The sequence below is a fragment of the Aquarana catesbeiana genome, linkage group LG09, assembly GCF_042186555.1.
Source record: "Aquarana catesbeiana isolate 2022-GZ linkage group LG09, ASM4218655v1, whole genome shotgun sequence".
Lineage (NCBI taxonomy): Eukaryota > Metazoa > Chordata > Amphibia > Anura > Ranidae > Aquarana > Aquarana catesbeiana.
Window position 1 is genome coordinate 291,497,143 of NC_133332.1, and position 144,179 is coordinate 291,641,321.

At 44.7% G+C, this 144,179-nt stretch overlaps 3 protein-coding genes across 4 annotated transcripts in view; 2 read left to right on the forward strand and 1 right to left on the reverse strand.

The window, feature by feature from the left end:
* EEIG1 (estrogen-induced osteoclastogenesis regulator 1) overlaps positions 1–5,072 on the forward strand; it is a 131,171-nt gene extending 126,099 nt beyond the window's left edge. For both annotated transcript variants that reach the window (XM_073600411.1, XM_073600412.1), the window contains one exon: positions 1–5,072. This exon is cut by the window's left edge and continues 2,614 nt beyond it. The gene's annotated coding sequence lies outside the window, so the exon portion shown is untranslated.
* Positions 5,073–43,769: 38,697 nt separating this feature from the next.
* LOC141109027 (uncharacterized) lies at positions 43,770–86,538 on the reverse strand. The gene is made up of 4 exons (XM_073600982.1): positions 86,294–86,538; positions 75,392–75,501; positions 52,534–52,749; positions 43,770–44,592 (listed from the first exon to the last, which is right to left on the reverse strand). The coding sequence occupies exons 1-4, from the start codon at positions 86,536–86,538 to the stop codon at positions 44,429–44,431; spliced, it is 735 nt and encodes a 244-aa protein (XP_073457083.1). The 3' UTR covers positions 43,770–44,428.
* A 51,720-nt stretch (positions 86,539–138,258) lies between these two features.
* Positions 138,259–144,179, forward strand: part of DPM2 (dolichyl-phosphate mannosyltransferase subunit 2, regulatory) — a 16,696-nt gene continuing 10,775 nt past the window's right edge. The window contains exons 1-2 of the mRNA XM_073600413.1: positions 138,259–138,382; positions 141,368–141,457. Of these exons, the coding sequence (XP_073456514.1) occupies positions 138,380–138,382; positions 141,368–141,457 (93 nt within the window). The 5' untranslated portion in view covers positions 138,259–138,379. The remainder of the gene's footprint in view (positions 138,383–141,367; positions 141,458–144,179) is intronic.

Sequence of the window (144,179 nt, forward strand, 5' to 3'; positions counted from 1 at the left end):
ATACTGTAACCTTAAGGAATAATAGGTACCCATCATGGTGGACCTTTCAGCAGCAGTTACATAGTTATATTGCTGTATATTCATGCTTAAGGCCCAACTCCAGCCAAAACCTTTTTTGTTGTTTTGGGTAGATAAGGAAGAGCCACTGTCACGTTTTTTTTATTTTTTTTTTTTATTATTGCTGTCTGTGTCACCATATACAGGTTCCCCTCATTCCTGTGTCCCCGTGACACAGTGTCACCAGTGCAGGGAGGGATGGAAATTCTCTCACAGTTGAGATGTAACAGAAATGCTTATTTTTTATTTTGTCTTTGTTGCCTAGTTACACCTGTTCCCTTTTATTACGTGTTCCAGTGTCACAGGGATAGGAAATGAAGGAAATCATAATAATGGTGTCAGGCAGCAATGAAAAAAAGCCATAGAGTACTTTTAACCATTTTCTCATTTAACAAAACTGAAAAGATTGTGGCAGCATTTGGTCTTTAATCTAACTCGTGAATATACAACAAGAAGTAAATCTTCCCTTTTGCATAATGTGGTATGAGCTGCGTTCACTAAATTCTGTACATACCTCATACTTTAGCTGGTCATACACAGGACTGGTTTTGTAGATTTGATCATCTTTTAAAATAATCTTTATATGTTATGTATTTAAACATCAAGGCCATCAGAGCTGTCTAGTGAACCTCACTTTTCCTTCTGTTGGAGGTTTCACAGAAATGACTACCACAGACTAGTCACCAAGTGATTCCAACTGGAACTTAAACTGGCCATACACATTTTTTTGAGCCTGCCGGTTGGACAGATTCTTCCATCCATACTGCACAGTGCGGATGGGTGACTCTCCCGCCGTGTATATTGCCAGGCTCTCTGCCTTGTCTGTGGTAATCATTTCCATGAAACCTCGAATAGAAGGAAAAGTGAGAATTAAGGTCACTAGACAGCTCTGATGGCCTTGATGTTTAAATACAGCATTTAATGTCATAGATTAAATTGATCCACCTTCCTGTGTATGGCCAGCATGGATGTACTGCAAACTGCAAAAACTGTTGTACACAAAGCTTTATCAACTCAACAAACGAGGTGTCACCTATCGCCTCTGAAGTAATCACATTTGTCTTTGAAATATCCCTCCAAATCAGCCACCTATACCACTACCTGCTTACTTGTGAATGAGTTCTCTCTTCCTAATATAATAGAAAAGGAACTTTGCACAGCCACTGTACTGCTGTTCCAGTTCCGAATAAATGACCACTTTTCTTTGGGGCACTTTAATGATCGATGGAGTTGGTGCAGGGAATTTAAATGTTTGTATTGTTAAAGTTGTTTTTTTGTTTTTTTTTTCTTCGGAGCATCGAAATTCTTCAAAATAACTTTACAAAATAATTCTATGTCAATTTAAGAAGCATGTAATACGTCTCTTCTGTTTTCCTAACAATTTGCAATACCTCTGTTATCTGAATCCTAAGCACTTGAGGGGTGAATTGACTAACCATCATTTTCCATACTACTAAAGTCCTTTGTGTTTGACAAGAGTTCAGATTTCATTTTGGATTATGTACTGAAGTACAAGCAATTAGTCAAACTCATTGGCATTAAAAATAGCATAATTACCTGGGTGTGGTAATGAGAAGTTACTGCATTCTGGCTGTTTTCTTAGTGACGGAGAGGTTGCACAATAGCTAATCTTTGGGATAGCCAGTTTATGGCTTTACAAATAGATTTTGCTGCTATTGAACTACATTTCCCAGCATGCTCTTTGGAGGGGGTGTAGTTTTGAGCTCTTCAGGCCCATCCTTATGGTTATTGTGCTACAATTGTCAGCACACTTTGGCTGGAGATGTAGGTCAGCAGCAGCTGAAGTGCCAAAGGTTTTCTGTATTTGTTTATTTGTTGTGGGCGCTTGTAACAAGAGCTTCAGGCAGTGCAACTAAACTGCTTTTTAACATGGAGGTATCACTGAGGTATGAAGGGAAATGTGTTTTAAGACCTCAGTGGTGTCAGTTTTTCCCAGCACTTTTGTAGGCTGGGGAGGAATATGCATTCAGAGCATAAAGTTGCCACCTTTTGTGAAGGTGACAGGCCCACGTTACAACCTCTCAGATTAGTGCTGTTGCGGCTATACTAGTCTCAGGACTTTCCAACCAGATCACAAGTGTTAAGCCAGAACCAAAATTTGCACAAAGTGGATGCTTCAGAATATATACAGTAAAGAGGTGTACTGTACAACGTTCTAGAACAATACATACAGGGGTATAGAACATTAACTGTACAAGGATTTTTTTTTTCCTTCCCTTGCTTTAGAAAAATGCTTTCTCTTTAAGAGAACCTGCCACTTTTCCCTCTGTCCCCTTGTGTGAGCCCTCAAACATTATTTATCATTTTTGTTACCTTGATTCAGACAGAATGAGCCTCTGTTATATGTAGATCCAGCTCTGTGACCTGTCCAAGGTTTAGAAAGTTAAAATATGTATGCCTGAGGGTGGTGAGCAGTGCTGGCACAGTCTGACCACCCTCCAGCATCTGTTCTGGCTTCCATGTCATGACCATTGTCATGGCCTGTGAAAGCAGGATAGGAGAGGTGCACTGCTGACACTACTACTGTCAGCTGATGGGGAGGAGGCAGTCAAAAAAGATTTTCTAATCCGTCCAAACAGTGTTACCCTTCAGCCAGTGGTGTCTGAAGTCAACTTACAGATATTACATTGTTTTTTGAAACTAGCCAGATTGGGAAACCCATTTAACCTCTATCACAACCTTAAAATAGAAGTTCAGGATTTAAAAAAACAAACATTTATACTCACCTAGGTGGATGTAGCCCCTGCCGACTCTATAGTAAGAACTGAGTGATTAAACACAGCTGATCGTTCAGTTCTCCCCTCCACTCTAAGCAGATAGCCGTGACTGTCAGTCTGCGGCTCTCTGCTCTGCCCCTCCAGGGCACACTGGAGCTCTGAGCTGTGGAGGGGACGGGAGGGGCTGGCTCAGGCTCTGGGTAGAACCATATGGTCGGGACTGGCTGAGTGATGTCAACCGACAACAGTCTTTAGCCCGCTGTCTGCTAAAAACGGGTCACAGGAGTGCAGAATGAACTGCACTCCTGTGCTCCATAGGCAAAAAAACTCTGGCTATACTTCCGCTTTAAGGCAGACCAATGATGTTAGAGGGACAGATGGACATGCAAACCTGACCACACAGGCCGCTAAATGTGTATATCATTGGATCACTTGTGTGCATGGGAGGCACTGTTGGACATGTCTAGAGATAGGCTAGTGATTGTTTTTCCCTAGATCCAATGGCCAGGATAGGATGGCATTGCCTATAGACATGGCACTGACATCGATCTGGCTGACAGTCATCTCATGTCTGTGGGTAACTAAAATGTAAACTTGAAGATCTTCCTTCCACATTGGTACCGTGGTGCAGAACTCCTTAATGTTGTACGGTTTGCTCCCAAGAAAGACCATGACAACATAGTATGAGGAGAGAATTTGTGTCAGCTGCAGCATAGAAAGGTTAGTCAACAAGGGATAAAATCCTCCGGCTACAGGAAGCACCTTAGCCAAAAATCAGCTAACTGAAGGGGATCATTCTAAAAACATGTTCTATATACTGTAAAGAAGCTAATCAGAAAAGCAAGATCCCTTCAGGTAAAGCTGCAAACTATATTCAAGCAGGGAAAACAGTGACCGTTTTCTTCTGGGGAAGAATCTAGTACGGGGGTCTCTTTAGTGTATAACATACACAGAGGCATTCAGTTCAGTTCATCTAAAGGCATTCCCAGCATTAAGGTAAACAAATGTCCCAGTAATTCTATCTCCCCCTCCACTCACTAAATACTTACCTGAGTTCTGTATTGGTCCAGCACTGTGCCTGGCTACCGGTCTGCTCCTCCCTCTCTCTGCTCTCAGTACACTTCACTGAAAGCAGAGGAGCCATTGCCTCCTGTCAGTCAAATCCTGTAAGCAGGGGGTGGGGCTGAGTCATGCTGTGTGTGTGTCTGTGGATGCACACAGCCCAGCTCAGGAACGAGCCCATACGTCTGCCCCACAGCAAGCGGCTTACTATGAGGGCAGAGACAGAAGAGGAGAAGCCAGCGGGGGACCCCAGAATAATAGACCCGGAGCCACTCTGTGCAATACCCAGTGCAAAGAGCAGGTAAGTATAACATGTTGATTATTTTAGGAGAAAAAAAATTTAGTTTTACAACCACTTTAAAATGTGTTATTGGCCATAAACATTGTTATTTACCACCATGAGACTTACTTTCAGCTCTCATTGGTTATCATTGCTGAAAATAACATTTGATTATGGCAGATGACGATTATTAGAACTTAATGAAGTCTAATGTATTCCTATAACGTTTTACTTCTTGTACACCGCTGTAGCAAATGGAGCCTCTGTTTAAACTGTCCAAAAAGAAACTCACTCCAAAACTTAAGATGTATTTTGAGTCACACAGATTTTATGCACATTATTGCACAAAATAACTTATATTTTCTTAATGTGATAAACTGAATTTTTACACTACGTTTACATATATAAATATATTTCCTATAAATGATATAACTGACATTTGAGCACTTCTGTAACTGCCCTCCTTTCTCCAAGAAAAGTAAAAAAATCTCTTGTGCAAATTTTGGCTTGGCCTAAACTGTGCCTGGGCGGTTCTTTAAAATTAGATTTAAATACCACTATTTTTGTGCTGCTTATTACTAAATTGAATTAAGTTCCCATAAAAAAAGTTTTCTACTTTATAAAGTATATGGAGAGATATATATACAACATATAAAAAGCTATTTTTGCAAAAGGATTGGTCCAAAGGTGCACATACTGCAGAAGCCATCAGCATTGTGAAGTGTATAGTTTTCATAAGGCAAAATGTTTAAATAAAAAGGATTCTGCTTCTATATTTTAATTCTCTGGAGTTTAAAATAAGCTTGAGACATTTCATTGTTTCCTCCATCTCGCCTGTTTCAATTCCTACATTGTAATGGCCATTCTGATTCCAGTTGTTATCAGAGGTCTTCGGGAGAGATTTGGGCAAAATAAAGTTTTCTTTGGTTAACACACTTTGTCGTTTTGGTTGTCTTCCTTTTACAGTTCAGTTGATGTGGTCTTTGTTAAAGAGAACCTGTAAGAATAGAAACATTGGAATTCTCATTGTGGAAATGCACCAGGCCTGAGAAGTGGACGTTAAGTAATATTAGTGAAGGGAAGTCTTTGAGGAAAGCTCACCTATGATGTAGTGTTCATCGGTTTAACTTTTATGAAAACTTATGTGGGTCTTCTTTTCTCAGAGCACTAGAACTTTCCTTCAAAGAAGATCTCCTCTCACTAATCTCACTTACGTAAGTCCAGAATCCAGAGCTACTACTACTCATCTCTGAAGAAGGGGGACTTTGGCTGGCCAAATGTGTGTGTCTGTGTGTATCTATATATATCTATATCGATATAGATATATATATAGATAGATATATATATATATATATATACACATTTTTTTAAAGGTGAATATGTCCTTTTAACCACTTCAATACCGGGTCAATTCTGACACTTTGCTCCTACATGTAAAAATCATCATTTTTTTGCTAGAAAATTACATAGAACCCCCAAACATATATGTTTTTTTAGCAAAGACCCTAAAGAATACAATGGCGGTTGTTGCAACTTTTTATCTCACACAGTATTTGCGCAGGAATTTTTCGAACGTGTTTTTTTGGGAAAAAAACAGTTTTGTGTTTAAAAAAAAAAACAAAACAGTAAAGTTAGCCCAATGTTTTTGCATTTTGTGAAAAATGAAGTTACGCCGAGTAAATAGATACCTAACATGTCACGCTTCAAAATTGCACATGCTCGTGGAATGGCGCCAATGTTCGGTACTTAAAAATCCCCATAGGCGACGCTTGAAATTTTTTTACTGGTTACATGTTTTGAGTTACAAAGGAGGTCTAGGGCCAAAATTATTGCTCTTGCTCCAACGTTCGCGGCGATACCTCACATGTATGGTTTGAACCATCACCATACCTCACATGTATGGTTTGAACGTTTTCATATGTGGGCGGGACTTACGTATGCGTTCGCTTCTGCGTGCGAGCACACGGGGACAGCGGCGCTTTAAAAAATTTTTTTTTTTTTATTGTTAATTATATTTTATTTTTTTTATTTTGACACTTTTTTGAAAAAAAAAAAAATTGATCACTTTTATTCCTATTACAAGGAATGTAAACATCCCTTGTAATAGCAATATGACATGTCAGGTGCTCTTAATAGTGAGATATGGGGTCAATAAGACCCCATATCTCACCACTAGGCTGGGATGCCTGAAATAAAAAAAAAAATAAAACGATCGCCGCTTCCCAGCCAAAGCGGTGCCTTTTTTTTGAATGGAGAGGCCGGGCGTGACGTCATAACATCGCGCCGGGCCTCCGACGATCATAGAGACTCCAGGGACCATCTGGTCCGCCGGAAATCTCTATGATCTACATCCGGCGCCGGCGGATCCACTCTCCGCCTCGCCGATCGTAACGGTGAGTCGGAGCAAGCACCAGAGGGCGGCGGGAGGAGGGGGACGTCCGCTCTCGCCTCCCATAGGAACGATCAAGCGGCGGAACGGCCACTATGATCATTCCTATGGTGTAGAGATTCGCCGGCTGAAACCGGCAATATCTGAATGATGTCTGTAACTACAGGCATCATTCAGATATACCCGCCCAAAGCCCAGGACGTCATATGACGTCCGTGGGCTGGAAGTGGTTAAAAAAAAGACTTTCTGGACACTTTCCTAAATGTACATAATATAACTGGGTACTAACATGTATAGGTAAAGTTGAACCTGTGAAAATCTTGATTGCCTCTCAGGGGATCAGGAAGAATTTTTTTCCTCTGCTGTAACAATTTGGATCACGCTTTGCCGGGGTTTTTCGCCTTCCTCTGGATCAACTGTGGGTGAAGGATTGTGTATATCAACCTCAATCAACCTGACTAACTATGTAACTTACTAGTTAGTTGGACCATCTGTAAGGAGAAGCTGCCAGCTAAACCCACAAAGGAATACTAGGACACATCCTCAGTAAAACCAAACCCAACTGAAAAAAAAAAAAGCGTGCCCAACACCTCTTTGAAGAATTACACAACTTAAAGGGATGTCATCCTCCTAATATGCATACTTGTACAGGATTAGTCCGTCACCGAGTAGTAAACTAGGGATGCAGCTGCACTATTTAACACTCAGGGCAGCAATGCAGCTCTCATATTTCTGCTCTGATACGTTCCAACTAGATTTGAGCTCCAGGTAAGCAGGTAACATATATATGGTCTTGCAAAGACCTCCAAAACGTAACTGTTAGAGCAAAATAGGGTAGTGTTGGAGCCTGTCTCTACCTCCTGTCCCACATTTTCTTACTAGCTTATGACTAGATTAGGCTGCCTCACTGGCTAAAAATGTGCAGGGGGGGGATTGGGGAAAAAAGCTAAAAGTGAACCCTCACCCAAAAAAGGAAAGTGAAGCTCACAGTCTTTCTCCCTTCAACCTCTAACACATTTGCAGCTTTTTTTCGGTGGGGGCAGGTCCTTTTTCCTTTTTTTTTCCGTTTTTTTTTGTCCCCCCCAGAAACCCAGTCCCAATTTTGGCCTAGGTGACAGTGACGTACGTTTGGCCTGTCACCCACACCATCAGGGACACATCACATGTCCCAAGGGACCGCACTAACGTGCCTCCTGCATGCGCAGTGTAGAGCCAGTTGTGAGACATCAGGAGGTCACAGCCAGCTCCAAAATCCATAAAGGCAGCATCACAGATCAGAAGAATAGGCTGCAATGGATTGCATAGACTGGGAAAAATCTTTTTTTTTTTTTTTTTTTTTTACAGTATTTGTATCTGCTGACTTTTAATTCTTTACAACCCAAGTGAAGTTCCTCTTTAAGTACTATCAGTTTTGTTTGTCTTAATGGCCTAACTTTAAAAGGTTGCTTCAGTCATGTGACCAAACCACTTTAGATATGCAAATACGGGGTCAGAGCTGGCATTTAATTATACTGCATCCCCAGCCTAGTGAAAAAGTGATTCTTGTTTATACTTCCTACACTCAGTTACATAGTTTGCCTGGTTGAAAAAAAGACATCCAGTTCAACCAATAAAAGGTTGAACTAATAAAACGCTAAAGTCGATTTTAGGAAACCCTAGTATGAAATCGCCTTTAACTATTTTACTGTAGCAGTTTAATGTTCCTACATTATTCCAGTTATACACTCTAAATGTTTTTCAAGATAAAAAGATGAAGGAAAGCAAAAGAGCCATTGGAAATCTGGAACCTGCAGATCCTGTCTGTGCACAGAAAATTTCCACTGTACCTGCTCAGTATTGTTTTCTGGGATGAAATCAATTATGTGTAAATCATACTGGAGTAATCAGCAGAACAGTAAGCACAATATGAATGGTGTGCAGTGTTTATAAAGGCCAGTTTTCACTTCCATAAAAGTCACTTTTTCTTTTGCTTCACAATAGTATGCTTGTTATATTTACCATTTATCTTCTGTATAATCTATGCAAGATATGATGTAGGAAGAACAAGCTGTAGCCAATCAAATGCTGACAGCATACCAATATCATTTGAGGGAGGTGTGCTGGGAAAGCAGCATGAAAGCACTTATGGACGTAAACCATAATACTCAATAAAGTGCTTGTACCAAGCGATCAAAGGAAGAGCAAAGCTAGATTACAGACATTAACCACTTCAGCCCCAGAAGATTTTACCCCCTTCCTGACCAGAGCATGATTCGGTGCTGCGTCGCTTTAACTGACAATTGCACGGTCGTGTGATGTTGCACCCAAACAAAATTGACGTCCTTTTTTTCCCGCAAATAGAGCTTTCTTTTCTTGTACAAAGGTAACAAATAGAGCTTTCTTTTCTTGTACAAAGGTAACAAATAGAGCTTTCTTTTCTTGTACAAAGGTAACAAATAGAGCTTTCTGGTATTTGATCACCTCTGCGGTTTTTATTCTTTGCACTATAAACAAAAAAAGAGCGACATTTTTGAAAAAAAAGCAATATTTTTTTACTTTTTTCCTATAATAAATATCCCCCAAAAATATATAAAGAAATTTTTTCCTCAGTTTAGGCCGATATGTATTCTTCTACATATTTTTGGTAAAAAAAAAATCACAATAAGCCTATTTTGATCATTTATTTTGATTTTGGTTTGCGCAAAAGTTATAACGTCTACAATAGGGGATAGTTTTATGGCATTTTTATTATTATTTTTTTTTTTTATTAGTAATGGCAGCAATCTGCGATTTTTATCGGACTGCGACATTATGGCGGACACATCGGACACTTTTGACACTATTTTAGGACCATTGTCATTTATACAGAGATCAGTGCTATAAAAATGCACTGATTACTGTGTAAATGGCACTGGCAGGGAAGGGGTTAAACACTAGGGGGGCGATCAAGGGGTTGTGTGTACTAGGGAGTGATTCCAACTGTGGGGGGGATGGGCTACAACTCACATGACATGCCCATGCCGCACGCCCGCTAGCCCCCCCAATTAAAGGGGACGTACAGGTACGCCCATTTGCCCACCGCTGCCATTGTGCCAATGTATATCGGCATGCGCCGGTCGGAAAGTGGTTAAAGAGTGATCTAGTACTGTCTGTGATACCAAGGAGACCTATTGAACAAATTGGTTATAATAATATATAATTACTGGAATAATTCCCCAAAATCACCAATCAGATTCAAGTTTTCAGGGCAGTTTGGGATATTCTGATTGGAGATGGCAGTAATTCCAGTTCTTGGTGGCTTAAAAGTTTCTCTGTGTTAACCTAAAGTGTTCCCAGCTGACACACTGCCCATTCTATACATTTCCCCGTAACACTGGGACCTATGGAGTCCTGTAGGAGTGCGATATATGTGTGTACTCCACTTTACAAATGTACATGCATCGTTCAGAGCATCGCGCACACAGGCAGTGCAAAAGCTACACCTCTCCCCCTCCACAGTGGTGATTTGACATCAGCTCTGTGTAGTCAGGGGACACTTTTCACATATCTGTTTTATGAAAAAAAAAAAAAATAGACTTTAATGTTATAATCATAAGTGGTGCTGGGCTCCTAAATAATGTTAGCATCCCTTTAAGACTGTATAAAAACAGTTTTCAAAAAAACAACAGGAGTATAAGAAAGATTTGGGAAAAACATTATAAATATGGGGCAAAAAAGGGCATTCTCAACAAAAAAGGAAAAATATCTAATACCATCAACTTGCAAATTACCTGTTATTTACTGTGTTCCAAAAATACATAAGAACAAAGAGCACCCCCCAGGTATGCCCATTATTAATGGAATACAGTTTCTTGAAAAAGTATTCACACCCCTTAAAATTTTCCACATTTTGTCATGTTACAACCAAAAACGTAAATGTATTCTATGTGATAGACCAACACAAAGTGGCACATAATTGTGAAGTGGAAGAAAAATAATAAATGGTTTTCATTACTTTTTTTACAAATATCTGAAAAGTGTGGCGTGCATTTGTATTCAGCCCCCTTTTACTCTGCTACCCCTACCTAAAATCTAGTGAAGCCAATTGCCTTCATTAGTCACCTAATTAGTAAATAGAGTCCACCTGTGTGTAACAGAACACATGACATTAAAGAAAATAAAAAGGGTTTTACTCAAAGTCAAAACTCTTGCAGTGCACACATGTCATCCCTATAAGGTGTTCATCTTGTCTTCTCCTCACTCTGCATAGCCCTATAGGGCCTTCTCAAGTATGAAGTAACCTGGTAAGTATGAGCTGAGAGGGAGCTACCCCAGGTTTATCCAGCCACTCTTGCCATATACAGGGGGTCCCCGGGTTACAAACAAGATAGGGACTTCAGGTTTGTTCTTAAGTTGAATCTGTTTGTAAGTCGGAACAGGTACATTTTTTAAGTGTAGCTCCAGCCAAAAAATCTATTTTTAAGTTTTGTAGATAGCATAGGGAAGGGTTATCACCCCTGTAACATTTGTTTTGCTGTCTGTGCCCCTGTTCAGAAGATTTCACCTCACTTTCTGTCCCAATGACAATTAGATTTTGAAAATTTGGGGTTATTAGGGAAATAAGGATAGGTGATAAAGCATCAGTGGAGACACCTTTTTCCCATATTAACTCTTACAGGAGTGAATTTCCCTTCCTAGGGGTAGATTTCCTCTCACTTCCTGTTGTCTCCCTCCGTTTGTAAGTAGGAGTCGTTTGTAAGTCGGATGTTTGTAAGTAGGGGACCCCCTGTATTTAGAAATTTCTGAGTATATCCGTTTATCCATTGCCTACAGGTAGGCATGTGTGGGGACTACCAGTATCTCGCTATCAGCTTCCTAGCTAAGTACAGTAACAATGGGGAGGGTTTGTGGGACTTTATATGAGGCACATATAGGATGTGCCTCCATCCCTAATTCAAGGAAAATAGAAAGTTTGGGACTTTGAGTGAGGCCATAGACATGGTGGAAATAGATAAGGTAAAAGTACACATTTATTGTCATAAGAGTCATAAAACATGTCAATAACAGGAACCACATGGGTGAGACAACATTATAAAAATGTAATTTCATGTTTGTTCACATACACTATTAAAAGTGTGCGTGCAATACAGGCAACTAGGGTACATCTGGGTCTGGTAGCCAAGTGCCCCGCAGTGGTCTGGATTGATCAGTCAATGCATTCCAATGAGTTCATAATGGTACATAAAGTATATAACAACACTTGCAAAAGAGACAATGAGACCACAGTAAAGTACAAAATCAAGTTAAAACGGAAAAAAGTCAAAATGATCGAAGTGTAAGGAAACATCCCAAAATGCCCAGAGTGGATGATTGAGTAGGGGCTGGTATGTGCATCCCAAACAATGCCCTACGCGTTTCGTGTATATTACACTCATCAGGGGCGGGTGCTAGTAGTGTATCTACAAAATATGATAAAATAGAATTAGTGGGATGTATTGGAACCTATCGAGAAGAAAGTGGGTAAGTATAATCAAAATGCTTACAAGAACTCGCTGTAGTGAGGTATGATAGGTATGGAACCGAGGTCAACCAATCTTTGCCGGGAGCTGAGGTAATGGAGCAGCGTGCTGACAGGGCGTACATCCGGAGGCTCCCCAAGACACAGGACACAAGTTGGGAATGTATGGTAAGACTAGATATTACACCGTTGGTGGCTACCAGGGATGGTCTGAAAAGATTGAATGTCATAGTGTGAGAATGTCCATTCATCTAAATTTGAAAAGTGATGCATGGTTTACAAGATAACAGACCCTAGTAGGGGGTAACTTACTGGTGTCTCAGCGTGGAGTGAAATGGTAGGATAGACTGCAGCATCCAGTGTAGGAAGACAACAGGGAACTACGCCCAGGGAGGCCAGATAAAACAGCCCTGCACCTGTGCACGCTGACTCCTACCAGCGTCACGCTAGCACCACAGAAACGGGGAGGAGATCTGGCCTCCCTGGGCGTAGTTCCCTGTTGTCTTCCTACACTGGATGCTGCAGTCTATCCTACCACTTCACTCCACGCTGAGATACCAGTAAGTTACCCCCTACTAGGGTCTGTTATCTTGTAAACCATGCATCACTTTTCAGCTTTAGATGAATGGACATTCTCACACTATGACATTCAATCTTTTCAGACCATCCCTGGTAGCCACCAACGGTGTAATATCTAGTCTTACCATACATTCCCAACTTGTGTCCTGTGTCTTGGGCAGCCTCCGGATGTACGCCCTGTCAGCACGCTGCTCCATTACCTCAGCTCCCGGCAAAGATTGGTTGACCTCGGTTCCATACCTATCATACCTCACTACAGCGAGTTCTTGTAAGCATTTTGATTATACTTACCCACTTTCTTCTCGATAGGTTCCAATACATTCCACTAATTCTATTTTATCATATTTTGTAGATACACTACTAGCACCCGCCCCTGATGAGTGTAATATATACTTACACTTCGATCATTTTGACTTTTTTCCGTTTTAACTTGATTTTGTACTTTACTGTGGTCTCATTGTCTCTTTTGCAAGTGTTGTTATATACTTTATGTACCATTATGAACTCATTGGAATGCATTGACTGATCAATCCAGACCACTGCAGGGCACTTGGCTACCAGACCCAGATGTACCCTAGTTGCCTGTATTGCACACACACTTTTAGTAGTGTATGTGAACAAACATGAAATTACATTTTTATAATGTTGTCTCACCCATGTGGTTCCTGTTATTGACATGTTTTATGACTCTTATGACAATAAATGTGTACTTTTACCTTCTCTATTTCCACCATGTCTATGGCCTCACTCAAAGTCCCAAACTTCCTATTTTCCTAGCTAAGTACAGTAGTCTGAGAAGCGCTACAAAAGTGGACGGGAGGTAGAGGTCTTCCATCAGTCCACCTAAAAGACACATAACTGGGTTGAAGTCAAGTTGGACTTGATATATGTTATTTATCATTTGAATCACATCTTGCCAGTATCTCACCAGTTTGGGGCATCCCCATAGCATATGAATTAAAGTTCCTTGATGTGCTTGGCACTTCTGGCATGTGGGAGAATATGTGCTGCTGACACTGATACTAGGGGCCATTCACCAAGATTTGTTCCCAGGTATCTCTATCTAAAGGACCCACATCCATCTCCCACTTCGTTCTACAAGGTAACAAATCTGGGGCTTGAATATATGACAACAAAAGAGCATATATACTAGAGATAATCCCTTTCTTAACAGAAGCAGAAAAAATATCCTGAAGGAATGTAGATTCTTCGACCTGTAACTTAGATGCCCTAGACTGCACCCTGAGGGCATGACGCAGTTGCGTGTACAGGTAGTATCTATTTCGGAGCAAAGGGAATTCTATACACAGTTGGTGAAAGGATTTCACGTCTTGCCCCACAAAAAGTTGTGATAAATATTTAACTCCGGCAGCTATCCAGGTTGAACAATTTACAAGTTTAGCCAGCTCCCTGTAGGACCTATTGCACCAAATAGGGGTACATGGAGGAAAGCCAGTAAGACCCAACCTGCCCTTCAGTTCTGTCCAAAGTTATAATAACAGCTGTATTGTGGGGCAGTGGGAAGCGAAGTTTGGCAGGTCCATTTCCAACTGAGACAAGGCCGAGAACTCCACTAAGGATCGAATCAGTAAGGTTCTCAAGGGGTCCGTCACCATAGGGAGGCCCCAGCAAGTCAAATGCTGCAACTGGGTGGCCAAAAAGTATGTGAGAGAATGAGAAACCGCCAGCCCTCCCTGGTCTTGAAGTAACCACATCCACCTATGAAGCCATTTGAGGGAGAGGGCCAGGTAAGGGTCCAATGGCAATAGCGAGGACTTATGCCAATTAATGGCAAAACCTAAATACCGCCCAAATTGTTCAATAAGTCGCATGACAGCTTCAAGGAACCCCATGGTATCTCTAATGTATATCAGGGTGTCGTCAGCATAGAGGGAGAGTTTGTCTACTCTCTCCCCTCTATAGAAGCCCACCACCTCAGGGGATGCCCTCACCATGGCCACCAGAGGTTCCAGCGCCAGGGCGAAGAGCAAAGGGAACAGCCTGGGTATCCCTGCCTAGTCCTCTGTGCAATTGGAAAGCCTTGGATAGAACCCCATTAATGCAAATTCGTGCACTAGGAGCCATGAACAGCAATTGAATCCAGGTAAGAAAGGATTTCACAACTTTTAAATTTACGCAGGACCGCCCATAGATATCTCCATTCAATGTTGTCAGATGCTTTGGCAGCGTTGAGTGCGAACACTGCCCTATTGCCCGGATTATCTACCGGTAGCTGTATGTTTAGAAATAGCCTTCTAACATTCAATGCCGTCGACCGAGCAGGAATGAAGCCCGACTGATCAAGGTGTATTGGCCCAGGCACCACCTTTGCCAAATGTGTGGCTAGGACTCTGGCCAAGAGTTTGATGTTCATGTTTATTAATGAGATTGGTCTGTAAGAATCAGGAAGCAAGGGGTCTTTACCTGGCTTGGGCAACACTACAATGATGGCCTCTCTCATAGAAGCTGGTAGTGCTCCCCTGCGAACTGCATCATTCAGAGTTGCCAAAAGCGTGGCCAAAAGAGATTCACTATAGCGTTTATACAACAATATAACTAACTGTTGGCCATAGTAGCAATGGCCTCAGTTAATTCTTCAATTGTGATGGGTTCATTGAGCAGTTTATGACCCTTCGCAGACAGTGACGGCAATGTGCACTGATCCAAGAAGTGTCCAAGCTATGTGGGAGTAAGCTTGGATTTATATAGTTCCCTAAAATAAGTACTGAAAACCTGTAAGATTTGATTTACATTCTGTACCGCAGCCCCTGCTGGGTTCCGAATAGCGTCTATATGTGCTGTTCCCTGCTGTGCCCGAGAGATCACCGCCAGTAAGTGCCCATTGTTTTCCCCTTCCTCAAAATATTTCTGCTGTATGAAAAATCGCTTATTATCAGCTGTCGTAAGGGTAACCTGTTGGTGCAATGCCTGTGCCGCAAGCCAGCTTCTCTCAGAAGCAGGTGAGAGATTCATAATATAGTGTTCTGCTTTTTGTGCCTCACTGAGGTTTCCATCACTCCCTGGTAGTTGTCCTACTGCTAGAAATCTTTCGGATTATAAGGCCTCATATGTGCGCCTTAAGAGTGTCCCAGACTACTGCCTGCTCGGCAGAGCCCCTTTTGTAGTGGAGAAAGGTTTGAATCTCTGCAGGCAGTGGGTCTGCTGCCGGTGTTCTGTCGAAATGCCCGCTATCGAGAAGTGCCCAGGTTGTACTGTGCATGTGCCATACGGAACAGCACAACAGCTGATTTTACGAAGACTAGCATAAAAAGTTTTGTTTTGCAGCACTGGGCATCTTTAAAAATTCCACCCCAACTGGCCATCATTTATAAATTCGGCCGCAACTTGTAGAAATCTGCCCCTTACCGACATGCTCTTGACACGGGCACAATCTGACAGAGAAATGTATTCTGTCGCTATTGTGCGCAGGCGCCGTCTCACCATCACAACAGCTGATCGTAAAATCAGCTGTTCTGCTATTCCGTACGACGCATGCGCCGTTCGTCACGGGCACTTCTGGATAGCGGGCACTTCTCAACACAACACCGGTAAGTGATTAAACCAAAAGGGGTTGACCTTCCATAATTTAGCACCGGCGGCACCCGCAATAGAGATTTGTACTCTCATTAGTGAGTGGTCAGAGATATTCCTTGGAAAGTATTCAACCAGGTGCACCATAGACAATGCTTTACTCAAGCACAGGTCTATACGTGATAAACCCCTATGAGTAGCAAGAATAACATTTCCTGTCCGGGTGTCTATTTCTCCACATATCACACAACCCTAATTCCGAGACCAGTCTGACAAATAGGGTAGGGCCCACGAACCTGCGGGTCCGATCCCCTGTGGTATGAATTTATCTTTACTTTTGTCCAGAAGATTGTTTAAAGCTCCTAAAGCCCATGTGGGCACGTTAGCGTGGGAAGCCATAAATTGGGCCAGGCAGCTCAGACACTCTAGAGAGAAGGATGGAGGAATATATATCTTTGCTATAATACACACTACCCCCGCAAGTTTACACAGCAAGAAAATATATCTGCCTTGGGTACCAACCTGGGATTGTATCAAGTGAAACGGGACGTTATTGGAAACTAGAATACTGACCCCCCTGGAATAGGCGGTAAGGATGGTGTGAAACTGTGTCAAAAAGCCTTGGTGTCGAAGCGACGATACAGTATTAGATTGAAGATGAGTACATTCCATGATATCAAATCATATTTAACCGCCATAGTATCCAGTCAGCAGCAATGGCATAGATAGGGAAGGATAGAATCCCACCCCCAAGGCTACTAGAGCAGGGCAATACCCAAGCACACAAAGCCATAGAAAACTTAGTAGCAGTAGGCCCATGGCTGTCCCCATATGCGAGAGGAAGCCATGGAAGGTAGATTCCCGGACGGATACCATATAGCAGATAGAAGTGTCACATAGATAGGCAGTCTGTGTGAATATGTAGAGATAGCACACTGCAGTAGACTACATAAAGTTCCAATGTAGTCATCCGTGGGTTGGCCATGGGCTGGAGGAGCTCAAACTTGTCTTAACTTGGAGCTACAACCCATACAGAAAAATAAAAAAAAAAACAAGAGGGGGAAAAAAGAATAAAAACATCCTTGGGTAAAGGGAACAAAAACAGTGAGTCCTCGCAGGACAGTGGACGTGCAAGTTCCCTCGGATTCCTGGTTTCACCAGAGACGTTGGGGCCCCATGTATAAGGATCCAAGGCCTACAATGTAAGCAAGGAAGACATCCTCAGTAGTAAAACATCCCATCCTGATGTGGAAAGGTTTAGGTTTAAGTCGCCGCCATCCTTCTCAGAGTAGGTTTCATACAATCCAACCTGTCAGCAGCAGCATTCGGGTTGTTGAAAAAGTGGGTTTCGTTGTTCACGGCTACCTTCAGTCTGGCTGGGTAGAGCATGGCGTATGTAACATCAAAGGGGTGGTTTTACCGGGACCCTATGTGCTCTCTCCACTGCAAGAAAGAATCCCTGCCAAATGTTTCCGTCAGCCAGTGCTCGATGAATGCCACAGGGTTTTTCCCCTCAGCCCCCTCTGGAATTCCCATAGCCCGGACGTTATTCCTTCTCAGTCTATTCTTCATGTCTTCCAGTTTAGCTGCATGTGCGGAAGTCAGTGATTGCACGTGGCGCACTTCACGCTGTAATGCTGCCACATCATCTTCAATAGTGCTCACGCACCGATGAGCGATCTCACTTCTACATGTCTTGCCTGACCAAAGTTATTACCAGTTTCACCCCCTTAATTTCAGAGGTAAGGGAATGCAAAGTGTGATTGCAGGAGGTTACTGCAGTAAAGATTTCCCGGAGTGTGGGTTCAGGGTCATCCGAGCCCTCTGTCAGGCTCCTGATTAGTAGCTAAGATGGCTGGGGTACTCAGTGTCCCACATGGTGGGTTCTTCAGGGTCATCTGCCCAGTCCGATCCTGGGTCCTCCGCATTGTGGATAGCCACCCCGGTGTAGAGAGCTTGGAATGTGGTGTAGAATGAGTGGCAGGATGCTCTTTAAAGTTTGCTTTAGCAAACAGCCTCTGTGCAGCTTCCTTAGCTGAGCGCCATCTTGGCCAGCTTGGTCCAGCGCTGCCATCTCATCTTTACCCCTTCTGGAAATAACGCTGTCGGGCGACACAGGTACCGGAGGTAGGCCAATTGCTTACTGTACCCTCGGAGATGTGTGTGAGGAAGGTACGGTGCCGGATATGGAGGCAATCGGGATAAATTACAGGAGATTTGGCAGAGAGACCAGCGCGTCCTACTCCATGCGCCGCAAGCCATGCCTCCCCTGTTGGAGAACCTTAGTGAACAAACCGCATCATGAAGGCCAAGGAACACACCAGACAAGTCAGGAATAAAGTTGTGGAGAAGTTTAAAGTAGGGTTAGGTTATAAAAAAATAAAAATAAAAATATCCCAAGCTCACTGTTCAATCCATCATCCGAAAATGGAAAGAGTATGGCACAACTGCAACCCTAACAGGACATGGCCATCAACCTAAATTGACAGGCCAGGCAAGGAGAGCATTAATCAGAGAAGCAGTTAAGAGGCCCATGCTAACTTTGGAGGAACTGCAGAGATCCACAGCTCAGGTGGGAGAATTCGTCCACAGGACAACTATTAGTCGTGCACTCCACAAATCTGGCATTTATGGAAGAGTGGCAAGAAAAAAAGCCATTGTTGAAAGAAAGTCATAGGAAGTCCCGTTTGCAGTTTGCGAGAAGCCATGTGGGGACACAGCAAACATGTGGAAGAAGGTTGTCAGGACTGGGCTCAGACCTTCCTTCTCTGAGCTGGCCGCTCCTATCTCTCCACAGTTACGCACCTGCTGATGATATCCTGCTCGTCAGTCCTGCCTAAATAAGCCGTCCAGCCCAGAGGATCTCTACCTCCGTCAACATCACAGAGACTATCTCCTGCTTTCCTGTTATAGACTTGCTTGGCTGACATGCCTTCTGGCTCCAGATCCTGCTTGCTGTTCCACTACACTGATCCCTGACTTTCTGGCTATCGTTCCGGTTACCGAACTTTGGCTATGTTTTGACTATGTTTGTTCTATTTACTTTTATTATTAAACAAGTGTGATTTAACTGTACTTCTGTCTTGGTCTGATTCAAGGTTTCTGACAGTAGGCGAAGGCCATGAATTCAGAAGATACAGTCAATCCACTTGTTGGTAATATTTTTTCCAGATTGGATGAACAGGATTACCGCATGGATCAGTTTGCCATGGCGTTACAAACACTCCTGAGTTGCAAGGCTCACCTGGAATTTCCCACTGTGGCTGCTCCGGTACAACCTGTGTTGCAGGCCATCCCTGCTGCTGCTCCAGTCTCTGTGCAGGCACCCGCCTAGAGTATTACCTCTATAAGAGGTATGTCTGGTTCCGCTTCGCTTCCCCAGTGATTTGGGGGCAATCCAGTCCAATGCAGAGGGTTTCTCAACCAGGTTGACATATACTTTAAGATGCTACACCAGGCATTTCCCATGGACAGAAGCAAAGTAGGTTTTGTGATATCTTTGCTTTCTGAGAGAGGCTTGGCCTGGGAAAACCCTCTATGGAAGACGCAAAAACCTGTTGCCTTGAGTTACCCTGAGTTTGTGGCATCCTTTAAAAGGGTATTTGACATTCCCGCACGCTCCTCTTCTGCTGCCAAGTGCCTCATGTCCATCAAACAGAGTACAAAAACTGTTGCCGATTACGCCATTGAATTCCGTACTCTGGCAGCAGAGGTTGCTTGGAACGATGAGACCCTCATGGCTGAGATGTATCCACTGAGCTGGAGAAGTTGATCACGTTTGCCATCCTAATTGACTCCAGACTCAGAGAAAGACTCTCTTTTAAGGAGCGCTTGCGGAAGCCTCCTGTACATTTGTCTTCGAGCTTTGCAGTCCCACCCTTGCCTCCCTCACCCCCCATGCCTCCTGGTCCCTCCTGGGAGTCGGTCAGTGAAGGTGAACCCATGCACTTGGATTTCACGCGTCTCTCTGCGGATGAGAGAACCTTTAGGAGAAGGGAGAGATTGTGCCTTTATTGTGGCCAGGCAGGTCACTTTTTGAAGTCTTATCCTACCCGTCCAGGGAACGCCCAAACCTCGAGGTCCTGTCACGGACAGACCTTAGGTAGCGTTGTTTCATCCCCAGTTATCCAGAAGGATAAGTCCCTGATTTCGGTCACCCTTTCTTGGGCTGAGTCGTCCATCGAGATACAGGCTCTAATTGACGCTAGGGCTGCAGGCCTGTTCATTGATGCTGCCTTTGTATCGAAGCACTCGATTCCGCTGCAGCTGCGTGAGAGTCCACTTGCCATTGAGGCTCTTGATGGGAGACCTCTACAGCCTGCCCATGTGACTCATGAGACTGTTCCGTTGTCCATGGCTGTAGGGGCTCTTCCCCATGAAATAATCCAATTCCAAGTTATGTCCTCCCCTAAGTTTCTGCTGGTTATTGGTTATCCTTGGTTACAGAGACACAACCCCTCTTTTGATTGGCTTCATGCTGAGGTTCTCTCCTGGCCGCTACAATGCAGTAAGACATGCTTCCAGAAGATAGCCAAGGTCCTGTGCAACTCTTCACTCTCCTCCCTGCCGGAGGAGTACAGCGATATTAGCGATGTCTTTGACAAAGGTCAAGCCGGTAGTTTGCCTCCACACCGGTCGTATGATTGCGCAATTGATCTTCAACCTGGTGCCATACCCCCTTGTGGCCGGGTTTACCCTAATGCCCCGTACACACGGTCGGATTTTCCGACGGAAAATGTGTGATAGGACCTTGTTGTTGGAAATTCCGACCGTGTGTAGGCTCCATCACACATTTTCCATCAGATTTTCCGACACACAAAGTTTGAGAGCAGGCTATAAAATTTTCTGACAACAAAATCCGTGTGTACACAAATCCGACGCACAAAGTGCCACGCATGCTCAGAATAAATAAAGAGATGAAAGTTATTGGCTACTGCCCCGTTTATAGTCCCAATGTACGTGTTTTACGTCACCGCATTCAGAATGATCGGATTTTCCGACAACTTTGTGTGACCGTATGTATGCAAGACAAGTTTGAGCCAACATCTGTCGGAAAAAATCCTAGGATTTTGTTGTCGGAATGTCTGAGCAATGTCCGACCGTGTACGGGGAATTAGTCAGTCTTGGAGGAGAAAGCCATGGAGGAGCATGTTGCAGACGCACTCAAGGTTTCATCTGCAAATCCTCGTCTCGTGCTGGTTTCTTCTTTGTGAAGAAGAGTGGTTAACTGAGACCTTGTATTGATTATAGAGGTCTCAATCGTTTCATGATTAAGAATGCCTATCCAATTCAATTGATTACAGAGTTATTTGACCGCCTCAAGGGAGCAACGGTTTTCACGAAGCTTGATTTGAGAGAGGCATACAATCTCGTGAGGATTAAGGAGGGTCAACGAGTGGAAAACTGAGTTTAATAACAGAACAGGCCATTATAAGTACCTTGTTATGCCTTTTTGGCCTTTGTAACACCCCAGCAGTTTTCCAGGAATTTATTAAAGCTGTCCTCAGAGATTTGTTGCAGTTATGTGTGGTGGTTTATCTCGACAATATCCTCATATTTTCAAAGTCCCTGGAGAGCCACCACACAGATGTCTGTCGTGTGCTTCAGAAACTAAAAGAGAACAATTTCTATTGTAGATTGCGAATTCCATCGTGACCAGGTTAAATTCCTGGGCTATGTCATTTCCACTGCTGGTTTTTCGATGGACCCAGAGAAACTTTCAGCAGTCCTACAGTGGCCCCGACCCGTGGGTTTACATCCTCTGCAGCGTTTTCTGGGCTTTGCTAACTATTATCGGAAGTTTATTTGTAACTTCTCGTCTCTGGTCAAGCCTCTGACTGATATGACCAAAAAGGACAGTAACCCACAGTTGGTCTCCAGAGTCCGTTAAGGCCTTTGAGAGTCTCAAGGCTGCCTTTGTTTCTGCTCCTGTGTTGGCACATCCTGATCCTACGTTACCTTTTATCCTTGAGGTTGGTGCTTCTGAGACTGGTGTTGGCGCCCTTCTGTCTCACCGTCCTACCTCTGAGAGCACTATGCATCCTTGTGGCTACTTTTCCAAGAAATTGTCACCTGTGGAGTGCAGTTGCGAGATTGGTGACAGAGAACTGTTAGCGATAATTTTAGCCCTGAAAGAATGGAGACATCGCTTCAAAGGTACCACTGTGCCGGTTTAATTCTTACTGACCATAAGAATCTCACATTCTTGTCTGAGGCTAAACGCCTCTCTCCCAGAAGGGTGTGATGGGCTCTTTTCTTGTCAAGTTTCAATTACATTTTCTCATTCTTACCCGGTACTAAGAATGTAAGGGCTGACGCTTTGTCACGACAATTTTCCTCCACTTCCAAGATGGAGTCTGTTCCGGTTCCTGTGATTCCTCCTGATTGTATTCTGGCTATGATACGCACCAGTATCACTTCTCCTTTGGGTGACAAAATTATTGCTGCTCAGGTCCATGGTCCTCTTGAGAAACCTTGTGACCGCTGCTTTGTCCCAGAGAATATCCGTACTGCTGTGCTCCAGACTTACCATTCTCCCAAGGCTGCTGGCCACCCTGGGAAGAATCAACTCTTTTGGGCCATTTCCCAACAATTCTGGTGGCCTAGTCTATGTGCTGATGTAACCGCCTTCATAGCTGCCTGTTCCGTGTGTGCTCAGAGTAAGACTCCACCACACCTTCCAGTAGGCCCCCTACAACCTATACCCAATGGAGAGAGGACCTGTACCCACCTGTCTATGGATTTCATTGTGGAGTTACCCAACTCCCAGGACAACACAGTTATCCTAATGGTGGTTGACCGGTTCTCTAAAATGTGTCATTGTATTCCACTTAAGAAGTTGCCCACTTCTAAGGAACTGGCTTCCATTCTTGCTCGGGAGATCTTTCGCTTACATGGGCTACCCAAGGTGATTGTCTCGGACAGAGGTAGTCGGTTTGTGTCCTGGTTCTGGTGAGCCTTTTGTGCACAGTTGGGAATTCAGCTTGCTTTCTCCTCTGCGTATCACCCGCAGTCTAATGGGGCTGCAGAACGAGCCAATCAGTCCTTGGAGCAATTCCTACGTTGCTATATTTTTGACCATCATAACAACTGGTCAGACCTGTTACTGTGGGCAGAGTTTGCTCACAATAGTGCCTTGAATTCTGCTTCCCGATTGTCTCCATTTATGGCGAACTATGGTTTCCAACCCTCCATGTTTGCTTACTCATTTGTTCCACAGAGTATTCCTGCATTAGAGAAACATCTCCATGGTCTTCGTTCCACTTGGGCACAAATCCAGGAGGCTTTGCGACATGCTAATGATAGGTACAAACTCCATGCTGACCGCAGAAGCCTGCCTGTGCCTTCCTACCAGGTTGGGGACATGGTCTGGCTGTCATCTCACAACCTCTGACTTTGTGTTCCCTTTCTGAAGTTCGCACCTCGGTTTATTGGGCCTTTCCGTATTCTTCGCAGGATTAACCCAGTGGCTTACACCTTAGACCTTCTTTCTCAGATGCGTATCTCGAATGTATTTCATGTCTCCTTATTAAAACCTTTGGTCTGCAACCGCTTTACCACCCTGGTGCCACGTCCTCACCCTGTACAGGTTGAGAACCATGAGGAGTATGAAGTACAGTCCATTGTTGACTCCCGTAGGTTCCGTGGGCACATACAGTACCTAGTGCATTGGAAGGGGTACAGTCTGTCCTCCCATAGACATTTTCCCCTCAAGCCCAGTGGTCCTCCGAAGGGGAGGGGTCATTGAGGAGTGGGTACTGTCAGGGCTGTGCTCAGCCCTTCCTTCTCTGAGCTGGCTGCTCAGCTGTTGGCTAATTGCCAGCTCCTATCGCTCTACAGTTACGCACCTGTTGATGATATTCTGCTCGTCAGTCCTGCCTACTTAAGCCGTCAAGTCCAGAGGATCTCTGCCTTTGCCTTGGTCAACATCACAGAGATTCCTGCGTTCCTGTTGAAGACTTGCTTGGTTGACATCCCTTCTGGCTCCAGATCCTGCTTGCTGTTCCACAACACTGATCCCTGACTTTCTGGCTTGGCTATCCGTTCTGGTTACCGAACTTTGGCTATGTTTGTTCTATTTACTTTTATTATTAAACAAGTGTGATTTAACTGTACTTCTGTCTCGGTTTAATTCATGGTTTCTGACAAAGGTGCTCTGGTCACATGAGACCAAAATTTAACTTTTTGACCTAAAAGCAAAATGCTATGTGTGGCAGAAAACTAACACTGCAGGGACAGGGACAGCAGGGACAGGGAAGCTGGACAGAGTTGATGGGGCGAGTTGATGGGGCAATGGATGAGCCAAATACAGGGCAATCTTAGACGAAAACCTGTTGAAGCCTGCAAAAGACTTGAGATTGGGGCAGAGGTTCACCTTCCAGCAGGACAATGACCCTAAACATACAGCCAGCGCTACAATGGAATAGTTTAGATCAAAGCATATTCATGTGTTGGAATGGCCCAGTCAAAGTCCAGACCTAAATCCAATTGAGAATCTGTGGCAAGACTTGAAAATTGCTGTTTACAGACGCTCTCCATCCAATCTGACCGAGCTTGAGCTATTTTGCAAAGAAGCTGTAATTGCAGTGAAAGGTTGTTCTACAAAGTATTGACTTGGGGGGCTGAATACAAATGCAAGCCACACTTTTCACATATTTATTTGTAAAACCTTTTTATTGTTTTCCTTCCATTTCACAATTATGTGCCAATTTGTGTTGGTCTATCACATAAAATCTCAATAAAATACATTTAAATTTTTGATTGACACATGACAAAATGTGGAATATTTCTGTAGGCACTGTAAATTCACTTACATTTAGACTGGGGGAGTACATAGATTATTTTTTACAGCTGCTGGTACAGGACACCCAAGCATATCTCAAAGACACTAAGCATATCATTCAATTGTTACAGAATTTAGAGACCACCAATGACACCATACTAACAGCATATGTATCATCGCTATATACAAACATAGACCATGAGGGGGTCATAGAGGCAGCCAGATGGGCACTCAATAAGAGCCACATGTTAACGAGCAAATATAAGAAAATTATTATCAAAGCTTTAGATTTTTGTTTGAAACATAACTTTTAGTACGAGAATACCTACTACCTGCAAAAAGTAGGTGTGGCCGTGGGTGCCAAATTTGCACTTAGTATAGCAAACCTATACATGGCCAAATGGGAGGAGGATAGTGTCATATCCACTAATACATCTGAAATAACACTTTACAGGAGGTTCATAGATGACTTGATCCTAATATGGGAGGGGGATCAAGAGAATCTACAAAATGTCAAGCATAATATGAACCAGAATGATAGGAACATCAAGTTATCATGGGAAAGTAGTACTGAACACATTCAATTCCTGGACTTGGATATAATACAGAGGGAAGTAGGCTCTACACAAAAACATTTTTTTAAGAGCACAGATCATAACTCGTATATATACCAAGTTAATAGTTGTCACTTTAAGCCATGGCTAATAAACAGGGGACAGTTCAAGTGCATTAAGCGTAACTGTTCCTGACTAGAAGAATACGACATTCAGGCAAAAAAAAAACTAGCAGATATGTTTGTAGAAAAAGCATACCAACCCACATTTATAGAAGCAGAAAGGAAAAAAGGTAAATAATATTGATAGAATTAAGTTGCTGGAAGAGAAACAACATAAAAAAAATAATAAAGAGAAGACAGTACCAGTAGTGCTAAATTACACATGCAATTCAAACGGGTAGAGCGAATTATTCGTAAACATTGGCAAATATTAACCATGAACAAACATCCAAAAAATAATATACCTAAGGAGCCCACAGAAAGCACCAACATTAAGAGACAAATATAAAATCAGTATACATCGCTAACAGGCCATTTTTTAAAAATGATAGCCCATGACAAATGTAATGACGAGAAGAAAGAGCCCCGCACCAGCTTCAGTGTGAAGACAGCGCACCACACCACCGTGTTTACAATCTGATTACCAGAAGTTTGATGTAACAAGCTGATGTCATAAATCACTTGGCAATCTCTGTGTCAATCGGCAAATGGTGGACGGCTTCACAGCATAAGGACAACCAGTGGGATAGCTCACATCAAATGAATCAGCAGCATGACTCCAAATGTACATTTCCACTATGTTTAATCCACTTCACTCAGCTCCCCAATCACAAGGAATTTACCATATGTGCCATAGTCAAAAAAAAAACAAAAAAACATGAAGCAACGCATAGTGAAGCACGTTTTGAAACAAGGAATTTATTAAAGTTGTACTTACAAAATTCTAGATCGAGCATCAATAAAATCCTGCAATACTCCAGTTCACACTTGAGACCCATCTAACGCGTTTTGACCAATAGGACATCATCAGAGGCATGGCCCACTGGCACAAGCACGCCTCTATGTGTGCAAAAACTGGAACTCGGATACGGCCGGAAGTCATCCATATACATCGAAAGCGTTCCAAACGGCCCGAAATGGACTCTAATAAGCTGAACCAGCCGAATCCGGATGCGAACATAGAGAAACAGCGCTTCCGCTGTCTACAATGCGCAAGCACTGTGCTCCAACATCCAGAAAGGGCTGAAATTCAGATAAAAATATAAAGTTCAACATACACTGCAAAAAGAATAAATATAAAAAATAATATATAAAAAATACATAAACCCATAAATGATCGCTCGTTCATGCAAAAAAAAAAAAAACCCATATGAATAACAATAACATGAATTGAATACCCCACAAGTGAAGATGTCTCCACCTTGTGGTCAGAATGTGTATCAGCCTACATAATCAAAAAAAATTATACTATATATGAAAAAAAAAGATAAAAATGCCAAAATCTCAAAATTTACTAAATACTAGATTATTGATATATAATACTAACTAGTGTACCATAGCAGCACGCAAGTACACACACTGTTTATTTTAGGCTTTAACGTTACCTTAAGCCTCCATACATCTGTATCATAGGTGTAATAGAGACCAAAGCTGATGGCATGTTTGTGTTTTGGGAGCCACCAAAAAAATGCTAATGTTTTAGGGCAATCTGATTGTGCCTGTGGTCTGATGTCCCCCTACTGTCTAATACCATGTACACACGGGCGGACTTTTCGACCAAACTCACCCGCCGGAACGAATCCGTCGGACAATCCGACCATGTGTGGGCTTCATCGGACTTCCGACGGACCTTTTCGGACGAAAATCAGATGGACTTTAGATTTGAAACATGTTGCAAATCTTTCCGATGGATTCGAGTCCGGGTCGAAAAATCTGTTCGTCTGTATGCTAGTCCGACGGATGAAAACCGATGCTAGGGCAGCTATTGGCTACTGGCTATCAACTTCCTTATTTTAGTCCGGTCGTACGTCATCACGTACGAATCCGTCAGACTTTGGTGTGATCACGTGTAGCCAAATCCGTTCGATCGACAGTCTGTCGGAAGTCCGTCAAAAGTCCATCGGAAAGACCGTCAGACCTTTAATGCCAAAAAGTCCGCCCGTGTGTACACGGCATTAGGCAGTGTTTCTCAATCTTTTTTCAGTCAAGGCACCCTTTACACATTATGGACAATCTCAAAGCACCCTTTAAAAATCATGGACAGTCTTGAGGCACCCCATTCAATGTTTTTCTTCTCCCTCAGTTTTTCTCCATTACTCAGTTAATGTGGCCCCAACACTGATGGAGAGGGGGATACAAGGATGCTGTGCAGGCAACTGACATCCTCCATATCAACTAATGATGCCATTGGTTGTTAGGACGCCAGCAGCTAGAAGGTTGTAATCGTTCACAATGAAAACCTGTGACTTTGTGTAACTAAAAGGTAGGCTTCATCCACATGCCAGCTTGTATACAATTTTTGGGAAATTTTTAAGGCATTTTGCTAAGGCACCCCTGAATAAACCTCAAGGCACCCCCAGGGTGCCTGGGCACTCTGTTTGAAAAAGGCTGGTCTAAGGCACAAAACTTTAAATATATTTCTCAGTATGTATTTGTGTGCGCCAAATGCTTTTACAAACCCTTAAAATCTTAATTGCACAGTACAGGACACAGGCTAGATATTCATAGACCCTGGGTTAAAGGCTGTTACCTTCAGGTGATTGGACACGCCCCATTGAGTGTACCCCAATGGCGTACCTAGCATATCTGGCACCTGGGGAAACATTTTCTGGTACAATGTTTTTTTATTGTGGTAATCAAAACATAACAACTGATCAACCACACAGGGGGTACACTACAAAGAAAATGGCATAAAGGCATGGGCAAAGGAACATTCAACAAAATATTTTGGAAGTGCAAAATGTCCACCGAGTGACCTAACGGTATGAGCCGAAGGTCCACATACGTCGCCTAAGCCTAAGGGTCTAGAGGGGGAGTCCATTTGTCAGGTGCGCTAGTTTGTATTGAAAGATTTACATAAGCAGATCAACTGGACACCCACACTGGGGGATTAGAGTGAGAAGGTAAAAATGAACGATATTGATAAGTACATTTATGGTGTGACAACTTTGTGGGGTAAATGCCAAAAAATTATGATCTTGCGGCACTAGCCGCATGTCAGCAGAAGTGCCCTGAGTCTGAGGACTTGGTGGTATACTTATGGAAGGAAAGTGTGAGGGCAGATGTATGCCCAGTATCAGTAGCAAAAAGAAGAAAGGAAAACGAGAAGAGAGGAGCAGAGAAAGAAGAAAAAAAAGGGGGGGGGGGTAATTATATAAAATGAATCCAAGGAATATCCAATTGCCTCTTGGGGGATCAGGATGGAATTTTCCCCCCATTGTAGCAAATTGGATCGTGCTTTGCTGGGGTTTTTTGCCTTCCTCTGGATCAAATGTGGGTATAGGATTGTATATATATGTATATTTTTTGTATTGGTTGAACTAGATGGTCTTTTTTTTTAACCTGACTATGTAACTATATGTAATTAAGATCCAGGCTGTTTGGATGCAGGGTGGGGAGAGCATAAGACCCACAGGGTGGCCAAACTTTGTGGAATTTGGAATGAGAGTCATGTAGGATACTAGACATTTTTTCATTGACCAGCAAACGAAACAGATGGTTTCTTCCAGGCTCTGGCGATTGCACGTTTAACAGCAATAAACAAATAGGTCGCCAACTTTTGTTGGTATGAGAACAGGCTCTGGATCAGACAATGCAGCAAGGCCACCTTAGCGTCCTTGCGAATTTTTATATGAAACAAGGAATAGAGGAGCCCGAACACCCTACACCAGGACCCCGTTAGAAGGGGGCAGGACCATCAAGTATGGAAGACGTCCCCTCTGCTGCAGCCCTTGAAGCACCTGTCACTATAGGATGGGTTTGAACTTGCTATCTGGGCCGGGACCCAAAACTATCTTAGGAGGACTTTATATGCAGCCTATAAGGTTGCAGTGGTGAAGGAGCACTTTACAGTGGAGGACCAGGCTTTGCTCCACTCCTCTGAGTCAATGGAGATCGCCAATTGAACATAATTTTTTTTAATCACCCGCCAATTTTTTATTTTTTTTGCAGCAATCAGGGGTGCTGTGGCCATGGTGCCGTGCTACACAAAAAAAAATAATTTCAAGCAGCCACAGCACACCGGAGAGCTGGCACGTGGTAAATACCACTTCTCCTTCCCCCTTAGTATGCCCATTCCACAAGACCTCAATTTTTTGCTAGTGACCTATAGGTGCTGAACCTCTTCTCCCTTATGAAGAAGTTTTTATTTACTTTAAATTCTTCAATCAACTTTTTCACATGGAAGCAGTGCATCCGTATCGGTGCAACCCTAGGAACAGTACCTGGACTTTATGCTTGGGAGACAGCCTGCAATCTTGTTTTGGGCACTGGATTCTGATTGAATGCTCATCTCGGCACTTGCAACGCGTGTAGTTAGCCGCAGGGTGCTATATAGGTCCAGGGCTTGAAGACCCATCTGGATGTATGCCTACCATGAGGTGAGAAGCCTGGACCTATGGAGGGACCAGTGAAGTGGAAAGGTAGGACAGGTTCAACCTCTAATCGGAAAGTACCCTAGAGCATGTCATGATACAAAAAGCCCTCTCCACAATAAAGGGGCACCCTCACTCCAAAGAGTGGGGGGGATGTCTTGTATGTCACAGTTTGCATTCCTCTGGGTCACAGACATCCCAAACCTAATCGTTGAAATCAGTGGTTTCAAAGGGGAACAATATAGAGTTCAAAACTCCCCTCATCATTTCCGTCTCTCAAACCAAAATCCAGCAGGGGTATTCGTCCTATCCTGGACCTAAAATCCCTAAACAAGCACCCTCACCTCCTTCAGGACCACACAATCAGGGTGAAATTAAACAATGTCACAGCTGTGGCCTAATTTAATCATCAAGGGGAACCAGGAGTCAGGAAATCTTGAAGTAAGGCTCAGTAAGGTCCATTTGAATGGGCTGCTGTGCTGCGTGAAACCTAGAAATGCACCTTTTTAAAAACGTGGCCGCAGGGAAACTGCATAGTCTTTTCAACCATGCGGTTCACGCACCCGCGATCGCTCTACGAGCTGAGATGTGTGGGGGTGCCATGCAGAATGAACGGCAGCCCAGAGCGTCCTGCAAGAGCATCGCAATTTGGCTGTGGGTGGTTGTGGGTGCGGAAATCGTTGCGGGCTAGTGTGAACCTAGCCTAAGTAAGTCTGATCGTATTTTGAACAGAAAAACACTGCCCAGCAATCTCTCCTGTTAACAAGTGGAAGGGGGATTTCTTCAACCATCATCTCCTGGACCATGGCGAATGGTCCACCCATATGTATATTTTCATTCTCCTACAGTATGTCAGAATTGGGGGGGACCACAGATGTGGACATCATGGTCTCCAGGATCAACAAGTTGCCCCTATTTGTGACCATGATCAAGGATCCTCTAATACTGGTATCCATTGCTCTGGTAATCGGATGGACTCACTTCAGGTCAATATATGCCTTCCCTCAGAAGCAGAATCTTCCTAACATGCTACACAAGACAGAGGAAAGTGATTCTCATTGCACCAAACTAGCCCAAAATAACCTGATACATAGACATACTCAAAACTCTTAGGGGATAACTTCTGGCCTTTCCCAAACAGGCCAGACCTGCTGTTCTAAGGCCCCTGTACCATCCTGCTTCTTAATGTCTGGCTTTAAAGGCATGGCTGCTCAAGCCCAGATTTTGAAAAGTCACTTGGTATATTGTATTCTGGCTTGTCAACAGTTATGACTTGAACAAAACTTGGTTCAAGGGTTTGGCCTTGTCCAGTCCATTTCAAAAACCTTTGGGTTCCCTCTCTTATACACTACTTAAAGAAATTAAAGGAACACTTTGAAAACACATCAGATCTTAATGGGAAAAAATATGCTGGATATCTATACTGATATGGACTGGGTGACTGATATGACAAGGAATGAAAGTATACCACATTGTTTGATGGAAACGAAAATAATCAACCTACAGAGGGCTGAATTCAAAGACACCCCGAAAAGCAAAGTGAAAAAATAATGCAGCAGGCTTGTCCATTTTGCTGAAATTTCATTGCAGCAACTCAAAATGATAATCAGTAGTTTGGCCCTCACGTGCTTGTATGCATGCCTGACAACGTCGGGGCATGCTCCTAATGAGATGGCGTATGGTGTCCTGGGGTATTTCCTCCCAGATCTAGGGCATCACTGAGCTCCTGAACAGACTGAGGTGCAACCTGGTGGCATTGGATGGATCAAAACATAATGTCCCAGCGGTGTACTATTGGATTTAGGTCAGACAAGCGTGGGGGCTATTCGATGGTATCAATTCCTTCATCCTCCAGGAACTGGCTGCATACTTTCCCCACATGAGGCTGGGTATTGTCATGCAACAGGATGAACCCAGAACCCACTGCACCAGCGAAGGGTATGACAATGGGTCCAAGGATTTCATCCCAATACCTAATGGCAGTCAGGGTGCCATTGTCTAGCCTGTAGAGGTCTGTGTGTCCATTCACAGATATGCCTCCCCAGAGCATCACTGACCCACCACCAAACTAAATGCTAAAGGATGATACAGGCAGCATAACGTTCTCCACGGCTTCTACAGACCTTTTCACGTCTGTCACATGTGCTCAGGGTGAACCTACTCTAATCTTCAAAAGCCCAGGGCACCAGTGGCGGACCTGCCAATTCTGGTGTTCAATGTCAAATGCCAATTGAGCTCCACGGTGCCAGGCAGTGAGCACAGGGTCCACTAGTGGACGTCGGGCCCTCAGGCCACCCTCATGAAGTCTGTTTCTGATTGTTTGGTCAGAGATATTCACACCAGTGGCCTGCTGGAGGTCATTTTGTACGGCTCTGGCAGTGCTCAGCCTGTTCACAGGAGGACATACTGGTCCTGCTGGTGGGTTAAGGACCTTCTACAGCCCTGTCCAGCTCTCCTAGAGTAACTGCCTGTCTCCTGGAATCTCCTCCATGCTCTTGGGACTGTGTTGGGAGACACAGAAAACCTTCTGGCAATGGCACGTATTGATGTGCCATGCTGGAGGAGTTGGACTGCCTGTGCAACCTCTATAGGGTCCAGGTATCGCCTCATGCTACCAGTAGTGACACTGACCCTAGCCAAATGCAAAACTAGTGAAAAACAATCAGAAAAGATGAGTAGGGAAAAAAATATCAGTGGCCTCCACTTGTAAAACCATTTCTGTTTTGGAGGTCATCTCATTGTTGCCCATCTAGTGCACCTGTTGTTAATTTCATTAACACCAAAACAGCTGAAACTGATCAATAACCCCCTCTGTTACTTAACTGACCAGATCAATATCCCAGGATTTTAATTAACTTGATGCTATACTCTGATTTAAAAGTGTTCCTTTAATTTTTTTGAGCAGTGTAAATATCTTTATTCAAAGTGTCTCACAGATCAGGCTTCCATTTTAGCATTGCGTGCTCCCTTGGGATCTCAGTCTGTCCTCTCTGTGGGCTATCATGTCTGTCGGATGTGATTCAGCGTTAGTAGCCCTCTCTTTTAAGGAGCCATTCCTAATCCTTTACAGGGACAAAGTAATATTATGTCCAAAACCCTCCTTTCTCCTGAAGGCAATATCGGCCTTCGACTTTAATGAAGATATTGTTCTACCTTCCTTGTGTCCTGCTCCCAAGCATTCCAAGGAAATTGCTCTCCATTGTTTGGATGTAATCAAAGCTGTTGGAGTTTATCTGAAAGCCCCAGCCTCTATATAAAAAACAGACTCTTTTTGTCCTGCCACATCTCATAAAATGCACCTGTCTCCATGTTCACTATTGCCAGGTGGATATGACAGCTCATTGTCAGAGCCTATATTCAAAAATGTATGGTACCTCCTGTACCTTTACATGCCCATTCCACCAGATCAGTGGTGTTTTCCTGAGCATTCTGCCATCAGGCGGCTGTTGCGTACCTATGTAAGGCCACCACCTGCTCTTCAGTTCATACCTTCTCCAAGTTCTACCAGGTGGTTGTCCAGACCTCTGTGGATGTAGCTTTCGGTTGCAAGGTTCTTTCAGCGCCACTCTGGATTTTTGACCCTTTTTCTATTTTTTTGGGCCCATTGACACAATTATGTTTGTCTTGTTGTTGTCCACCATTGGGTGTTTCAGGGTCTGTGAATATCCAGCCTGTGTCCTGTACTGTATGATTAAAATAAAATGAATTTTCACTTACCTGTAAAATACATATCATGGAGTAGAGGATACAACACATGCCACCATTCCCTCTATTCCTGTGCTTGCTAAAAAAATAAGGTCTCACAGAGTGGGGTAGGGTTATAGGGGTATGTACAAGGGTGCATGTCCAAAAGTTTGCCAGTGTCCAGTCCAGTCCAGTAGTAGCCTCTAACCCAGGGTCTAGAAATATACAGCCAGTACTGTATTCCAAAATATGGAATTTACAGGTAAGTCACAATTACTTTTATTACTTTGAAAAAGTAGCAGTGACATCATCACAGTGTTGTACATAGACCTTGCAGAGCTGTAGGAGGGGTCCAGCAGGCTCCACCCATTACAGGCTGCCTGAAGAAGACCGGAGGAGGGGCAGATACAAGACCAGTCACCCTGCACAAGAAGGGAGCAGCAGTGACTGATTTTTATTACAGGAAGCTTCTTCACAAAGGCAGCGTTTCATGCTGGAGTATAGCACAGATCTGGAAGAAATATACAAAGCACAACCAAGGTTCAAGTACAAATACACATGCCTCTTGCATTTAGATAATATTTGCTTATCCAACAGTTCAGCTTTAAAGTGAACTTGAGAATTTTGGAAGGCAAAGCCACTGGTTCATTATGAAGATGGCCCCACCAGCACCTTATACTTCCCTACCTTTCGCTATCCTACATCTCCCTTTAGCTGCTGGAACTGAAAAAAATACCCAATAATCGTGTCTATGGGGAAGAATATAACTCTCTATCCTTTCCGCAGCACTGTCACATGAATCCCCACGGCAAGTAAAACTGGGCCTTAAAAGAGAAGTGTAGCTTTTTTTTTAAATAAACAACCATACTCGCCTATATGGCTGCAGCACAGATCCCAGCTGCAGCTGTCCCTCGCTGCCACTAAGACCAAGAAACACCGCTGATCACTCAGCTCTTGGTCTTTGGTCTGCAGAGAGCTGTGACTGTCAGCCACTGACTCTCTGCTCTCCCCTTCAGGGCTCACAGAAGTGCTAGGCTGTGCAGGGGGCAGAAGGGCCTGGCTCAGGCTCCCAGCAGCTCACTGAGAGGCTGAGCCCGCAGCCAGTCAGGCATCTGGGTGGATCCCAACTGTACAGTTAGGATCTTTCCTGAGCCTGGACTGGCTAAGTGACATCAGCCGACAGAGGATTTTAGCCCACTGTCAGATGAAAATGGGTCACAGAAGTGCAGAATGAACTGCATTACAGTGATCCATAGGAGAAACATAGGCAAAATAGCTTTGGCTATACTTCTCCTTTAAAGATACATTTGATGGATATATCTTTTATACAATACTGTCTGGTGCTCAGTGTAGGACCAGAGTAATAGGAGTGCGTGACCATCACCGATTCCCAGCTGTCTGTCCGTGTTCCAGAGTGGCGCCCTTAATGTAAACCTGTGCTGTTTGTTGTGCTATCACTAAAGGATAGGCGGCTTTCACCTGTTTTTAGACTGGCCTGACTGTGTCATGTCTTTGTGTTGTTAGCAACTGAGAACAAGAGCCTTGATAGCATACAGATTACACACCCCACCCATGGGCGAACGTACACAGTGAGCTGAAATAGCTCCCAGCATTGAGCAGCTTGCCTCCTTGCAACACGCTATGTGAATGTAAACACTTTTCCCTAAGGGCACCAGTGGTGAGCGTGGACCCTGCAGCACATATTCAATTAATAATTAAATTGCAATTTGGTCAAACAGGTTAATTTAATAACTGCACAGATGATGCAAGAAGTGCAGTGAACCAGTTGTTTGTGTAGCTGTTTGGGAGCTTTCTTCTCGCTTCCTGTCTATCTGGGGGCAGATATTAAGGAGAAGAAGGAAAAGTGTTTTTTTTTTTTTTTTTAAAGATAAACCCTAATACTCCCCTCTATGCTGCAGCATCATTGTGATCCTCTAAGCCTTAAAACTGAGCGATCACGTGACCGCTGTTCGCTCAGTTCTCGGTCTGCTCAAAGCAGAGAGAGGTGAGGCTTTCTGTTCTGCTCCGCCAGCGCTCACTGGAGCGTCAAGGCAGGAGAAGGGGCAGGCACAGCTGGCTCTTTTGCTCTCTGCTGAATCCACTCAGCTGTTAATCAGGCAGCTGAGTGAATTCCGACAATATTGTTGGGATCCTTCCAGAGCCTGGAGCAACAGCCCCCTATCAGCTGACTCTGGGTCACAGGAGAGCAAAAGTAAGTGCACTACAGTGACCCACAAGAAAAAGCTTTGGCCATACTTCTCTTTTAAAACCCTGATAAAGAGGTTCTTTTTATCCCTGAAATGTCAGTTCACAATATTCCCCAAATGACACCTTTTTGGAAAGTAGATAGTCTTGAGGTATTAAGTAAGAGGCAGGGCAAATTTTTTGAAGTTGTATTTTTTTGTCACAGTTTTTTGGAAAATGAAGAAATTTTTTTTTTTTTTTTTTCACAATTTTTTTTGTTTCCTACTGTCACCAGTGCAATACAGCATCATCATATGACCGGTGATCAGGAATACTAACTGGTGACAGTATGTTAAAAAAATCTTTTATTTTTTAAAGATGGCCGGTTTGGCGCGCATTTTTTGAATACTGCCAGCGCAGGTGCGCGCCGCCGGCGCGTGTGTGCGCCCCTGGTGTGCACTGTCGGTGTGCGCATGTGCCACTGCTGTGCGCATCGCAGATGCGCCGCGTGCGTCAGGACGGCGCATGCGCTGTGCGGTGGGCGTGCCCCTGGTCACTGATGCGCGCGCTCACTCTCAAGCTAATGCTTTATAGGCATGAAGCTCCTGGCGTGTGCGTGGACAACACAGAGCGATAGTTGGGCACGTGAGTCTGGTGGTCTTGGACACAGTGGTGACAGGTTAAAGGCTGGTTATAGTTTGTGGGGAGTACTCCTTTTCTTCCTCGTGTGTAAGCAATGTCTTCCAGAAAACGAGGTATAGGGAACAAGGCAAGCACAGGGGTAAGAGTACCTCCTTTAAAAACAGGAGACCAACCCCATGCTGATGCAGCCTCAGTTTCTCCTGAAAGACCTGCGGCATCTGGCCTGGCTGAGCCATTGCATTTGTCAGGCATAGTGGCCACTACCAATATACCTGCCTCGGCTTATGTTACAAAGGAAGATTTGGCATCTGCCTTAGCGGGCCTTGAGGGCAAAATAGCTGGCATGATTGCCTCTGTAACACAGGGGGGAGGAAGCGTAATAGATCTCTCTCCCCTGAGCCTGGGCCAAGTGGAGAGTCACTGGAGCACCAGGACTCTTATAGCCAGATGGGTCCAGGTGATCTGGAACCAGAATGGGCAGAGGGTTTGGAAGAGGTGGTCATGAAGGACCAAAAGGAAGGAGAGGCTGAAGGATCCCATTTCAGCCTCCCATTCCCAAAAATTGTTTATCCAATCTCTAATTGAGATGGTACGAATTGGGTTTAAGTTACCCCCAGTTCAGGAGTTTGCACTCTCCTGTTCTACTTTGGGATCTTTGCGACCTCAGCAAATTTCCCAAGCGTTCCCTTTGCATCCGTTACTGGAGCAGGTGGTTTACGCGGACTGGGAGCACCCTGACAGGATATACTTACCTCCAAAAAGGTTTTCTATCTTATATCCTATGGAGGAGAAGTTCAGGAAGAAATGGAGCACACCGTTGGTGGACGCTGCCATATCTTCTGTAAACAAAAGTTTAACCTGTCCAGTGGATAATGCCCAGGTATTCAAGGATCCGGCTGATAGAAAGCTAGAGTCCTTATTAAAGGCCTCCTTTTCGGTGGCTGGTACAGCAGTTCAGCCAGCAGTTGCAGCTATTGTGATTTCCCAATCTCTAAAGGATCGCTTTAAAAGGTTGGTAAAGAACATACCTTGCCAGAAGGAATCTGCCGAGGAGTTATCGGAGATTCCTCATGCCTTATGTTTTGCAGTAGACGCATTGAAAGACTCAATCCAACAGATGTCTCATTTGGCGTTACTGTCGATTGATATGCGCAGAGTCTTGTGGCTAAAGAACTGGTCTGCTGAGACGCCATGTAAAAGGCTACTCGCAGCTTTTCCATTCCATGGAGAGCGCTTGTTTGGCAAGGATCTGGATAAGTATATCCAAAAGATCTTTGGAGGAAAGAGTGCCCTGCTCCCTCTTATAAAATTCCTAATGCTCCAGGACCTGGTGCTTCTTCCCCTAAGCGGTATCGACGGCCTCAGCCTTCTGGGTTTAAAAGACCCCAGGGTCAGAAGAAACCCTGGACACAAAAGACACCCAAGCCCAACTCCAAGTCTACCTTGTGAAGGGGCGCCCCCGCTCTCACGGGTGGGGGACAGGCTTCGGCTGTTTGGGGAGGCCTGGGTAGAACTGGTTCAAGACAGATGGGTCATTTCCACTGTAAAATACGGTTACAGAATAGAGTTCCGGGAGATCCCCCCGAATCGGTTTCTGTACTCAAGGGTTCCGTCGGATCCAGAGAAAAGAAGATGCCTATTCCTAGCTGAACACCATCTGCTGATGCAGGGGGTAATTGTAAAGGTTCCGCACGAGAAAAGATTCAAGGGGTTTTACTCAAACCTATTTACCGTGCCGAAACCAAATGGGGAAGTAAGGCCCATTTTGGACCTCAAGGCTCTCAACTTCTTTGTAGACGTCCGATCCTTCCGCATGGAGTCGGTTCGTTCAATAATAAAATCCCTGAGAAAGGGAGACTATTTAGCGTCCATAGATATCAAGGACACGTACCTTCATGTGCCGATCTTCGGTCCACATCAAAGGTTCTTACACTTCGCTGTAGAGAGCAGTCATTTCCAATTTGTGGCACTACCTTTCGGTCTGGCCATGGCCCCCAGGGTTTTCACAAAGATTCTGGCCCCGGTGTTGGCTTCCCTAAGGTCTCAGAAAGTCTCCGTAGTAGGATATCTGGACGATCTTCTTCTAAGGGAATGCTCTCGCCCCATACTGGTTCCAAAGGTGTCAAGAACAGTACGGGTTTTACAACGCCTAGGTTGGATGCTAAATATGGACAAGTCAGCCCTTTGTCCGACCCAAGCCTTGGTGTATCTGGGTCTGGTCTTGAACACCGCCCAAGAAAAGGTGTTTCTTCCTCCCTTAAAGGTTTCCTCCATAGTGGAACTTGTACAGAAGGTGAAAAAAGAACTAACACCTTCTATTCGGCTGTGCATGAGGTTACTAGGCAAAATGGTGTCATCCTTCAGCGCAGTGCCATATGCACAGTTCCACTCCAGGGTGTTCCAGAACAGTATTCTAAAGGCCTGGGACAAGTCAGCTTGAACCCTGGATCAGCCTATGGTTCTATCTCCACAGGTTCTATGGAACCTCTCTTGGTGGCTAAGAACCAGCAACTTGGAAAGAGGGAAACCCTGGAAGGTCATAACCATGGATGCCAGTCTTCTCGGTTGGGGAGCAGTCCTAGAGGAAGCGTCTGTTCAGGGAGTATGGTCACAGACAGAAAGGACCCTGCCCATCAATCTATTGGAGATTCAGGCAGCTCGTCTGGCTCTGCGATTCTGGACATCCAGATTGTGGGGTCTTCCTGTCAGAGTCCAGTCCGACAACTCCACAGTAGTGGCATATATCAACCACGAGGGAGGTACCAGGAGTCCAAAGAGAAGTAGATCATATATTGACTTGGGCAGAAAAACACGTGTCGTTTCTGTCAGCAGTGTTTATTCCAGGGGTGGACAATTGGCAGGCGGATTTCCTAAGTTGCCAGAAATTGTTACCAGGGGAATGGTCCCTGCATCCCGAGGTTTTTCTACAGATCTGCCAATACTGGGGGACCCCAGATGTGGATCTGCTGGCATCCAGATTCAATTCCAAGCTGGACAGGTTTATATCCAGGACCAAGGATCCGCTGGCTGTCGGGATAGACGCATTAGTAGTTCCTTGGGATCAGTATTCTCTGATATATGCCTTCCCTCCGATCCAAATTCTGCCGCACTTACTATGCAGAATATAGGAGGAACGAAAGCCGGTGATCTTAGTGGCTCCAGCGTGGCCCCGGAGATCCCGGTACTCGGAGATTGTGAAGTTGGCAGTAGGGGACCCATTGGTCCTTCCTTGCCGTCCAGACCTGTTGTCTCAAGGGCCTATATTCCATCCTTCTATACGTTTGCTGAATTTGATGGCCTGGCTATTGAGACCAGACTATTGAAAGACCGTGGTATTATGGGTTCAGTCTTGTCTACTTTGATAAACGCTAGAAAGTCAGTTTCTAGAGCTATCTATTATAGAGTCTGGAAGTCATACATTTCTTGATGCGAGGAAAGAAAATGGAACCCTCATAGGTATACGATTGGAAGAGTTCTCGCCTTTCTTCAAGCAGGAGTAGACTTACAGCTCACTTTAGGGACAATTAAAGGACAGATTTCGGCCTTATCATTTTTTTTCCAAAGACCAATTGCATCCCATTCTTTGGTGCGAACCTTTGTCAAGGGAGTAGCACACCTAAGGCCGCCGCTTAAACCACCTTTATGTCCCTGGGACCTAAATTTGGTACTGTCAGCCTTACAGAGTAAACCCTTTGAACCTATTAGCCATGTTCCTTTTGCCCTATTGACCAGAAAATTAGTTTATTTTGGTGGCTATAACATCAGCTAGAAGGGTGTAAGAATTGGTCGCCCTTTCTTGCAAAGAACCTTTTATGATTCTTCATCAGGAGAGAGTGGTCATGCGCCCTCGTCCTGATTTTCTACTGAAGGTGGTTTCCAAATTTCATTTGAATCAGGATATCATTTTATCTTCCTTTTTTCCAAACCCTAAGACTAGGGAGGAAAGGTCACTTCACTCACTGGATGTGGTGAGGGCGATAAAAGTTTACTTGGAAATGTCAGCTCCCTTTCAGAAGACTGACTGTTTTTTTGTCTTGCCTGAGGGTCCTAAAAAAGGACAGCCGGCAACAAGTTCAACTATATCCAGGTGGATTCATCAGGCTATTATCCAGGCGTATGGATTAAAGCGCAGGGTTCCACCCCGGGATTTAAAAGCACACTCCACTAGAGGGATTAGTGCATCATGGGCAGTACGCCAACAGGTGTCTATGGCTCAGGTTTGCAAAGCGGCCGCTTGGTCTTCAGTTCATACGTTCACCAAGTTTTACCAGGTGGATGTGAGATCTCAAAAAGAGGCTGTTTTTGGCCACAGCGTGTTGCAGGCAGCTTTATAGTCTCAGGCCCGTTGGGCTTAGGGATAACGTGTCCCCCCCCCCCTTAGGTGCATTGCTTTAGGACATCCCACATAGTCATTATTATGGTGCTCTGTGTCCCGTGATGTACGATAAAGAAAAACGGAATTTTAAAACAGCTTACCTGTAAAATCCTTTTCTTGGAGTACATCACGGGACACAGAGGTCCCTCCCCTATTTCTGGGATCGTCATTGCTTGCTACAAAACTGAGGTACTTCCGGTATAGGAGGGGTTATATGGGAGGAACCGTCTTACTATTGGTTGCCAGTGTCCAATCACCTAAAGGTAAGCGGTATAACCCACATAGTCATTATGGTGCTCTGTGTCCCGTGATGTACTCCAAGAAAAGGATTTTACAGGTAAGCTGTTTTAAAAATCCGTTTTTCTTTTGTTACAATTGGAATCTGTGTCAAGAGTCAATTTAGCTGGGAAAAAATAAATAGCTGTGTTTAGAAACATTTTAAATTGCATAAACAGTATATATACTGTATGTATACACACACACACATATATATATATATAGATATATATATATCTAGATATATATATACAGTATCTCACAAAAGTGAGTACACACCATCACATTTTTGAAAATATTTTATTATATCTTTTCATGTGACAACACTGAAGAAATGACACTTTGCTACAAAGTAAAGTAGTGAGTGCACAGTTTGTATAACAGTGTAAATTTGCTGGCCCTCAAAATAACTCAACACACAGCCATTAATGTCTAAACTGCTGGCAACAAAAGTGAATACACCTCTAAGTGAAAATGTCCAAATTGGGCCCAATTAGCCCTTCCCCCTCCCTGGTGTCATGTGACTCATTAGTGTTACAAGGTCTCAGGTGTGAATGGGGAGCAGGTGTGTTAAATTTGGTGTTATTGCTCTCACTCTCTCATACTGGTCACTGGAAGTTCAACATGCCACCTCATGGCAAAGAACTCTCTGAGGATCTGAAAAAAATAATTGTTGTTCTACGAAAAGGATGGCCTAGGCCAGTGATGGCGAACCTTGGCACTCCAGATGTTTTGGAACTACATTTCCCATGATGCTCAACTACACTGCAGAGTGCATGAGCATCATGGGAAATGTAGTTCCAAAATATCAGGGGTGCCAAGGTTTGCCATCACTGGCCTAGGCTATAAGAAGATTGCCAAGACCCTGAAACTGAGCTGCAGCACGGTGGCCAAGACCATACAGTGGTTTAACAGGACATGTTCCATTCAGAACAAGCCTCGCCATGGTTGACCAAAGAAGTTGAGTGCACATGCTCAGCGTCATATCTAGAGGTTGTCTTCGATAAATTGACGTATGAGTGCTGCCAGCATTGCTGCAGAGGTTGAAGGGGTGGGGGTCAGCCTGTCAGTGCTCAGAGCAAACACCGCACACTGCATCAAATTGGTCTGCATTGCTGTTGTCCCAAAAGGAAGCCTCTTCTAGAGATGATGCACAAGAAAGCCCGCAAACAGTTTGCTGAAGACAAGCAGACTAAGGACATGGATTACTGGAACCATGTCCTATGGTCTGATGAGACCAAGATAAACTCATTTGGTTCAGATTGATGTCAGGCGTGTGTGGCGGCAACCAGGTGAGGAGTACAAAGACAAGTGTGCCTTGCCTACAGTTAAGCATGGTGGTGGGAGTGTCATGGTCTGGGGCTGCATGAGTGCTGCCGGCACTGAGGAGCTACAGTTTATTTGAGGGAACCATGAATGCCAAAATGTACTGTGACATACTGAAGCAGAGCATGATCCCCTCCCTTTGGACACTGGGCCACAGGGCAGTATTCCAACATGATAATGACCCCAAACACACCTCCAAGATGACCACTGCCTTGCTAAAGAAGCGGAGGATAAAGGTGATGGACTGGCCAAGCATGTCTCCAGACCTAAACCCTATTTAGCATCTGTGGGGCATCCTCAAATGGAAGGTGGAGGAGCGCAAGGTCTCTAACATCCACCAGCTCCGTGATGTCGTCATGGAGGAGTGGAACAGGACTCCAGCGGCAACCTGTGGAGCTCTGGTGATCTCCATGCCTAAGAAGGTTAAGGCAGTGCTGGAAAATAATGGTGGCCACACCAAATATTGACACTTTGGGCCCAATTTGAACGTTTTCACTTAGGGGTGTACTCACTTTTGTTGCCAGCGGTTTAGACATTAATGACTGTGTGTTGCGTTATTTTGAGGGGAAAGCAAATTTACACTGTTATACAAGCTGTACACTCACTACTTTACATTGTAGCAAAGTGTCATTTTTTCAGTGTTGTCACATGAAAAGATATAATAAAAAATTTACAAAAATGTGAGGGGTGTACTCACTTTTGTGAGATACTGTATATATATATATATATATATATATATATATATATATATACACACAGGGCTTTTTTCTCAAACAATAGGTGCTGGAACCTAACCACGGCCCCACAAAACTTCTCCCCCTACACACACCCTCCAAATCACATCAAATAGTGGGTGTGTTCAGTCAAATTTCACGAAAACAGTAGGAGGGTCTTAAAGGGGCATTAAATACCAGGATTGCATTACAAACAGAGTGCAGAGCTGTCACTTGTAAACACAGAAACCAGACTTCTGAGCCAGAGGTAGTGGAACTGAGTTCCACCAAGTTCCCCCTGAAAAAAAGCCCTGTGTGTATATATATATATATATATATATATATATATATATATATATATATATATATATATATATATATATATATATGTGTGTGTGTGTGTGTATATATATATATATATATATATACACACACACACAAAATGAAGCAGCATCTTTGCTTTTTGGAAAAGTAGTGTCACCCACTTCAATCCCGTTTTATATAATAACCCACACGTAGGGTTGCAGCATACTTCAGTGATTTATTTCATTCATAAAGAAACAAGTAACAGATCTCAGATTTTTATGGACCTTGCTTTGTACACTGGTGCGCAGTCATGTTGGAACAGGAAGGGACCATCCCCAAACTGTTCCCACAAAGTTGGGAGCATGAAATTGTCCAAAATATCTTGGCATGCTGACGCCTTAAGAGTTCCATTTACTGGAACTAAGAGGCCAAGCTCAACCCCTGAAAAACAACCCAACACCATAATTCCCCCTCCACCAAATGATTTGGACCAGTGCACAAAGCAAGGTCCATAAAGACATGGATGAGCGAGTTTGGGGTAGAGGAACTTGACTGGCTTGCACAGAGTCCTGACCTCAACCCAATAGAACACCTTTGGGATAAATTAGAGCAGAGACTGCGAGCCAGGCCTTCTCATCCAACATCAGTACCTGACCTCACAAATGCGCTTCTGGCAGAATGGTCAAACATTCCCATAGGCAAACTCCTAAACCTTGTGGACAGCCTTCCCAGAAGAGCTGAAGCTGTTATAGCTGGTGGTCCAACTCAATATTAAACACTAAAGACTAAGACTGGGATGCCATTAAAGCTCATGTGTGTGTAAAGGCAGGCGTCCCAATACTTTTGGTGATATAGGGTATATAATCTCTGCCTTATCAAGCTACACCTTGAAGTATTCTGTAGTGTCCAGGTCACTATAACTGTCTGCCAATTTGGCTTCTTCTGGTTTCTTCCTGATTGGGCAGCAAACAGAGAACCAGATTCTGGGTTCTGGGCTGACCTGACTTCCCTCCAGATTCTGCATGGAGTGCAGGGAGCGTGCTCCTAGAAAACAAAAAAGATACAATGTGGTCAGAACAAGATCATTATCAGATGACACTGAGTTTGATTCATCAAGCTGCAATAGCACTTAGCAGACCCAGACGCTCAGCAGTACTACCTAGTGCTTTCCAATTTGCCTACTGTGCAATCATACACTGTGCAACCTAAAAAGCTACCTGTACTTACCTGGCATTCCTGGTCTGGCTGCGGGCAGAGGAAGCCATATGACAGCTGTCACTATCCAAGAAGTGTACTGTAGCAAAGCCAGCCAATCAGTGGCTCTGCTTGAAGATACTTCATTGAGGGTAATAGCATTCACATGACCCTCCATCCTGTCGGGTTTAGCCTCTCCCGGTTCAGAAGACCCCCCCATATAGGCTGTAAATCTCTTGAGGAGCTGGTTAGATCAGGATGTCATATCATAGAAGTTAATTCTGAATTCCTTAACCTGAAAAGCAATGGCATGGAAAATGTACTGAGTGAGAGGAGAAGCCTCCATCACTGACACTGGGACAGTATTACACTATTGGAAGCTTTTTTCATTTCATGTTCACTGTTGGGAATACCCTCCCTTATTGAGTGCTGCTGAGAGCAGAAGTTTGATTAACCCTGGTGGGTTTGAAACAGCTTGTGTGCCGAGCATGAGAATGCAAGGCATATCGTTTTGGTGAGTGCGATTTCAAAAGGGAGTGGATCATGGTCACATTTTGGTGTGGTGGAAGACATTTTTATATCGTTTTGGTTTAAGAAGATTATTCACCTTATAAGAACCTTATCACTATGCATGGACGTTTAACATTTTATTGATAATTTTCTTGATAAGTTCTGGACACTTTGACACGTGGATATTGCTTTTGACATTTACTATCAGATACTAAATGTTTGATTTACTGTCACTTGTTTTTCAATTTATTGTTTGATTAGTGTATTAATTTTTTTTTAGTTTCTGTCACGGATTCATACATATGCAGCGCCACTATTTTTTCATTTAAAATACAAAGATACAACTATGTTGGTGTCCCTTGTTAATTTTCCATTGTGTTGTTTTTAATGTAACTGCCTACTCCCAAACTGTCATTTGAAGAAAAAGTATTATTCTACACAATTTTTTTGTTGTGCAGAAAAAAAAAACAACAGAAATTAAATTAGAGATGCTATCTGCCATCCAAATAAAAATAACTGAACAAAAAAGTGTGAATCAACACTCACCAAACTTCTACTAACACGAAATTAGCAGAAGGGGCCCAAAGGGTGGCGCTCGAGAAATTAAATTCCTCTCTATACTCTCGTAGTACGTCATTACGTTCGTGTTTGTCAAACGACAATTTGCAGATAGTTAGTATGCTAGACAAAATCCTGCACACACGCTTTTGCCAAAAATCAGACGCTTGGTCGTACAACAATCAAACAGTGTGTACGAGGCTTAAGAGTTTTGTTCTGCTTTAAAGGATACTAAAGTAGATTTCAGGTAATATCATCCTATGGCATTATAGTGCTTCATATGTCACTTTAGAATGTCTTAAAACCTGACTATAGCCAAACTTATTCTTTAGTTTTATGTTGGGTTCACGCTATTTACGCATGTGGCTCACAGCAGGGGTCCGGTGCGTCCTCGTTCACCGTTTCAGGTCCAATTTCAGCCAAATTTTTGGCTGAATTTGGGCCTGAAACGGACCAAAAGACGCACAGGACCCCTGTGCAAATTAGCACCAGAGCCGCGGAATGCGGAAATCCACAATTTCACATCCAATTCGCAATAGTGTGAACCCAGCCTCAGATAGAGTCGGAAGGGACAACCTTTCACTGCTATCTGTGTTCCCATATGGGAAAATCTATCCATAGACACAAAAAAAACATTACTAACAGAGCTAAGAAGGATTACAGCCCCTGTCAGGATTTTATTGCTATCTTTAGCTCCATGAGGGAAAAGCCCTCTAAAGCCTGGTGCACAATGATGTTTTTTTTGCATGCTATGCAAATACAGAAGTTACTAAAGTTACAAAAATTCCGTTGCAAAGAGCGATGTAATGTATTGTATTGCATTTGTATTGTATTTTTGGACGAAGACTGTACTGATTAAACGAAAATCGTACAATCTGGTATCGTTCAAGAAAAAATTTTGTGCTTGTCCCATCGGTTAATATCGGATGAACTGTCGTGATCAGCTCTCAAAAGCTGTGTACTAATGAACACATTATCTCACAAACGCTGTGAAAGCTGTGTTTTTTGTATGATTTTCTGATTGCGTGTACTGGCCATTACTTTCTGCCAAGTTTTGGACAGAACAGAAAGAATAGAAGTCTGTGAGGTTTCATTTAGGTTTTAAGTGATACACAGATATTAAACAAATCCTCATATATATGTTATACCTGTTTATCTGCGGCCCTCTCTCTTCTATAGTCTCCCAAAGCACACATTTTACACAGCATCTCTAGGTGCTAGAAGGCAGGGGGTGGGGATCTGATGTCACGCGCTGCACATCACTGAGAGAAGAGCTGTGTGTAATCTGAGATCTGAGTGAAGGTAATGGACACACCTCCCACTACACAATCTCACAGGGAAACATGCACAATGAAAGCTGTCAATCACCCTCTGTGTGCTGGGGGGGTGGGGCCATCCCGCCGGGATTCTGCAGTGCTGGCTTTACCTGTCACAAGTGACTCATACAGATAGCAGGAGGAAGACATAGCAGATAGGTGCTTTGGATGGAGGCTTGTACACACTAAAGCTGGGTATGCTTTGTTCATTTTTAATTTCAGAGGTTTACAATTACTTTAAGCTGTAAAGGCAGTTGGCCAGGGGTGTAAATGCTGTGGCAGTGATGCTTTGCCTCACAGGTGCGGCAAAAATAATCCTCCCTGTCGCATTTTTCTGAGAATACTGCTTCTAAACACGACCTATTCAAGTGTGGAGGGCTGCTCTGTAAGCCCTCCACAACTGTGCACATTGTACGTGGTTGCGGCATTTACAGGATTACAACAGGCAAAACTGTCAATTTCCTCTGAAAAGCAATCCCCCACAGCAATAACATCTGCAAATGTAATTGTAGCCTTAGGAAACAAACAGCATTTAAAACGCAACCAAAGCATAGAGCATTCTGTTCTACCAAAATCATCTAAAAATAAAGGTTCTGGCTGGAGTTTGTTGTAGCAGCATGATTAATCAAGCTCTTTAGCTATATACAGTATCTCACAAAAGCGAGTACACCCCTCACATTTTGTAAATAATTTATTCTATCTTTTTATGTGACAACACTGAAGAAATGACACTTTGCTACAATGTAAAGTAGTGAGTGTACAGCTTGTATAACAGTGTAAATTTGCTGTCCCCTCAAAATAACGCAACACACAGCCATTAATGTCTAAACCACTGGCAACAAAAGTGAGTACACCCCTAAGTAAAAATGTCCAAATTGGGCCCAATTAGCCATTTTTCCCTCCCCAGTGTCATGTGACTCGTTAGTGTTACAAGGTCTCAGGTGTGAATGGGGAGCAGGTGTGTTAAATTTGGTGTTATCGCTCTCACTCTCTCATACTGGTCACTGGAGGTTCAACATGGCACCTCATGGCAAAGAACTCTCTGAGGATCTGAAAAAAAGAATTGTTGCTCTACATAAAGAGGGCCTAGGCTATAATGCCCTGTACACACGGTCTGATTTTCCAATGGAAAATGTGTGATAGGACCTTGTTGTCGGAAATTCTGACCGTGTGTAGGCTCCATCACACATTTTCCATCGGATTTTCCGACACACAAAGTTTGAGAGCAGGATATAACATTTTCCGACAACAAAATCCGTTGTCGGAAATTCCGATCGTGTGTACACAAATCCGACGGATAAAGTGCCACGCATGCTCAGAATAAATAAAGAGATGAAAGCTATTGGCCACTGCCCCATTTATAGTCCCGACGTACGTGTTTTACGTCACCGCATTCAGAATGATCGGATTTTCCAACAACTTTGTGTGACCGTGTGTATGCAAGACAAGTTTGAGCCAACATCCGTCGGAAAAAATCCTAGGATTTCGTTGTCGGAATGTCCGAACAAAGTCCGACCGTGTGTGCGGGGCATAAGAAGATTGCCAAAACCCTGAAGCTGAGCTGCAGCATGGTGGCCAAGACCATACAGCAGTTTAACAGGACAGGCTTCATTCAGAATAGGCCTCACTATGGTCGACCAAAGCTGTTGAGTGCACGTGCTCAGTGTCATATCCAGAGGTTGTCTTTGGGAAATAGACATATGAGTGCTGCCAGCATTGCTGCAGAGGTTGAAGGGGTGGGGGGTCAGCCTGTCAGTGCTCAGACCATACGCCGCACACTGCATCAAATTGGTCTGCATGGCTATCATCCCAGAAGGAAGCCTCTTCTAAAGATGATGCACAAGAAAGCCCACAAACAGTTTGCTGAAGACAAGCAGACTAAGGACATGGATTACTGGAACCATGTCCTATGGTCTGATGAGACCAAGATAAACTCATTTGGTTCAGATTGATGTCAGGCGTGTGTGGCGGCAACCAGGTGAGGAGTACAAAGACAAGTGTGCCTTGCCTACAGTTAAGCATGGTGGTGGGAGTGTCATGGTCTGGGGCTGCATGAGTGCTGCCGGCACTGAGGAGCTACAGTTCATTTGAGGGAACCATGAATGCCAAAATGTACTGTGACATACTGAAGCAGAGCATGATCCCCTCCCTTTGGAGACTGGGCCACAGGGCAGTATTCCAACATGATATTGACCCCAAACACACCTCCAAGATGACCACTGCCTTGCTAAAGAAGCGGAGGATAAAGGTGATGGACTGGCCAAGCATGTCTCCAGACCTAAACCCTATTGAGCATCTGTGGGGCATCCTCAAATGGAAGGTGGAGGAGCGCAAGGTCTCTAACATCCACCAGCTCCGTGATGTTGTCATGGAGGAGTGGAAGAGGACTCCAGTGGCAACCTGTGAAGCTCTGGTAAACTCCATGCCCAAGAGGGTTAAGGCAGTGCTGGAAAATAATGGTAACCACACAAAATATTGACACTTTGGGCCCAATTGGGACATTTTCACTTAGAGGTTTCAGTGTTGCCAACTGTCCGTTAATTAACGGCAGCCAGTAAATTTCAGCCCATTTTCGGGCCGCCCATGAATGTCCGTTACGGGCAGCCGTGCCCGTTAAAAAGATGGATGCATGCTGACTGCCCATGCGCCGTTTCGAAGTCTGCGGGACTCGGGAGAACTCGCACACACTCGGTCGGGCACCGTGGGCAGGCGCATGCGCAGTGATGTGATGGCACCACCTGGTCCCCTTTTTGAATGGTAGGTGCTTGTTCACGGCAGCACCTCGCCACAGCAGGGGTCCAGGGAGGTCAATCCTTGCCTGTGCCGGGATTCTGGAATGGAGCACTGACTGACCATCCATCCAGGTCAGTCAGACCTCATACATGTATTGTGCATGACCCATAGTGGAGGGAGGAGGGAGGACAGAGGACAGAAAGACAGAGCAGGAGCAGGTCCATCCCCAGAGACAGACCCCCTCTTGTACCATGTCCGCACATGCCTCTGACCCCGGTACCATGTCCCCACATGCCTCTGACCCCTGTACCACCATGTCCGTACAGCCTCTGACCCCCTCCTGTACCATGTAAATGGAGAAATATGTTTTTTGTGTTTTGTTAAACCTAAACACAATGCTAATAGCACTAGCTACATGTTTATAGTTTAAATATTGATATTTGCACTGTTTAGCACTGAAAATTAGCATTTTAGGTACTTTTTTTTACAGTGTCAATAAAAAATGTGGCTCTGTCAGTAAATTTCATGATTTTTGGTGTCCTGCCAGTAAATTTCACTTCAAGGGGTTTGCAACACTGAGGGGTGTGCTCACTTTTGTTGCCAGCAGTTTAGACATTAATGGCTGTGTGTTGATTTTGAGGGGACAGCAAATTTACACTGTTATACAAGCTGTACACTCACTACTTTACATTGTAGCAAAGTATAAATATAATAAAATATAATACAAATAAAATAGCATACAAAATGTAATGTAATGTAATATAAAATATTTACAAAAATGTGAGGGGTGTACTCACTTTTGTGAGATAATGTATATATAGCACCTTCCTAGTTAGGTTGCTAGGATGTTAGTAGAGTAGGCAAAACTTTTTCTTCCTTGGTATTTTCTTTTACTTTCACTTTCAATGTTAACGGTAAAAAGGACAAATAGAGAAGGTGAATCTCCCTAATGGGGGCACAGACAACAATAAAAACTGGGGTTCTAATCCCTCTCCACTCTAACCAAAACTAAAGAAAGTTTTGCCTTTAGTTATGCTTTAAGCAAATGGAGTTCTTTTTTCTGTACTCAGTGGAGCAGTTGTTGATTGCTTTGGGATGTTCTGTGTTTCACAGGCTGCAGGTTTTGATTGTTTCCCCCTGTATTCCAGAGGATTCTAGAGTCATAGTGGGCTGGAAAGCAAAATAAGCACTCTAAATATTTATGAAACTTCAGCCAATCCCTGGGGAGGTATGCCCAGTAGGTGACTGAACAGCACATAAATAGTCTAAGGCTTGCAACAGCCATGATCTAGTCCTGGGTCTAATCCTGGGGGAGATTCCCCAGTTTGAGGGGCTCTGCCCCTGTGGGCAGACTGCTAGATTTAAAGATCCTTTTTCTGAAGCTACTCGAAAGGAACTCTCACCTACGGACCTGGTCTGGAGAGCTCACTGAAGAGTGCCCCGTGGAAGTTGGAAAGGGTCTGGCTGTCCTGTGGCATTGTGAGCATTAACCTCTCCCTTCCTGAAGCTTGTCCAGTGGATATTGGAAGGAGGTTTTTGGTGATCTTGTGACATTGTGAGTACTGTCCTGCTGTTGGGGAAATGGCTGTAGGAGAACTGGCAATAGTGCCAGTACTGGTAATGGACATTTCCGGTGCATTGCCATGCGCACTGAAGAATGAGTGGGCGTACGCAGGTTTGTGATAGTGCGAATGTGCAACAGCACTAATTGGTGAATGCGCAATAGGCACACAATGTGACAGATGCGGCCACTTACTGGCCTATATAAGATTGCTGCTGAGCCCATCACATTGCTAGATTATTGTCAGCCTTCCAGTGTTCCTGAGCCTCTGTGCATAGTCTGTTTGGATTTCCTGTTGTGACCCGGCTTGCTCCTGACCTGTCTGATCTGCTCTCCTGGATTGACCCCCTGTTCCTGCTACCTGCCTCTTAGTCCTGTTAGATCAACAGTGTTTGACCCATGGCCTGGCTTTTACAAGTGTACTGAGGATCCCTAGAGACTTTGGCCCAGCTGTGTATCCTACATCATCCGATATACTTCAGGTGACCACCGGCTCTACTCTCCTGTACACATCTGTCAACCTGTGCTTCTTTGGGCACTACACCTTCTGTAACATCTTCAGGGGTGTACTGCACTCAGCTGCAAGGGGAGCCCTCTTTGTACTTCGGCCTCTGACCAGGTACGTGACACCTGTGCTCAGGGTCCTAGTGACTGTGTGCTGTTTTCCTTTACAAGGAAGAGTCAGTGGCAGTTCTGACTGGGATAGCTTTTAAAAAGAACTCTGTTATCAGTGATTGCTCCTGTATAAAGACTGTTCAGGCTCAGCAAATTGGAGTGTCTTGAAAATGTTCAGTAAATCTGGAGTATACTATATCACCCTACATTCCATCCAAGTACTTCAGCAATAAAAGTCATAAAAATACTTTCACTAGACGTATTATAGTGAATGGGCTGTTGATGTATGCCTGGCTGTCGCTGCACTTGTCTTGGAGAAGAACAAGTTAAATTATAGCGGCTCCTATGGAGGTAGCGCTACATTATAATAGAATGTCTGCATTAAAATGTTAAACAGAACCAACCACACCGTTGCCACTCTTCTTTTTGTTAAGCCCATTCATCTATGTACAGTCCTTTACAACCTACATGACCATCTTCTGCATCACATATACTCACCAAATACAAGATAAGCCATTAGGGACACAGCAAACATGAGAAGAATGATGTTTCCTGGGCCCACATCCTCAGCCTGGCAGCTGCTGGGGCAGACACAGGGGCTGTGCACAGTGATCTCCAGAATCTCCAGAATCTCACTACTGTCCAAAATGGCTGGAAAGGTGACCGATGTGGTTGAACTGCAATTAAAGTGGACAATGGTTCTGAAAGGATTCCCTGGCGAAAAAAGAAAGAGACTATGACTGACATAGCTACTTAATTAGCCACACACACATTGCAGTCTGATCTTTACAGTCTCCATTAGATTTAACCACAAGTGTACAATACAAGGGCCTGCCTTTCTGTCCCTAATGCTGAAAGCTTGTATATCAAAGTGACAGAAGGGTTTCATATACACCACCTAAACCTAAACCTGTACTGAAGATTAGCCATGCAGCGAGCAATGAGTATAAGTTACCTAGCATAGATTCAGGAAGCAGACCCATCTACAACACCTGTGATGTGCTCTGTAAAATCCGATTATAGGGGATCCCATAAAACTTAGATTTGGGTAATCGGCATCAAATGTGATTTTAGAACAGCTACATTGTTTGCTGAATGGAATTAGTATTGCAAATCTTCAAGCTGCACACACCAGTCTAATATACCAATGTACTAAAAGAGAAGTGCGAGTTTACAAAAAAACAAATAAACATACTCACCGAGATGGCTGCAGCATTGATCCATTGCTGATAATGTATGTGACTTATGTAAATGTGAAGCTGGTCTCCTTAAAGTAAAAACTCCACCTTCAATAATTACACAAAAATAAAAGGAAAAAAGCACTAACACAACCAATTGTCCGTGCAAATATTGATGTCCACAAATGATGCATTGGGAACACCACAACATCAGACCACTAAAGAAATATAATGGACCCGGAAGTGATGGGCATACGTAGAGCCTCCACGTATGCTGTCAGTTCCAGGTCCATTCTGACGTCACTTCCCACCCTAACATACAGTGTTTGGAACACACGCCAGCTTCCATTTGGAGATAGGGTGGTGCTAGCTTCTTTCAAGGCTGTTTATATTGTTGCAGAGGTTGGGCACTTTTAAAAGTGAGTGGAATACCTTTTTTATGCTTTTATCTGTTTAATAAAATACTACACTTAGTTTACAGTTGTGCTCATGAGTTTAGATACCCTGGCAGAATTTATGATTTCTTGGCTATTTTTCAGAGAATATGAATGATAACACAAAAACTTTTACTCATGGTTAGTGTTTGGCTGAAGCCATTTATTATCAATCAACTGTGATTACTCTTTTTAAATCATAATGACAACAGAAACTACCCAAATGACCCTGATTAAAAGTTTCCATACCCAAGTTCTTAATACTGTGTATTGCCCCCTTTAACATCAATGACAACTTGAAGTCTTTTGTGGTATTTGTGGATGAGGCTCTTTATCTTCTCAGATGGTAAAGCTGCCCATTCCTCTTGGCAAAAAGCCTCCAGTTCCTGTAAATTCTTGAGCTGTCTTGCGTGAACTGCACATTTTGAGATCTCCCCAGAGTGGCTCAATGATATTGAGGTCAGGAGACTGAGATGGGCACTCCAGAAACCTCCCTTTATTCTGCTGTAGCCAATGACAGGTTGACTTGGCCTTGTGTTTTGGATCATTGGTATGTTGGAATGTCCAAGTACGTCCCAATGCGCAGCTTCCTGGCTGATGAAAGCAAATGTTCCTCCAGTATTTTTTGATAACATAATTTGGTCAATTTTGACAAAATTTCCTGTGCCTTTGTAGCTCACACATCCCCAAAACATCAGCGATCCAACTCCGTGTTTCACAGTAGGAATGGTTTACCTTTCATCATAGGCCTTGTTGACTCCTCTCCAAATGTAGCGTTTATGGTTGTGGCCAAAGAGCTCAATTTTGGTCTCATCACTCCAAATGACTTTGTGCCAGAAGGTTTGAGGCTTGTCTCTGTGCTGCTTGACGTATTGTAAGCGGGATACTTTGTGGCATTTGTGTAGTAATGGCTTTCTTCTGGTTACTCAACCAGACAGCCCATCTTTCTTCAAGTGCCTCCTTATTGTGCATCTTGAAACAGCCACACTACATGTTTTCAGAGAGTCCTGTATTTCACCTGTAGTTATTTGAGGGTTTTTCTTTGCATCCCGAACAATTTTCCTGGCAGTTGTGGCTGAAATTTTAGTTGGTCTACCTGACCGTGGTTTGGTTTCAACAGAACCCCTCATTTTCCACTTCTTGATTAGAGTTTGAACACTGCCGATTGGCATTCTCAATTCCTTGGATATCTTTTTATATCCCTTTCCTGTTTTATACAGTTCAACTACCTTTTCCCGCAGATCCTTTGACAATTCTTTTACTTTCCCCATGACTCAGAATCCAGAAATGTCAGTGCAGCACTGGATGAAAGATGCAAGGGTCTGTCAGGAGTCCAGAAACTCACTGACCTTTTATACACACACACACTAATTACAAGCAAACAGATCACAGGTGAGGATGGTTACCTTTAATAGCCATTCCAACCCCTTTGTGTCAACTTGTGTGCATGTTATCAGGCCAAAATCACCAGGGTATGTAAACTTTTGATCAGGGTAATTTTGGTAGTTCCTGTTGCCATTGTGATTTAAAAAGAGTAAACACAGTTGACTGATAATAAATGGCTTCAGTCAAACACTAACAATGAGTGAAAGAAATGTTTTTGTGTTATCATTCATATTCTCTGAAAAATGGCCAAGAAATCATAAATTCTGCCAGGGTATGTTAACCTATGAGCACAACTGTATATTTCTCTGGTGGTCTGATGTTGTGGCATTCCCGGAGCGATTATAAGAGGCTAGGATGATGTCCCAGAAGATCTACTAAGGAATGGTCAATCGATTTGGAGGTGCATTTGGCTAATCCCTTGGCGCTTATTGACCTTTATTAAGTTAGAGATCACTGGATTGGCAGTAAGTGTGCATCCTTGGTACGTGGTGGTGGTGTAAATTGATGCACTATTGGAAGAACATTGGTCAAATATAGAAGATTTCTTTACTTGGTGTGGGGATTATTATGCATAATTTATGGACATCAATATTTGCATGGACATTTGATTGAGTTAGCACTTTTTTCCTTTTTTTTTGTGTAATTAATTATCCAATGCTGCAGCTATCCCCTGCCAGCTCTACACTGAGAACTAAGCCAACAAAGACCACTGATCGCTCAGTTCTCGGTCTTCTGTGAGCTGGGAGTGTTGACTTTAGGTTACTGGCTTTCTGCTCTGCCCCTTCAGCACCGACTGGAGCATTGGGCTGGGAAAGGGGTAGCCGGCTTAGACTCTCAGCGGCGTGCTTAGAGGCTGAGCCAGCTGTCGGTCAGGCATCTGGGTGGATCCTGACATATGTGTCAGGATCCCTTAAGAGCCTGGACCGTCTCTGTGACATCAGTTAACAGTGGGCTTTAGCTTGCTGTTGGCTGAATCTGGGACAAAGGAGTGCAGAACTAAGTGCACTCCAGTGACCCGCAAGAGAAGTATAGCCAAAAGCTTTGGCCATACTTCCTTTTTATTTAGTCAACACTCCATTAAATTGCATGTATAGCCAAAATATTTTGTGAGGGGAATTCTCCTCAGAGACAGGTGTCCCTGAAACAGGTGTTCCCATTGGAAGATTCCCCCTCACCTCTTGTTCTGGAGCGAACTCTTTCATAGTATTTCCCTTCACTTTCCTTCTCAGTGACAATAGATACACCAATACAAATAGAGTGGTAAATCTCCCTAGTAGGGACACAGACAGCAATAAAAACTTCATAGAGACTGGCCATACACTGTAACATGTAGATAGAGGAATTTGCTCTGATGGCTATAATAACCACCAAACAGTGACTGCATCTGACTGGACAATTGTCTGCCCAGCTCCTTTCATTTTCATATTGAAGTATGTCGGACAGGATTGTGTCGACAAGGCCACCCACGGTTCAAATTTTGGCTGCTTCATGAGACATCAGTTGAAATCTGCTCCATGTATGGCCAGCTTTAAAAAAATGTTTTGCCGGATGATACACTTTAAACCTTCATAACTACACAGCCAAACCTTTCTAACTTTTTAACCAATATAGAGGAACTGAATCCATCTATTATCAATTACTGTAATATGCATTCTTTTCTTGTTGTGCATACATCTTCCTTAAGTGCTCTAAATTTACCAGTGTATACAGACCAAACCAACGATAAAGCACTAGTAGGACTTACAAGGAGTATGGTAGAAAAAAGGAGCAACTTTACTGTATGACCAGCGTTCTAGTGGGAAGCAGCCCACCTTTATCAAGGCCTTATTTCTGAGACTGTTTGCAGGTCATGGCAAGGACCATGTTATCATATTTCCTGACGCCAACATGGTAGCATACTAGTGATAGAGCTCCACCTCTTGACCCCTCCCCCAGGACCAGTGAATAGCATAAATGAAGGCATGGTTAGCCGCCACCCCTTTCTTCTTTTTTTCCTCATACCTCCACGCCAGTGATGAAGTAAGGAATTTTATGTCCCCCCACCCTGCCGCTGGGCAGTAGCCGTCTGAGTTCGAGCCTCTCCCAGTGCAAAGTCTCAGTGCTCGGGCTGCTAAGATCCCGCTGAAAAGTCTGAGAAACCCTCGTCTGTGTGATCTTGACGGGTCCCTGCAGTGTTTCCTCTTTAGGAACAAAATCTGCCATTTAGCATGACTTGGTTACGGAGCTTTGGGGGGGCCAGCCTGTCTTTTCTTTTTCTATGGTTTTCCTTAACTGTCAGACTATGTCTTTACCTGTTTTTTTTTTTTTTTCCCAATCATTCCTTTCTCTGGAGGAGTGAGTCGTATTGTGCAATGGGTACTCGGGTCTCCCTATAGGCGTGGGGCGGCCGCCCAGCGCTGTATTTACCGGCCTAGGACGCCCCGATGATGCCATAGGGCTGCGTCCAGTTCGCACGTGTGCTCTGGCCGACGGAAGCTCAGGATGCCATTTTGGCTCTGGGCGAAATGATTCATTTTGCCCACAACACCAGGAGGAGCCTGGGGGCGGATTCTTTCAGTCCCGTGATCATTTAAAATTGTCAGTAGACTGTTGTAGAGCGGCCAATATACAGCCTCCTGTCTATGGCTCCTGTCTTTGAAATCTTTTCTGGATCCAGACTCAGCAATTTTCTGCGACGCCATCTGCTGGTAGGAAATTTTTCTGTTTTGAAAAAAAAAAAAAAAAAAAATTTAAGGAGTATATTCTTTCCTTTTGGTTTGTTTTGGCTGTTTGCCTTATTGTAGTTAGACCTTTTTTTTTTTTTTTTTTTTTTTTTAGTCTGTCATGTTAGAAAATTTTGGCGATCTCCATCCCTGTTGTCTCTCTTTCAGCTATCTTTCTTTTAAGCTGGCTGTCCCTTATTCTCTATTGCCATGAGTCAGTCACCACTTATGCAAGACCCTCAATACTTAAGGTAGGGGGACCACCAGTTGGTAAGTTTTCAGGTGATCTAAAAAGAGTGCCCTCTAATGCGATTTGCTTTGATTTGTTTCAGCCCCGCACGCTCACGTTCACGCTCTCAGAGTTCAAGGACAAGAGAGGACAGACGTTCTTCAAAGGAGCAAAGCTCCAGACGTCACTTCCGGTCAAGGAAAAAATCCAAGAGAGCGCGTCGCGCCTCCTCTTCTCCAGAGCAATACAGGCATCCCAGCAAGAAAGAAATCGCCCTATCCAAAAAACTGGTGTGCAAAGACTGTCTTGAAGAGTTTGCAGTGGACAGGGAACAGGACACTGCACAAGTCTCGGCATTACTAAAAAAGGTAGTATGAGATTCCTTGTCTGAGTTTACATCAGCCCAGCCGCCCACCCAAGGGGTCCCATTGGAAAATCAGCCAGGGACTTCAGCAAGCAGTATGACTTTGCCCAGTGGGGTGTCCTTACAGTACTCAGCCTGCGGAGAAGGATAATTTCTCCTCATCAGATGAGGACCCAGAGCAACTTGGGTTCAGTGTTTCTCTTGTAGAACCCTTCATTCTGGCAATAAAGCAGGCGATCGCATGGGAAGAGGAGAAAGTGCCAAAGAAGGCAAAATCCTATTACACTTTTCTACAGAAACGACAAACCAATTTTCCATTCATGGACGAGATCAAGGACGTCCTAAAGCAGGAGTGGCAAAAAAACGAAAAGAGGTTTTCACTCAACCATATGCAGAAATTATATCCTCTACAGGAGATAGAGGGAATGTCACTTGACTCACCTATGGTCGATGCAGCAGTCGTCCGCTTGGCAAAGAACGTGACCGTACCTATGGAGGATTTGTCCTCTTTCAAGGATTTGATGGACAGGAAAATAGACTTAGATCTTAAGAAAGCCTATCAGGCAGCCGGGGCAGCCTGCCATCCAGCTGTAACCCTCACTTCAGTGGCTAGCGCCCTGAAAGTTTGGACTCAGAACATCGAATCGGCAGTGAAGGAGGGGGCGCCAAGGGCAGATATCGTTCGAGCTCTGGATGAACTGAAGGTGTCAGCTGATTTTATAGGGGAAGCAGAAATAGACACAGTCAAGTGCTCTGCCAGGGCTATGTTGCACACAGTAACAGCAAAGAGGGCCCTATGGCTAAAACCATGGTCAGCGGATCCTTCTTCTAAACAGTTTTGGTGTAAGATACCTTGCGATGGCAAGTTCCTCTTTGGTTCCAAGATGGAGTCGGCCATCTCGAGAATGTCAGGGTCTACTCCCACAAGACAAAAAACAGCGAAGGTAAAAGCCTTTTTTCAGTAGGTTTCATTCCTACAGATCCAGAGACTCTAGATTCTCTTGGCAGTCCAGGGCCCCGGCTGGCAGCTGGAGGGGGGCACAGTCATCTTTCCCTAGAGCCCACAAGCAGAAGACGCCAAGTGCCCCGCAGGAGCCTAGTAAATCTTTTTATTGCTGCGCAGTCCCAGATGCTTTCAGTGGGGGCCAGACTGGCGCATTTTGCAAACATCTGGGCAAAAAACTCTACAGATGCCTGGGTAAGATCCACGGTCTCACAGGGCCACTCCTGGAGGTTTCTCAGCACACCCCCTCCAGATCGCTTTTTAACCACCAAGATTCCAGAGACACAGTAGAAAGCAGCTGTCCTTCTGCAATACGTTCATTCCCTCCAAAAGCAGAAAGCAGTAATACCGGTTCCCTCCTCGGAAAAGTATTCAGGGTTTTACTCCACCCTATTCATGGTATGTAAGAAGGACGGAGGGTGGGGCCCAATCATCGACTTGAAGGGTCCAAATCGTTTTATTCTGATGGAAAAATTCAAAAGGGGGGGCCATTCACACCATCAATCAAACCATACAGCCGGGCGACTGAAAGCTCTCTGTGGATCTGCAAGTGGCGTACCTCCATATTCTAATCTTGCCAGCCTTCCAGAGGTACCTAAGGTTTGCAGTCGGCCGGACGCATTTACAGTTTACAAGCTTTCCCTTTGGTCTGTGCATGTCCCCGAGAACCTTCACGAAAGTCCTCACTGCCATGCTAGCCCCGCTCAGGCTGCAGGGTCTTCGAGTCCACCACTACTTGGACGATGTCCTACTGCTGGCAAGGGATCAAGAAAAATTAATAGCACACAGAGAGATCCCCGTCCACACTCTGCAGAAGTTTGGGTGGATCATCAACTTCAAGAAGAGCCATCTCATCCCAACTCAACAGTTGGTGTACCTGGGAGCACTGTTCGACACAAAGAAGGCATCCGTGTCTATTCCGCCAGAGAAGGTGAAGGTTATCAGGAAGAGAATTTTAGCAGCAGCAACTTCCACTTGCCTTTCAGCCTCTCGGTGGCTCAGTCTTCTAGGCACCATGTCATCATGCATTCCATTGGTTCCATGGGCCCACTGGCATCTTCGTCAGGTTAAGCTAGGCTTCCTATCACAGTGGAGGAAGCAGAGCTTAACACAACTGATAACGGTATGCGTCATTATGAGGAAGAGCCTACAGTGGTGGCTGTGAGTGGAATCCCTAAAGAAGTCACGTCCCTTGGGTCCTTTAAGTTGGACCATTGTTACGGCAAGCTGGGGGGCACACTGCGAAGGTCAGTCAGTCCAGGGCAGGTGGAGGTTCCCCGCCAGGGGGTGGTCACCAATGTACTGGAGATTCGAGCAGCATTTATGGCTCTCCAGGCCCTATGCCACAGAATCAAAAATCGCCCAGTTACTCTACAAATGGACAACAGGGCCACAGTGGCCTATATTCAACACCAAGGAGGAACTCGCAGCAGCACGTTGATGATGGAAGTAGAACCCATAATGACCTGGGCGGAAATACACCTACAGTCTTTAAGAGCAGTCTACCTTCCTGGGAGGTTGAATGCGCAGGCGGATCACCTTTCACGGAAATTCCCAGATCAGAAGGAATGGGCCTTACATTCCAGAGTATTCTCTCAATTGATCCACAAGTGGGGTCTACCGCAAATCGACCTCTTTGCTTCTCACAACAACAGCAAGTTTCAGAGATTCTTATCCAGATTTCCGCATCCCCAGGCGGAAGGAACAGATGCACTGGTCACACACTGGAATTGCAGCCTGGCTTACGCCTTTCCTCCAACAGCTCTAATCATTAAGGTTCCTCCTGAGGCTATTGAGAGAGCAGGTGACAGTCATAGCCATCCTCCCGTTCTGGCCGCGGAGTCCTTGGTTCTCTTTAGCGATACACCTCAGCAAACAACATCCAATTCCCCTGCCAGTATTTCCACACCTACTAGTACAAGGCAAGTTCCTGCATCTGAACATATGCAGGCTGGATCTTCGGGCTTGGCTATTGAGAGGGGGAGGCTGGAGAACTTAGGATGCTCCTCTGGAGTTATTGCCACATTACTGTGGTCCAGGAAACCCACTACTAATAAAGTCTACAACAAAATCTGTGACAGATTCACACTCTTAATAACTGAGAGAGGTCTTGATCCTGCAGCCCCACCTCTATCGGCAGTGTTGGATTTCCTTCAGTCGGGCCTAGACATGGGCCTTAGCCTCAGTTCGTTAAAGGTGCAAATATCTGCCATCTCGGCAATAACAAAGCTAATCAAACAATTCTTGAAAGCAGTTGTCAAAATTCGCCCTCCGAATGAAATATTTTTTCCTCAATGGCATCTGTCAGTTCTACTGGACTTTCTGTCAGCTCCAACTGAGGATTGTTCCTTTTGGGACATAACAGACAAGGCAGTTTTCTTAACATCAATTACCTCTGGTAGGAGAGTGTTGGAGCTTCAGGCCCTGGGAGCTTCAGAGCGGCATATAAGATTCTTTCCAGAGCGGGTCGAACTAAGACTAGCCGTCCATTTCATTCCGAAGGTGGCAACGCCCTTCCACCAGACTGGTATTTGTGCCTTACCCAACTTTCCAGAAGAACGTTCAGGAATTCTACACGAATTAGATGTCTCCAGAACATTAAAGAAATACCTTTCTGTTACTGCACCATTTAGGGCTTTATAATCCCAACAGGGAAGTTCCAGGGGGAAGGAGGCCACTGCAAGAACCTTGGCAATATGGATTTTCAAACTCATACACAGAGCGAGAGCGTACAGAGCGAGGGGTTGCGATCTTCCTACAGTGGTGACTGCACACTCCACCAGAGCGGTGGCAGCGTCCTGGGCGGCTCATTCGAATGTATCTATGGAAACCACCTGTAGTGCAGTATCTTGGTGTTCGCAAAATACGTTCTTAAGGCATTATAGAGTCGACCCAGGTGCTTTGTCATCTGTAGATTTCGGAAGGAGGACTATCCAGTCTTTTGTTATGATTTAAAATAAATTTGGTTTGTCAAGCATTACCCACCCTGTCAGCTAGTTTATCACTAGTATGCTGTCATGTTGGCGTCAGGAAAACTGAAAATTGTATCAAATATTTACCGTAATTTTCCTTTCCAATCCATGGCAGCATATGGCAGCACCCATGTGTGTTCCGGTATGTGGCTTGTTACAAAGAATTATTATTTCGTGTTTATGATTGTACTGTATTTTTTCCAAAATAGTCATAATCACATCTTAACCTTCATCTAGAAGGCAGAAGGAGTTACAGACCACCTGACTACTTTTCTACACTGCGAAACACATCTCCTCCACAGAATTAAGTCAGAAGCCTTTAAGGCTGGGATCACACTGCAGACGGATGCAGCTGACAGCAGGGGTCCAATGTGTCCCTGTTCTACATTTCAGGGATGAATCAGGCCTGGATTTTTGCCTTAAATCGGACCTGAAACAAAGCCAAAGACGCACTGGACCCCAGTGCAATTTGCTCTGCTGCCGCTCCGGAGATGTGTGAACTGGCTCTCAATTGAGAGCCGGTCACAATCTACTGTCATACGAATTGGATGCAGGGAAACCCACACGGAGGGTACTGGAGGCAGGGCTCTTCAGCCGCAATGTGCCGGCGCAACGTTATCCCTGCCTGAGTGAGACTCCTCACTCTCACTGCCGCTGCAGTTGCCTCCTTTCACTATACACAAGCATGCCGCCCGGAGAGTGACAGTCTGAGCAAGCAACTCTCCGGGCGGCTGCACACTGAAGCCTCCTTTGCCCGCTGCCCAGGCGCATGAGGAGGTCTGCACTGATGGAGAGGGTGGTTTATCTGGGGGGGGTTGCACTTATTGGGGGGGTTTATCCTAAGGGGAGGTCTGCACTTATTGGGGGGGTTATCCTGAGGGGGGTCTGCACTTATTGGGGGGGTTTATCCTGGGAGGGTCTGCACTTATTGGGGGGTGGTTTATCCTGGGGGGTGTTCACTTATTGGGGGGGGGATTTATCCTGAGGGGGGTCTGCACTGATGGAGGGGGTGGTTTATCCTGGGGGAGTCTGCACTGATGGAGGGGGGGTCTGCACTGATGGAGAGGGGTGGTTTATCCCAAGGGGGGTCTGCACTGATGGAGGGGGTGGTTTATCCTAAGGGGGGGTATGTACTGATGGAGGGGGGTCTGCACTGATGGAGGGGGGTGGTTTATGCTGAGGGGGGTCTGCACTGATGGAGGGGGGTGGTTTATCCCAAGGGGGGGTCTGCACTGATGGAGGGGGTGGTTTATCCTAAGGGGAATGTACTGATGGAGGGGGGGTCTGCACTGATGGAGGGGGGGTGGTTTATCCTGAGGGGGGGTGGTTTATCCTGAGGGGGGGTCTGTACTGATGGAGGGGGTGGTTTATCCCAAGGGGGGTCTGCACTGATGGAGGGGGGGTGGTTTATCCTGAGGGGGGGTCTGTACTGATGGAGGGGGGTGGTTTATCCCAAGGGGGGGTCTGCACTGATGGAGGAGGGTGGTTTATCCCAAGGGGGGGTCTGCACTGATGGAGGGGGTGGTTTATCCTAAGGGGGGTATGTACTGATGGAGGGGGGGTGGTTTATCCTGAGGGGGGTCTGCACTGATGGAGGGGGTGGTTTATCCTGAGGGGGGTCTGCACTGATGGAGGGGGTGGTTTATCCTGAGGGGGGTCTGCACTGATGGAGGGGGGTGGTTTATCCTGAGGGGGGTCTGTACTGATGGAGGGGGGTGGTTTATCCCAAGGGGGAGGTCTGCACTGATGGAGGGGGGTGGTATATCCTGAGGGGGGTCTGTACTGAGGGGTGACTATAGTTGGTGGGTGAGGGGGGGGTGACACCATGTTTTACTGCACCGGGTGACACCAACCCTAGTGAGGCCACTGCTTTACCTCTCCAGCAGCTGTCAATTCCCAACTGATGTAGGGAGCAGTGTGGTGCATAATTAAAAGCATCACACACAACTTTTGTTTTTGTGTACAAACTTTATTTGAAGTGTATACTTCATTCATGTCACTATACAGCAGTGCAAAGGAGGTGCGGTGCTGTACAGTGACGGGATTCGGTACAGTGAGCCACAATAAAATGCAGCAAGTCTGATTTTATCACAGCTTGTTTCAGTGCAGCTCTGTACTGTGTTGCAGTGTGAATGGGGCACACAGGAAACAATTCTTTTCTGTGTGTCCTTGCGGTGATAGGCATTTTACAATGCACTAAAACGCCTGTCAACGCCCTATGTGTGAATTCACCCTGACAGAGAACATGGTCGTTCGAAATGTCGCTTTATGGCTAAAATGTGATTTGGTCTAATGGCACTTATGCCGTGTACACACAAGCAGACTTTCCGGCATACTTGGTCCGGTGGACCAGAGTCCACCGGACAATCTGACCGTGTGTAGGCTCGGGCGGACTTTTCCGGCGGACTTTTTCCCAAAAGTCCGCCGGACCTAGATTTGAAACATGTTTTAAATCTTTCCGTCGGACTCAGTTTCTGACGGAAAGTCCGCTCGTCTGTGTGCTGGTCCAACGGAAAGCCCACTCGTCTGTATGCTGGTCCAATGGACCAGATACGACGCAAGGGCAGGGTATTGCATTTCGCGCTCGCTGCAATAGGAAAAACAAATTTTCCTATTGCGGGGCATACCAGGCCCTTAGGTCTGGTATAGATTTTAAAGGGAACCCCCTACGCCGAAAAAACGGCGTGGGGTCCCCCCTAAAATCCATACCAGTCCCCGATCCGAGCACGCAGCCCGCCTGGTCAGGAAAGGGGGTGGGGACGAGCGAGCACCCCCTCCTGAACCGTACCAGGCCGCATGCCCTCAACATGGGGGGTGGGTGCTTTGGGGGAGGGGGCGCCCTGCGGGGCCCCCCCACCACAAAGCACCTTGTCCCCATGTTGATGAGGACAAGGGCCTCTTCCCGACAACCCTGGCCGTTGGTTGTCGGGGTCTGCGGGCGGGGGGCTTATCGGAATCAGGGAGCCCCCTATAATAAGAGGGCCCCCAGATCCTGGCCCCCCACCCTATGTGAATGAGTATGGGGTACATGGAAAAAAGTGTCAATAATAAAACACACTACACAGGTTTTTAAAATAATTTATTAAACAGCTCTGGGGGGGTCTTCCTCTGGCTTCGGGGGTCTTCCTCCGGCTTCGGGGGTCTTCTTCCGGCTTCGGGGGCTTCTTGTCTTCTTGTCTTCTTCCCTCTTCTCTTCTCCAGATGTTGACACGACGCTCTCTCCGGCTGGACTGCTCTGTGAGCGCTCCGCTGTGACTTATATAGGCGGAGACCCGCCCCCTTATGATGTCACAGTCCCTGGGCATGCTGGGACTGTGACGTTTTAGGGGGCGTGGTCACCGGGTGATGTTGACCACGCCCCCGAACCGTCACAGTCCCAGCATGCCCAGGGACTGTGACGGCATAAGGGGGCGGGGTCCCAAGTCACAACGGAGCGCTCAGAGAGCAGTCCAGACGGAGAGAGCGTCGTGTCAACATCTGGAGAAGAGAAGAGGGAAGAAGACAAGAAGATAAGAAGCCCAGAAGTCCGGACCTCCTCTGGCAAAAGAGCGGCCTGAAGACAGCAGAGGAGCCGGCCGAAGAACTGGAAAACCGGGAGAAGAGGCCGGAGAGAGTGGAGAAGAACCAATCGGACGCCGGGAGAAGAGGAACCGGAGGGACTCCCGAAGCCGGAAGAAGACCCCCAAAGCCGGAGGAAGACCCCCTTATTATAGGGGGCTCCCGGATTCTGATAAGCTCCCCGCCCGCAGACCCCGACAACCAACGGCCAGGGTTGTCGGGAAGAGGCCCTTGTCCTCATCAACATGGGAACAAGGTGCTTTGTGGTGGGGGGGCCCCGCAGGGCGCCCCCTCCCCCAAAGCACCCACCCCCCATGTTGAGGGCATGCGGCCTGGTACGGTTCAGGAGGGGGCACTCGCTCGTCCCCACCCCCTTTCCTGACCGGCCGGACTGCGTGCTCAGATTGGGGACTGGTATGGATTCTAGGGGGGACCCCACGCCGTTTTTTCCTTTATACCTAAGGGCCTGGTATGACCCGCGACGGGGCTCGCAAGGTGTCAATCTCGCCGATAAAAGCGGCAAGATTGACTCCGTTTCTAGTCCCGTCGTACCTGAGTCACGTTCAAAATGAACGGACCTGTCCGTGTGTGGGCAAGTCCGTTCATTCTGAAAGTCCACTGTAACTCTGGCGAAAGTCCGTCGGAAAGACGGGCGGACCTAGCCCGCCGGAAAGTCCGGTCGTGTGTGGGCAAGTCCGTCCGTTTTTAAGTCCGGCGCATCTGGCGGACAAAGTCCGTCGGAAAGTCTGCCGGACCAAGTATGCCAGAAAGTCCGATCGTGTGTACGCGGCATTATGCCCCGTACACACGGTCGGACTTTGTTCGGACATTCCGACAACAAAATCCTAGGATTTTTTCCGACGGATGTTGGCTCAAACTTGTTTTGCCTACACACGGTCGCACAAAGTTGTCGGAATTTCCGATCGCCAACAACGCGGTGACGTACACCACGTACGACGAGACTAGAAAAGGCCGGTTCAGAACCAAGTGCGGCACCCTTTGGGCTCCTTTTGCTAATCTCGTGTTAGTAAAAGTTTGGTGAGAGACGATTCGCGCTTTTTCAGACTCGTGGCTTTCAGATCGTTTTCTGCCGTTCAGTTTGTGCTTGTGGGTTTGTATCTGCTCTTCAGTGCGTGCAGTCAGTTCGTATCGGAGTTTTCTGTGTGATCTTGCCTGCTCGTTGCTGTTTTTCAGGTCGCTCTTCACAGGCCTTGCTGTTCTTCAGTGCGTTCTGTTACTTCGTTCTGAGCAGCCGACCGTTTTCTAGCCATGTTTCGTATGCGTACTCCTCGTAGAGTTCGTGCTGTGCGGGGGCTTGGTGTTGGGGTCCTGACCTTGACACAAGTCCAGTCCATGAACAGGGTGGGGAGGAGTTCATGGACCAAGAATTGGTTGCTTCAGCGTGACCAGTTCTGTCATATGCCTTTGCTCCGTGAGATCCGTGAGAATAATCCTGATGATTTCAGGAACTTTCTCAGGATGACGGACCCCGTGTTTCACCGTCTGTTGGCTTCGCTGACCCCCTATATTAGCAGGCAGGATACCTGCATGAGGCAAGCCATCACTCCGGAGCAGAGGTTGGTCGCTACCTTGCGGTATTTGGCCACAGGGAGAAGTCTGCAGGACTTGAAGTTCTCGACAGGCATTTCCCCCCAGGCTCTGGGGATCATTATCCCAGAGACCTGTTCTGCCATCATACAGGTCCTGCAGAAGGAGTATATGAAGGTAAGATTTTTATCCTTTTATATCACATTTTATTGTATTGAATGTTTGATAATATATTGTATTTCTTCCCTCATTCCCTAATTACCATGATTGTAATATGCTGTGAATGTCCCCTTTGTTCTCATGCATGCTGGATTTTTATGTCATTATTATTTTATGTCCTTCATACATATTTGCCCTTCACTAACCTCCCCAGCATGGTCTTTCCTGGCCCTATATTCACCTCATGTAGTCACTTAACAATGTATTTTATCAGCTCCATAGTAGTGCTTTACCCCAAACACCCCCTAAAATGTTTGGAAATGTTATTTTTGATTTAAATTCAGGCAGAGTGCCAGAGGCTTTTTTTTGTGGTGTCCCCAAATTTTTTTTAACCCTCCCCCCCCAACTGCTAAGTCAGCTGATCCCAATTCTCTATCCTCAATCATCTATCTGCTGACTTTGCCAAACCCATACACACTATACCCATCTCTTTACTGGTCAGATTTATGGATGAATTCCCCAAAGCATGTAGTGCAAGGGCCTGCCTGTATACTTTCCAATGGTACTGTTTAAAGTTTTTGTATCCTATTATTATCTTGATAGGTAATAGCAGAATGTTCAAATGTCCTCAAATGTGTACAGTGTGTATTTATATCTTTGTATTATGACACTTCTTACCTGTCCAGTGGGCTGCCAATAGTGTAACTAAGGAGGGGCTGTTCCAAGTAATACCCTGTATTTATGCATTCATCTCTCAATGAAGTGAAGAGGGTTACCTGTCCAAGAGTTCCCCCCCCTATAATGTTAGAAATGGCCCATGAGAGGGGGGGGAGGGGGAATATGATAGGTGTACCTTATACTTTGGCCTTGTTAAATTCCCCTTAGTAAATGCTATCTGGAGGTTGCCCCATAATGTTTGTGTCTAATCTGCTTGCCATGTTTCTGTGGAAAAATAGTAATGTTTATTTTTTTTTCCTCAACAGTTTCCTTCAACGCCACAGGAATGGCAGACTGTGGCCTCCCACTTTGCCCAGCGGTGGGACTTTCCTAACTGCGGAGGGGCAATTGATGAGAAACACGTCCACATCGTCCCACCACCCAACTCGGGGTCGTACTATTATAATTACAAGGGGTTTAATAGTATAGTGATGTTGGCGGTGGTGTCGGCTAATTACGAGTTCTTGTATGTGGACGTGGGGAAGAATGGCCGGATGTCCGATGGTGGAGTGATCGCCCAGACGGAGTTCTACAGGCGTCTCCAGAATGGCAGCTTGGACTTGCCACCTCCAGAGGACAATGTTGAAGGTCTCCCATTTGTGTTTGTTGCTGATGAAGCATTTGCGCTGGGGGACCACCTGATGCGGCCATTCCCGATGAGGACCCTCACCCCGGAACAGAGGGTTTTTAATTACCGGCTGGCTAGAGCCCGAAGAGTGGTGGAGAACACATTTGGAATCCTGGCCAGCCGGTTCCGATTATTTCTGACACCCATCCATATGGCGGAGTATAAACTGAACCATATAATACTTGCCTGCTGTGTTCTCCATAATTTTTTAAGAAAACATTCAGCCAACTATGCTGGCTCAGTTGGGCCTGAGGCCGGAATCCCTAATCCATCAACACTGACGGCGCTTGAAAGTGGCCGTCCTGGCTTGCCCTCCATGAATGCCCGTGATGTCCGGTTACGCTACCTGGAGTTCTTTGCGGGTAGGGGGGCTATCAATATGCCAGACAATCTGTGACACCTTTTTCAAATAAAAAACAACCAAAAGAAATTCTTTGTGGACATTTACTGCTTGTGTTTGTTTTAGCTGACCCTGACAGAAATGTGTTGAGTGCAGAAAATGTCGTGATTGGGTAACCTTATAAAAAACAGTGTTGGCTGGTACTTCCTAAATGCAAAAACACATTTCACTACAAGTGCACTTGCAACTGCACTGAACCTGCACTTGTAGTGCAAAGAGGATTTGCCCTTAGGAAATAACCCCCATTTTTGCATAAAACAGCAATTACATCACCCCAAAAGTGTTGTAGTGTTGAGACAATAATCCACACATTCTTGAGTAAGGCACTTTTTTATACCTGCACAATCACATGTGCATTTCCCAAAGGTTTTTAAAACAAACCAACATGTTTGTTGTATAACAATGTTTGCAGTAGCATTATGAAAAATCAAAATATCCATTTCAGATAAAACAGGCCTGTGTAAAACCAACAAGAAAGCCAAAAAACTTGAACTTACAAAGTTCACATATGGTAAAACCTGAAGGCTATATCAGACATGAGTATTTATGAACTGTGTTTGATATAGCGTTCAGATGGGGGGAAATCACCCCTGGAAAAGCCAAATTTGGAAGATGCACACCAATTTACGAATGTCAACATGTGCTATCTGCCCTCAGGGGGGATCAAGGGACGTGTTTTGGGGGAGCAAGCCCTTCCTCAACGCTACTTTATAATTGAGGAAGGGGTTGCACCCCCAAAACGCGTCCATTGATCTCCCGTGATGGCAGATAGCACATGTTGGCACACTGTGTGCATCCTCCAAATTTGGCTTTTCTAAACATTTAAAAAATTTTGGTACGATAAAACAGGTGATTTTGTGGGGTTTAAATTCGCCCCAAAACATCAATGATGTTATTATTTTTTTTAATAACATCACTGATTTGTTGCTGGATGTTTTGCAATTGGAGATTACACCCCATAATCTCCCCGATCAGTATCTGGGCACTTTCAGATGTAAAGCGTTCTGGATCACGATCACCTAAAAAGAGATAAAGAACAAAAAAAAAGGTCTCAAAAATCTGCCACCATCCATCTCTTTTACCTGAGCCTGTGGTCGCAGACACTCACCTGTTGTGGTGCCAATCTCCACCACGTCTTCTTCTTCCTCCTGCTCTTCTTCTTGTGTTGGTATTTCCCCTTCTTCCAGAGGGGGGGGGTCTCTGGTCTCCTGGGATGAGGGGTGTCCGAGTCTTTTCTCCCCTATGTAAAACAAAAATGGTATACTTAGCACACAGATATTTGATGGCAGAACTAGAAATAGGAAACATTGCTCGGAAGTGGGGTACAATTGTCTATTTTAGCAGAGTTCCAAGATGTATATTTTTTATTGCCCTTTGTCAAGCTGCAATACTTTACCTGTTTGGTACAAGCTTCACAGATGGAGACCCCCCTATAGTATACACTGAAACACCTGCGTGGCCCCCCCTAATAAAAATGGTGTTCTTGTGTCCCACACTAGTGCTCCAGTGTCCAGATGTGAAAACAGCTGCTCAGTGTCCTCTCCTTACACACAATCTAGTTTGCATTTCATTCTAGTAACAAACCCATCTACACAAACAAATATTTGGCATCCAAGTAGGCCCCCAAAAATGTGTGAAAATGCATATGGCCTAAACAATGGTGTTCTAGAGGCCGAAAGAAAAATGTTTGATACGAACGAATAATGTGCCCATGAACATTAAAGTTGACCTTTTGAAACGTTACAACTAATAAAAGCATATGGAGCAGAACGAACGTAATAAAGACAGAAAGAATAGGAACACAGCACAACTACTTACTTTTTTGCAGCACTCTCCGGATCTTTCGGTACTGCTCTGGCTCTCTCAACTTGAGGTCCGACCACTGCTTCCTGAGCTGATCTTTAGACCTTCGTACCCCGAAATTCCGCTCTAGACTCCTGACCACTTTCGCCATGATTTTGGCCTTTCGGATGTTGGGGTTGGGGTAAGGCCCATATTTTCCGTCATAGTCGGACTTCCTCATGATGTCGACCATCTCCAACATCTCCCCAAACGACATATTTGTGGCCTTAAAACGTCTCCTTCTGGATCGGGACGTGCCTGGATCCGGGCTTTCCTCCTCCTCCTCCTCGTTGCTACAATTAGCCCGCACCTGCTGTATGTCCGCCATCATGCTCTTCCCCCACTGCGCCGAACGAAAAGGGGCGGGGAATACACTAGAAAGAACGTCAGGGGCGGGCGGAGTTACACGCATGCGCAGTGTATATAAAGCGTAACACGCGTGCGTATTACGTTTGATCTGTGAGCGGAGGAAGGAGCATTGGACGCGGCGATCGTAAGAACGAAGGTAAGAGACAAACTTGTGCCTATACTGCTTCTAGATTGAGGCCTATATTGTAACAAGATTAGGAGAGTTTTGTGTGACATTAGGCTTTGTCTTGTGTTGTGTCTTGCAGTGAACATGGATATGGTACTGAAAGATAAGGACTTCATTTCAGTCTTCATAGAGATGCTAAGGGAGCTGCCCTGTCTGTGGGAGATTACCCACCCCCATTACAAGAACCAAGCAAAGAGGAAGGCAGCACTGGAGCAATTGTGTGAAATTGTGAAGCAGGTGATCCCCACGGCAGACATCACTTATTTAAAGATTTTCATTGGTGGCCTGAGGAGCACATATCTGAGGGAGCGCAATAAAGTCCTGGATTCGCAGAGATCCGGAGCAGCAGGTGACATCTATGTCCCCAGGATGTTCTACTATGACAGGCTGCACTTTCTGGCAGGCCAGACTGAACCCAGGCCATCCCTCTCCAGTCTTCCTTCCACGCTTCCTTCCCCCCCGGCTGAGGCTTCTGACGCCCAACCTGGGCCTTCCAGGCCACATGTGGAGGAGCCCAGATTGAGCCAGGTATAGCATTCCTCTAAATATTTCTGCTTGTCCAATCAACGATGTGAACTAGATGTTAGTTGGGAGTACTAATTAAGGATTGTGATTGATGATGCAAAACATTACAACTATGTCCCTTTTTCATACACAGGGAAGTCTCAGCCAGGAGGTGGCCGGGCCGAGCCGGCTGGCTGATATCAAGGTCCCTCCACCCCCCCTGAAAACAGAAAGTGGCAGTAGGACGAGTGGCCTAGAGGAGGCGGCTATCAGATTCTTTTGGAGGGCTACAGAGGTCCTGGGAGCACCACACACCAGGCAGGAGAACATTGCTGCATTCATAGCCTATAAAATGCAGAGGATGGAGGAGGGCCAAAAAGCCATGTGTGAGGCCCTCATATCAGAGGCTCTGGCGAAAGGTATGAGGGGCCAAATTACACCTCACACACAGCTTTGGGATGGTCCTCCTCCTCCTCCTGCAGGTCCTACTCCTCCTCCAGGTCCTACTCCTCCTCCTGCCACATCTCCAACTGCACAGCCACAGCCGGGAATGAAGCATGGAAGGAAGACCAGACAGTGAGGACCCTGGATCCAGTCTGTTGGGCAAAAAAATGCAGCCTCTTGTGGTACCACAGCCTGCGGACACAGATGTCATCTGCTGCTATCCAAGTCTCTGTGAATCCCGGACCAGACTGCCCTCCCTTACATATGGACTCCTCAGGCCACCAATTTTGATGTTGAAGAATTGATGTCTGCCGTGGGGGTCCCAGGCTTCGCTAATTTCTCTTGTTGATCCAGTGTTGCCTTCCTCTTTGTTTGGTTCTGATCCCTTAATAAAGGATTTTTGTTTGGAATTATACTCTCCTATGTGTTTTACTTCAAAAATGACAGCTTGTTTGTGAGGATTCAGGTACATTTCAAATATACAATGTGAAATGAACAAGGGACACCAACACCAAACAATCTCCTTGAGATTAAATAATAAAAGATATCAATGGTGTTGGGGTAACTTGACACACAAAACACACCCAAAAATATTCTGGAGTAAAAATAAAAATAACATTGAACAAAGATCAGCCTTGGAAAAAATCCAAACATTAAATAAAAAAAAAAGGCTTAAAATCCAAAATAAAAAAAAAAAAATATATAAAACTGTCAGATGTGACAACTAATAACAATATATTCAGGGAATCCCACTAAAACAACACAAATAAAAGTTTGTGAGAAGTGTGTGTGAATACGAGCAGCAAAACGACTTAATTCTTGTCACATTATAAAGAAGAAGAGAGTGCGCTGTATTAAACCATTTTTAACATTGCAGCGTGACGAAAGTGCTGTATCCATTGCGAATGCTAAGTTTACCAGAACGAGCTGTCCCGTGTTGGAATTTCTTCTGAGCATGCGTGGCACTTTGTGCGTCGGAACAGGCCACACACGGTTGGAATTGACGCGATCGGATTTTGTTGTCGGAAAATTTTATCTCCTGCTGTCCAACTTTGTGTGTCGGAAAATCCGATGGAAAATGTCCGATGGCGCCCACACGCGGTCGGAATTTCCGACAACACGCTCCGATCGGACATTATCCATCGGAAAATCCGACCGTGTGTACGGGGCATTAGAGTTGCCAGTTTTGGACTACACATCTTATCTCTCTCTCTCTCTCTCTCTCTCTCTCTCTCTATATACTTATTATGTTTAATACACAAAATAGGATTCCATTTATGGATCATCTAACACAGCACAGCAATAAATGCTTGCTTTTTGGCTTACTTTGACTGTGATCTCGAACAGAGCAGCAGAGTCAATAGGGGTAAGTCACTGCACTGACTCATTCACTTTTGTATATAAATTAAGCTTCTGAGCTCTGTGAACGGCAGTCTTTTAGAAATGAAGGCGATGCAAGAAACCATGAAAAGCAGCCTAAGGCCCCTTTCACACATAATGTCCATTTTTGATGGACTCATGGGCTTGCTCAGCAGGGATCAATCCATTGATCTCCGCTGAGCAGGCGAATGACAGGTCCGTCTCCGCTCACTGTGCAGTGGCAGACCTGTCAGAGCCCCTCTCTCCTCTATGGGGCATAGGATAAAAATGGACCGCCTGTCTGTTTTCATCCATTCCGATCCGCCAGACGGATGGAAAATAGGGTCTTTCCGCCTGCATTTATCGCATCGGAGCGTCTCTGATGTCAGCGGACATGTTACCGCTGACATCCGTCGCTCCATAGAGGTACATGGAGCGCCCGTTCAGGTCCGCCTGAAAAACTTACACTGTCCTGCGACTTGGGACTGCAAAGTCGCATGACAAATCGTACCCCATGATTTCGAATGAGTACCATTCATATCTGTGCGACTTCAAAGTAGTCCCTGTACTAAAAGATATTTTACAACCACCTGACTAGGAAAAATTATTTTCACAATTTGTTAGCAGTATGATCATAAAGAAAATAAAATGCCAAAGGGGGTCAAAAAGAATCAGTGCTGGGTCCTTTTTATTAGATGCTCTGCAGATGAAAAGTCCTGGAAGTACTTGAAATTAATTGGAGCTTTAACAAAGCATGTCCGAAGCCTTGTTTTGAAGCAAGTGTAAACTAGCCGTTAATGTGTGTTCAAGCCGAAGCAAGTGTAAATGAGCCCTTAAAGGGGTTGTATATGTTCATTTTTTTTTTTTTTTTTAATAACAAACATGTCATACTTACCTCCACTGTGCAGTTTGTTTTGCACAGAATGGCCCCGAACCCCTCTCTGGGAAGCGCTCTCCCAAGGGAGTTAGCTTGCGGGGGCATGCTCCCGTGTGATACAGTCGGCGGCCATATCGGCCGAGTGTAGCACTCGGCCCCACCCCCTGGCGCACTGCGTCATTGATTTGATTGACAGCAGCGGGAGTCAATGGCTGCGCTGCTATCAATCATCCAATGAAGAGCCCACAGGAGCTGGGGATCGCACCCATGGAGATTCGGGGATCGCGCCCATGGAGATTCGGGGCTCAAGTAAGTAAAATGGGGGCTCGGGGGGGGGGGCGGAGAGTGCAAGGTGTTTTTTCACCTTAATGCATAGAATGCATTAAGGTGAAAAAACACAAAGCTTTACAACCCCTTTAAAGTCTTAGGAGGAATTATAATATGAAAAAACAACTCAGTACAGGTTTATGGAGTGGACGGAACACATCTATCCCATGGCATATTATGTTTGACTTACCTTTGTATGTAACTGTCAGAATTTTACTTTCATTACTGTAACTGAATTCATTGCCCTCATGATATCCATATCCTACATACTGGGGGACACTCCACTTTGTCTGTGACCCTCTGTAGGTGAAAAGCATGAAAGGTTATATTCTGTTTGTTATCGATTTAAAGCAGTATTAAAACCAAAAATGTAATATATTACATTTACAGAGCTTGTTCTTTTGAAAAACTACAGACTTACTGGCCAGATCACCAGATAAGCACTGATTTAACAGATTTAACATTGCACTTCTCCTTTTTTCATAGTTCTCCTGGCTGCAACTGTCAGCTGTTAGCAAAGTTTATTGAAACTTCCTCCTGTTTACCTCTAAATCCAGCTCAGTTGATGTCGGCCTCATGCACACTGGGCGTTTTTACAGCTGCTGTTTTGGGCGCCAGGCGTCTTTTTTTTTTTAACTGCCTCTAAGCTCCCCTACATGTAATCCTATTGCCGCGTACACACTATCGGACATTACGACAACTAAATCCTGGGATTTCCGACGGATGTTGGCTCAAACTTGTCTTGCATACACACGGTCACACAAATGTTGTTGGAAATTCCGAATGTCAAGAACGCGGTGACGTACAAGATGTCCGACGAGTCGAGAAAAATGAAGTTCAATAGCCAGTGCGGCTCTTCTGCTTGATTCCGAGCATGCCTGGAATTTTGTGCATACACACGATCGGAATTTCCAATAACAAGTTTTGTTGTCGGAAAATTTGAGAACCAGCTCTCAAATTATTGTTGTCGGAAACTCCGACAGCAAATGTTCGATGGAGCCTACACACGGTCAGAATTTCCGACAACAGAGCCTCACCTGCCATGAACATAAAAAAAAGCAAAAATATAAAAACATCAAGCTTCACAGGTCGTAGCTTGGCGACCTGGGGTCACAGAGTCCCCAAATGGGGTAATTAGCTGAAGTCCTACCCCACCACTGGTCAAAATTTTTACATACAAGCTGATACACTCTGTTTGCAGCAGACTGAGAGATTGAGCTCACAGTGCCTCTTCTCACTTCTTGTCAGAAGCACTGAGCTCAATGGACAGCTTGGAGTCTTGGATCAATGGTAAAGTACCATTGGCCCACGCTGTCCAATAAAAATGCTGCAGTGGAGGCTGGCCTCTCACTGCAGTGTCACAGAAGGGGGCATGTGTCTGTCTAAAAGACAAATGCTCCCTTCCAGCCCAGCCCTCTTAACTACAAGGAAAAAACATGGGTTTATAGGTATAAGATTTACCCACAATCACACAGTTAAGAGGGAGAATGAGAATCTGCTGCTGTTGAAAAGGTACTGTTTTTACTGTTTTAATCAAGCTAAATCATATATTTATATGCTATATGTTATAACATAATAATTTATTATTTATCTATTTAGGCTCAGTTTCCACTAGTGCGACTTGTCATGCGACTTGGGTCTGCAAAGTCGCATGACAAGTCGTACCCCATGATTTCCAATGACTACCGTTCAAATCTGTGCAACTTCAAAGTAGTCCCTGCATTACTCTAGTCCCACTTTGATGTGACTTGAGGTCCATATGGACCTCAAGAATACTCAGGCATTGTTTCAAATTGCATCAAAGTTGTGGCAAAAAACGCATGACTTTCAGGTCGCAATAGTGGAAACCTAGCCTTACTGTGAAATTACTGGTTGGAAGTTATAACTTAAAACTTCAGTAATTTGTCCGTTAAGCCACCTGCTTGAGTACAGTTTTTGAAAATATAGTAAATTACCTTAAAAACAATATTTAATAATTATTTGTATATTACTTACTTATGGTAACCACTTGCCACCCAGGCCAATTCTGACACTTCTCTCCTACATGTAAAAATCATAATATTTTTGCTAGATATTATTCAGAACCCCCAAACATATATATTTTTTTAGCAGACACCCTAGGGAATAAAATGGTGGTCGTTGCAACTTTTTATGTCACACGGTATTTGCACAGCAATTTTTCAAACGCGTTCTTTTTGGAAAGAAACTGTTTCATGAATAAAGAAAAAAACCCACAAAAGTTAGCCCGATTTTTTTGTATAGTGTGAAAGATGATGTTAAGCCAAGTAAATAGATACCTAACATGTCACTCTTTGAAATTGCGCACACTCATGGAATGGCGCCAAACTTCAGTACTTAAAAAATCTCCATAGGCTACGCTGTAAAAATTTTTACAGGTTACATGTTTAGAGATACAGAGGAGGTCTAGTGCTAGAATTATTGCTCTCGCTCTACCGTTTGCGGTGTATGTAACCTGTGTGTATCTGGCTCTTATACTAGCCAGTGCCTCACCAGACATGAAGCCATGAATATAATAATATGTAATGATATTACAACTACTGGTTTAAGCACTCCCACCGCCTTTGCTGGTAACGTTGTGTGTATGGCAGTGGTTGCATAAATGCAATGCTTGTGAGTTTGAGATCATCTGCTTGCTATTATTTATTAAAGTTGCAGAAACTTATAGCAAACAACAGGCTTTCAGACTAGGTACTTCTTGGTTGCTGGGGTTTACTGCACCTTGTTTGTAGGCAGCAGTTGAGATGGTGTTCTGTGGTTCAAGGCAACGGTGTCTTGACAGTGCGCTTAGGAGAAGGCGAAGTGGAAGACTAGATGAGGTCTGATGGGATGGTAGCAATTTAGTAAAATGTTTGAATATTAATGCACTAGTCATAAGTTATTCCATGACATTAAAGCATTAAATTAGTTCTGAAAAACACTTACCATCATATTGTTTGCTATGTGTTATTGCACTTTGTAGGCAGCAGTTGAGATAGTGCCCTGTGGTTTGTGGAAATGAATCTTTGAAGGTACAATTTTACCAGATGGGAATTTCCTCTAGGACGAGTGAGAGATTTGTCTAGGTCTGATGGTAGCAGTTTAGTAAATTGTGTGAATATTTATCCACTAGTCATATGGTATCCCATTAAATTAAAGGTCCAGCTTTGAGCCCTCTGAAGCAGTGGCCAGAGCCTTGCATGTAAGACACTGGGATAGCAAGTAAAATGGTTGCAAGTTCAAATTCCCAGGTGACCTTTCTGAGAATCATTTATTAAAATTGCAAAAACCTAACTCAACCAATCAACTTTCAGAGGACTTATCCTTTCCTATTAATTGCTATAGATTACTGCAGTTTGTAGGCAGCAGTTGAGATCTGAGACAATGACCCTACATGTATGCTGCTGATCTCACAAACAATAAGCTTGCAAGTTCAAATCCTCAAGCAACCACGTTTTCATGATTAGTTTATTAATGCTAGAAAAACCGAAGAAGCCCATAATAACCAATCACCTTTCAGATTTGGTATTATTTCATCATGGTTGCTTTGGGTACTTTGCAAGCAGCAATTAAAATAATGCTCAAGGTAACGTATTCTTGAAAATATAGTTTTACCAGATGGGAATATCCTTTGGAAGGTCAACTGGGAGACTAGTCTTTGTTAGATGATGGCAATGTTTGAACATTAATCCACTGATAATATGGTATGTCATGATATTACAACTTTGGTTTGTGGCACTGCCCACCATATGAGACTATAGTCTTGGGGGTATGTTGGTGATCTCACAAACAAAATAATTGTGAGTTCAAATCCTCAGGTAGTTATCTTTTTAGATTTATTTATTAAAGTTGTACAAGCTGCTGAAACCAATAGCAACCCATCTTCTTTTGAATCTTCTTCATATCGGTTGCTATGGGTTATTACACTCTGCATGTTGAATCTAGGATGTATAGGCACTGCTGTCAGGCTTGAGCATTCAGGTCTGTGGCGCAGTATGTGGAATCTGAAGGCCATGAGTTAGATTCACAAAGCACATCAAACAGGTGTCTACTCAGAGCTGTTTAGGGTGGAACAGCAACTATGTGCTTGGTGGCAAAGGGGCGTATCTGTGTGATGAGAGTTAAGGAGCGGACCTTCTCACTGTGTAACCATGATACCATGTGAATGAAGACTCAAATGGGTTCCAGCTATGTAACCATCAAGTGGGTTACAAGCTATGGATACTGTGCCACAAAGGCAAACTTGAACATAGAAAGTACAGGAGAGTGGGTGGTGAAGGATTAGGGAAACACCCCCCCAAACTCAATAAGTGCCAAGTAAACATCTTAAGCCTGAGGAAGGAATTTTTGTGTATTTTACAAGCAAATCACATATTTTTCATCAACATGCCCTTCTCCTTCACAGTATTCCTGCCCCAGGTCTAGGGTCACTCAAGCCCAACCACTGGTGGTCTGCACCACCAACTTAGTCAAGTCCTGACCACTTCATTGCAGTCTTTAAGATTTAATTCACCCTTCACACAACCTCTAAAATCTTGGTGCTACTTTGAGAAACAACCTTTGCTTGCTCATGGGAATCTGAAGCCCTCAGATCTAAACTTCATGCACTTACATGCTGCACCACAGAACCAGAAGACCTCAGTATTTGTTGCTAGTGCACCTATATCATGGATCTAGACTCACTAAGCCTTTGAAACATAAAACTATGAACACATCAGAGATTCAAACTAAGAAATCAAGGGCTTTTTGCATTCAACAGCAGCACACGAATAACATGCACCAAAGGTTCTAGCCAGCAATGCAACTTCTCTGTAGAACTATATACTGAAGATGACATGATGAGAACAACTGAAAAACATTTAGTGGACCACAAAACAGTTTATTGTTACCACTTAAGATTTGATTTAAAAAATCCATGGCTTTTAGCATTTAACAAGAGCACAACCAACACCATGAATCACCGGCTGTAGCCAGCAATACAACTTCTCTGTAGAACTATATATCAAATAGGACATGATGAGGACAACCGAAATACATTTGGTGGCTCATTTGACACAGAAAAACATTTTTTTCTGCATGCAGATTTAAATCGTTTGTTAACCCAAAAAAAAACAAAACGGGAGATTCTGGTCCCTTAAAGCAGATTACACAGCACAGTGCTTGTGCTGTGTAATCTGCCCCCCTCTAAACTGTAAAAAAAAAAAATCTAATTCTACCACTTCCTGTATGCCCTCTCTAAACAGACCATATAACCACCCAGATCACCGTGGTCAAAGTGCCTCCCTCTGTGATAGGCTGCCCTGCTCTGCTCTCCTCTCTCCCCCCTCCTTCCTACCTGTCATTCCCCTTTGTGTCTGTCTCCGGCCCTGCCCCGCCCCCTGCCGCTATTCCTGTAAAATAAATTGGCAAAATTGTCACTGCCAGCCTCTCTATTAGAGGCTGGTATAGCACATGTCATTTGTTTTACAAAAGAGCGCTGTGAATACCTAATTTCAGCTGTCTTCAGGCTGGTCATGTGACTCGCGGCCGCTTTACAGCTACGATACATTCCTTCTGCGGAGGAGACGAGCGGCCACGTGATCTCCCCAGCTGACGTCAGAGGGGGATCGCGGCCCCTCCCTCAGAAGCAATGTATCTGAGCTGGAAAGCGGCCGCAAGTGATGTGACCTGCCTGAAGACAGCTTATATTAGGTATTGTTTAGATGGGTTAACAAACCCTTTAAACACACAACCTTTATGCTACAAGACAAACACTCTATACATTGAGCTACATCAAGAGCACACAGTCAGCCACTCTGCAGACCTTTCTATTTTTCAGGACTTCCAAAAAGGAAGTGCTCATTATTGGCCGCAAATCAGTGCTGGGTTAGAAATTCACTAAGCAGTAAAAAAAAAAAAAAAAATGAAAAAAGGTAAGGGTTAAGGCTTCCAAAATTAGCCAGTGGTGGCTGCCCTTTTATTTTATTTTTGGCATGGGTGCCTAGCCCAGGCCAATAAATGCATGTGACGTTCAGATTAAAACAGCACTCTGAAATGCTTGATGAACATATAGGCTTTACAATCTGACTGTCTGTGCTTTACAAACGCTGAAAATTTGCGCAACCCGGGAGTCTCTCACCCCAGATTACACAATATGCAAATACCAACTTTACCACTGATTTGGAGAACATGCAGTGAAGCTCCAACTGTGAAGCCAGATGCAGGCACTATATACTGAGTACAGGGACCCCATGTAGCACTTCAGAACTAAGAGTACATATAAGCATCTTGATGTTTGTTCTTTTAGGTCCTTCTCTCACTTAAACACAATTATCCAAGTGACAAGCTTGCTTTTAAAAAGGACTGTGTTAAAAAAAAAATAATTACCTGGGAATACACTGATGGAAGCTGCTATTCTTGCCCTCTCAGCCTGCATGTTACTGTAGTGCCAGCTGATTTGTCCCAGGTTCCTTTCCCAGATTAGTGCTATAGCAGCCAGGCACATAGCAACAGTCACTCTTCTGAACAGTCAAGGATAGGGGACTCCAAACTTTCCGAACAAAGGACCAGTTTACTGTCCTTCAGACTTTAGGGGGGCCAGACTGTGCCCAGTGGGAGTATTTGGTATTAGGGGGAGAAATAGTTAGTGTCAGTGGAATAGCGCCCCATTGTTGGTGTCGGTGGGAGGAATAGTGTCCCACTGTTGGTGTCAGTGGAAGGAATAGTGTCCCACTGTTAGTGTCGGTGGATAAAGGCAAGCAAAGTCCCGCATTCGGCCCCCGGGCCACAGTTTGGAGACCACTGATCTAAAGCTATCTCTATAAATAACTATATGTAAAGTACCTGGTTATATGTGCACAATTCCACCAGGACTCTTGTTGGGCCCTTTGCTGGTAATACCTGTTTGTACATTTTTACTATTATTAATCTTTTCTTGTATAAAGCCTGTATTGTTTAAATACTAGTGTGCATCTATTTACTCATGGTTAATGTCATATGTTGGTTGCAGTAGTTCTTCTGCTCCCAATTACTTTGATTAGATTACTGATTAATTTCCCAGGAAGGGAATCCCCTCTCTTCACAGAGGCCCACTCCTGGGTGGAGGCACTACCAATTTTACAGTACTTATTATCTGTCAGGAAGGGCATGCCAGCACCCAAGATGGCTGCCGAAGAAGATGACCTGTTACCTCTGCCTGTCAGGAAGGGCATGCCAGCACCCAAGATGGCTGCCGAAGAAGATGACCTGTTACCTCTGCCCCTGTCAGAATGCCATTGGTGCACACACACCCTGTGACAGCTTTTGACACCCAAACAGGCTACTTAAACTCAGTCAGTTTCCAGACTCAGTGCTGTCTGCTCTACAGCGTTCCCTGTGTATCCTGCGATTACCTACCTGACTTCCGTTCCTGTTGTGACCCGGCTTGCTTCCTGACGTTCCTGTTTCCTGCCTGCATCCGACCCCGGCTTGTCCTCTACTCTGCATCTGCCTGCTCCTTTTGCCACTTCGCTGCCAGTCTGCTGACGACCCGGCCTGTACTCTGATTCTGCTTCCGCTTCAGCCTCTGTTCCTGACGTGCCCGTTTGTGTATGACCCGGCCTGCCTGTACCTGCCTTCTCTTCAGCCTCGAGGGTGCCACCATCCCTTCTGCTGCACCTGCACTTCTGCCTGTGGGGACCGATTGTCTACTCGCTCCAGCTACCTGCCTACCACTGCTCTGGGATTCCTACAGACACCTCTACAGCCCGGCCGAGTGCTCCGATCCAGCTCCAGGTTCAGCGATCCCGCCAGGCACTCGTGCGACTCTGCATCTCGGTGCTTCCTGTCAGCTCTATCAGGGGCTCCAAGTCAGAGTTGTAAGAGAGGCCGTCCTCTGCATAGCAGGCTCCATCACCAGGTACGTGACATTATCAATCCAACCCTTCTACTAGGCAAAGGTTCTGTTTCTTTTATTTACCTACAGATTTGGTGCAATATCCTGTTTGGGGAGGGCCATTTCTCATAAATCCCCCCAAAAAGAGGGCTACAAATGAATTATGGGGAAGCCACAGGAAGATGCTGATCTGTCTTTAGATGATACTGCTGCTGGGTTCTGCCCTGGAATCATTGCAAACCTCTAAGGCTTGACAGGCTTTGACCATCGAGTAGGAACCGTTCTTTTCATGATGTTCATCCTCCTTGCCCAGACAGGAGAGTGGTGATGCAGCCAGGATGGTGGTATCATTTTTTAAGAGTAGATGATAAGCTTTCATGTAAAAGTGATCCGAAACAGCTATACGGCCAACCGATCACTTATACAGGCTGTGGAAAGGGGTCACCCTGCCACCGCCTGCCGCCTTTATAGGGCTCTCCAATCCCACAGGGGAACCTGGTACTGATGCGACCTGTTGTTGCACTAGGAAGAGTGGGAGGAACTTCTGTTGTCCCCCCCACTCAGTGAGGTCAGAAACAGGAAGCAATGAGGATTTAGACACTTCCAGTTTCGGTTTGTTTGTTTGTTTGTTTACAATCCACTACTGGCTTGTAAAGCTTTGAAGGGCAGATAGACTGCAGACTTAAAAATGGTATTGACTGTGCTACTCCCAATCTCATATCATTAAATACACCACTTTCATTTTACCTGTGAAATAGATCATATAAGTGACATAAATAAAATATAAATTGTGCACAATGATATATAGTTACCTCTATCACATACTATCAATCTTTATCAAAACCATAAAAATAAATAAATTATGCTTCAAAATAACACCACATAAACCTCCAATATTTGTGTATCAAATTCTGTATTATAGTGTCCAATTTTTGCTGGTACTTAGCAAAGTGCCAGCTAAACAGTGACAGTGTTCTTGACCTGGCCAACTGTTGTGAAGGGTGTTTTCTTCACCAGGGAAATAATTCTTTGGTCATCCACCACAGTTGTTTTCCGTGGTCTTTTGGTGTTGCTGAGCTCACCGGTGCGTTCTTTCTTTTTCAAGGATGTTCCAAACAGTTGATTTGGCCACACCTAATGTTTTTGCTATCTCTCTGATGGGTTTGTTTTGCTTTTTCAGCCTAATGATGGCTTGCTTCACTGATAGTGACAGCTCTTTGGATCTCATATTGAGAGTTGACAGCAACATATTCCAAAATATAATTTCTTTTTACCTATTGGTGGAATGTATTTTTGACTGAAGCAACCAGTTTTTTATGTTTTTTACATTTATTTTTTGACACCACTAATAGCTTTTTGCGCCAGTGACTCACACATCCACTAGACTCCAGACTTCTCCATTTAAAAGGACCTGTCATGGCCCATGCTATCAAAAAGGATTAAATGAAACTTACACTGTAAAAAAAAAAATGTTATTTTAATGCACCCGCTTCCCTATGCTCACGTGCCCCCCATGGTACGGCACGTATATGCAAACAGTGATTGCAACACACATTTTAGGTGTTGTCACGAACATCAGAGTGAGAAAAATAATTCTAGTACCAGACCTCCTGTGTAACTCTAAACGGGTAACCTATAAAGGCTTTTAAAGTGTTGCCTATGGAAATTTTTAGGTACCGTAGTACCTGTTGGTGTTCCACGGACATAGGCAATTTTAACCTGTATCCGACCAGCCGCCGCAGTTATACTGCGGCAGGTTGGCTCCCCTGCGCGAACCTCCGTACATCTACAACTGTTTGTGCGCTAGCTTTTGCGGGAGTGCGCCCACCGCATGGCACTGGAGCATGCCCACCGCGTGCCGCGGGACCTCGCCTGCGGGTCTGTTGGACTGGATGTCCGTCGGCCACCCACGATTGTAGGAAAGAGAGGCATAACGACGATCTGCCTTTGTAAACAAGGCGGATCCTCTTTCTGACAGGGGTGGAGAGAGAGATCAGTTACAGTTAGAAACACCTCCCTAGGGAACATTTAACCCCTTGATCGCCCCCTAGTGTTAACCCCTTCCCTTTCCCCGCGCTCTTTTTTTTTGTTTATAGCGTAAAAAATAAAAACCACAGAGGTGATAAAATACCACTAAAAGAAAGCTCTATTTGTGGGAAAAAAGAATGTCAATTTGTTTGGGTATAATTTCGCACGACCGCGCAATTGTCAGTTAAAGCGACGTAATGCCGTATCGCAAAAAAGGCCTGGTCATTAAGGGGGTAAATCCTTCCAGTCATTAAGTGGTTAAATTATGACATGTTAGGTATCTATTTACTCTGCCTAACATCATCTTTTATATTTTACCCAAAAAAAGAGTATAATATTGTGTTTGTGTGCACTTAAAATGAAAATTGCATTTGGTAAACTGCTGCTCAAATATCGTGCGACTAAAAAATGTAAACAACTATATTATTCTCCAGGGCCTCTGCTTAAAAAATATATATATATAATGTTTGGGGGTTCTAAGTCATTTTCTTGCAAAAAAATGCTAATTTTTAGATTTATGAGAGAGAAATGTCAGAATTGGCCCGGACTGGAGGTAGTTAAGCTGGTCACACACTATTCAATCTGTTTGAACAGGCTACATTAAATCTGCCAACAACTGAATAGTGAAAAGGTCTTAATAACAGGATATACCGTATTTGTTAGTAAATCTATAGGTGGCCATACAAAGTGCGATAAAACTGAAAGATCAATGTCCAATTTGACATAACAATTAAATCTGACAATGATTGAGCGAGACAAAAATGGCATGGTCGAGCGAAGAGTGACAGTTTTCATTGACTCATGTAGATCCATTGTAGCAGGGAAATAAATGAATCATTTAGGGTCGATCGATGGTGTGTTTCCAATCGATCATCCGGTTTTATTGCACCATGTATGGCCACCATAAAGAAGATTGTACAATCAGATTAAAATGTATCTACCCACTTTAAAGCCCCATCTAGTCTGCCAATCACATAGTGACCAGACCTGCAGTGACATACCTAAAAAAAACAATCGCTTATGGCGCACCTGTAAAAAAAAGGCTTGTTCTTTTTTCATTTAGAAAAAATAAACAATCGCTAACAAATTATTGAGATTTTCCAGCATGTTGAAATCTTCATGTGAGAAATCACAATAGCTTTTCTCAAGCTAGTGCTTGCCTGATTGATCATTAAACTCTACACTTCCCAATGATTACACAAAGCCTTAGGTTACCTGGTGACAACGCACACAGCCACCCGGGAACAATTGACAAGAGCCATGGGTTCACTGAAAGGAAGGCAGGGACTGAAGGTGACAGTCTGGTCCAATCTGGTCCCGTCCACTTCACGCTCCACTTTCCTGTCCCTGATCAGGAAGCCTTCCATATCCACCAAGGCTGACAAGTTAATGACGCCGGAGCCATCCTTCATTAGGCACTTGCAGGGGTTCACTTTCATACAGCCATAGGGGTCACCCATCACCAGTCCTATACAGCAGAGCAGAAGAACTTGTCTTACCCCCATCACTGAACATCAATATTGTAGCATTTCCCAACTTGTAGCACCTGAGTGACAAATAGTACAAGGAAGCCCAGCCCAGAGTAGCAGTACACTGTTAGATGACTCCATGGCGGTGGGGGAGGGGACAGCTGCCATATATATGGTCTCTGTGTTGTAAACTCATTTAAAAGTGACTCTGTAAAAAAATGCACCAACTGAAAACTTTACACTCCAACTGCATTATAAAGTCTTGTTTTTTTTTTTTTAGTTAAAAATAACAAACATGTTATACTTACCTGCTCTATGCAGTTGGTTTTGCAGAGAGCAGCCCAGATCCTCCTCTTCTCGGGTCCCTCTTTGGCTCTCCTGGCCCCTCCCACCTGTGGAGTGCCCCCACAACAATCAGCTTGCTATGGGGGCACCCAAGCTGAGCCACAGCTTCCTGTGTCCATTCAGACATGGAGCCGTGGCCTGCCCCGCTCCCTTTCTCTCCTTATTGGCTGACTGATTTTGATTGACAGCAGCGGGAGCCAATGGCGCTGCACTGCTGTCTCAGTCAATGAGGAGGGGAGTCCCGGGCAGCTGAGACACTCCTGCAACGTCGCTGGATTTAGAGGGACCTCAGGTAAGTATTAGGGGGCTCGGGAGGCTGCTGCACACAGAAAGCTTTTTATCTTAATGCATAGAATGCATTAAGATAAAAAAAAAACCTTCTTCCCTCACAACATAGGGAAATGTTTTACTTGCCATTCAGTGCTGAGATCTGAGATTCACACAGCTCTGCCACACAGCACAAACCTGATTTTTCTCTGCTCTGGTACTGAAAGTAAAACATACAGGTCTTGTCACTCCCCAGCCTGTGAGTGGACAGTGAAAGGAGAAACAGCAAATGGATGAGCTCATCTCTCTGTTACTCTGCTCTCTCCTCTCATCAGCATGCTCCTTATTACACTGCAGCACAACAATGGCTGCTTGTGCTGCTTCTTCCTCTCCCAATCTGAGTTCTGTTGTACAGGGGAATGCAAGAAGCTGATACCGGGTTAAATTCAGATACTTCCACTGCTTACGATATATTTAAAGCATGAAAATATCAAAGTGGAAATATTTGTCACTTTACCAGTAGCGCTGTGGCATACAAAATTCTATGTGCTTTAAAGCAATCATTAATCAAAGTGAATTAAAGCAAAACAGATCAAATATACAAACTCAAAATAAAAGTGAAACAAACAAAAGTATCACAATAAAAAAGTCTCAAAAAAGTCCACCCAGTGTCAATCTTGCAAATAAAAGTCCACCAAGTATTAAAACGGACAGTGTATCCACTCTTCCTTGTTTAGGAATATCTTCTAAATGAAGAAAACACTTCCTCATGCATGCAAGTGATCCCTCACCCAACGGAAAAAAACTCACCAGACAGATATCCCTCCCACTCCCATGGGTGTCAATCACACTTTATAACAAAACATCAACCCTCTCCTCATATGGGTGTCATTGAATGCCTCCGTCAGGTATATAGATGGCCAAATTACATATACAAGAAAAATAATTCCTCCAATGGTATAATTCCTCCAATGGTACAGTAACAATGCCAAATTTATTAAAAGTGAAAATTCACTCACACATTAAAAGTAAGTTTTGCACTTAATACAAATTGAGGTCAGGATGCATCTCGCTTAGTGATAGACCATAATGGTCTTACCACCTCCAGATGCCGCTGGCATCTCTTTCGGTCACCGTTTAGCCCCCCTTAATTAACACTTGGTGGACTTTTATTTGCACGATTGAGACTGGGTGGACTTTTTTTGAGGCTGGGTTCACGCTATCGCGATTTGGATGCGGATTTCCCCGCATCCAATTCGCATGTCAGAAGCCTGTTCACACATCTCCGGGACAGCTGTGGAACAAATTGCACAGGAGTCCTGTGTGTCTTCTGGTCCATTTCAGGTCCGAATACAGCCAAAAATTTGGACCGAAATAGGACCTGAAACAGTGAACAGGCATGCACTGGACCCCTGTGAGCCACTCTGCACAGAAATGTAAACCCATCCTAATACTTTTTCGATACTTTTTTATTGTGATTCATTTGTTTGTTTCCCCTTTTTTTTGAGTTTGTATGCTTGATCTATTTTGGTTTCATTCACTTTGATTAATGATGGCTTTAAAGCACATAGAATTTTATATACCACAGCGCTACTGGTAGAGTGACAAATATTTGTACTTTGATATTATAGTTTTTTCTGTTATATTTAAAGTGGATGTAAACCCTCACATATAAAAGATAATGGAAATACCCGCGCTATGGAAACAATTACTAAATAACAAAAACAAATTATAAATAACTTTTAAGGGCTGCTGCTGTAGTGCAAGGTAAAAAACCCAAAGTGAATAAAGTGTGAGATGTTATACTCAGCGCTGCACCAACAGACAATAAAATGCCTATGTTAATATATGGTATATATTAACCCTTAAGAATACCTAAATGGTTTTCAGGCATACCTAAAGGCCAGTTAATGAGAGTAAAAAGAAACTGACTTTAAAGAAGATTACCAAGTACAATCCAACATGTTATTAAATCGATTTGAGCAACAGGGATAAACGCTCACAGCTCATCAAAACACAAAAAGAAGTAGGATTAATGAATAGAAAAGAACTACTTACCCCCAAAATCACATGGTACCACACACGTCACATACCTTTTGGAATGTGAGTGTGGTCTCCAATATGTGGGTAGAACCACTAGAGAATTAAGAATAAGATTGCGAGAACACATTTATAATTTTAAAAAGGGCTTTCGTAAGCATAGCTTATCATACCACTATAGAAGAATCCACAATAGGGATCCGTCTAAATTGGTTTTCTGTGGTATTGATAGAATAGAGAGACACTGGAGGGGCACTAACATGAAACAGGCTATCTCACAGAATGAAACCAAATGGATATACCAATTACAGTCATTGACACCATCAGGGTTAACTGTAGAACTAGATGTAAATTGTTTTATAAGTAATTATTACAATTAAATTTTAGTATTAATTTTAACACAATTTTTAAATCTATTGTTGGTAGTAGAGTTGTTTTTAACACGTTATTAATTTTGTATGGTAATGTATTTATTTTTTATTATGGGATAATGTATTCCTTGTAAGATATTATAAATATGGGATTTATGTGGTTGCCGCTATATATTTGTGACAGTAACCACGTAAGGAAAACATTACTGTAATGATCGGACATTACCTGTTAAACATAGCATTATATGACAATCGTGACATATTGGGTTAATGTGGGACACCATGTAGGAACATTAAGAGGGTGGTTGCCCATCATTTAATAACATAGTTACATAATATGTATACCGCAGGGGTGCTGGGATGGCAACAAGGTCATTTCCTGCGGATATAACATATGACTAAGTAAACCACATATATCAATTGATGGCTCCAATGAGTACCAAAATGGCGACACTGACACTTCCTGAGGAAGCAGGAAGTGACTTCACACACTGCACACACATTGTTGGGTGTAGTGGGAGGAAATAGGAAGCCAATGAGTACACTACGTATACTCTAACAAAACCAATAGGAGTACTAATATGGCGGCAATGACAACGGAAACAGGAAGTGATTGAATTTACACTGCACAGGTAGTGAGAGTAGTGGGAGTCGTCGGGTGTAGTAAGTAGACTTAATACATAAAAGGTAACCAGTCACGGGTGCCCCCAGTTTCTGAAGATGCCCAGTGAGAGAGGCGAAATGCATCAAGCGGAGAAGACCTAGTGACGGTTGTTTGCACGCCAAGGCGGCAATTTTTGCATGTTTTTAAATCTTTGATGTTAGTGTAATGATAGTTGACTTTTAACAAATAAATCTAGCAGTATTAAACTATACACTTTTCCCTCTTCATTGCCACACGTCTGAAATATGGATATCCGTTTACTGGGAGGGTTGGAGAGGTGATACCTTTTAAGCGCACGTCTCACAGCTTATCAGTGGAAGGAAGGTGACATCCTCACCTATACACAGAACACATCCACTAATCCTAATTATTGGTGGACGGCGATACCCCAACCTACATACCAGGTGATGTTAAAGATTTATGTTGGTGAGCGGGGACCCAGGAGGGGAGCACAGAGTGATACCAGGATCTGCACACTACAAGTTGCACAAGTTCAGCACCAGGGGCGTAACTAGAAATAGCAGGGCCCCATAGCAAAATGTTGTATGGGGCCCCCCTGCAAACAGCCCCCCCCCACAGCTGCCCTAGTGTCAATGCAACGTGACCTGTGCCACATACAGCCGTGACCTGTGCCCAATGCAGCGTGACCTGTGCCCAATGCAGCGTGACCTGTGCCCAATACAGCGTGACCTGTGCCCAATGCAGCGTGACCTGTGCCCAATACAGCGTGACCTGTGCCCAATACAGCGTGACCTGTGCCCCATACAACGTGACCTGTGCCCAATACAGCCTGGTCTGCCTGTGCCCCATACAGCCCCACCTATGCAGAGGAAGAGGCAAGCCACCCAGATCAGCAGAGAGCGGGATTGCCTGCTGTAATAGCTTTCATTTGAATTTCCCGTCTTCCCGGGGCTCATCGTCACATAGCCCTACCTCTTGGCCCGACGCCTTTGATGACGTCACATGTCCCGCATTGGATCGGCGTTCTGTCTATCAAAGGCACCGGGCCAAAAGGTGGAGCTATGTGACGTGAGCCCCAGGAACACTGGAAGTTCTAATGAAAGCTATTACATTGGGCAATTCAGCTCTCTGCTGATACGGACAGGTCACCTCTTCCTTTCCTCTCTCTTCCCCTGGCTGGGAGACTGTGCCGGTGGTGCTCTTATCCTCACTGGGTCCCACTCGGCTGCAGGCCCCATAGCGCCCGCATGGGTCGCTATGGTGGTAGTTACGCCCCTGTTCAGCACAACATATATATGGATGGACTTTATATGATTGCACTTTATATGTTTGCACTATATTTGCACTAAGCACTTTATATTGTTAATTAATCTTTATTGTATTGATTACACCCAGGGCTTTTTTTCAGCAGGAACTAGGGGAAACTCAGTTCCACCACCTCTGGCTCAGGTCTTCTGCTCCCTGCTCATCACTATCACTTGGTAACACTAAAGTCCAGCTTCTGCGTTTACAAGTAATAGCATATCTCCCAGTAGCTCCCACAGGTTATATCTCCTGCACAGATCCCACTGAGTGCCGAACAGGCACAAGGGAGATACAGAAAAGGTGCCCAGGGTTCAGTGCAGTCATGGGCAGGAGAGGGTGCGTGGTAGGCTGCACCTTCTGTGGTCTCCATTTTCTCCCTTGCAAGTGACTGTAGTATAGTATGCTGGGAGGTACTACAGCCGGATAGGTGCTTTAGCTTAATATTACAACAAAGGTAAGAAATATGACAGATGGTGGAGCTTTTAAGGAGGGGGGAGAAGATGAAGGAAGTGGAGGGAGGTGTTGTATGCACTATTTGATGCCATTTGGCAGGTATGTGTGTGTGGCGGGCATGGTCGTCTTCCTACACCTATTCTCTGAGAAAAAAGCCCTGATTACACCATATTATTAACATAGGCACTTTATTGTTTGTTGGAGCACCGCTGAGTATAACATCTCACACTTTAAACCCTCACATATACCTAGTAAAGTGAACAGCCTCAGATGATACACAGCCACCTCTTTCCAGCCACCCCCGCTAAGACCAATGGCTAGATTCATGCATTGAAGGAATCTATCCATGGCCGCCGCTGCCACCCCCTATTCAGGCACCCGGCCCCTTTTCGGGCACCGGTCACCTGAATTATAGAGGTGGGGGTGTTTTTGAAGCACCTGATTGGAGCCATAAGCTCTAATAGGGGTAGAAAAAGGTGACCTGCGAGCTCCATGCTTGGAGCTTTACCCAGGTATGTTAGAACAGCGAATGAACACTGAACCGCCTCTCCGCCAATCAGGTGCTCAGGTCTGTTACCCGTCACCTGATTGGCTGAAAGGACATTGTGATTGGACACCCATCAGGAGGAGAGGATGGGAGGAGACGCATGGAGGACACCGCTCGCCGTTGTCACCCGCTGCCCCACTGAGACAGGATAAGTGCTGGGCAGATGGCGAGTGGGCGGGGGGTCACAGTGGCAGCATTCGATGGCACAGTGGCAGCATTTGATGGGCACAGTGGCAGCATTTGATGGGCACAGTGGCAGCATTTGATGGGCACAGTGGCTGAAATTAATGGGCACGGTGGCTGCGTTTTAAGGCACAGTGGCTGCAATTGATGGGCACAGTGGCTGCGTTTGATGGACACAGTGGCTGCAATTGATGGATACAGTGGCAGCATTCGATGGCACAGTGGCAGCATTTGATGGGCACAGTGGCAGCATTTGATGAGCACAGTGTCTGCGTTTGATGGCACAGCGGCTGCGTTTGAATGCGCAGTGGCTGCAATTAATGGGCACAGTGACAGCATTTGATGGGAACAGTGGCTGCGTTTGATGGCACAGTGGCTGCGTTTGAATGCACAATGCTTGCAATTGATGGGCACAGTGGCTGCATTTGATGGGCACAGTAATGCCCCGTACACACGGTCGGATTTTCCGACGGAAAATGTGTGATAGGACCTTGTTGTCGGAAATTCCGACCATGTGTGGGCTCCATCACACATTTTCCATCGGATTTTCCGACACACAGTTTGAGAGCAGGCTATAAAATTTTCCGACAACAAAATCCGCTGTTGGAAATTCCGATCGTGTGTACACAAATCCGACGGACAAAGTGCCACGCATGCTCAGAATAAATAAAGAGATGAAAGCTATTGGCCACTGCCCCGTTTATAGTCCCGACGTATGTGTTTTACGTCACCGCATTCAGAATGATCAGATTCTCCGACAACTTTGTGTGACCGTGTGTATGCAAGACAAGTTTGAGCCAACATCCGTCGGAAAAAATCCTAGGATTTTGTTTCTCGGAATGTCCGATCAATGTCCGACCATGTGTACGGGGCAAAAGGCTGTAATTAAAGTTGTTTTTTTTTTAGAATTTTTCAGTTTATTTGCACCCCCCCAAAAATTTTGAGCACCAGCTGCCACTGGGGATGAAACAAATCTCCCTACATAAGTTTTGCTTGTATATCTGCTGCCTTAAGTTTTATATATCTTTTAGAAAGTGCACATCGTGCTACAGATTTTTCTCTTTCTGTTCAGACTGGGAGTGGATTATTGACATACAGCCAAGAAAGCTGATTGGAAGAAAGGCACACACCCCTCTCCACATTGGCAAAGGAAAGAAGTAATGTGCAGAGCTCTGCTGTGAGGAGTCAACTGTCTGCTAATCTATTTATAGCAACCTCCCAGGACACAAACAAGCTGCTTTTATCCCCATCTCTAAGAACTTGTCAGAAGTTATCAGGCTTATAACAGAGCTACAGGACAGAAGAAACACACGGGACTTAGTGCTTTGGGAAGAGATAAGAAAACACTACAGATATATGTACCTAGCTCAAATTTCATGAATTGGGTTTACATCCACTTTAAGGTAGCAGCAGTGAAATAGTACTTATTCCATGTCCCATTGGAATATTTAGACAATTATTTAGACACATACACGTGGAACAAATTAATTAATTTCTCTATAGTGCAGAGTTTATTTGCACAATATTTAAAGCATACCTTCACACTCACTGTGTTTATTCGTTAATTTTGTCTTATTTGTTCTACCCCTTTTAAATAATCAAATGCCATGTTTTTAAATTTTCTTATGGTATTTTTTTCTTGTCCAGGTGAGCAAGGCACAGCCCTGAGCATCCACAGTCTCTTAGGATACATGTCACACATATCAGGGGGCTAAAGGACCAGTATACCTGCAGTCCACCATTTTGCACATAAGCAGCAGCAAGGGGCCAGCTGAGAGATCAGGACGTGACACCCAAATGCAAGATGGTGGCAAAGAAGGACAGAAACCCTGTGAAAAATCAGGTGTGAGGAAGACAGCGCTAGACTTCATGGGCTTGTGAGTATAAAGGAATAGTAGTGGTAAACAGTTTTTTGAATGTCAGCTGCTATTGTATATGTAGCTGTTGATTTTTACTTTTGTAAAGGCCGCGTGAAGTTCTTCCTTAATAATGTATTCACGATCACAGAGCTGTATTGCTGTATGACTTTTATATCTGACTGGAGTTTTGCTTCAATGGGTAAGTATGGGCCAATTCTACAGAAAAAGTATTTTCTGCACTTTTATGAGCTGAAAAAATATTTAGCTTTTGTTATGACTTTGACAACCTGCTTGTTGAACGAAAAAAACTCCCCGTGTATACCAATCTTTAGAAAACTAAAGCCAGCCATAGACCAGGGGCATAACTACCACCATAGCGACCCATGCGGGTGCTATGGGGCCCGCAGCCGAGTGGGACCCAGTGAGGATAAGAGCACCGCCGGCACAGTCTCCCAGCCAGGGGAAGAGAGAGGAAAGGAAGAGGTGACCTGTCCGTATCAGCAGAGAGCTGAATTGCCCGATGTAATAGCTTTCATTAGAACTTCCAGTGTTCCTGGGGCTCACGTCACATAGCTCCACCTTTTGGCCCGGTGCCTTTGATAGACAGAACGCCGATCCAATGCGGGACATGTGACGTCATCAAAGGTGTCGGGCCAAGAGGTGGGGCTATGTGACGATGAGCCCCGGGAAGACGGGAAATTCAAATGAAAGCTATTACAGCAGGCAATCCCGCTCTCTGCTGATCTGGGTGGCTTGCCTCTTCCTCTGCATAGGTGGGGCTGTATGGGGCACAGGCAGACCAGGCTGTATTGGGCACAGGTCACGCTGTATTGGGCACAGGTCACGCTGTATTGGGCACAGGTCACGCTGTATTGGGCACAGGTCATGCTGCATTGGGCACAGGTCACGGCTGTATGTGGCACAGGTCACGTTGCATTGACACTAGGGCAGCTGTGGGGGGGGCTGTTTGCAGGGGGGCCCCATACAACATTTTGCTATGGGGCCCTGCTATTTCTAGTTACGCCCCTGCCATAGACTGATCAAAATTCGAGCGATTCAGCAGGAACCAGACAAATTTTGATCCATCTATGGGTTATTGCTGCCAGTAGTGATCATTGTATTCAGATGGCTGGGAAACCTTCTGCTGTCAGAATACAATATCACAGCAGGAGGGATTCCCCCATCAACACAGGCAGTGCAATTTTCTTTCCTACAACCTATGGTTGTAGGAAAGAAAATTGTATAAAGTATGGCCTGCTTACAGGGGGTACTCAGAAAAACAAAGAATGATCTTTTAGTGGTACTGACAGGTTGCATCATATACAGTATCTCACAAAAGTGAGTTCACCCCTCGCATTTTTGTAAATATTTTATTATATCTTTTCATGTGACGACACTGAAGAAATGACACTTTGCTACAAAGCTAATAAAGGGACTGGAGTATCTTAGTTATGAGGTAAGATTACGAGCACTGAACTTGAGACGGGATATGATTTCAATGTACAAATACCGCGCTGTTTACCCCACAATGGGGATTAAACTTTTCTGTGAAAGGACATTTAATAAGATTTGCAAGCATTCACTAAAATTAGAGGAAAAGTTAACCGGAAACGGCGTAGAGGGTTTTTTACAGTAAGAGCTGTAAGAATGTGGAATTCTCTTCCACAAGCAGTGGCTTCGCAGGGAGCATAGATAATTAAAAAAAAACTATTAGATAGGCACCTAAATAACTACAACATATAGGAATATACAATGTAATGTTGACATAAAAGCGCACAACTTGGACTTGATGGACTTGTGTCTTTTTTCAACCTTATCAACTATGTAACACTAAAGAGTCACATGACACTGGGGAGGGAAAATAGCTAATTGGGCCCAATTTGGACATTTTCACTTAGGGGTGTACTCACTTTTGTTGCCAGCGGTTTAGACATTAATGGCTGTGTGAGTTATTTTGAGGGGACAGAAAATTTACACTGTTATACAAGCTGTACACTCACTACTTTACATTGTAGCAAAGTGTCATTTCTTCAGTGTTGTCACATGAAAAGATATGATAAAATATTTACAAAAATGTGAGGGGTGTACTTACTTTTGTGAGCTACTGTGTGTGTGTGTGTGTGTGTGTGTATATATATATATATATATATATATATATATATATATATATATATATATATCACGACTGTTGTAAGTAGTCTTTTCTGTGGAGACTCCTGAACGGCTGGAGACAAATCTACACAGAGCTGTACTTTCATGTTTATTTTCCTCTGTACTCAAAAAAGCAGGGACTTGTCAGAAATGTACAGAAATTACAGAGAATGAAATGAATAGGTGCCTGTGTGACAGGATTAAAGACAAGAACCATAGCCTATCCACGGCTCTGCTTTAAATAACAGGCAAAACTTTAAATAAACATAATTATCAGGTTGTGACTGTACAGCCATGTTGTAGCCTTCTGGAAGCTGGAAAAGTACTGAAACAACAGATGTGATTTTTCAAATTAATGTACAAAGAGGGTTTGTGAACAGAAATATCTGCCTATTACATGTGTTTTATCTGTTATTTACTTTTTTTTGGAAGCACTATTATTATTGGAGACAGCTTATAGCTGTGTTTGAATCGGGAGAATGAAAGGAATGACAACTGAAAACCTAAAAATGTCAAACAAAAGCCTAAATTAAATTGACTTAATTCACCAACTTGGCAAGTAGGACCGAGAGTCATTCCTGAGAATGCAAATGAGTTTTTCCGTTTGAGGCGCCAATCTCTGTGTTTGTGCACATATGCAAATATGTCCCACATTTCCTTGTATATTAAAATTTTGCAGATTTCAGGCAGGCATGGATTCCTTCACTAAATGCCATTGTAGCATTGCGATTTTTAGTGGCAGTGTCACAGATTAGCAGCAAAGCTGACCTGTTACTTGTAGTTCTACAGATTGGCTACAAAGCTGACCTGTTAACTGTTATGCCCTGTACACACGGTCGGACTTTCCGATGAAATATGTGCGATCGGAGCTTGTTGTCGGAAATTCTGACCATGTTTGGGCTCCATCGGACTTTTTCCATTGGAATTTCCGACACACAAAGTTTGAGCGTAGGCTATAAAATTTTCTGACAACAAAATCCGTTCGCGTAAATTCCGACCGTGTGTGGACAATTCCAACGCACAAAGTGCCACGCATGCTCAGAATAAATTAAGAGACGAAAGCTATTGGCTACTGCCCCATTTATAGTCCTGACGTACGTGTTTTACGTCACCGCATTCAGAACGATCGGATTTTCCGACAACTTTGTGCAACCGTATGTATGCAAAAGAAGTTTGAGCCAACATTTGTCGGAAAAAAAACATGGATTTTGTTGTCGGAATGTTCGATCAATGTCCGATCGTGTGAACAGGGCATTACTCTTGTTTTTTTTTCCTGCCTTGCTGCTGCACTGAACAGGAAGCTATAGGAATCACTAGATTGCACCTGCTTATTGATATAGCTACCTACATGGCCAGTCCTTGCCCAGCCTGTCACTCGGTCTTAACATTCAGCCATGCTCAGCCAAACACTCCTGACTGGAAGTATGGGGTTTATTCCCAGCTTCAGGCTCTACTCTGTTAGTTCCAAAACCCCTACGCTCATTTGTTCCCATGTTCCAGAGTTCCTGTGCCTATTGTGGTCCCTGCACTCCTGTGCCTCCAGAGACTCTGTCACCCAAGGGTGCTCTTGTGGTTATCAACCTCATCTTTGTATCTGACTTCACTTGTTTTCTACCTGCCCAGACCTTAACCCATTTCTGAGACTGTACATTTTTTACTACATTTTGGTTCTTTTTCAGGTCAACTGCCATCTGCAGTCTGAGGATTACAACCAGGGAGCTGTTCTGCAACAATGTCCATCACCCCCTCACTGGTGAATACCAGTTGGACCGTTGGAACCTATCAGGGCTGTCTTTATTATTGATTGGACCCTGGGCAAATATTTCCTTTGGGCCCCCCAGCAGGCTCTGAGACATACAATAAATAGCAGCTAGACTCAAAATCAGATCAGGCAGGGATTGCGATTGGTTGCCAGAGATTATAGCATATCATTACTGCTCATTGACTGGATGCTAGAGGTTACAGCACACATTATGACTCATCAATTAGTTGCTAGAGATCACAGCACACCAATACAGTTCACTGATTGGTTGCTGAAGGTTACAGCACATCATCTCCTCGCTGCCTGCACACCATGAACTGGAGAGGTGGGGGGACCCATCAATAGACAGAAAACTCCCAGAACTTGCTATTAGCAATGAGCAGAGCAGAGCACACAAACTATGAAGGTTAACTGAGTGCAGCTAGGAACAGAGCCCAGTAGGAACAGTATCCCTGAGGACAGGCTGCCAGAAATAAATGACTAGTTATGCCACCTGCCGTAAAGCAGTGTTGAGGGGTGAGCTACGTACAGAGTGCAGGGTTGAGGGCCATGCCATGAACAGAATGCAGGATTGAGGGGTGCACTTTGTATGGAATGCAGGGTTAAGGAGGGTGCTATGTGCAGGATTAAGGGGTGAGCTATGTACAGAGTGCAGGATTGAGGGGAGAACTATGTACAGAGTGCAGGATTGAGGGGAGAGCTATGTACAGAGTGCAGGATTGAGGGGAGAGCTATGTACAGAGTGCAGGATTGAGGGGAGAGCTGTGTACAGAGTGCAGGATTGAGGGGAGAGCTGTGTACAGAGTGCAGGATTGAGGGGTGAGCTGTGTACAGAGTGCAGGATTGAGGGGTGAGCTATGTACAGAATGCAGTGTTGAGGGGTGAGCTGTGTATGGAGTGCAGGATTGAGGGGAGAGCTACGTACAGAGTGCAAGATTGAAAGGTGAGCTATGTACGGAGTGCAGGATTGAGGGGTGAGCTATGTAAAGAGTGCAGGATTGAGGGGTGAGCTCTGTACAGAGTGCAGGATTGAGGGGTGAGATATGTACAGAGTGCAGGATTGAGATATGTACGAAGTGTAGGATTGAGGGGGGCACTATGTACGGAGTGCAGGGTTCAGGTGTTAGCTGTGTATGAAGTGCAGGGTTTAGGGGTGAGCTGTGTATAGAGTGCAGGGTTTAGGGGTGAGCTGTGTATGAAGTGCAGGATTAAGGGGTGAGCTGTGTATGGAGTGAAGGGTTTAGGGGTGTGTTGTGTATGGAGTGCAGGATTGAGGGGTGAGCTGTGTATGGAGTGAAGGGTTTAGGGGTGTGTTGTGTATGGATTGCAGGGTTTCAGGGTGAGCTGTGTATGGAGTGCACGGTTTAGGAGTGTGCAGTGTATGGTGTGCAGGGTTTAGGGGTTAGCTGTGTATGGAGTGCAGGGTTTAAGGGTGTGTTGTGTATGGAGTGCAGGGTTTAATGGTGTGTTGTGTTTTGAGTGCAGGGTTTCGGTGTGAGCTGTGTTAGGGGTGAGCTGTGTACAGAGTGCAGGGTTTATGGGTGAGCTGTGTATGGAGTGCAGGGTTTAGAGGTGAGCTGTGTATGGAGTGCAGGGTTTAGAGGTGAGCTGTGTGCAGAGTGCAGGGTTTAGGGGTGTGTGCAGAGTGCAGGGTTTAGGGGTGAGCTGTGTACGGAGTGCAGGGTTTAGGGGTGAGCTGTGTACGGCATGCAGGGTTTAGGAGTGAGCTGTGTACGGAGTGCAGGGTTTAGGGTTGAGCTGTGTAAGAAGTGCAGAGTTTAGGCGTGTGTTGTGTGCATCCAAGTCCCTCCCCCCAAGTACAGAACTCTCCTCCCCCCAGATTCCAGTTTGGAGCTCACCCCCCATCAGTAGACAGCATTCCTCTGGCATCAATCCCCCCTCCTCCCTTTTTCAATACACACAACATTCTGAGTCCTCAACAGCTAAAAAACACCAAAGTGGAGCTCAAGAAGAGCAGCTGCAACTTACTGCAAGTCCGCGACTTGGAGCAGCTTCTGCCTGTGTACATCCCCCCCCTCCCCCTTTCTGCTCTCTCCTCTTTCTCTGCTCTGTATAGAGATCGAGGATATGTTTTGTAGAGCGGGGATGGATGTCAATGGCCGCCGGGAGGAGAGCGCTGTCACTTGTAAATACAGAAGCAGCGCTTCTGTATTTACAAGTGACAGTAGCGAGCAGCTCAGCAACCAGCACCGGATCCCGGAGGTGGAGGAACTCGGCTGAAAAAAAGCCGGTGGGCAGCTGCTTTGGGCCTGTCAACAATGGCGGGGTCCTGGGCAGATGCCCCTTTTGCCCTGCGTTAAAGACAGCCCTGGACCCTATGCCTTGGCCCTTCTTAGACCTCACACCCCCACCAAATGTGCAGACTGCAAACAATCCCAGCCATACATGAAAGGGAGATGTTAATTACATCTGCATCCCCACCTCCCCACATGCCACATGAATTATTCAGCCAAATTTGACTTCAGATCATTGAGGTTGTACAGTACACCTAAAATATTAGAAATAAATGCATTCTGCATAGATGAAATATTAAAGCAGTGCTGAATTCAAATAATAATTGGCTAATCTGACTTTTGAAAAAAGCACTGGGAGTCAGAGTTTTTTCGTTTTCTTCAAACTCCAACATTGGATAGCTTCTTTCCGACGTAGTTCCTCTTATCCATTTCAGAAAAACACTTTTGAGCATATCTGCCAGCACTCCCTGGGTTCTTCGGGTCTTATCTCTACCCTTTATGTGTCTTTGAATGGTCGATCATCTATAGCTTCACTTTCCTATGTGGCCCAGTGGGAGCGAGATCTGGGTACTGAGATCGACCCAGCGGATTGGAGCAAGGCCTGGTCTTCTATTGCTAAATGTTCGTTAAATACTGCCACTTTAGAGGCAGCGTATAAAGTGTTATTTCGGTGGTATTGGGTTCCGGCCTGTATTGCCCATGCTAATCCGACTTATAGTGATTGCTGCTTTCGGAGGTGTGGCCATTGTGGGGATGATCTGCATATCTGATGGACCTGCCCTCGACTGTTAAGCTTCTGGTCCCGAGTGTTTGTCTGCTGTATTCCTTGTTCCATTTAAATACTCCAAAGGAGGCTAAATTAGCTTTGTTGCATTGCCCCATTCCGGGCCTATTCGCTCGTCAGCAAAAACTGGCATTTTATTTGTTCACAGCAGCCAAAAGGACGATTGCCTAGGCCTGGAAAAAACCCACTGTCCCCTTTCAGGGAGTGAGGGACCGTCTTACAGTCATGATGCTAAATGAACAAATCTATGGTATTTTTTATGACACACACGCCAAGTTTCTCAAGGTCTGGGAACCATGGTTGGCGTTAGTGCTAACTGATGTCTCGGGCAACCCGGGTCCCTACCTCCAGGGCCACTGATAGGGGGGGACTACCAGTCTTCCTGTAAGGGGCTCAGGCACACAAGGGCGGGGGGGGCCCGAACAGCAGGAGGAATTGATGCGGTCAGGCGGAGGGGCAATTACAGAAGGATGCCCTGTGTGGCTCTCTGCAGCAGCTGAAAGCCAGTTCATCTCCCTCCCACCGACTTTCAGCTCCTGCAGGGAAAGACACAGACACAGGGCATCATTCCTGTAATTGCCCCCCCCCCCCCATTCTGTTTGCTTCTGATTCGGGGAAAGTTTAGATGCAGGAGGCCATACACCCAAGAAGACAGGTAATGCAAGGCTGCGTTCATTACATATTGTCATACAGAGGACAGGCATATCTACCCCACGAATGCACAGCATATGCTCAAGCCATATAAAGTGCCGATAGAGTGAATATATTTTTTTTGTAGAAGATATACCCAAAATCAGCAGCCAAGTTCCAGATCTCGTGAAGGTTTTTTTTGTCAGAAGGCTTTTGCATTCCTAGGGACATGGCTACCACAGCCCACAAGGGAGTTTATGGTCAGGGCAGAACCACTCTTCTCATTCTAATAGGAGGAGAACAGTAATAAAACTAGGGAGCACATCATTTAATTTTACCCTAGTGCCCTTCCATGAAGTTGTTAGACAGAGATTTTAGGAGAACCCTAAAGTGAACCTGTTCTTTAGATCAAAGTAACAGGTTAATTTAACTACTTTCATTTACAGCTGCTGATACCTTTCCTTTGCTTTCTTCTACCACTGAAGCCATAGGAGAAGCCAATTATAGGGCATACATAGACACTCTTTCGTACCAACCCACAATTCAATGCTTGGTGTGCAAGCGACTTATGACCAAGTCATTTAAAAATGAAGGGGTGTGCTTAGCTCTAAGCAAACTACTGACACTCACAAAATTGGTATTTGTATAGAACTTGCTTTCATCTACATGAAGGAGCACAGGAGCACCTTTGGACAACAACACTGTTATCTGTCTCGCGTGTGTTTTACATAAATACATAAAAGCTGAGCATTGTAAGCACCCCTGCCAGCTTTAAATGGTTTGTCTCATCCCTCTGTTACATCTGCAGGAGAGCTTGTTCTGTTGAAATACAGCAGACTTACTGTCAGGATCACCAGATGAAATGAAGGAAAGAAAGCCTAAAAAAGAAAACGAATTAAACTATCACATCTAAAAACTGGTAGGCTGCAATGTAACAAATGTTTGTTTTTGGGTTTAATATCGCTTTAAGCTGTCCATAGCAGATTTGTTTTTTTTTTTCAATCAGCCAGCCCGCTGAATGAAAAAAGATTGAACAGATTCCTCCATCCACACAAGTAAAATTTGTGGAGGAATTCCCCTGCTGGGACATGGTACTCTGACAGTGGAAATCTTAACTACAGAATACACTGATCAGTGGCTGCAACCGCTGATCAACAAATGTTTTCTAACATTCTCATTCAACAAAAGTCGATCTAATGCCGCGTACACACGGTCGGACTTTCCGGCATACTTGGTCCGGCGGACCAGAGTGTGCCGGACAATCCGCCCGTGTGTGGGCGGCGGCGGACTTTTCCGGCGGACTTCTTCCCAAAAGCCCGCCGGACCTAGATTTCAAACATGTTTGAAATCTTTCCGTCGGACTCAGTTTCGGGCGGAAGGTCCGCTCGTGTGTGTGCTGGTCCGACGGAAAGCCCGCTCGTGTGTAGGCTGGTCCGACAGACCAAATACGACACGAGGGGATGGTATTGCATCTCGCGCTCGCTGCAATAGGAAAAACAAATCTTCCTATTGCGGCGAGCGCGGGGCATACCAGGCCCTTAGGTCTGGTATGGATTATAAAGGGGAACCCCGCTACGCCGAAAAAACGGCGTGGGGTCCCCCTAAAATCCATACCAGACCCCGATCCGAGCACGCAGCCTGGCCGGTCAGGAAAGGGGGTGGGGACGAGCGAGCGCCCCCCCCCCTCCTGAACCGTACCAGGCCGCATGCCCTCAACATGGGGGGTGGGTGCTTTGGGGGAGGGGGGCGCCCTGCGCCCCCCCCCCCCAAAGCACCTTGTCCCCATGTTGATGAGGACAAGGGCCTCTTCCCGACAACCCTGGCCGTTGGTTGTCGGGGTCTGCGGGCGGGGGCTTATCGGAATCTGGGAGCCCCCTTTAATAAGGGGGCCCCCAGATCCCGGCCCCCCACCCTATGTAAATGAGTATGGGGTACATGGTACCCCTACCCATTTACCTAGGAAAAAAGTGTAAGTAATAAAACACATTACACAGGTTTTTAAAATATTTTATTAAACAGCTCCGGGGGGGGATCTTCCTCCGGCTTCGGGGGTCTTCTTCCGGCTTCGGGGGTCCCTCCGCTTCATCTTCTCCCGGCGTCCGGTTGGTTCTTCTCCGCTCTCCGGCCTCTTCTCCCGGTGTCGCAGGTCTTCGGCCGGCCCCTCCGCTCTCTTCATGTAGCTCTATTGCGAGCGGAGGTCCGGACTTCTGGGCTTCTTGGCTTCTTGGCTTCTTGGCTTGGCTTGGCTTCTCTTCTCTTCCCCCAGATGTTGACACGACGCTCTCTCCGGCTGGACTGGTTTCTGAGGGCTGCGTTGTGACTTATATAGGCGGAGACCCCGCCCCCATATGATGTCACAGTCCCTGGGCATGCTGGGACTGTGACGTTTTAGGGGGCGTGGTCGGGGGCGTGGTCGACCACGCCCCCTAAAACGTCACAGTCCCAGCATGCCCAGGGACTGTGACATCATATGGGGGCGGGGTCTCCGCCTATATAAGTCACAACGCAGCCCTCAGAAACCAGTCCAGCCGGAGAGAGCGTCGTGTCAACATCTGGGGGAAGAGAAGAGAAGCCAAGCCAAGCCAAGAAGCCAAGAAGCCAAGAAGCCAAGAAGCCCAGAAGTCCGGACCTCCGCTCGCAATAGAGCTACATGAAGAGAGCGGAGGGGCCGGCCGAAGACCTGCGACACCGGGAGAAGAGGCCGGAGAGCGGAGAAGAACCAACCGGACGCCGGGAGAAGATGAAGCGGAGGGACCCCCGAAGCCGGAAGAAGACCCCCGAAGCCGGAGGAAGATCCCCCCCCGGAGCTGTTTAATAAAATATTTTAAAAACCTGTGTAGTGTGTTTTATTACTTACACTTTTTTCCTAGGTAAATGGGTAGGGGTACCATGTACCCCATACTCATTTACATAGGGTGGGGGGCCGGGATCTGGGGGCCCCCTTATTAAAGGGGGCTCCCAGATTCCGATAAGCCCCCGCCCGCAGACCCCGACAACCAACGGCCAGGGTTGTCGGGAAGAGGCCCTTGTCCTCATCAACATGGGGACAAGGTGCTTTGGGGGGGGGGGCGCAGGGCGCCCCCCTCCCCCAAAGCACCCACCCCCCATGTTGAGGGCATGCGGCCTGGTACGGTTCAGGAGGGGGGGGGGGCGCTCGCTCGTCCCCACCCCCTTTCCTGACCGGCCAGGCTGCGTGCTCGGATCGGGGTCTGGTATGGATTTTAGGGGGACCCCACGCCGTTTTTTCGGCGTAGCGGGGTTCCCCTTTATAATCCATACCAGACCTAAGGGCCTGGTATGCCCCGCGACGGGGCTCGCAAGATGTCAATCTAGCCGATAAAAGCGGCAAGATTGACATCCTTTTCTAGTCCCGTCGCACCTGAGTCACGTTCAAAATGAACGGACTTGTCCGTGTGTGGGCAAGTCCGTTCATTCTGAAAGTCCGCCGGAACTCCGGCGAAAGTCCGTCGGAAAGACGGGCGGACTTAGCCCGCCGGAAAATCCCGGCGTGTGTGGGCAAGTCCGTTCGTTTTAAAGTCCGGCGCACCTGGCGGACAAAGTCCGTCGGAAAGTGTGCCGGACCAAGTAGGATAGAAAGTCCGCTCGTGTGTACGCGGCATTACTATCGCCTTCTGTCAAACAGGGACAGCCATGCATGGATCAAAACTCAGCCAGTCCATACTGAAGCAGACCTATTTCGATCACCTGTGGCCAGCTTGTGGGCAGAAAAATAGAGATATGTTAAAAGGTCATTTCAATATACTGTATTGAAATAGACCTCAACTCTGAGTGGCATGTTCTAGCTCAGGGATATGCAATTAGTGGACCTCTAGCTGGTGCAAAACTACAAGTCCCATCATGCCTCTGGGTGTCATGCTTGTGGCTGTCAAAGTCTTGCTATGCCTCATGGGATTTGTAATTCTGCAACAGCTGGAGGTCCACTAATTGCATATCCCTGCCTAGCTCATAAGGCAGGCCATACACAGTGTGAATTTCTTTCCTGCAATTACAGACAGTGTTGACAGGGGAATCCCTTCTGTCGAGCAATTGTCTGCTCCGGGGGGGGCAGGACGACTGTGACTATCACTAGCGGCTATAGCAGCTGCTAGTCATAATCGTAAGAGAATCTGGCAGGCTGGTTTTACTCGTTGATCAATCAATCAACTTGGTACATTCAGTCTGCCCATTAACAGCCAGGTCCTGCTGAACCAGCTGAAATTCAAACCATGTATGGCCCGGTTTCTAAATCTCTTATCAATATCTCTATGACTGAAGCCAACTATAAAGTTCTATTATGCTGGTATATGGTACCTACAATAACAGCATCATATGTTCAAGGTGCTTCCCGAATGTGTTTTAGGGGATGCAGACAAGAGGGTACAGACTACCATATATGATGGTTGTGCCAGAAGGTCAAGAGATTCTGGATCTAAGTTTATAACTTTACCTACTATTTGACCCAGACGATCTGAAAAAAAAAAAATCCCATGGCAAGCCTTATTGAGCTGCCAACAAGAGGAGGTACAGAAACATACTACTAAGTTGATTTTATTCATATTCTTAGCAGCCAGGATAGAAATTGCTAGATCATGGAGGTCCTCAACTATCCAGTTCTCACTGAAAAAATCTAAGATAATGGATAATGAGAAACAAAAAATTGTGGCCTACATTACAAGGTAAATTACCTTTATTCGAAAAAACATGAGACCTGTAGATATGTTACATTTCAGGAGACATAGTATAGAGTGATAGACTGAACACGCGGGATGAAGAGATGGAGTACATCTCTTTGTATTTCCCCTCTCGTTTTTTTCTTCTTCCATCTTCCTCCTTGTTTCCACCTAGTTTATCTCCTTTATTCATGTTTATGGTATCTGCTCATGTGTGCAGCAGCGTACATTAGCATTGTCATGGTAGTTGCAAACCCTTTTGATTTACAGGTTTACGTTTTCATGATCGTCATCTTATTTCACCATCTCATTTCATTTTGAGTACATATAAAATTGTTCTGTCTAATGATTCTGCTTCAGAATATGTGCCAGGCAAACATTTAGGAAACTTTGTGTCACGTTGGTTTGAAAATGTACTGGGTAAAAGCACATGACATGTTGTGTACACCCATTTTAAAACTAATAAAAATTATTCGAAAAGCAATAGACCTCATCTGAGCCTACTTTTCCCTGTGTAGCTGCTGCACATACCCAGAGATGAAGCTGAGCACAGTGTGCAGTGAAGAGGAGTTTGTTTGATATCATTGCCGTATGTCGTCATGTGTCATCCACACGTCAGGCTCACTTTTTGAGTTTATACAGCTGGGAAAATTATGAATACAAGTATTCTCAGTGGATTTGTCATCTTTGGGATTTTGCATACAATGGAGGTTTTGATTAACACTGGAAACCCCCCTAATGAAAAGTTCACATTCTAATGGTAAAACCGAGGCAGTCTGTACAGTGAGTCAGGCTCTCTGTGAACAAGGGTCATGGGTAACTAGAAGACACCACTTCCCAAAAAGCTCCGTTAGCTTATCTTTATGAGAAGAAGAAAAGTAAACAAATATAAAAGCTCTGTTACATGGCCAAAAGCAAATGGAAAATGAATTTTAGTGGAAATTGAGCTATGATGCAGGAAATATCCAATTATACAAATGATCTTGAAATAAAACTTAAGGAGCATTGCACGCACAAGCTGATGTTTGTCTTCTTTCTTAACTAAAGATGAGAGGATAAGAAATGAGTTAGGCCTTCCCCAGTAACTAATATTAATAATGAATGCAAACTGATACCAAAAGCCAACTTGGAGGTTCCTTTGAGGATGGCATGTGCATTCCTAACCTGTAGAGAACATCACATAATACCCTTTCTGTCCTTCCACAGCCGCACACACACATTGGTGCAATTTGTCCACCACCGTGTTTAGGAAGAAGATCTACTACAGATGGGGCCGCCTGCCGCTGAAGCGGAGAAGAGTCATACCTTTTAGCCAGCCTGTGTATTGATAGCTATATACAGTATATGCACTAAATAGTGTGCTGTACGACTAAGCAGGAAGCGCAGCTTGTATATGTAACAAGCCAACATGCACATATAAATTCAATGTACACATGATAAAAACGTATAACTAGAATCAACACTTTTATAACAGTAGGAGGTTGATTTCGATTAATTTAGTTTGAGGGCATGAACTGGGATTTGTGGGACATTATTACAGCGTGTTGATATATACAAATACAGCTAAAAAACACATATGTCTGATTTGGAGGCAAAAGGACAACACAATATCTGATGGTTTAGCATAAGCAGCATACACAGGCTATTGCTATGACTCAGGTAGTACTTCTCTTCTATGGTGGTCATCAGCATAGAGATGACATGGCAAACAATTGATAGCAGATTGCTGTGGCTCACTCCAATAAAATGTCCTGTTTGTTCAATCAAAACTTGAAAAATTCAAAAATTGATACATGCACGGTCAGCACTAATCCCTGTAAGGGCACAATAGGGACCTTTATTGTGGATTTTTATATGCTCCTGATCCCAGGAGAACATTGGATAGAAGCTTTGACAACTGTCCTACTCTCCACTACCACCACTAGCCCACTATCCAATGAAAGAGCCGCAGCAGTACAGATGGATGATTTTAAAGCAAGATAAATAGTCCACCTATGCTAAGCGGGGGAAAAAGTTCTATTTAGTGTCAGTTCACACTTCCATATGAAGGTGGGGGGGCATAGTCATCTGGCGGAGCAATCAGCTGGACGTATATTTGAGAGAGGGAATGAGGAAGGGGACCCGTCCCTTCACAAAGTTGTTCAAAATTAGTCAACTGCCATTAGAAACTCTTATGCCCTATACACACGATTGGACATTCCGACAACAAAATCCATGGATTTTTTCCGACGGATGTTGGCTCAAACTTGTCTTGCATACACATGGTCACACAAATCTGCTTGACTCCGAGCATGCGTGGAACTTTGTGCTTCGGAATTGTGTACACATGATCGGAATTTACGACAACGGATTTTGTTGTCAGAAAATTTGAGATCCAGATCTCAAATTTTGTGTGATGGAAATTCCAATGGAAAATATCCGATAGAGCCTACACACGGACGGAATTTCTGACAACAAGCTCCCATCGAACATTTTCAGGCGGAAAATCCGACCGTGTGTACGGGGCATCAGGAGGCAGAAGGTAATTCAAGAAATGTCAGAGCTGTTAGGCACTCCAGAGGTCAAGATGGTAGCGACCCGTCGGCGTAGTCAGCACCGATATCGACGGCCACTGGGTGGATCCCATGAAATGAGAGGCTTGGTAACATTGGGAGTTTGGTAACATTGGGAGTTTAGGAGTGTGTGAAATGGTGTGAGCTGGTAGAGCATATCTGAGAGCATATGCTCAGGGTGGGTGGCAGGGTCGGGTGCATTTTAAGAGTGGGGGAGAGGTCTTCAAAGCACCAGGCCGCACGACACAAAGGGACTGTGCTTTGGGATTGCTCAATCTGTGGCCATAGTTTGAATTCAGTGTGTCTACACCAGTCAATAAGTCTCCTCATATGGGCTGCTTGGTAATATTTCTGTATATCAGGTACGCAACACCACCATGGCTTTAAGGTAGAGTCAGGATGTGTCGTGTGATTTGGGTTTTCAGTGGGCCCAAACAAAATGAACTAGAAGGGCGTTAGTTTGCTTGAAAAATTACGAGGGTATACGAATTGGCAATGCTTGAAAGAGATATGAAAATGTGCAAGATGGAGAACCAGGAGAAGAGGCCCTGATGCCATCTGGAAAGCAAAGTTCATACTTTACTAAGCAAAGGTAGGAAATTCAGCATGTAGTTTTGGTTCAGTCGTGGTGGAATGTACGTGCCCAGATATTTGAGGGCCGAAGTGGTCCACTTAAAGTTAAAATTGACACTCAATTTGGGATGTGGACATGGATATGCCCATCGCCTCCAATTTGGACAGGTTAATTCTTAAATTGGAGAGGGAACCGTACTGGTCAAGTTCGCTGGGAAGGTTTGGTAGGTAAATGAAAAAAGCATGTCATTCACGTATGCAGATACCTTATGATGGGAATCTCCAACTCGTATGTCAGAGATGTCAGGGTTTTGTCTGACCCTGCAAAGAAATGGCTCTAGTGAAAGACTGAAGAGGAGGGGTGAGAGAGGACGCCATTAGAGATAGGAAGGGGTTCCGAAAGAAGACCATTAGCCTTAAATTGTGCCGTCGAGTTCTAATATATGCTGGAAATCCACCTGACCATCCTGTCACCCAGTTCCACGTGACACAAAACTGCGAACATGAAATACCAATTGACGTGGTCAAACGCCTTTTGGCGCCTTTTTGGATGAATCAATTTAGTCAGGTGCGGTTGAATGCGAGTGGCGAGAATTTTTGCAAAAACCTTCAGGTCCACGTTTAGTAAAGAAATGGGGCTGTAGCTACCACACACTGAGGGATCCTTGTCCTCTTTGGGTATAACAGAAATGTGTGCTTGAAGGTGTCCAGAGGGAATGAGGTCTCACATCCTAGAGCGTTAAATGTCTATACCATGTGTGTACCTAGTTGGGGCAGAAAAAGTTGGTAATATCTGAAGGTGAAGCCATCTGGTTCCAGTGCTTTGCCATGCTTGGATGAGCCTATGGCTAATGGCAGTTCCTCAGGAGTGATGGGTGCCTCCAGGTCCTCACAAATAAAATCTGATAATCGGGAAGGACCCGAAGAAGAAATATAGTCCTCGATACTGATACAATGTGGCATTTTGCAGGGCTCTGGCCAACAGCCGTCTATCCTTATCTCCCAATTCATAGTAATATTTCCTGCAGGACTGTAATGCCGCCTTGGCCTTGTATTGGAGAAGGGAAATAACTTTGCGCAGACGTAAAAGTTCTTTCTCTACTGGTGTAGCAAGGTTCTGTTTGTGTTGGGTCTCTAATGGGTGTATGTCGGCTAGTATTTTAGTCAGTTCAGCTTCATGGTCTCGTTTTATTCTTAAAGCATATTTAATTAGGGCCCCCCCAATCACGGTTTTATGTGCTTCCCACACTATCCCTGGGTCACTATCTGGGGTTGCATACTAGCTCATTATGCCTTTGCCTTACAAGGTTTTTTTTCCAGGGCATACAACCGCTTTAATACTCATGGACTCTGTTTCTCCACTTTCTACCACTTGTAATTAAGATACATTAACTAGTGTATCTTTCACTTTCACCTGCTGATAGAGGAACAAGCAGGGCCACTGATAGAAATCATGGGGCCCCGTACAGCTTACCTGAAGGGGCCGTCTTCAGCCCCACCCTCAATCCCGCCCCTGGTCCCTCCCAGACCCCATCTTAAAACAAATTGCAGGTTTGTCTTCAAGTGATATTTATGTTTCTCCAGACTGTTATAAATGTTATTATCCAAAAGTAATATTGTTTTCAGATGAGAACAGACCTCTTTAATATCTATATGTAATAAAAACCATTAATGAATGAATGAAGCAGTATTTTGAAAAAAATAGAGAGATTAAACAAATGATCTAGCTAGTAAGTCCTTTGTCTTTCAAAAGAACAAGCCCTCCTGCAGATGTATCAGTTTACAGAGATGGGACAAACCATTTACCACATGCCATCCATAGTAAATATGTGCAGAGTACAGTGAAATGCAGTACAGTCACAACACTATGCCATATTGCCATCCATAGTAAATATGTGCAGAGTGCAGTGCAATGCAGTACAATCACCACACCATGCCATCCATAATAAATATGTGTAGAGTGCGGTGCATTGCAGTACAATCACCACACCATGCCATATTGCCAAATGCAATTCATAGTAAATATCTGCAGACAGTCAGAGTGCAGTGCAATGTTTGCAGTACATATTCACCCCCAATCCGGCCTACAGCAGCCACAATCTGCTCCCCCTCTCTGCTCCTGGACTCAGACTGAGTGTCAGCTGCCTCTGCTTGCCTCCACCTCCAAGTAACGTAAAAAGTGACTACAGTGAATAAATAGCGTGAATAAAAAATATAAAAAATATGGAGTCAGACAATGAGTCTAAAAAACATACATGTGTAATAAATCAAATGATATAGTCCATAAGAAATTGACAATTATATTGATGATAAAATAGTGGAATAGAAAACCACCACCAAAAAATCCATAAGTATTAAAGTGCCAAAAAATAGAAAAAAAAACTCCTAGGATTTCCACGTAAACTGAATGGTTCACTTCTGGCAGATGGATAAGAAGGAAATCGCAGATGGGTGGAAGATCAAAATAAGTGACAGGACCATCACCGGAGCATCAAAAGAGGCTTACCAGAATCAGATGACTTGAGAAGACATACGTCTTACAAGTCTCAGAAAGCGTGATGACCTCCAGGTCTGGCGAGATGAATCGTCAGATTATCCACAGCTTCCAAAGGGGGAGGGGGGGAAGGGGTCTCATCACAGTTTTGATCGTCCCCAAGACAGTCCAACAGGCCCAGTGGATGTTTTAAAGATCATGCAAGAAGAAAAGCTCACATGGCATGATATCGTTTAAAAGCAACAATTTATTAAAATGGTAAAAATAAAACACTCACATGGTAGAAGATCAGAAACAGCTTATATAGGATCAATTGCGGTAATCGTGAGGGGTCCACCCAACATGTTTCGGCGTACAAAGCCTTCATCTGACCCCAGATGAAGGCTTTGTACGCCGAAACATGTTGGGTGGACCCCTCACGATTACTGCAATTGATTCTACATAAGCTGTTTCTGATCTTCTACCAAAAAAAAAGTCCCTCTACTCCCACCAGCACAATCAGAGAATGGCCCAGCATATAGCAATTACACCCCCGCTAGTAGGAGCAGCTGAGCGTGGGTGTAATTTAGAAAGGCCTTTTTTTTTCAGACTGACAGTCGCTGATGGAAACTGCCTGGGCCCCCCTGCTAAGTTGAGGACACCGGGCTCGGTACAACAGGGCCAGTTGTACTAGCTTATCAGTGGCCCTGGAAACAAGAGAGATTAAAATCACATCAGGTCCAATCCGTAGTCATTGTTATCCTCAAATCACGAGCCTGTGAAACTGATAGCCAGAGACCAACCTAAATCATCCATAGGCAACATAAAAGTAAACCATCAAACAAATCATGGTCTAATCCATTATTTTATTTTATTTTTGTTTGTTTGATATATTATTATGGGTGTTTATAATCCAAACGTGGGTAAAAGAGAAAGTAATATGTTGGGGAAAGCCTCTTGACTACCATACATACCTGTAGTAACTTTCTGGGATCCAAAATTTATGTGGGTTTGAACACATACAACTATACCCCTATAACTTTCTGGGTTCCCCACCCTCCCATTTATTTAAGATTGGGGTCCTACCCAGGTGACCATTAACCTGGGTTAGCACACTCCTGTAATTTGTTGAGACAGAGACATGTTTATATATTTCCAAACCTACCAATGACTTTACTTTGCCTTTATCAACAATGTATAATTGTTTTATTTTGAATTCTTATTATTGATTTTAAAAACAGTAATTTACAAATAAATATATTACAAAAGACAGTCCAAAAAGAATAATTGAACCATGTACACACCACAATAAATAATTAGACCATAACAAACATATAAAACATATAGACAGGTGTTTTCCTAAAACCGTTTGCATTTATCATAGCAGTTGTAATCATTCCCTAATACGGAGGATAGGGACAACAGGAGAGGCGTGGCCTCCCCATATCTGAGTGATTAAATATATGATTCAACCAATCTTCACCAAGAAAATCTAGTGGTTACCAGGTCTTTACACCTATACCTCGCCTCTCTCACCCCCTTTTCCTTTTCCCACCTGCATTATCTCCCGCCTGCCCCAACTTCATGTGTTATAACGTGGTGAGAAAAAAAATCAATCCAATAGTGATATTGGGGAAGAAAAAATGGAGAATAACTTTCGTCCTTCTCCCTAATCCCTCCCTTCCCTTCCCCTTTTCCCGTCCTTTACTTTATAATCACACCCTTCCATCCTCTGCACTCCCTAATACCCATTCAGGCCCTATTGACGGTGAATAAAAAATCATATATTCACAGTAAAATGGAATGTAATTTTGTGTATCCTTTTTTTTAATTGGGAAATCCAACTTTATTGAACATAAATTCACCGATTTACAGTTAGCATTTGACATATCTTGATACAAGTATTCAGTCATATCTATTACAGGTGCATGTGATTACATTCAGTTGTCTACTATGGAGAACAGTTAAAGAGAGGCCTTTGGCACTTAAAATGTATTCTTTTAAGGTTAAGCTCGTGTAAGTATCCCACGTTTGTCCGGTTCTGTATATCCTGTGTCGGATATAGCTCTACTATCCACACGGACAGCACTCGGTTTTGGATACCTTATGTACAGGTCTCTCCATCCTCTACCCATCTGTCCCAGACCTTCGAGTATTTTTGAGTACAGCCTCTGTGCGTGTAAATCAATTTTTTGTAGGGAAGGGTATTATTAATATCCCTTTTCCAGCTTGCTAAACTTGGAGGTGTGGTTTGCATCCATGAGCGGGCTATAACTTTTCTGGATATGAATAAAGTTTCATATATGAAAGTAGTGTGAAACTTGTCTAAATCTGTATCAGGTAATAGCCCCAAGATACAGAGTTTTGGGTCTAAAACAACCGGGGAGCCCATGTTATCATGCAAAAATTTTATCACCTGTCTCCAGTATTCTTGTATCGTGGGGCATTCCCATATCAGGTGGTAGAAGGTGCCTAGTCCATGTGTACATAAGGGGCAGGTGGGTCTATATGAAGGTTTGAATTTTGCCAGCCTCTGTGGTGTCAGATATGCTTGGTGGACTATATACAGCTGGGTGAGCCTATCTGATAATTTGGGTGAGGACGTTTTTACATTCTCTAACACTTCATCCCAGTCGGTATCATCAATGGCTCCCACATTTCTTTCCCATGTTGATTTGGCTTTCTGGATTACAGATAAAATCCCAGGTATGCGAATAATGTAGTATAGCCCTGAGATTAGTTTCTGGGATCCTTCACCCAAAATTATTTCCAAAACCTGAGGGTGAGCAATGGAGCCTGTTAAGTGTCTGATTTGTGAGCGTAGAGCATGGCGAAGCTGCAGGTATCTGAACAATAAGTGATGTGGGATTGAATATTCATCTTTTAAAGATTGGAAGGATTTGGGCCGCATATCAGTCATTACCTGATGTAGGTATATTATCCCGTATCTGGCCCACACATTTGGGTCTGGTATATTTTTGAGTTCTGGCATATTATTATTAAGCCAGAGGGGAGAATAGGAGTGTATGTGTCCCATTTTTAGCCTTTTCAGAGTTATTTCCCATATTTTTTGATGGTGTGAGAGCATTCCTCCATTGAATCTGGGGGTTCTTTTGTGTACCTGTCCTCCTCTAAATATGGCTTGCAGAGGGGTCGACAATGGGCTTCTTGGATCCTCGCATACTAACATTTTGTAACGCTGCATTTCAGACTTGTTGAAATAGTACAACTGAGATAGTTGTGCCGCAATGTAATATTCCTGTAAGTCTGGCAGTGCGGTTCCCCCCATAGATGTGGGGTTTTTAAGGACATGCCAGGCCAATTTATGCCGTCCATGTCCCCAAACAAATGAATTAAGGATAGCCTCCATTTTCTTAAAAATCTTAAGAGGGATATATAGGGGAGCGTGCCATACTATATATAAGATTTTAGGGAGTAAAATCATCTTGATGATGTTTATCCGTCCCATTACCCCCAGGGGCAATCTGGACCAGGCCTGTGTCTTGGTTTTAATCAGGGAGAACAATGGCTCCACATTGTTAGTCATGTAGTCCTCTAAATCCCGTGTAACCACTACCCCTAGGTATTTAATCGTATTTACTCTAGTTAGGGGGAGTTCCGGGCATGTATACGGGGGTGGAGAATGATCTATGGGGAGTATCTGGGATTTATCCCAATTTATGCGCAGACCAGAATAGCTTCCCATCTTTTCAATAATACCTAACGCAGTTTGAAGCGATGTACTCTGGTCTGCTAAATATAGGATAGTGTCGTCTGCGTATAAGCCTATTTTTTCGGTATAATTGTCTATACGCAACCCATCAATACCTGGTTCCGCTCGAATAGCAATCGCCAGCGGTTCGGCCGCCAATGCATACAAAAGAGGGGAGAGGGGACACCCCTGTCGTGTACCCCTTTCCAGGGGGAACTGGTCTGATAGCCACCCGTTTACAAGTACTCTTGCTTTTGGTGTTTGATATAAGATTTGCACCCATTTAAGGAAACGAGGGCCAAATCCAAATTCTTTTAAACATTCCCATAAAAACGCCCATTCTACTGAGTCAAAGGCCTTGGCTGTATCCAAGGCCACCACCACCCTAGATCCGTGATTGTTATGTTGGGCTTGTAGGTTCATGAATAACCTCCTGATATTCATGGCCGTATTTTTGCCCGGCATGAAATCAGTTTGGTCAGGGTGAACTAGGGTTAAAATTACTTTATTGAGGCGTGAGGCTAGTATCTTGGCTAATAGCTTGATGTCCACCTGGAGCAGGGAAATGGGTCTATATGACTCAGGAAAATGAGCGTCCTTCCCTGCCTTAGGTAGGACTATTATTTGTGCTTCTTGCATAGATGGGGGGAGTCTTCCCGTTTTAAAAATATTATGGTATAGTTGTTTGAGCTTAGGAATGAGTATCTCTGAGAAGGTGTCATAGAATTCTAAAGGTAGACCATCTGACCCAGGTGCCTTGGATTTAGATAGATGGGAAATTGCTTCCGCTATGTCTTCCTGTGTTATAGGAGCTTCAAGCATCTCAACTTGCTCCATGTTGAGTCTGGGGAACCGTATTGTGTGCAAATAGGCCTGTATGTCCTGCTGGGAGTAAATATTCTGGGATTTATATAGTTCACCATAGAACGACTGAAACCTGGCCGCTACTTGGGGGGGATCCGTGATACTGTCTCCTTGTGGTGTACTCAGGGACACTATTACTGGGGGTTTGTCATTTAGATGTGCCAAATACGCTAGGAGTTTACCAGCCTGTTCGCCATGCTCAAACACCCGCTGTTTGCAGAAAAAAATTTGTTGTCTAGCTTTTTCTATATGCATGTGGTTAACTACTCTGGTTTGTAATTTAACTCTTTGAAGATTTACAGAGTTAGGGTCTGATGTGTATTCTCTTTCAAGTTCTGTCAGTTTGTCAGTTGCCAGTTGTAAAATAAGTTTGGAGGATGTTTTAAATCTATTTATCCTGAGGGACAATAATTTACGTGCCTGTGCTTTAAATGAGTCCCATTCTGCGGCTAATGTGTCTCTATTACATTTATCATTAAGTATGTGTTGTAGTTCTAATGCAAGGCCCTCTATGTTTGGTAGTACTGTGAGCCAGAAGGGGTTAAGTCGCCACAGGGAAGTGGGGGCAGATTTTAGCAGAGATACCGTTATCCAGCACGGTGCGTGATCAGATAAAGCTCTAGGTGCGATTCCAGAGCCTGTAACCTTTGGTAGCAGAGTATTGGTTACTAGTACATAATCTATCCGTGACATTGTATGGTGACCCACTGAATGACAAGTGTATGCCCTTGTGGATGGATTGTGCCACCTCCAGACATCCGTAATGGCGAATTCTGTCAGCAGCCGGCTTAATCTAGTGTGTTGTAATGAACCCCTGGGGGAACCCTCTTGTGATGGCCTGTCTAATACTGGATTCATAACCATGTTGAAGTCTCCCATCCACACGGCTGGGGTCGACGGGTTCTTGGCTAAAAATGCCAATCCCTTCATGACCACCTCCGACGCGAATGGGGGAGGTACATAGGTTGCCAGAATTAAAAGTGGGTTCCCTCCTATGAGTGTATTAAGAAACAAAAATCTTCCCTGCTGGTCTGATTCCAAAGATACCAACTCAAACTGAACTTTTTTGGCGATAATAATTGAAACTCCTCTAGACTGGTTGGTATGTATGCTATGATAGCTCCATCCCACCCATGGTTTTTTTAAAGCTGCCTGTAGATGCCCAGTAATGTGTGTTTCCACCAAGGCAGTGATATCAGCTTTTTGTGATTTCAGGTATTGCAGGACCGCAGTCCGCTTGACCCTGTCTCGCAGGCCCCTTACATTCCAGATAACAAATTTAATAGAGGTCATTTTGTCAGAGAGTAAGCATTGTTATATCAGACCAGCCAGGTAAGAACATATTCACATATAAATCTCCTATAATCCAACTCTTCCTCTGTGTATCACATTTATCTGCATTTCTGTTCATAGTATATGTGCTGATATGACCATAGAATATAATCATGTTACATTTCCCAAAACTAAAATAACAAAGTTGAACCCATCCTTTCCCTCCCGGCTGCACGCCTCCCCAACTTGGCGTGAGCATATTTCCCCGAACCTTCAGAACAAAAATTAACATCCAGCTGTTTAAACCAGCTGGAGGCACAAATCTTAGCGCATCCACTAATCGTGGTCTGCTTTTCATAACCATTTCCGTGGGGGCGAAAATCAAACAGAGTTTCCCACTGACAGTCACGAAGCAAGGTGACAAGAGGGGGAGCGAAGTTATTACCATGCTCTCCCCACGGCACCTCCATGTGGATCCGAACTATAGCTGTGTCAGAATTTCCTCTTGTTCCGAGTCTGCAGGGAAAGGTTTAAGGCTTGTGTTCAGGCCATACTTAGGTCTTTGAGTGTGTTCCGCCAGGTTGTAGTTCGGACTTAGGAACAGAGGGGAAGAGGAGTGTTGCAGGGTCAAAGTACTGTCCATGTTGAGTACGTATAATGTAGTAGTGCTGGTGATGAAATACTACCCAGAGGAAGTCAGTGTATGAAGGACAGAATTAGGGGAGGGGGGAGCACTTCACTATGCCCTGCATGTCATTATTAGGATATACATAACAATGGTTCTCCTCCTCACCTTCCATCGCCTAGCAAGAAAGTCTGACCATCTGTCCGATCTTCACTGTTGAAGCGGTTGTTATGCTGGGCGGCCTCTTCGGTCTAGCCATGCTGCTACAGCCTCAGGATCCTCAAAGAACTGTGCGCGTCCATCTTCTTCCACCCGCAGCCTGGCGGGAAAAAGCATAGCATACTTAAGATGTAATGTGCGCAGGCGTCGTTTTGCATCTTGGAATTGCGCTCTCCTTTTCTGTACTGCGTTGGAAAAATCTGGGAATACTGCAACATGAGTATTTCCCAGCTGTATATTTCCCCTTTCCCTCGATAAGCGGAGAACCTTATCTCTGTCCCGAAAGTTCAAGAACTTTGCAATAAATGTACGAGGCGGCGCTCCAGGCGGGGGGGGTCTTGCAGGGATGCGGTGAGCCCTCTCCACCGCAAACATCATAGAAAAGGCTTCTCTACCATATTGTGTAGTAAGGAGAGATTCTAAGAATGTGACCGGGTCTGCGCCTTCCTCTTTTTCCGGTATGCCTATAAACCGGAGGTTGCATCTCCTAATGCGATTTTCGAGGTCATCTTGGTGAGATTGCAGCTGTTGAATTTGCCTCAGCATGTCTTCTTGAGCATGTTGCAGAGGGCATAGAGTGTCCTCCATTGTTCCGACCCGGGTTTCCACTTCTGTTACTCTATCCCTCACTTTAGATAGATCTTGCCTGAGCAGTGATATATCTATCTTTACTTCATCGATTTTAGTTGTTAAAGTTCCCTGGAGAGCCGCTATGGCATCAAGCACTTTAACTGTGCCGTCAGCATGAGGATCTGTGCCTGTACCTGAGCCGGCGCCATCTTCGGTCTGCATCTCCTTTTCATGACGGCGATATTGTGCCAGCTTGTCGGCCGCTCCGGTTGTCTTTTTCGGTGGTGACATTTCCCCACACCCGCCTGGGTCACAGGGGGGTAGATTGGAACTTAATTTGCCTCGGATATTAGCACAGGATCTGTGTTAGGAGTGCCGGGAGAAGGAGCTCTCTCTTCTCACGTCCTACTCCATGAGCTGCCAGGCCACGCCCCAATTTTGTGTATCCTTAATGAATTTTCCATTCCATCCCTTTGCCCCACACCATGATGGAGAGGATAGTAGGTGGGAGGCTCTTCCCCACTGAGAGGAAAGAGTAAGCGAGCCTACTGTGTCGCTTAAAGTGGAGGTCCGCCCACCCCTGCAAAAATTAAAAGCCAGCAGCTACACATACTGCAGCTGCTGACTTTTAATATTAGGACACTTACCTGTCCAGGAATCCAGCGATGTCGGCACCGCAGGTGATGTTTCCATCAGCTGTCGGGTGCTGCCGCTGCCATTGCAGGTAAGGGAACTCAGCAGTGAAGCATTATGGCTTCACTCTGGGTACCTACTGCGCATGTACGAGGAACCGCTGCGCTCTCCTACTGGCCCAGCAGCGGGGGCAAGGAGGAGGGGGTAGCCGAGCTGCTGAGGTAATGCGCTGTGGCCTGGACTCCCGGAAGTGGGGATAGGGTGGCTGTCAAAGGTATCCGTTCCCCCCGCCCCCCGAAAGGTGCCAAATGTGGCACCGGAGGGGGGGTGGGGCAAATGAGCAGAAGTTCCACTTTTGCCTGGAAATCTGCTTTAAATTGATACTAAAATCTCTGTATTTTTTAGTTAAAAATAAATAACATATTATACTTACCTGCTCTGTGTAGTGGATTTGCACAGAGCAGCCGAGATCCTCTTCTTCTCGGGTCCTTCTTCTGTGTTCCTGGCCCCTCCCTCCTGTTAAGTGCCCCCACAGCAAGCAGCTTGCTATGGGGCACCTGAGCAACAGCTACCTGGTTCCATTCAGACAGTGACTAATCTCTGTGAACCTAAACCCATTTTAGGGTCTCCTCTCCAGCATCTATAACCCCCAATCGGTGTGTTCCACTAAGGGTGCAGATCAGGCTAGGAGTCCGCCCTGACTCCATGTAATCTACAGAACAAATAGAGAAAAATCTCAGCCACCGCACACCATACAAGCCCAGCATATAATAAGTGATAGTGGCCTCAGCCTAACTCCATCCAGGCAATGCCCTCTGACATGTTTCACCCCACCCATTGGGCTTAGTCATGGAGGAGGCTTGTATGGTGTGCAGTGGCTGAGATTTTTCTCTATTTGTACAGTGACTAATCTCTGTTATATAGAGAACTGTGCATTCTTTCTTTGAAAAACCTCAATAAAATCAGATGAAACATAAATTGGGGAAGGCGATCAATGCCTGCAGAGTACAAGTTGGCAACTTTGTATCTTAACCCAAGTGCAGAGGAAAGAATACATAGTAAATATGTATATATCTTAAAGCGGAGGTTTGCTGAAAAAAATATATTAAAAGCCAGCAGCTACAAATACTGCAGCTGCTGACTTTTAATATATGGACACTTACCTGTCCAGGGAGCCTGCGGTGTCGGCAGCCGAAGCTGATCCGTCCTTCGGCTCTCGGCTGCTGCCGCCGCCATCCATGGTAAGGGAATAAGGAAGTGAAGCTGTGTGGCTTCACTTCCTGGTTCCCTACTGCGCATGCGCGAGCCGCGCTGCGTGTCCTCACAGGTCCCTGCTATATTCTGTGTCTCACAGAATACAGTGGGGGAGGACGGGGTAGGGGCGGAAGTGGTGTAGGTCACCGCAATCACCGCGGTGATCTGTGCCAGGAAGTGGGAGCAAATACCTGTATTGGACAGGTATCTGCTCCCTCCTCCCCCTGAAAGGTGCCAAATGTGACACCGGAGGGGGGGAGGATTCCAAAAAGTGGAAGTTCCATTTTTGGGTGGAACTCCACTTTAACAAGGAGAAAAAAAAAGGGGTAGGGCAGTGAGAAGTCAGTGTGCCCACATAAATATAATAGTGCGTTTATATGAAGAACAAGCTTTTTAAAGATTTACATTATTAGACTATCACATTATAATGTAATAAATATATATACAGATTAGCCATAACGTGAATAACATTGATTATCTTGTTACAGTGACAGCTGAAAGTGGGTGGGATATATTAGGCCTCAACAAGTGTTCATTTTGACATCAAATTTCAATTTAGTTTTAGTCATAGTCTTTTGACTAAAATGCCATTTTAGTTTTAGTTGTATTTTAGTCTACTAAAATCTCCAGTACATTTTAGTCAACTAAAATCGAATGGGTTTAGTTAAACTGTAAATACATTATTTAAACATTTCTCTAGAATGGCCAAACTCATTATATACTCCTGGAGTAAAAATCTAATGGCATGTTATTATATTTGGTATTAGGCTGGGTTCACATATGTCCGAATTGGATGCGTTTTTCACTGCATCCAATCCGCATGATATGGGAAAGTGACTGGCTCTTAATGGAACCGCTTGTCACATGTCCGGGGCGGCCGCAGTAAAAAAAAAAAAAGCGGACCTGAATCGCACCTGAACCTGTGAACACAGAACACACCGGACCCCAGGCTGGAAACCACAGCCGCACATATGTGAAAACCTGACCTTAAGGTTTGAAGATGCACTACAGATACAGATTTAGCTGTTGTGATATATAACATCTTTATAAATTAAAACCAAGTTTCAAAAGCAACCAAAAACATTGCTTTTTGACAAACAGAAGTGCATCTTTAACCACTTGCTGACCAGCCGCGTCATTATACCGCGGCAGGTCAGCACGATCCCACGAACCGTCGTAGCTATACGTCCGTCCCTTTAAGCGGGATAGCAGGTGCCCCCTGCACAGCGGGGGTGCTGACGCTCGTGACAGGTGGTCGCGATGACCGCCGGCCATGAGCGATCACAGGCACGAGAGGCAGAACAGGGTCAGTTCTGACAGGAGAGAGAGATTGTGAGTTCCTACGAGCTGGTAACCACGATCTCCCATCTCCTATAGTCATTCCCATCCCCCACAGTTAGAACACACACATAGGGAACACAGTTAACCCCTTGGTCGCACCCTAGTGTTAACCCCTTCCCTGCAGGTGACATTTATACAGTAATCAATGCGTTTTTATAGCACTGATCGCTGTATAATTGTCAATCGATCCAAAAATGTGTCAAAAGTGTCCGATGTGTCCGCCATAATGTCACAGTCTTCATAAAAATCACAGATTGTCGCCATTACTAGTAAAAAAAATAATAATAATAAAAATGCTATAAATCTATCCCCTATTTTGTAGACGCTATAACTTTTGCGCAAACCAATCAATACACGCTTTTTGCCATTTTTATTACCAAAAATATGTAGAAGAATACATATCAGCCCAAACTAATGCCCCATACACACAATGAGGTTATCGGACGAATGATCGTCCATTTTTTATTGGATGCTGATCTCAGATTGAATCTGATGAGTTTACTAAAGTCACAAAAATTCCCATACGACAGAAATAAAATTCGGAAGTGATGTCATGTGTTGCAATGCATTTGTATTGCATTTTCGAAAAGATAGCTGTATTGATTAAACGAAAATCGTACGATCTGGCATCGTACGAAAAAAAATTTCCTGCATGTCCGATAGAATACTATCGGATGAACTGTCCTGATCGGCTCTTGAAAGCTCTGTACTAACAATCCGATTATCGTACGATCGCTTCGAAAGCGGTATTTTCCATACGATTTTCTGATCGTGTGTACGGGGCATTAGGAAAAAATTAGCTTTTTTAAAAATACATTTTTATTTATTATAAAAATATTATTATTATTTTGCTTTTTATTACAGCAAAAAGTACAAAATATTGTGTTTTTTTCTAAATTGACGCTCTTTTTTTTGTTTATAGCGCAAAAAATAAAAACCGCAGAGATGATCAAACACCACCAAAAGAAAGCTCCATTTAAGGGGAAAAAAAGGACGTCAATTTTGCTTGGGCACAGCGTCACAAGACCGCGCAATTGTCAGTTAAAGCGACGCAGTGTCGTATCGCAAATAATGGCCTGGTCATTGAGCAGCCAATTCTCCTGGGGCTGAAGTGGTTAAAAATAAAAAAATAATTATAAAATATTGTAAACTCTATTGGCTGTAATGCCATTCCACATAATATCTGAATATATTACCAACATTAAATATTAAAAAATAAAATAAGAAAAGCCAGTTTACAGCATAAAAACGCACTCCAGATCCGTTCCAGGTGCATTTCTGCATGGGCGTTTTTAACGCGTTCTGGTGTGGTTTTGGTGCATTTTTGATGTGTTTCAGTACAGTCCAATGCAGTAAAAATGCAGCATGCTCTGTTTTTTTTTTTCTGGAACTGAAAAGCCCTGGAACTGACTGGTGTGAACTATGCCATTGGAAACCATATAACCTACTTTCCATGCATTTTTGATGCAGAACAAAAACGCACTGGACTGCATGTGGTGTGAACTGGCCCTAATTGTTTTTATCTTTTAGTAGCTTAGTAGATTATTCTTATGTGGTAGAGCAATACAAGTTTAAACTTTAAAGTGATATTAAAGTCTTGTTATTTTAAAAAAAATAACAAACATGTTATACTTTCCTGCTCTGTGCAGTGGTTTTGGACAGAGCAGCCCAGATCCTCCTGTCCATTCACACACAGAGCCGTGGCTCAGCCCCGCCCCTTCCATCTCCTGATTGGCTAACTGGCTGTGATTGACAGCAGCGGGAGTCAATGGCTCCTGCTGCTGCCAAAAGCAAATCAGAAGTGCGAGTCCCCCGAGAGGCAAGGCATAGAATGCATGAAGGTAAAAAATTTTGTGCCTTTACAACCACTTCAAATGTGCTATTATTATAGGCTGGGGATGTAATTGTGTTTCCGATTTAGAAAAGGCCAGCAGAGGGCGCCAAAGTGTGAATGAGTGTAATTGCAGAAAGGGAAAGGATTGATAGGAACCTGCATCTCTAAAACAATACAGCTTGCCGATAGAGTCAGGGTGCTGGGGCTTTAGTAGACAGGCAGATCTCCGATGAAAACAGAAGTTCAGGTGGGTAAATATCCCGTTTCCGTTCCGTTTTCGTTCGTTGGCGAAAATTGGATGTGACTTTCGTCATAGTTTTCATCAATTTGCTTAATTCTAATTTTATTTTCATTTAGTTTTTGTCACTGAAAACATGCACTGAATGCAGCGACAAAATTAACACTGGCCTCAAGTGAACATGTTGTCCCTGAAGTTAGTGTGTTGAAAGCAGAAAAAATGGGCAAATTTAACAATTTGAGCGCCTTTAACTTCCCTGGCGGTATTCCCGAGTCTGGCTCGGGGTGGAATTTCAGAACCAAAAGCGGTAACCCCGAGCCAGACTCGGGATCGCATCGTAGGATCCAGGAAGAGCTTACTTACCTTGTCCCTTGGATCCTGCGATGTCTCCCCGCAGTGTGAGCGAGCCGTCCTCTGCTCGATTCATCACGGAGCCGAGCTCCGTTCCCTGCGAGCGGTGTGACGCACGGGGACGGAGAACGGCGCCAAATTCAAAAAGTGAAACACACACAATACATACAGTACACTGTAATCTTACAGATTACATTACTGTATGAAATTGTTTCACCTCTCTTTTGTCCCCAGTGGTTTCTCCAGTGGCCTGCATGCAGTTATATATTATAAAAACTGTTCTTTCTGCCTGGAAACTGGAGATTGTCCATAGCAACCAAAACTGTCCCTTTACATCAAAAGTGGTTTTAGACCAGCTAGAAAACAGTGATAATAAATTAGAATCGCTTGCAGAATTGAGCGATAGTGATTTGTGGGGAGATCCGTCATCAAACACTGAAAGTAATGACAGCGACAATTCTGCAACTGAGCAAATTTCAGTGTTTTTGATTTGATTACATTATTGAATATTTTTTATTATTCATTTTTATTATTATTTGGTATAATTATTTATAGTTATTTATTATATTATAATTTATAATTTCGTGTTTCAAACTTTATCATACCCAAGATGTCTACTAGACTCTGGTTTGGACAGATTTAAGTGAGTTATTCCTAAGAATTACAGGCCTACAATATAAAACGCCAAATTTCCATGCAAAATAATTGTACCGCTTTCAGCATCAAAAATATGAAATAATCATACCGCCAGGGAGGTTAACAAAGGCAAAATTGTAATGGCTAGATGACCGGGTCAGAGCAATTCCAAAACTGCAGCTCTTGTGGCATGTTCCAGGTCTGCAGTAGTCAGGACCTACCAAAAGTGGTCCAAGGAAGGAAAACCGGTGACAGGGTCATGGGCAACCAGGACTTATTGATGCAAGTCGGGAGTGAAGGCTGGCCTGTGTAGTCTGATCCAATAGAAGAGCTGCTGTAGCTCAAATTGCTGAAAAAGTTAATGCTGGTTCTGATAGAAAGGTGTCAGCACACACAGTGAATCGTAGTTTGATGTGTATAGGACTGCGTAGCCACAGACTGGTCCGGCCGCCCATGACCACTGTACGGTGTTAGGTCACCTTTTCATTTTTTCTGTAAGGCCCCTTTCACACTTGTGCGACTTTGCCGTGATTTTGACATGACTTTGACAGACTTGAAGCAATGCCTGTGTAATCTTGAGGTCTAGGGACCTCAAGTCACATTAAAGTCAGACCAAAGTAGTGCAGGGACCACTTTGAAGTCGCATAGAAATGAACGGTACCCATTGGAAATCATGGGGTACAACTTGTCATGCGACTTTGCAGTCCCAAGTCGCAGGACAAGTCACACGAATGTGAAAAGGGCCTAAAGGTGAACTAACACTTTAAATTACAACACTGTACCTAGATTACACACTTCTCCTATGTACATACACTCATTCACTTACATATAATATTAAATAATGTTTCTATGCCATCTTGTGGCATTTTTTCCTCATTACACTTCTAGAGATCAGAGTTTAGACCTTTAGGCTCGGTTCACACAGGGACGACTTGTCAGGCGACCTAGTCGCCTGACAAGTCGCCTCCTGTTCTGTGCTATGGAACCGTTCTAAGGGGAGCGACGCAAGTCGCTCTGACTTAGAAAAAGGTTCCTGTACGACTTCGGGGGCGACTTGGGGCGACTTGCATAGACTTCTATACAGAAGTCGTTTTGCAAGTCGCCCGGGCAGTCGTGTGCAGGTCGCCTCGGTGAGGCGACCTGCAAGTCGTGCCGCCTCTGGTGTGAACCGAGGCTAAGGCTTATAATAAGGATTTATGGTTGGAGGCTTCTATTCTCCCCCCTTTTCCTATTATTTAATCATTCTTGCCAAATGGAATACCCCCAGAGTTTACCTGCGACCATGAATCCCCCCCAAACTTTACAAAAATGACATCAGCCCCAGTTGATAACTAGCTTTTAGAGAAAGGTGCACATGGAAGGTTTCAGACAGAACAAACAGAATAGAAATTTACCTGGCACACTTACCAGCTTGGCCTCATGTAGAGGGGCGCTGACACCCAAAGCCTGTGAATGAGCGTCTTGTTTATGCCTCTCTATGTTCCAGAAGCTGTGTGCAGGAAGTCTGCCACAAAAATGTATGGGAAAGACAATAGAAAAAAAAAGTAAATATTGAGGACGAAAGGGCTTCCACTCCTAAATCTGACACATTCCATTCTGAATATTTTATTGACAAAATGAATACAAAAGTCAAAAACATATTTAGATGTAAACCTTCACCCTTCACCTGTAAAAGAAATTACAACGTTGTCATCATATATCAGGATTGGTTTCCGCAGTGTACAGAAGCTACCTCCCACGACAGCTGGCGCCTGGAATCATATATACTGTATGCATTCCACATAACGTAGAAATGAATTTCCCCTTACATGTCATGAGTACGGAGTACTGTACTATATCAATAACTAATCAGAGGCTTTTTAACCACTGTGGAGAGCATCACTATTGATATTATGGATGTTGTGCAGGCAAAGCTATTACCCATACATCTACAGTGCCTTGAAAAAGTATTCATACCCCTTGTAATTTTCCACATTTTGTCATGTTACAGTCATAAACGTAAATGTATTTTATTGGGATTTTATGTGATAGACCAACACAAAGTGACACATAATTGGGAAGTGGAAGGAAAATGATAAATGGTTTTTAATTTTTTTTACAAATAAATATGTGAAAAGTGTGGCGTACATTTGTACTCAGCCCCCTTTACTCTGATACCCCTAACTAAAATCTAGTGGAGCCAATTGCCTTCAGAAGTCACCAAATTTGTAAATAGAGTCTACCTGCATGTAGATTAATCTCAGTATAAATACAGCTGTTCTGTGAAGCCCTCAGAGGTTTGTTAAAGAACCTTTAGTGAACAATCAGCATCATGAAGGCCAAGGAACACACCAGGTCAGGGATAAAGTTGTGACAAAATACAGGAAATCGGCCCAGGACTTTAAATTAGGTGAATGCGGTTAGTCAACAATTGATAGAGTAAATGTATTAAAATTGTCATGCAAACATAAACAACATGAATCATAGCCAAGCCACTGAAATGATACATACAGTAAAAAATGCCATTACACGTATCATGGTAGAAAATCTAAATTGCAAAGTACACAGGCATAAAAAGTATCCCAGCATGTTTCGCAAGACCCTACTCACTTCATCAGGGGTAGAAGCATGTGTAGTACATCTGTAGGGGGTATAATGAACCAAATAACTATCAACACAGAGATGGTATTGTGACAATTAGTCAAGAGGGTCCAGAACGCATGTCCCTATGCTCGCCAAAGGCTGGATCAGATCATCAGACTACCAAATGCTGAATACCCAGAGGCGGCAGTAATGAGTATCCTGCTCAGGAACTGAGGAGGCAGAGGAAAAACCAACCCAAAAGAGCACAAATGGGGGGCAGACATGGCCGGGATGGGGGTGTGTGTCACCAAAGATCTCCCAATATCCATTAATAATGTCAACTGAAACATAAATGCATATGTATTAATAAATGCTGTCATAACAGCATAAAAGTAAAGTAGTATATGATATAAGTATGTATATGCTTGAACCAATCTGGTTCAATAATAGTATGGGCTTAGAATCTAGGGGACGGAACTGGCTATTTCGCAAGCGTCCCCTAGGACCTCTAAGTGGCAACTACTTAACGAGACGCTCCTAAAAGATCCTGAAATTGCTGCAGACATTCTTAGGGAAATTAATTCCTACTTCCCTACTAACGTAGACTCTGTTGACAATCCGATCTCGGTGTGGTCAGTGCATAAGTGCGTTATCAGGGGAATACTAATCAAGCACGGTCACATGCAGTCAAGCAACGCCGCATTAAAACCCTGTCTGACCTCCTGGGGCGACTTCACACTTTAGAATGTCAGCACAAGACACAGCCAGATAGTACTATCAAAGCGGAACTGGTTCGTCTGCGAGAGGCCATACGGGACCATTCCATGTATGAAGCGAAACATGTATTGTTAAAGATCCGTCGTTCTTTTTATGAACACGGTGATAAATGTGGCCAACTATGAGCAAATGCCTTACGTGCCAAACGCTCTCAGACATATGTTCCCACACTTCTCTCGTCTTCGGGCTCCAAGATTCATTCTTCTTCAGAACTAGCAGAGACTTTTCGTGCTTTTTACTCCAAATTATATAATTTGGACCCAACTTCTACTTCCCAGTCGGTGCCTCAAAACTCTCTAGATATCTGCAATTATCTTCGAGAAACCGATCTCCCTAGATTGACGACGGAAGAGCAAGAGGACCTGTCTAAGCCTATTACGGCAGAGGAATTTTCATCAGCCATAGCCGACACTCAATCCGGCAAGACACCCGGACCTGATGGATTCACCCTCCCTTACTATAAAATGTACCAGGATTCTTTGGGGCCTTCAATTCTGCGATGGACGGACACATCTTCCCTGCAGATATGCTGCGCGCCTCAATATCAGTGATCCCTAAACTGGGTAAAGACCCATTACTATGTGCCAGTTACAGGCCCATTTCACTCTTGAACTGTGATGTGAAACTATTCACCAAAATCCTGGCCTCTAGGATGAATGTCTTATTGCAACGCTTAATTGTAATGGACCAAGTCGGCTTTATTCAGACCAGGGAGGCTAGGGACAACACCATTTGGACGCTGAACATTATAGAAAAAGCAAAACGATCCCGTATTCCCCTACTGCTCCTGTCCACAGATGCCAAGAAGGCCTTTGATAGGGTGGACTGGACTTTTCTCCGGGAGATTTTTGTAGGAATGCCGGATCCCATCCTGTCACGGATATCGGCCATTTATGATAATCCCACAGCTACAGTATGGGTAAATGGTTAAGACTCCAGCCCTTTCTCCATTTCGAACAGGACCAGACAGGGCTGCCCCCTGTCCCCATTGCTATTCGTCTTTCCTTGGAGCCTTTTTTACACCACATCAGAAATAATCAGTCCATTAAAGGAATCCGAACCGGCCAATACGAACATAAAGTGGCAGCCTACGCTGACGACCTTTTATTTTATATTACTGAACCCCTTACCTCTTTACCCTCCCTGCTACAGGAGCTTAAATGCTATGGTACCCTGTCTAACTTTAAAGTTTATTTGCATAAGTCAGAGGCCCTGAATGTTTCCTTGTCGGATTCTACTATTTCAAATCTGCTGCCCTTTTTCCCGTTCAAATGGGCTGCCCGCTCCATTCAATACCTGGGAACTAAAATCTCCGTAAATCTGCACGACATTATTCCCCTCAATTACCAGCCTCTCTTATCTATGCTCACCACTGATCTTAAAAGGTGGGACTCTTTGGCCCTTTCCTGGTTCGGCCGATGTAATATACTCAAAATTAATGCAATGCCCCGGTTGGACACCAACAGAGAACTTGCTCTCTGGACAAGCTCCTCTCATATTAGATCGCTGGAGGATTAATCAACTGTCACATTTTTTTGGCTCACTACCCAAAACCAGCCCTCTTTACCTGAAAGCTCCACTCCTTTGAGGAACTTTGCCTAGAGAAGGTCCGACCTGGAGGTCCTTATCAACCTCCTACAAATTCCTACTAGATCTGCACACCACGGAGGACCCCCCATTCTTGGCAAAATGGGAAAGGGACTTGTAAGTAACCTTCACTGAACCCCAAAGAGAACGCATACTTTTTTACGCACAGATATCTTCTCTATGTAGCAAATACCAAGAGACTACTTATAAAATAATGACGCGTTGGTATAGAACCCCTTCTGTTCTGGCAAAACTATTTCCTCAACAAACCGATCGTTGTTGGTGCTGCGGCCTACATTCAGGCACCCTCCTACCTGTTTTTTGGGATTGCCCTGTGCTCCAAACTTTTTGCCAACCGGTGCTTAAGCTCATACATAAATTCACAGATATTTCCTTACAAGATAACCCAGCAGCAGTCCTACTTAACCTCACCCCTTTATCAAGGAAACGTTATAAATCTCTTCTCTCCCCCCCCCCCACCGTACTAGGCTTCAGTTAGTGGTGTGAACCTGATTTATGGGTTCCCTTCACTCATATGCAACTGTCTTATATGGTTGTGCTTATCGCACTCGTTATTTCTATGCAGCTGTCTCTTTTGTATCTGTGTCACATCTTTAAATACATTTTTTTTAAAAAAGCATCTAGGGGACAATAATAAAAAGGGATAAAGCTGTGGAGAAGTTAAAAGCAGGGTTAGGTTATAAAGAAATATCCCAAGCTTTGAACATCTCACGGAGCACTGTTCAATCCATCATCCGAACATGAAAAGAGTATGGCACAACTGCAAACCTACCAAGACATGGCCGTCCACCTAAACTAACAGGCTGGGCAAGAAGAGCATTAATCAGAGAAGCAGCCAAGAGGCCCATGGTAACTCTGGAAGAGCTGCAGAGATCCGCAGCTCAGGTGGGAGAATCTGTCCACAGGACAACTATTATGCCGCGTACACATGACTGGTTTTTCCGTCAGAATAAACTCTGACGGTTTTTCTGACGGAGTTCCGCTGAAACGGACTTGCGTATACTTGATCACACCAAAGTCCGATCGTTTAGAATGCGGTGACGTACAACACGTACGACGGGACTAAAAAAAGGAGGTTAAATAGACAGTAGGCAATAGCTGCCCTTGCGTCGTTTTTGGTCCGTCGGAATAGCATACAGACGAACGGTTTTCCCAATAGGAATTGATTCCGTCGGAAAGATTTAAAACATGTTCTATTTCTAGATCCGTTAGAATTTTCGAAAGAAAAAGTCCGATGAAGCCCACACGTGATCGGAATATCCGATGAAATGATTCCGTCGGACCTTTTCTGCCGGAAAGTCCGGTCATGTGTACGCGGCATTACTCGCGCACTCCACAAATCTCGCCTTTATGGAAGAGTGGCAAGAAGAAAGCCACTGTTGAAAGAAAGCCATAAGAAGTCCTATTTGCAGTTTGCGAGAAGCCATGTGGGGGACACAGCAAACATGTGGAAGAAAGTGCTCTGGTCAGATTAGAGAAAAAATAAACTTTTTGAAAACTAACACTGCACATCACCCTGAACACACCATCCTCACTGTGAAACATGTTGGTGGCAGCATCATGTTGTGGGGATGCTTTTTTTCAGCAGGGACAGGGAAGCTGGTCAGAGTTGATGGGAAGATGGATGGAGTCAAATACAGGGCAATTAGAAGAAAACCTGTTATGCCGCGTTCACACGACCGGTTTTACCAGCAGGATAAACTCCGAAGGTTTCTCCTACGGAACTCCAACGTAATTCCATTCAAGCGATCTTGCCTACACACGGTCAACCCAAAGTCCGACCAAAGTCCGACCGTCCAGAATGCGGTGACATACAGCACGTACGACAGGACTAGAAAAAGGAAGTTCAATAGCCAGTAGCCAATAGCTTCCGTATCGTACTTGCTTCAGAGCAAGCATTGTTTTTGGTCCGTCGGAACAGCATACAGACGAGTGGTTTTCCCAATAGGAGTTGGTTCCGTCGGAAATATTTAGAACATGTTCTATTTCTAGGTCCGTCAGAATTTTCAAAAAACAAAGTCCGATGAGGCACACACACGATCGGAATAGACAATTAAAAGCTTTTGTCGAACTTTTTCTGTCGGACATTCCGCTTGTGTGTACGCAGCTTTAGAGTCTGCAAAAGACTTGAGACTGGGGTGGAGGTTCACCTTCCAGCAGGACAACGACCCTAAACATACATCCAGAGCTTCAATGGAATGGTTCAGATCAAAGCTTATTCATGTGTTAGAATGGCCCAGTCAAAATCCAGACTTAAATCCAATTAAGAATCTGGGGCAAGACTAGAAAATTGCTGTTCACAGACGCTCTCCATCCAATCTGACAGAGCTTGAACTATTTTGCAAAGAATGGGCAAAAATGTCATTCTTTAGATGTGCAAAGCTGGTAGAGACATCCCCAAAAGACTTGCAGCTGTAATTCCAGTGAAAGGTGGTTCTACAAAGTATTGACTGTATTGCTGAATACAAATGCACACCACACTTTTCACATATTTAGTTGTAAAAAAATTTGAAAACTACTTATTATTTTCCTTCCACTTCATAATTACGTGCTACTTTGTGTTAGTCTATCACATAAAATCCCAATAAAATACATTTATGTTTTTGGTTGTAACATGACAAAATGTGAAAAGTTTCAATGGGGTTTGAATACTTTTTCCAGGCACTGTAGAAAGTCATACTGCCTGACTTTCCATATGATGGGAAAATAAAGCAGCAAGGAATCAAAGCAATTCTAAGCATCACAAAGAACAGTGCTTAAAGCTTTCAATCCAATAGCTAGCTAGTAGTTGCAAATATATTCAAAACTCTGGATTAAAGAGTTCTCTATATTCCTCAAATATGGGCCAGATATTGCATCACAGCTCTGGATGAAGTTATGCCTCAGGGTGTTCTACTGTCAATTTCTGAACTTTTCCTACTTGATTTGATTGTAGCCGTATTAGTGCAATTGTGACAGAAAAAAAGTATCACGGTCAGTACTCAATTTTCTCTGAACTTTTCCTCAAATTCCATTTGCCCCAACCCAATGGATGCGGTTTAGTTACCTACAGTTGCGACATGCCACTAGGGCACAATTTCCACAGTTGCCTCTCCTCCAGGCTGATGCTATTGAGGAACTTTTGTCCCCGGGAGATCTTAGTAGGCCCCTCTCGACCTTATATGGTGCACTTTTGGGCACCGACTCCCTTAAGGTGGACAGATTGTGGGAGGTGCGGCACAGGGACATACCATCACTGGATAAGGAGGATTGGGAGGATTGCCTCAAGCATTGGCCTAAACTGGTAATTTATTCCAATGATAAGCTCATTCAGGTGAAATTCCTACATAGAATTCACTACACGCCCCAGAAACTCCATCGTATTTTTCCGGACAGAGACCCCATCTGTTCCAGGTGTAAAACACATGTAGGTAAATTTTTTCATATGTTCTGGCAGTGTCCAATGTTATCATCCTATTGGTCAGTGGTGTTCTACGAAATTAATCTTAGGTTGCAACTGTCCCTTCTGATATTGTCAGAATTGGCCCTGTTGGGGGTTCATGAGGATGCCCAGCACCATTCAAAACTATTAATTTCCCATCTTCTATTCTATGAAAAAAGGAGATTCTCCTGAAATGGATCTCGCCATCTCCACCGGCCCTCTCTTCCTGGGAAGCACTGATAGATGCAGCCCTGCCTATGTATAGGATCACATACATGCATAGAGGTTGCCAATGGAAATACGACAAAGTATGGGCCCCTTGGACCTCTAACTGAGCTTCCATCTGGTACCTTCTTTCACTTCATTCTATTATGTTTTCATCTGACTGTAATGTCCTTCCTTTTTATAGTTATGGCCTTGAGCCAACGGTATTTTATGAGTCAATATGTATGCTGCTTGTACTGTTTCCTCTCCATCTATCTATATGCATTTGGTCAAAGCATTCTGTTCTGTTTTATGTCAATCTGTATGTAGCACCCTCTACCACAGGTAGGTGCTAGAGTGAGGATTTTGTAAGGGAGACTGTCAGTGCAGGTAAATTTGGTCAGGCCTACGCTTCAGGCTAGGCCTGTTTGTTTTGATCTGGGGGACAGGGAGTGGTTAGTGCAGCAGTGGGTGTGACCGCCTGTGCTTTAGTTCTGAGGCACCTCCCCTGCTTCCAGGAAGAATCTGGAAGAGGGGCAGGTCCTAGGACTGGAGTGGCAGGGAGCTCATGTGAGGAGCCCTGACCAATCCCCAACTGGAATTGGCAGGGGGCAGGCCTCCCATATAAGCTGAGGTAACAGCCCGCTGGGGGGGGGGGGGGGTTGTCGACTGGGAGACACGGAGAATGGAGTACTAGGCAGCAGCAGGGGCCCCACCCCCATCTGGGGGGGGGGGGTGCGAGGCCCAGCGGAGGAGCCCGGGAGAGCTGAGAGGGAGCTTCTTCTTTACATGGTCATGGATGAAGTGTTCTTGAACAGAGGGACTGGAGAAGCTTCCGGAACGTATGTCCAGTTAAAGCTCTCCATCATGGACTCGAGACAGGAGAAGGTTGGTGAGTGGGCCACAGTGAATTGGACGAGGCATGCCAGGGGAGCTGGGTGCAAGGACAGAGGAGAGACTGTGGGGAGAGTGTCAAATCGCTGCGGCCTGAGGGCACAGGATTTGCAGGCCGGACTATCTGGAAGCAGTAGTCCACCAATCAGCACATGCTACTAAATTACTAGGCTGCCGGGGAGAGGCACTGCAGACCTCTGGCCTAGTAACAGTGCAACCAATACTAGCCAGCAACTGAGATTGTTCAGAGTGGTCTCTTTTGTCAAAAGAGGACGATGTGACAGGAAGAATAATGATCTACAGTGGAAGTTTGTGCAGGAGGGTGGAAGTCTTGGAAGCAACGGTCTGCAGGAGATACGCAGAGGAGGAGAAATAGTCTGCATGGTGTTATGCAGGGGAAGTGACTGTAGATATTATTTGTACATCAGTACTTCAAGGCTCAACCTTCGTACTAATTCCTAAATATGATGGCAAAGCAATTGTTCTATGGGCATCCCATATTTCCTTTCCCTTTCTCACAACCAAGTTATATCCCCAATAAATAAAACATAACAACACAAATGACTGTTCATTGTCTCAGAAGTGATAGATGGAGGTCTGGCAGCAGGATGACATGGTAGATGTTAGTTACTAGTAGCAACCAAGTGCTACATGTATACTGTGATTACTCTGTATAACAACAATAAAGCACTTTGATTGTTTAAAAAAAAAGAGTTCTCTATATACTGTATATATAAACTGTCATATGTTGTAAAACGTTTGACAGTCCTCACAATGCTGTATATTACATAGTAAGTTTGTCAGCACAAGCTTGTTTCCAACATTATATTCATCTACAAGGTGAAAACATATTGTTACTTATGTAGCAATGAGCTGAGATTCAACAAATATCCACATATTTATAGGCAAGCACCTATAACAGATCAAGGAGACAGTAATGATCTGCGTTTTTGTAGCTCCCTGGCTGGAATACATAACTGCCGGGACTGTCAAACTTACTGGAATATACTGTATAAGGCCCAAGGTGTCAGCGCACTTTTAAATGTAAAAAAATAAAAATGACATGGTGAAACTATTTACGTTAAAAACAGAGATTTTAGTTACACAACATTTGAAGATATATGGGGAAGCTGCACTGCCTTATCAATGCTTCTCTGTAAAGTGCAGTCCTAACTCTAATCTTTGAGAGTCTCCGTGTTGGAGCATATATACATTAATAGCAATGGATACACTGAGGGTAGGTATGCCTGGAAGGAGCCACTAGAAGCCCAACACAGCACAATGGCAGATGAAGGTGTCCAATGTGTCCCCAAACCTTACCTCCAACCTGAATCCCTCCAAACTTCACCTGATAAATGGAATCCCTCCAAACTTCACCTGATACATGGAATCCCTCCAAACTTCACCTGATAAATGGAATCCCTCCAAACTTTACCTGATAAATGGAATCCCTCCAAAAACTTTACCTGATACATGGAATCCCTCCAAACTTCACCTGATACATGGAATCCCTCCAAACTTTACCTGATACATGGAATCCCTCCAAACTTTACCTGATAAATGGAATCCCTCCAAAAACTTTACCTGATACATGGAATCCCTCCAAACTTCACCTGATACATGGAATCCCTCCAAACTTCACCTGATAAATGGAATCCCTCCAAACTTCACCTGATACATGGAATCCCTCCAAACTTTACCTGATAAATGGAATCCCTCCAAAAACTTTACCTGATACATGGAATCCCTCCAAACTTCACCTGATACATGGAATCCCTCCAAACTTCACCTGATAAATGGAATCCCTCCAAACTTCACCTGATACATGGAATCCCTCCAAACTTCACCTGATACATGGAATCCCTCCAAACTTTACCTGATACATGGAATCCCTCCAAACTTTACCTGATACATGGAATCCCTCCAAACTTTACTTGATACATGGAATCCCTCCAAACTTTACCTGATACATGGAATCCCTCCAAAAACTTTACCTGATAAATGGAATCCCTCCAAAAACTTTACCTGATAAATGGAATCCCTCCAAAAACTTTACCTGATAAATGGAATCCCTCCAAAAACTTTACCTGATAAATGGAATCCCTCCAGAAACATTACCTAATAAACTGAATCCCCATCTAAAATGTTACCTGATAAACAGAACCCCTCCAAAATCTTTCCCTGATAAATGTAACCCCTCCAAAAACATTACCTGATAAATGGAATCCCTCCAAATACTTTACCTACAGATTTGAATCCTGCCATATAGAATATCTTCACATCTTACCCGCTGAATGGAATGCCCTCCATCCTTTACTGGAGAACCCCCCCAAGCTCTCCCGCCATTTTGAACCCCCTCACCTGACTAACATAATCCTTCCAAACTGAACTTACTAAATGTCATTCCAGCCACACAGAACCCCCCCAAACATAAGCAGGAAAGGGAATTTACTGTATTATTTTATTAATTCATCATTATTTATTTTTATTTATTATTCATTGTATTATTAATGATAGCTGAGAGGATTTTCTTCCATAATAGGGACTGTATTTTCACAGAGGTAACACCTGGGAGGTGAGGGACGTATAGCGAGGTGTGTGTAATCCAGCCATCACTGAGGGTGCTCTGAGGGGCAGAAAACGATCATTCTTTACGAGTTTGCGTCATTCAATTGGTACTAAAACCGGGGACATTACCTGAGGCAAATCCCTGCACTTGGCCACCAGGGGTCGTTGTCCTATGCTAAAGACCCTCCTTTCTCAAGCGCCTTTCGCCTCTGTATCACTTTGCAGTCATTCGACTTTAAACCCCGCCTTCTCAACGTGGTCACATGACTTGCCTCCTCCAGTTGGGAAACTTTGCCTGTTGCGCGTACCCGCTTGAACTACAACATCCAGAATGCATGGCGTGGAAAGCGGTCTCCTGATTGGTCGGCGGAGTAAGCAGGAAGTGTGCTGATTGAGACGGAGCTATGGTGAGTTGGATGTCAGGGACTGTGTGGCTTATGTATGAAGAGTGTGATGAGCTGATTGTGCCCCATTACGCAGAGTATTCAATCAGGTTCCAGCTGTCATTTTTCTAGTCCAAGGCTGAGAATGACACAATGATTCTGATTGGCTGCTCTGGGTAACAGGAGATGTTCTCATGAGCCCAGCTTGTATGTGTGTGTGATGGAGGGGGAGCTGATCCTGTATTCTCATATCCCATTATATGTCATGTACTTATCTCTATGCTCCATCATACAATGATCAGCCATAACTTTATGACCACCCACCTAATAATGAGAAGGTCCCCCTTTTGCTGCCAAAACAGCCCTGACCTGTCCAGGAATAGACCTCTGATGGTATCTGGCACGTCTAAGCTATCGGTAGCAGATCCTTCAAGTCCTGTAGGTTGTGAGGTGGGGACACCGTGGATCGGATTTGTTTTTTCCAGCATGTCCCACAGATGCTCCATTGGATTGAGAGCTGCAGAATTTGGAGGCCAAGTCAACACCTTAAACTCGTTGTGTTCCTCAAACCATTCTGGAACCATTTTTGCAGTATAGCAGGGTACATTATCCTTCTGAAAGAGACCACTGCCATCAGGGAATACGGTTTCCATGAAGGGGGGTGTACTTGGTCACCAACAATGTCTAGGTAAATGGTATGTGTCAGATAACATCCACATTAATGGCAGGATCTAAGGTTTCCCAGCAGAACATGGCCCAAAGCATCACACTGCCTCCTCCGGCTTACCTTCTTTCTATACTGCATCCCGGTGATCTACGCCCCCGGCCATCCACATGATGTAAAACAAAACGTGATCCATCAGACCGGGGGGGGTCACCTTTCTTTATTGCTCTGTGGTCCAGTTCTGATGCTCACGTGCCCATTGCAGGCGCTTTTGACACAGGTCAGTATAGGCACCCTGACCGGTCTGAGGTCACACTGCTTCATCCAAAACAAACTGTGATTCCCATTCTTTCTGCTTTCAATACATCAACTTCAGGGACAACATGTTTACTTGTTGCCCAATATAGCCCACCAACTTTTAGATGCCATTGTAACAAGATAATCAATGTTATCCATTTAACCTGTCAGCGGTCATAAAGTTATGGCTGATCTGTGTTTGTCTTGTATCTGTCCTCACAGCCCCCCCGTCATATGTCTTGTATCTGTCCTCACAGCCCCCCCGTCATATGTCTTGTATCTGTCCTCACGGCCCCCCCGTCATATGTCTTGTATCTGTCCTCACGGCCCCCCCGTCATATGTCTTGTATCTGGTCTCAAGGCTTGTCATATGTCTTGTATCTGTCCTCACGGCCCCCCATCATATGTCTTGTATCTGTCCTCACAGCCCCCCCGTCATATGTCTTGTATCTGTCCTCACGGCCCCCCCGTCATATGTCTTGTATCTGTCCTCACGGCCCCCCCGTCATATGTCTTGTATCTGTCCTCACAGCCCCCCGTCATATGTCTTGTATCTGTCCTCATAGCCCCCCGTCATATGTCTTGTATCTGTCCTCACGGCCCCCCCGTCATATGTCTTGTATCTGTCCTCATAGCCCCCCGTCATATGTCTTGTATCTGTCCTCATAGCCCCCCGTCATATGTCTTGTATCTGTCCTCACAGCCCCCCGTCATATGTCTTGTATCTGTCCTCACGGCCCCCCCGTCATATGTCTTGTATCTGTCCTCACGGCCCCCCCGTCATATGTCTTGTATCTGTCCTCACAGCCCCCCGTCATATGTCTTGTATCTGTCCTCACAGCCCCCCGTCATATGTCTTGTATCTGTCCTCACGGCCCCCCTGTCATATGTCTTGTATCTGTCCTCATAGCCCCCCGTCATATGTCTTGTATCTGTCCTCACAGCCCCCCGTCATATGTCTTGTATCTGTCCTCACGGCCCCCCCGTCATATGTCTTGTATCTGTCCTCATAGCCCCCCGTCATATGTCTTGTATCTGTCCTCACAGCCCCCCGTCATATGTCTTGTATCTGTCCTCACGGCCCCCCCGTCATATGTCTTGTATCTGTCCTCACGGCCCCCCCGTCATATGTCTTGTATCTGTCCTCACGGCCCCCCCGTCATATGTCTTGTATCTGTCCTCACAGCCCCCCGTCATATGTCTTGTATCTGTCCTCATAGCCCCCCGTCATATGTCTTGTATCTGTCCTCACAGCCCCCCGTCATATGTCTTGTATCTGTCCTCATAGCCCCCCGTCATATGTCTTGTATCTGTCCTCACGGCCCGTCATATGTCTTGTATCTGTCCTCACGGCCCCCCGTCATATGTCTTGTATCTGTCCTCAGCCCCCCGTCATATGTCTTGTATCTGTCCTCACGGCCCGTCATATGTCTTGTATCTGTCCTCACGGCCCCCCGTCATATGTCTTGTATCTGTCCTCAGCCCCCCGTCATATGTCTTGTATCTGTCCTCAGCCCCCCGTCATATGTCTTGTATCTGTCCTCAGCCCCCCGTCATATGTCTTGTATCTGTCCTCACGGCCCCCCTGTCATATGTCTTGTATCTGTCCTCAGCCCCCCGTCATATGTCTTGTATCTGTCCTCACGGCCCCCCTGTCATATGTCTTGTATCTGGTCTCACGGCCCCCCCGTCATATGTCTTGTATCTGGTCTCACGGCCCCCCCGTCATATGTCTTGTATCTGTCCTCACGGCCCCCCCGTCATATGTCTTGTATCTGTCCTCACGGCCCCCCCGTCATATGTCTTGTATCTGTCTTCGCGGCTCATCATATGTCTTGTATCTGTCCTCACGGCCCCCCCGTCATATGTCTTGTATCTGTCCTCACGGCCCCCCCGTCATATGTCTTGTATCTGTCCTCACGGCCCCCCCGTCATATGTCTTGTATCTGTCTTCGCGGCTCATCATATGTCTTGTATCTGTCCTCACGGCCCCCCCGTCATATGTCTTGTATCTGTCTTCGCGGCTCATCATATGTCTTGTCCTGCAGGCCACAGGAAGCGATCGGCTGGCTGGAGCGGGGCTGGTGGCGTTCAGTACAGTCCTCTTCATCTATTACACAGTGTGGGTCATCTGCCTGGTAGGTGACACCTCTCATTGGTATAGCTGAGACCTCTTATAACTTCATGAGCCTGAGATTTGGGGGAAAAAAGGCAGGGGTGGATAAATAGCTGCACTTTTTAATGCCGTGATTTGATGATTGTTACATTTTACCATTGAAGGTATTTTGTTATATCTGTTCGGTAAGGGCAAATCCCTATCTGTTCATCCTACCAGGAATTGTCTGAGCTGATAGCTTCCTCTACTGTAAGGTAATCATAAACTATACAAACTAATTGTACCATCTCCTTTTAGATCTGCCAAAAATGATCTAGCACAAGGTCCTGCCTGATTCGATACAAATTGAATGGATTATTTAGGGTTGCCCTCCCATGAGCAGGACTCTCCTATTCCTTCTGTATTGTGATCGTACTGTCCCCCTTTGTATGGTAAAGTGCTGCACAAACTGTTGACACTATATAAATCCCATAATATAATAATTAGGGTCACCACACACATTACAATCTGACCGTTCAATTTTTGTACAGTTAAATTGGAGCTAAACGCACCTTTCTTTTACGGTCCTCACCCCTTATGGTGTCGACATCTGGGTTTTTTGGTCAGTTTTTGGTCATCTTCATTGGCTGGCACAGGATTGACGTCACTCCTGTGCATAAGTAGGAGGCTGTCATCCCTGTACACAGGGGCCGCGCCAGTGAAGTAAGGCTCATGAAATGGTGTGTGGGGTCCTAAAGGGGCATTGTTAAATAAAACCAGGAGTGTGCTACATACTGAGTTCAGATCTTGCAGGCCACTTGCACAAAATAATTATCTCAATCCCTATCCCAATCCCTATCCCTATCCCCATCTAGAAAGTACAGAGGAGAGAGGCAGCTGCAGAAGAGCAGCTTCAGTTTGCAGCAGGGGAGTGGAGAGTTCAGGCTGGCAGCAAGAACTTCAGGAGGAGCTGAAGTTCTGGCACAAAAAAGCCCTGACCAAAACTATGTAATATGAGGATCTGCCTAATCTATCCAATTAATCTGTATTCAATCAAGCAGGCCCTTGCTCTACCTAGTTGTTGGTAGATCGAAAGGAGATTGTAACGTGTGTGGGGAGCGTTACATAGTTTGGGTAAACCTAATGGAGATTGTACAGGCAGATTAAGGCTAGGTTCACATATATGCAAATTTGATGCATTTTTAAGCACATTCTATTCGCATAGCGTGAATGTGACCGGCTCTCAACGGAGCCGGTTCACAAATGTCCAGGGCGGCTGCAGTGCGGTTTTGGGCCTGGTTCAGCTGCGAATTCAGGCAAAAATTCTCACCTGAACCGGTAAACAGACTGCAAACCGCAGCCGAACATGTGTGCACCCAGCCTTAATTGTGTGTGCAAGCTATATTTCTTAGCGATGTTCCTAGCTCTCATTGTGGGCTACAGAACATCTCCCCAATGCTATGTAGTTGAGGCAATAGGGAGGTATTCTGTAGTCCTTACTTCATAAATACAGTGCAGTGAGTGTTATGACACTTGTTAATGCATGAAAAAAGTGTTAACACAGCACACCAATACTTGGGTCTTCATGGGCCCTTATGCCGCGTACACACGGTCGGACTTTTCGTCTACAAAAGTCCAACGGACGCTGACGGACTAAAGCTGGCTGGTAATCCGATCGTGTGTGGGCTTCTCCGGACTTTCAACGGACTTTTTTAGCCTCAAATCCGACGGACTTTAGATTTGAAACATGCTTCAAATCTTTACGTCGTAAGTACGACGGACCCCGAAATCCGCTCGTCTGTGTGCTAGTCCGACGGACAAAAACCCATGCTAGGGCAGCTATTGGCTACTGGCTATGAACTTCCTTATTTTAGTCCGGTGTACGTCATCACGTACGAATCCGTCGGACTTTTGTGTGGTCGTGTGTAGGCAAGTCCGTTCGTAAGAAAGTCTGCCGCAAGTCCGCCGAAGGTACGTCGGAAGTCTGTTGGACAGGCTGTCGGACTTTTGTAGACGAAAAGTCCGACCGTGTGTACGCGGCATTAGTCTTGAGATTTTCACAGCCCTTCCATCCTAGGGACATGACTTTTGTTTGCTGCAGTCAAGCCATACATCTTGGGCACCTCCACGCCGCAGCCTGTGATTGGACCGTGAAAGAGCAGCAGTTCAACACTCTGCTCACCCCTTCTGCATGAATGTTCTTTGTCTTCTCATATGCAGCACACCTAATTGGCACCTAGTGCTGCCCACCCCTCTCCTAGCTTAGGTGGTGCTGTGCAGGGGATTGCAGAATGCAGGTACTAAGTCAAATTTAGAAAATTCCACTAGTTGCATATAAAAATACATTATATTCATTTAGTGAATGTATGACTGCATCTACTTTTTTACATCTTTCTGCAGTTCAACTTTAAAGTGTAAGTCCAGTAACAATTACAGGTCTTGTCCCTCCCCCACCCTGTGACTGGACAGTGAAAGGAGAAGCAGCAGATTGATGAGCTCTCTCTCACTGGGGGTTGATTTAGCCAATAAGCTTCTAACTTCAGCTTCTTCAATTAAAGTGTTTGTAAAGTCTGAAGGTATTTTACCTTCATGCATTTTATGCATGAAGGTAAAAAACATTGTGTGTGCAGCCATTGGCTCCTGCTGCTGTCAATCACAGCCAGTGAGCCAATGAGAAGAGAGGGGGCGGTTCTGTGTGTAAATTGGCACAGATCCGTGGCTCGGGAGCCCCTATTTCAAGCTTCTTGCTCTGGGGGCCCTTGGCA

Excerpts from the sequence above, each read along its gene's own strand:
- LOC141109027 (XM_073600982.1), bottom strand. The coding sequence starts at position 86,538 with ATGGGTGACCCCTATGGCTGTATGAAAGTGAACCCCTGCAAGTGCCTA. Across the intron at positions 75,502-86,293 it reads GCTGTGTGCGTTGTCACCAG|AGGGTCACAGACAAAGTGGA; the intron begins GTAACCTAAGGC and ends TTTCACCTACAG. Across the intron at positions 44,593-52,533 it reads AATGGCTTATCTTGTATTTG|GAGCACGCTCCCTGCACTCC; the intron begins GTGAGTATATGT and ends TTTGTTTTCTAG.